We start from the raw sequence: 141,133 nt of genomic DNA on the forward strand, positions 1-141,133 counted from the left end.
AAAGTTAGTGTCTAATTAAAAGATCAACAACAAACTTTCATTATACAAACCCATTTAGGGCACAACTTTTAGCGGCTAGAGTTACTTCGATAGGCAGCATTCATTCTTAATTATTAACAGGAAAAAACTATAGGATTAAGGGAAAGGTTATTTGACCACGACAAGATAATATTAAACATCAATATTTTTATATATTATTGAAAATGACCGGCCTCAAAGTTGGAGGCTTGTAATTCTAGTAGTTGATAACATTTAAAAAAAAAACAACTCCAAAGTTTTTATTGATGCAATTAAATATAAATAACAAGTTCCGCGGAAATTGATATTAGTCTTGCGTGACAATATTTCTTTGTTTATGAAACGTTCTTTTATCCATTTCTTCTTTGTTTTTTTCTCATATTTTTTTGCCAAACCCCGTTTGAGTGGGATTCGGACCAGAAAATTAGGTTTAATTGATAAGTCAGTTTGGCCTAATTAGCTCAAAACATTTCAATAGGTTGTATCGAATACATTTAATAATTTTTTTAGAGGAAATTACAAATTTAGTTCAGTTATTTTATATCTAGTTCAATTTTGGTTCATAATCTTTTTTAAGTTCTGTTTTGGTCCACTAATTTTTATATTTGTTCAATAAAGGTCAAGATTTGTTTTCTCAAATTTGGCCTGCCTTTTACCCTATCAAATCTCACCTAAATTTAACAAATATATACTTGTTTTAAAGTTATGCATTTCTTCTTTACAACCATATAAAGATTATTCAAATTGGAGTTCTAAAACTCAAGATAATTGACCCCAAAGTAGGGTACTCAAAACTGTCAATTTTTAAAACTTTACCCAATCTCAATTTTTTTAGATTTTAATACTCTAAATTTGTTTTTATGATTAAGAAATGATGAAATATAACTTATATTTCAATTATAATTGAAGAAAACACAACTCAAAGGATTTAAAGTCACATATCTGGACCTTTATTGAACAAATGAAATAATTAGTGGAATAAAATAAAAGTTAAAATAATTATTGACTAAAATTGAACTAGATATAAAATAAGTGAATCAAATCTATAATTTTTTATTTTTTTTATGCGTGCGGGTGCCTGTGTTAGTGCATGGAAATTTCGACGAAGTTTCCAAGCGCGCTCTCCAATGGTACAGGATCCTCCTCCTATATTTATCCTCGTGATCTCGTCGGACGATCAGCAATGTAGCTGTGTAAAAGCCGTTTGAGTCGTTTGACAGTTACTCTCTCTCTCAGTCTCTCTCACTCCTTAAATAGGTTCTGTAATTTGCATAGCTCGCTGGCTGTTTGTTTTTTTTCCCAACAGCCCATTTTTGTTGCTTCGATCCATTTTCCCGGGACATTAATCCTAAAACAAGCAAAACTAATCCCAAAACAAAAAAAATGAAAAAAAAATACCCCATTAATTTGTATTGTAGGTGTTGCTTGCTTTGCTGCTCTGTGTCTGTTTGATTGGGAGCTGGTGGGCCCCCACGACGTCGTTTTAAGGGAAGAGGTAGAGGAAGAGAGCGAGCGAGAGAGAGAGAGCCATGGACTACTCCCGTGGGTCCGCCTCTTCGACCAATGGGTTGTTGCAGAGGTCGTCGTCTGGGCGCCAATTAAACGACGATATGGAGGCTGGCGCTGCCAAGGTCACCCTCACTACCGAGTTCGACGATGCCCGGGCAGGATCAGACGACATGCCGTCCAGTACTACCGATGATCCATTTGACGTTACCCACACCAAGAATGCCTCCTTTGAGACGCTCAAAAGATGGAGGGTACGCCAATCCATTAATGCCCCATTTCGTTTCTTTTTATTTATTTATTTGTTTTTGCTAAGAATTCAATCACAGTCTTGCAATGCCGTACAATTAATGCATGTGGTTGCTAGCTAGCATTGTATTTCTGGTGCTTGGTGCAACTTGGTAGTACTGCTTTGAGGATTGGATTCGATGTGGGTTGATTGATTTCAACAGAAAATGAATCGGCATTGTTATGTTCCTATTGGAATTTGAAAGGAAATCAAATCAAGTTTTGCAATCTAACATCAATGTCAAATTCTATGGATGTAATATTGTAATCACACACTGACACATCCATATAAAAGGTATAGAAATGGGATAATTTTTTGCGAATGGATCCGCATTGTCGCTCTAGTATTGTTTTTGGGGTTCGGGTTGTTAAGGAAGAGCGCATGTTCATGAATTGTTGATGCAAATGGAGATCAACCACTCACTATGTTATGATAATGTGAATTTGGATTAATTACAAAATACATATGAAATGCACTTTTTCACATTCTTCCAGGAGAGATCATTTAAGTGGGTTCATCTTGATACAATTCAAGTGAATTAGATTAAAAGTTTATGTCCTTTAAGATTTTCATTAGCTTATAAAGAGTATAGAATGATATGTATGCTGTAACTTCCTCAATGCACAAAGTTTTCGTTCCGCTGTGACGCCGTGTTAATATGTCACTTCTAAAATGTTAATCTAGGATGGGCAATGCAGGGAGGGAGGATTGAGTGCGGCTTAATATATGAGTCCTACAGGCTGGGTTTACCTTCATTTAGTATCTTCATAATTTATTTTCAGTTATATTTCCTTACCAATTTTTTTTTATTAGCTGGTGCGTCTAACTCTAGTTTTTAGGTTGAAAAATAAAATTGTATATTTCTGTTTGGAGTTTGTATTAAAAGAGGTTTGGTTCTTTGCAGCAAGCAGCACTAGTTTTAAATGCTTCCCGCCGATTTCGGTACACTCTGGACTTAAAAAAGGAAGAAGATAAAGACCATAGAAAGAGGATGATTAGATCCCATGCACAAGTCATAAGAGTAATGTTTTCAACAATAACAAACTTTTCATTTTGGTGATCATTGGTACTGTTTTTGTCAGTTCTAATCGATGATAACTTGTAATATTAGGCAGCATTGCTTTTCAGATTGGCAGGAGAACAGAAAATCGGTATGTTACTCTTTGGAATCTCTTGAGAGTCTCCACAATTGGTTCTTATATGATTTATTCTTTCTTGTTTTTGAAAGTGTTTTTGAGCTAAACTTTATTATAGAAAAAGGGAATACCAAAGAAATATTTTGATGAGATATATGGGATGGAATTTAAAAGTACTTGTAACTAATTCCTAAAAAGATATACAACAGTAGAACAAGTTTTTTTGTTTTTTGTTTAATAATTTTATTCTTTATTTTTAATTTTAAAGAAGAAACATACACAATTTTATTAATTCATGATATACTCTCCCCCTTACCCCCAACATCAAGATGAATTAAACTATAGGGAATATTATTTCTCTTCATCCAAATAGTCCAAAGAACCGCCATATTGAACTTCACCATGGAGTAATGATCTTCTTACTACCTCCAAGGCTCTAACTCCTAAATAATACTTGACCAACAAACACTGGAAATTCTTTAAACATATCTCTACGCATATTTTTTCCACTCTGATGTCAGATGCCATTCCAGTTTATTATTTGCATGATTTACTTATTTCCAAATGATGTAGGGTTAGACACAACGGTAACAACCCCAAATCCAGATGGTGATTTTGGAATTGGACTAGAACAACTTCTTTCATTGACCAGGGATCATAATATGTCTGCTCTACAGCAATATGGAGGGGTAAGTCCATTACAAATGTATTTCTCCGTGTTTTCGCAATTTTATGTGTGCTTTGCTTACTTAATGTAGTTGTCACTTCATCAGGTTAAAGGCCTATCATCTTTGCTAAAAACAAATGCGGAGAAGGGAATTGACGGGGATGAGATGGACTTAGATAAACGAAAGAATACGTATGGATCAAATACATATCCTCGGAAAAAAGGGCGGAGTTTCCTGGTATAATATCTTATTATAAGGTGTTACTTTTTTTATTAGTTACTATTTGCATATAGGAAGAAGTTGCTATAACTACTATTCATTCCTGTGTTTTGGCCTGCAGAGGTTCATTTGGGAAGCTTGGCAAGATTTAACTCTTATAATCTTGATCATAGCTGCGGTGGTGTCATTGGGACTTGGAATAAAAACAGAGGTGTGCTTGGCCTGCATATTAAGTTATTAACCCATCATTTTTGTCCCATCGGTTGATTAAGCATTGTTAATAGATGGCTTTGTGAGAAATTAGGTTTTGGGATAACATGATTTTAAGCTTATTTCATGCAAGGAAAAACCGTTGGATCCTCCTCCATTCATCACTTTTTTATATTATCACTTATTCTTTGGAATACTTGAAATCTACTAATTTTTCCCTCCTTTATTCTCTCCGTTAATCTATAACTAAATGATGCTTGTTGGTCTAATTATCTTGATGATTTGTATTTCCATTTTTTCTTTTTTCTTAAATTTTCATTAACTAGTGCTTTCTAACTTTTTTCTTTTGATATTCCCCACAGGGTCTGGAAGAAGGATGGTATGATGGAGGAAGCATTTTCTTTGCCGTTTTTCTTGTTATAATTGTTACAGGTACTGGGATTGATTTTGTAATTGTTATATATATATAAATGTGTCACATGGTTTCCATGTTGATACTTGATAGTAAAGATGTAAACAGATTTGATACTAATGTATGTGGGTTTTGGAATAATTCATACAGATTCCAAATTTATTTTCTTCCTAACTCTTGTCATCCAATAGAGTAATGGTGATGTTTTGTCCTTGTGGAAATGTAGTATATGCAATATTTTCTATAGAAGGAATAGACTGTCTTGGTCTGCTATGTGTGACGGCTAGAGCAGGGACTTTTGTACTAGAATTACAAGCATGAATGTACCTGTCTAGGTAGTCAGTTTGGAGGGATCCCATTTTGAAAAATGGAACAAATTATCATTCTTGATTTTAATTTAATTAGAAATCATCTTAGAAGCAAGAGACTGACTGTCTCCTTTTCTTTAACATGTTTTGTTGTTTTTTTTTTCCCAGCTGTTAGTGATTATCGACAATCTCTTCAGTTTCAAAATCTAAATGCGGAAAAGCAAAATATACAATTGGAGGTGTGTACTCTAACATTGTTGGAATATTAACATTCAATTTATTTTTTATGCTAAATTAACTATATATTTGAAAATTTCTGCAGGTCATGAGGGGTGGTAGAACCGTAAAGATTTCAATCTTTGATATTGTGGTTGGCGATGTTGTACCTCTTAGAATAGGTGATCAGGTGAGTGTGCTTAATGATTTAGTTTGTCCTGCTGGGATTTATATTATTATATTGTTATGTAATCAAATTATTTTTTCGTACTTAGGTCCCTGCTGATGGAGTCTTAATCTCCAGTCATTCTCTGGCCATTGATGAATCTAGCATGACTGGTGAAAGCAAGATTGTAAGTGGTTATACATACCTTGTAGTAATTTAATTATCTGATTGTTAATTCTTATAACTATTAAGCACCATCTCTTTCAGGTTCAAAAGAATCAGAAAGCACCATTCTTAATGTCTGGTTGCAAAGTTGCTGATGGAGTGGGTACTATGCTGGTAAGATCTCAGTTGTTTTTTATGTGTTGCATTTCTCAGAATTTGATAATCTTTGATATTATACCGAAAGAATCATGCTTTTTGTTTTTATCGTTTAACTTTTTTATTTTGGATGGTGATCATATCATTGGATGGTGATCATATCATTGGATTGTTCTGAGTACTGGTTCTTAATTAAGATAAATGTGTTTTATATGGCATTGTTTAATTCATCATCTAATTCATTTATTTCCTTATATTTTTGGTGAACATCAGTTTCTTCTGGGGATCTTAGAAAAATTAAGAATACTGACTTTTGATTTGAGACAATATTTACACTGTTTGATCATAATATCATATATGTTTCCATCCAACAATAAAAAAAATATTGTTGCACGAATCTACCCATAGAATAAAACTTAAATAGACACAGAATTCTGCTTGCTGCATGACCCTTCATGTATGATCTAAAACATCTTTAGTTTTTATGTTAAACATCCTCCTTACCTGTTAAGTAAGGATGCTAGATATTCTATTGACTTGGTTACAAGGGGGTCTTGATGTCCTTACATTATATATTGTTAGAGCCTTAGAGGTTGGCCGAAGGGAATAGGTTTATTTTTAGAGTGTCAATTTTAAAAATCCGTCTTTTTCTTCTTTGCTTCTGCCCATTAAAATATTCAGTTTGGTTTGATACTTAAAATACTTTATATATTAGTATAGAGGGAGCTTAGAATTTAAAAGTCAAAATATTTCTATACAGAGTACTTTTTATTGATTACATCCAAGACTTTGGATATTAACAAGTAGGATGTTGATGTATAGTTGCAGCTATACTCCATTATCACAGAATCTGTCCCTTTGCTTGCTACAATTATCAAACTTTTGGATTGTGTGTGCGCGCATGCGTGCAAACACAACAATCGACTAACTTTTGAATTTTATTTTGATTTATACTGATGCTGAAGAGCCATGTTTCTGGAATTTGTCCTTCAATGCTATAGTTGGTACAAGCATGCATCAAATTTCTTTTAAACTAACTATACAACCAAGTTGCTCAACCTTTTTGGCTATCTGTAGGTAACTGGTGTTGGAATCAATACTGAATGGGGATTGTTAATGGCAAGTATCTCAGAAGATACCGGTGAAGAAACTCCTTTACAGGTTTTTACTTTTTTCCTCAAATATTGTTGCCTTAACTATAGCAAATTCATTAGTTACAGCTTAAGGTTATCTTTTGGTGATCTGTGTCTGTGATAGGTGCGCTTGAATGGAGTTGCGACTTTTATAGGCATAGTTGGGCTTTCAGTAGCTCTTTTGGTGCTTGCTGTCCTTTGGATCAGGTAATACTGTCATCATTGAATAATTTATATCCTATTGCATGAATTTTTTATCCTCTTATCAGCTACACTCTTATTTGAATTTTAGATACTTTACTGGAAATTCAAGAAATCCGGATGGAACTGTCCAATTTATAGCTGGCCAGACTAGCGCTAGTGATGCTTTTGATGGAGCCGTCAAAATTTTCACCATTGCCGTAAGTGAAGTTTCTGAATGCTTGTTAGGTTTAATGTTACACGTTGGTCTTTGTTTGAAAATTTTTAGAACCTTTCAGGTCACCATTGTGGTTGTTGCAGTGCCTGAAGGGTTACCTTTGGCCGTTACCTTGACGTAAGTAGCAGCCACCACATTTGCTTCAGGTTGCAATAATGATGGGGCTAAGTCTAATATACCAATATTGTTCTCATTTATCTTATCAATTTTGCATCTGTACTTCAATTCTATGACAGGCTAGCATACTCGATGAAGAAAATGATGGCAGATAAAGCATTGGCAAGTATCTTTGTGTTTCTTTTTTCTGTTTTTGGCTAGTTTACCATCATTATGTTTAAAATTTTCTATAATTTTTTGTTCTACAATTAATTGAATTAAGAAAAATTCTGGTAAACCAATTTTGTTTGTCAATTCTTGTAAAACCAGTTTCTTACAGCAGCATATGTGTAGGTGCGTAGGCTGTCAGCCTGTGAAACTATGGGCTCAGCAACAACAATTTGCAGTGATAAAACAGGAACATTGACTTTGAATCAGGTGGGCTCTATACTCAAAACTGAATTTTTTTCCTTCAAATTTTAAATACAGGTTCTTGGACAGTATGCAAAACATGAAGGTCATTTAGTGGTAACAATATGAAAAATTTCTTCGTACAAAGAGTTAATGGAAAATATATTATATATCAGATGACTGTGGTTGAGGCATATGTTGGGAGAAAGAAGATAAATCCACCAGATGATTCCTCACAGTTGCATCCAGTGGTTTGCACTCTGCTAAGTGAGGGCATTGCACAGAATACCACTGGCAATGTATTTGTGCCAGAGGTAATACTTTTTCTTTTGGGTTTTCACAGAATCACAATATCATCATCATCAAGACATTGTTTTCCTCAGCTGCTGAACTATGGTGGCTATTTTTAATTTAATATATTGATTTTTGAACAAAAATTCATTTTATTTAGCAGGGTGGTGAAGTAGAGGTTACTGGATCTCCCACAGAAAAGGCTATACTTTCATGGGCAGTCAAGGTTCTATTTTAATGTGTTTTAGAGTCTACTTTGGTATTTTTTTTTCTCCATATCTGAAATTTTTCTTAGTTATCAAAATCTGTATCGCAGTTGGGGATGAAGTTTGATGTTATCAGGTCAGAGTCTACAGTTCTTCACGTTTTTCCTTTCAACTCAGAGAAAAAGCGAGGTGGTGTAGCTCTAAAACGGGTAATTTATTTATTTAAGGTTTAAAGTCTGAATTTTGCAATCACAAGCTTGAGACTTAGTGGGAGTTGCATAACTAGAAATTTTTTAAACCAACTACGTCTCACGTGGTGCATCAAGTTACAGATAAGCTTCAAGCAAACCTACTATGCCATGTTTTGTAACATAATTGATACGAATAAAATTCACTATAATGGCTTTCTTAAGCCAAACTGGTCGGCCAACCCATGTCTACATGCCCTTTAGCTGGGTTTGGCATCAACCTCTTTATGACATGGTAATTGTTGGGTGGTATTTGGATTCACCTATGATAACCATTGCTTCATTGGACTTCTAAATTGGTGTGTATGAAATACATATATTATGGTCACACACACACACGCACACTCAAAACTAAAAAATAAATAAAAACTCACACATGCGGGCACGTGTACATGCATGATACTTGCATAAGTACACACACAGAGACATGTAGATGCATATATGAAGTAGATAGGATTGAGATGCGAGTTATTAGTTAACCTTGCCACCTCAATCTCCATTTTCCCCTACCTTTCAGTGTACCATAATTCCAGCTGCATGCTACTTTCATAATAGTGCCATGTCTTATCTTTTCTTCCTCCTTACTGGTATATCATCCTGTTGAATATATGCTCTATTGTCCTTCTCTTTGAAGTTAATTTATCCTATTGATTGTGGCCATAAAAAATCCTGTCAATTATAGTGCATTGTGGATATCTTGCACCACCTTTCATTCTGCATTTGTCATCCGGAAAATATCACTATATGCATGTTTTGCATGTACATTTCGACATGCTTATATCAAATGATACATACATAATCTGTAGATACTCATGAACAAAGGAGGCAATAAACTACTTTTACCTTTTATGTGCTTCTCTCTTGTTTGCTTGATTAAGCGTATGCTAATGAGTTTCTTTACTTTCTTTTTCATGGCAGACTGACTCTAAAGTTCATATACATTGGAAGGGAGCTGCGGAGATAGTTTTATCCGCATGTACAAAGTATCTTGACTCAAATGGTTGCTCACAGAACATTAATGAAGACAAGGTTTGGAACATAAGCCATAACAACATATTCAGAAATATCTCTGAGAAAATAAAAATGTAGTGAACAAGTGGCATTTATCATAGACATTAAAGTGAAACATAATTCAATAAGTTATGGATGGAGAGTCCATTAAAATATGTTATGTATATGAACAAGGGCTATAGGTAGCAATTTTAGTCATGGTATTGATGAGCCTCTAAAACTGCTACACACTTAGTTTTGGTAGGTATTCCATAGTTTACAAAATTCTGAGATAATCCTTTAAAAGGAAGTTTGGTTTGTGGACTGACTTCGATGTAAAATTTATCAGAGATATATGGTTTAAAGTTGATGCATGTTCTGAGTATCATGAAAGGATTGAATAATTAATATAGCCTAAATGTGTGAAAGGCTGATAGTGTGGGTGTGTGCAAGCATAAACTCTTTTAATATTTAAGATATAAAATGACCCAGAAAGAGATAAATAAAAATTCTCATCAAGAACCTCATATCTTGTTGGTTATATGGGAATTGATATGCACAAAACCCTTAGTATCAGTAGATACAGTAAATGTAAATTGGATAATAAATTTCTCTTAGAAAGTTGAGAAAAATATTTTGTAGTCCTCTTCAAATTTGTCACTGAAATTTTGGGTATGATTTCTTTTTACACTCTTGTGCAGGAACTTTTCAAGGCAGCTATTAATGACATGGCAGCAAGCAGTTTGCGATGTGTTGCCATTGCATACAGATCATATGAATTGGACAAAGTTCCTGCTGGGGAAGACCAATTAAGTCAATGGGCTTTACCTGATGATGACCTTGTTTTGCTTGCTATCGTTGGTATAAAGGTAAACATCCAAGAAGAAGTTTCTCATGAAACTGAATTACGTTTCCTGCCTTTTCATTTTTAATGAGAATGGATCGCGCACACACACAAATAATTATATAAATGCTCCACTGTTTCAGAACTTACTTTAGTGTGAGCTTTGCATATTCTTTCTGACTGCCTTTGGAATAGAATAGTACTGTTTTCTTGGACTTTGCTTGCAATATAAAGTATTAATATGTGGCCTTGTATTATCTTTCTTCACTTTAAGCTAATATGTATCTCCATGATTAGGATCCTTGTCGCCCTGGTGTCAAAGATGCTGTGAAATTATGCACAGAAGCTGGTGTTAAGGTAATCTTAAACATTTTCTAAACAATAGCTTCATATTTTATTATATTTGTATAGCCATAACTTCTTATTTATGTTACACTTAAGAAGGAATATGGTTCATACATCAGTCTGCGAGTTATAATAATTTGAGGTAGGTTTTATTATCTATGAAGTACCTATTAGCCAAGCACTTGCAAATGTATGCTAAAGGGATGAATTTTGGTGGAAGGATGACTAACTGAAATGCTTAAAGAATGCATTGACAGCCCTTTAATATGGTCCTCATGGTAGACGGGGAGGATTCCAAGGATTTTGTTTTATGATTATGATATTCATATTGGGAGGTTCACTTGAAACCATTTAAAAAACTCTTGTTTAGTGTCATGAAGTGTAAGTGTAACAGTAATGGGAGATATATACAAGCTCTACTTATTTACGCTATACAATATCTTATACGATGCATCTGAAAAATGACTGAATCACATGTTTTTGAACCTATAGGTACGCATGGTCACTGGAGACAATCTTCAAACAGCAAAAGCAATCGCATTAGAATGTGGAATACTACTTTCATTTGAAGATGCTATTGAGCCTAATATCATTGAAGGAAGAACATTCCGTGAATTATCTGAAAAAGAAAGGGAACAAATTGCCAAGAAAATAACGGTATGGTTCCAACTTTGTGGAAATTCTGACAATATGTATTAGCTTTAGATCTTCAGTCTGTTCCCTTAATAATTCAATCATCTCCTGGAAATGTGAGTCGCATGTTTCTGGATGCACCTAAAGCCAATGAACATTTGATCTATGAATGGTGTGGTGTTGTGTAGGTAATGGGGAGATCTTCCCCTAATGACAAGTTATTGCTTGTGCAAGCATTACGTAAGGGCGGAGATGTTGTTGCAGTAACAGGAGATGGCACTAATGATGCTCCCGCACTTCATGAGGTTTGTCATCTTTGTAGACTTAATAATTTCATGTGCTGGCACTTTCATGGTTTTGAATTTTAAAAGTGATCTCAAGATGGATGTGCTAAAATTCTCCTATGACGAACCATCACACACATACACACACAAGCTATTGAGAATATTATTCAAGGTTTTGATTATGGGTTTAATGCTCTAAACCATCATGTGCTCACCTTCCACTATTGTAATTTCCTGGTTATAGTTGATCAGATCTTTACCATTTTGTATTTTAGGCAGATATTGGTCTTTCTATGGGTATTCAAGGAACTGAAGTTGCAAAAGAAAGCTCAGATATCGTTATCTTGGATGATAATTTTGCTTCTGTTGTAAAGGTAAGTATACTTCACATTCACAAGAACTTGTAGTGAAATCTTATGTTACTTTCTTTTCTTTTCTTCCCTGTGGGGGGAACCATCATTAGAATGAAAGTATCACCTTCTCTCACTTTAGCAGTAGCTTACTGAATCACTTGTGTGTTTAAACTTTAAAGTAATTTTGTTGCTTCTTTTGCATTTAGTTTCTTTTTTTTTTTTTATGTCTCGGGCATCCGGATCTTTGACCCGACTAATCCCGAGAGTACGTGTAGACCCACCAATCAGGACGGCCAGGACAAATCCCCAACTCCATCGATAGTCGATAGTGGAATTGGGTGGTGGTTGCCCCAACAGGAGTGTATGCACCCAGTGGGGATCGAACTGAGGACCTTGCAAACTAGGCAGACTTTCCCAACTCGTCCTTTTGCATTTAGTTTCTTTAAGATAAAATGGATGTAAATTCTCAAAGTTTGTAAACCTCAGTCCTTAGATTTAGCTTCTAGATGGATCTCAATCAAAAGGTCTATGGAAAGGCATGGTCTTGAATCTTGATAGGTCTTGCTCAAGGTTTGAGGCGTGTCATCACTCCTGCAGCCTGCCTTTTATTTGAATATGCATATTATGCACTTATTGCTTCTGTTTTTTTTCCCCACATGCCTCTTTATTTGTAATTGTTATAACATATTTAGACTTGTGTAGAGCTATTTATAAGATGGAACACAATATCTGTATGTTTCCATATTCAATATCACTACTTTGTAGATACTATGATAGGGCCTCTAACCATTAACCTTCTCTTTCGGTTTTCAGAACATTGGTAAAAATATTGATATAGTTTTATGGTTAAATAGGTTTTCAACTTTCAGTGCATATAACTTTGTTTTACTCTTCTAATTATTGGATCAGAATGGTGATGTTATTTGTTATGAATGATTTTCTCTTTCAACTTTATGTAGGTTGTTCGTTGGGGACGGTCTGTCTATGCAAATATTCAGAAATTTATTCAATTCCAGCTTACTGTTAATGTTGCAGCTCTTGTAATTAATGTTGTGGCAGCAATATCTGCTGGTCATGTTCCTTTAAATGCAGTACAGGTTAATCTCTCTTCTCTCTCTCTCTCTCTCTCTCTCTCTCTATATATATATATATATATGATTATTCTCTAGGGTGCTATGTGCAGTGTGGATAACCATGCTGGTCAATCCGCAAGCCAGCATTTGCACTGCCTTTTCACATGCTTCGATGGGCGACTTTCTTCCCACTTTTTTATTCCATTCCCGATATGGTTACATACTTTAGGGTATAGAATTGTCTTTAGAGCATAGATTTTAGGTTTTAACTATTGGGTTTTTGGTTCAGTCCTGAGTTCAAGATAACGCTGCATGTTTTCTTTATTAGCTTCTTTACAATGTGGCTCTAAATAGGAATGGACCCATGGGCCCAGACAGTTAAGGGTCCTCCTTAATTGTAAGTTTTTATATGAGATCCTTTTGGCACACCATGGATTTAACTTTTGTGGCATGTCAAAGATGTATAAAATGATGTTATCTTTTACTTTGATGGTGCAATTTGCTATATGAAAATTTTCACTTAATAATTTTTTTTTTGTTTTAATTTATTCCATGTTCTTTATACAGCTTCTGTGGGTTAACTTGATCATGGATACTCTAGGAGCACTTGCATTGGCTACTGAACCACCTACAGAAGACCTTATGCATAGAATTCCAGTTGGCCGAAGGTATGAGATAGTCTGATTAACAATGCAGAGGCATACAAATTGCATACCTCTGAATTTAATACTATAAGTTCAATTTGGCTCTAAGCTGTTATAAATATGGTGGCTGTCCATTTGCCTAATGTTGGTCAATCTTATAGTCATTTCTCATACATTATTGTTCCATACTGTCACCTTGTGTAGATTGTTGTTCCATTGTGACTTATATCCCCATTTATTCCTAAACTGATGGCTCTTACCACACTGTTGGTGATTGTGATTTCTTTTCTGATGTGCCTTAATCAGTTTTTGTTTTTTTTTTTCTTTTTTCATTGAGAACTGTGGCAGGTTCTCAAAAATTTTCAATAATTAAGATATTTTTTATTATTTGACATCTGAAAATGTATATGCATCTGGATTCTGGGCATATCAGCAGAAAATAATTTGATTTTATTTGCCTTGCCATTTTCATTATTGTCAGGTCTATTAAAGGCCCATTGAGTCTATAGGAACTCTAAGAGATGGCCCTCTCTCGTCCCTTAAACCTTGACTGCCCTCTCAATATTCTTAGGAGCAGGAACCTCAGATGCAATGAAAGTCCGCTGTTTCTATTCTGTTTTTCTTGGATCCATTTCGAGTCCTTCTGATTGTTTTTCAGTTGATTCAATCACTTATGATGCTCTATAATTTTTTTTCCCACTCTTATTCAACTTTGTACGATTGTTTGATTCTGTAAACCTAACATTTAAGACTTCATTAACCTGGGTGATTTTTCTTTAATGAGAGAAGAAAAGGGGAAGAGGGATAGAGTCACAACCTATCACCTATTTAGACTTCTTTATATTTAACTGGCATATATTTTGGCCATTTGATGTTCTCTCATACGTTGCTCTCCTCTTAAAATTGGTAGATTTGGTTGTGAAATAAGATTGGAGAGATTTGAAATCGTTGTGGGTGCATTTGCAAGGCCAGATATTCTTGTATATCAAATTGTCTTAGTGAACCACCTGTATATTTAGATATGTGACGTAATGGTCGCATATTTGTTTTCTTAGGGAATCTCTTATAACAAACATCATGTGGAGGAACATACTCGTTCAGGTACTTACTCTATTACGAGATTACTGTTGTTGAAATTACTAAGATCACAATAGAACAAGGGTAAATTAATCATCTGTGTGATTCTGTTGTCTAATTATCTTTTACTTGTCACAGGCTGTGTATCAAATTGGTGTCCTCCTTTTCCTCAACTTTCTGGGCAATAGCATTCTTTCTCTGGATAAGGATGACCCTAAGACCGCCGTTCTTGTGAAGAATACCGTCATATTCAATGCTTTTGTCTTCTGCCAAGTAAGTATAGGACTTGAAGATAAGTATGTGAAATAGGAATGAAGTTTTAATTGTTTAGTTAATATGGTTTGTTCCATTCTGCTTCTTAGTTATCTTCATTCATTGTATCCGAAGATATTGAAGTTGAACAAATGCCGTTGACATGCCTTATTCTGCAATTAATCTAGCATCTTATTAGTATTTGTTCTAATATCTTTCTTGACTTTTTTTACAGATTTTCAATGAGTTCAATGCCCGAAAGCCTGAGGAAATGAATGTCTTCCGTGGAATGACAAAGAACTACCTCTTCATGGCAATAATAGGAACGACATTTGCACTTCAGGTGAGAGGCCACTACATTTTTATTTAGGGCTCTTTCTAGCTCCGATTCATACAATTACTCAGTACATATAAATGGGTTTGCAGATACTCATCATTATGTTTCTTGGGAAGTTTACAAAAACGGTGAGACTTGATTGGCACCAATGGCTTATATGCTTTGCTATTGCCATCATCAGGTAGGTGGTTAACTCGATGGTATATTGCTTATGGTATTTTTGCTAAGGTTGTTGATAGTTAATGCAGGTCGAGGTTCATATACAAAAGTTACTTATGAACACAACCATGCATCCATCTTTACGTGCTACTTAACTGCCTTTATTTTTTCTGACAGCTGGCCTCTTGCTGTTATTGGAAAATTTATTCCAGTCCCCAAGACTCCATTCAGCAATTACTTCAGTCGGGCAATTGCGCGATGCAGAACCGGTCGTAATACCAATGCCTAATGAGTTAGTATTAGAAAAGGTAAAGAGTTCGACCCCTCAAACCTTTTTAGATGCTGGACTTGAAGATAGGATTTGCGATTACATGGGATTTAAAAATCTCCTATTGATAATTACTTTGTTTGGCAACTTAAAGTTCCAAGGGATTTTAAAACACAACTTTGAGTAGCCAAAGTTCCTCATCAAAGTTATTCCTAAAGAGGCGTTTCTTTCTTCTCCGAAATCCAGTGAAAGAGGCTTTCATTCAACAAAATTAAGGCTTTGGTATAATGACAGATTTGAGGTTTTGTTTTTTAGCTTTTATTGTTCTTTGGATATGTGTTTAATAATGGCAAATTTAGATTCTATATATTTTGGAATTATGGCATTTAATCTTATCAGTTCAAACAATACATGTTCGAAGGCAAAGGTACAATTTCTCAAACTAAAAACGACGAGTCACCAAAATTGTTCGCCAAACGATGCCACATAAGATATAATTGCATTTTAATTAAATGAGAGTTATAGTGGGATCAAATTTGAGAAGCAAATTTGGCACAAATAACAGTAGTCAAATATAATAGTTGATGCTATGAGAGGGCAGAGTACATTCACATCCCTCGCCTAATGACAGTTACCAAAGTTGAACAAGTGCAAGAACACTGTAAGGAGAATTCTCTCATGTATGGAAGTAGCCTGTAGACATGGCATGGACGTTCATTCAACGCGGGAAAAAGCCCTCCCATCATTTGTCAGCAGGTCTGTGACTCAGCCCTGGTTACCACTTACCAACTTACCATCATAGAGTTGAAGAAATCTGTTGTAGTTCAATCAACATAAGGAGATTTTTATTTTTTTATAAAGAATTCTAATGTCAAAAAACAATCTTGCCTTTTGATCAATTATAATCTAAATTTATCCCTGGAAAATGCAAAGTGTATTGATTTACCAAGAAATGAATTCCGTGAACCAAACGGGCGAGCAGAGATCCAAGACCTTTATAACCACTTATGCGAAACTATAATTTTTCAATTCTCACATAATCAACATACAAGCTCTCATTTGAGTAAAAGAGTTTAGAAAAATATTGAGATCATGGATTTTCCTAAACAATATTATATGAAGATAAAAATAGGAGGCTTAGTATGAAAACTAGGGGTGGGCATATTAGCCGCGGACCGCCAAAATCGGCCGAACCGCACCGCAAAAAACCGAGTTGACCAAAAAAAGTCAACACCGCCAAAAAAACCGAACCGCACCGCTTCTCTCCGGTTTCGGTTTCGGTTCTACACCTTATTTAACCGCACCGAACCGCACCGCATACTTGCAAAAAATATATTTTTAAATATTTTTATACACATATTGTCATATACACCATTTTATTTTATTTTTTTTATATATATTTATACCATTTTTATATACTTTTTATACACTTTTTGTACACATTTTTATACACTTTAGACCCTAAACCTTAAACCCTAATAAAATATTAAAATTAATATTAACCTAGCTATATTTTAGGGTTTAAACCCTAAAATATATTTTATATAACCCTATGACCTATTTTATAAATATATAATATAATAATAAATTAATAATGTTTTAGTATATAATTTTAGTTATACCCATTACCCTATATAATAAAATTAGTATATTCTTTATATTCTATATAAAAAAAATTAGTATATTATTTATAGTTTATACTCTATATACTAAAATTTTTAATTGTTTATAGTTCTAGGGTATAATATATAGTTATATACTATATAAGTGTATATAGGGTATATGCCATATAAGGTAATAAGGTATAGGATTTAAAATTTATGGTATAAGGTTTAGGATATTAGGGTTTATAGTATAAGGATTTAAAACTTATGGTATAGGATTTGGTTGCAACTCATCTCTCATTCTCTAAACCCTAAACCATAAAGTTTAAAATTTTATATATTCTATATACTCTATATAGTCTAGTTACATAAACTAGTTTGCCCAACCAAACCCCAAAGTCCCAAAACTTGTTAATTAGGATGGGTTTGCATCATTAAATAATTGGGCTTAGGCTTAAAAAAACAAGTGTGAGGCCTCATTAGGCCCAGAACCGTGGTGAGAACCGCACCGCACCGCACCGCATTCAAGATGGTTTGGTTTGGTTCGGTTTTTTTTTTTTTTTTCACGATTTTAAGCACCGAACCGCACCATCTATTCATGTCTGGCGCGATTCACGGTTCCGAGGGAAAAGTGAGTCGAACCGCACCGCGCCCACCCCTAATGAAAACCAAATGTAAAACTTCTAAAACAATAAGGAATCTCTTTCTTTTCTCTTTTTTTTTTGGCCATGAGGTATCTCTTTCTTTAACTTACCACAAACAATTTTATCGATCAGGTTTATTTTAAAGAATAATGTTTGCCAAGGATGACAATCAAATTAAATAAACCAGTCAAATTACATATGAGAGAGAAAGATATATAGAGAGAGGGAGTGAGTACATGTCACCCATGTATCAAGATGGAAATGGACTTAATTACCAAAATTAGCTCATATCTTATGGATGAAATTCAGTGTTATTTGTTAAATTTTGCACATCCAAGCAGTAAAAGGGATTATCATTAAGCCATGAAGGCTGAGTACTGTGCAGGTCTTGTTGGTAATTAACACCATATTGAGTCATTTGCTGCTGCTGCTGATGCACTTGTTGTTGTTGTTGTGCATTGTAGAATGCTATGTCACCTTTTGTCTTGTCCAACTCACATTGGGCCTGCAATATATCGTGTTGCAGTTGAGAAATTATTTTCACACATCCGTAAGTTGGATCTTCAACACGTAACGATGCTTCATAAAACATGCAGTCTGCTGCTGCTTCTCGTAAATGGACTGGCAGTTGCTGCATATTTACATCAAAACCATTATATATATATATATATATATATATATATATATACCATGTTAATTAACTTTTGATTAAGATTAACAGATTAATTCAGCCATATACATTGTTGCTTATCATCAATGAATTCTTTCAAACTTTTTTCTCAAGATTTTCAGAAAATAAATAAATAAATGGGTTGATGAAGTAGTAAAGAAAAACATAGAACAAAAAATATTTACTTTGTTAGGCGGTTCTTCTACTCTAATTAGTTGAACCATTTACATTATTAGTACCCAACTATTATATAGAAATGCAAATAGAAAACAGAAAACTTTTTAGAAGCTAAGCAACAAATTAATGGACTTTCAGACATGTATCTGCCAAACGAAATAAACATGAATTAAACTTGTGCTCCCCCCAAAAATAATATTAAATACTAGCTCTATAAACACATAGATATGTGTGATTAAGTATTAATAAAGAAAAGCATTGATGAGCAAGATCATACATATTAAATTCTTACCTGTAGCATTTTGGTAATGTTGCTGGCACCAAAGATCTTATGAACACAAGCAAATCTCTCTGGATTGCTTGGGGGAAAGTAGGGTGCCAAAACACAATCTTGAGGGCATCTTCTTCTCAAAAATCTACAAGCTGCACATCTTGTTGGATTGGACATTCTTAATTACCAGATTCTTTAGAATCTATGCAAAGATTGTTAATTTCTCAAAACTTTCAAGGGAAAATCAAATCAAATTTTTCTGTGAATGATTTTGTAATGTCAGAGATTTTGTTTCCAATATATATTAGGTGATGATAGATCCGTTTGATTTTGAATACAAATAATGCTTATTAGGGTGGTAATCAAATCAGTCTGATATTGGAAAGAACATAACGGCTCCTTTTATTATTTTTTCTTCAAAGTTTCATAAATTTAAGGAAAGTTTGGAGGCAATGGAAGCATGAATACATTAATTTGAAGATTTTCCATTTGAGTAGTTTTGAGAGGAGCAATTTATGGAGAAGACTAAAAAATACTAGCAGCTAAAAATTAAAAGCGCCGTCTGTGGGAATCGAACCCACGACCACGTGGTTAAAAGCCACGCGCTCTACCAGCTGAGCTAAGACGGCTACATGTTTGTAGTCTTCTTCAATTTTTATATATTGTAAGTCTCATTGCCACATGTTCTGCTTATTTTTGTTCTGTCTAGCCGCCCCTCCACTCTCAACATCTGATTCCTATCTTGGTGAGTTTTATAAACTCTGGCCAATCTCAACCATTGGATCTGTACCTAACTACCAAGTCAATACCATTGGATATACATCATTAGGAGGCAGAGAAACACCATATATTAATGGTTCATAACCATAAACTAACATTGTTGATTGCCCTGCGGTCATTGATATCACATTTATAAGGTTTACAATAACAGCTAGAGACAGACAAGTTTCTGAAAGCAGCTCGTGGGAGTAGGGTACATTATTTTATCGAAGAAGACAAAACCAACAAGAAAAAAACGTGACCAAGATTAGATCCAAATATTCATTTGGACATCTATGTTTTTATAAAGGACCTGTAATTATATATTACTTGTGTCAGTGTCAGTATTACTATGAAAAACCTTGGATCTTGGCCCAACTCTTTTGTCTTATTTCTTTTGGTTCTGTAATAAACTCATTAACCACCCTAATAAGTCCACATTGCATGTTGGGATTTATTTTATCTGTGTGTGTGTGTGTGAGAGAGAGAGAGAGAGAGAGAGAGAGAGAGAGAGAGAGAGAGAGAGAGAGAGAGGTGTAGCACCATATCCTCAAAAGGAATGGCATATCCAATAATCATTCAATTCAACCAAATCTCAACAATATTACAAAGAATATAGGAAAAGTGTTTGGGAATATATCAAACAACATATGAACCACTACTATAGGTTCAAAACTTCCTGCTCTATCATAGAGTGTCTTAAAAGATCACCTTAATTAACAGAGAAATTTCTCTTTAGGGTTTCTTGTAACACAGATCAAGTATACATTCATTATACAAACTAGCCTGTCCATCTGCTTAACCGTAATGCTTGATTAAGGTAAATAGGAAAGCTAACACCCTCTTTGAAGGCTTCAACACATCTGCCATGCCTTTTCTTTTCCGGGTTTCTTCTCACGGGCACTAGCAAAAGCATGAATAAGCCAAATGGTTCTTCGTCGAGACATAATGTGTGATGAAATTGGACGCAGATGCAGAGGAACTACGAATGTCGGCTGGGACAAGTATTTGAGTTTTACTGGAAGCGATTCTTTTACCGGCTACATTTGCATAGAACAGGCCAGAGATGGCTGGCACAAATACATCACTTTGAGAACATACGTAGAAATCAATAATCTTCTCCAATTCAGAACCCTCTGAATCCAGGAACTTGGACTTCTTGTCTGCAGGAATAATTCCATCCTGCAATAGATTCCAGAGGCATTAAGTACACAAGTCTACAACTTATGTCTGAAATAGCCAGCAAGTACACCAAGGCTTTTAAAGAGATTAAAGTGAAAAAATGGCCAAGCATAAATAGAAGGATTAATAAATAAATAAATAAAGTAAAAACTCAAGGCACTACAGAAGAAGAGCCTGTACCTTAATATAAGTTTTTGGGAAGATATCTTTCAGAGCATCAAGGCTGCTTTCCCATTTTGATTCAGTCAAATAGATTGTGGTATCCTTGCTAAACCCAATTTTCCTCAGAAATAAAGCAACCTCTTGTGCATTGTAACAACTTTTTGTTCCACCTTCATCTCCTCCTAGGCAACTGTTCTGCTCCAATAATTCAACCCTCAAGTCCACTGCTATAAATTGGCCATCGGACTTGCGACTCAAAGTTCTCAGCCGCTCGACCATTGAGTCGACCACTTCATTAATCTCCGGTTGCAACTCTAAAGTTCCAAACATTGCTAAGCAGGCAACGGATGAATCGCTAGAACTCTTACTTTCTGTCTTTTTCATGTTCACTGAAGGAAAGTAAGTTGCCAACTTTATGTTGCCCTTCTTTTTATAAATTGGTTCCACATGTTCCACAATGTAATCTTCTGCAACCCGATTGGGGACCTTCACAGCAGCAATATTCCTTGATGATAATTTAGCAGGTCGTTCTTTTGCTACTCTGACCACACCATCCAGGCTGCTTATAAACTTCTCGACATCATAAATCTCTTCGAAATTCCTGAAATTTCAGTTAAATTAGTTGCCTGCCAAAACCTTTATGTAGATCCAACCAAGAGAAGGTCATCAGTCTACCTTTTTTCACAAGAAATTAGTCTACCTTCATTGATCCACCACATTTCCCTTCCCCACCCACCCAAAATAAGCAAAATAAACATAATTTTACCCCAGAAAAAAAAAAAAAAAGACCCGAAGATGAAAATTCTTTTCCATGGATCAAAAGAATAATAAAAAAGTTCACCATATTGTTCATTCAAGCAGTTTGCATATACCAGTACATTTTTTATTGTGACGAACGGGCAACAACTAACACAAGCACAATGACAACAGAAACACTGGAAAGAGTATTACTAGTTCCGAAACTAGAAGTAATGATGGGAAAGCATGTTTTCAGTAGACCATTAGCTGACTAACCTCTCATCCCCTGGTTTGCTCCCTCTAATGTCAGGAAGTACAAGAGTTGCTCCTAGATACCTTGCCACTACAACTGCATCAGCAATCTACAGAATACCAAGGAATGGATTACTGAGAGGATAAGGAATTGGTTTACAATATCAGTGGCTAATTGAAAAAAGTACAACAGAAAATCTTTATGAAAATATAAACAAGATATGCAACATCCATAGAGTAGCACTACACATTTCCTATCATATTTAACAACCATTTGATCCACCAATGGACAAAAGGATGAAATGACTGAATTTGTTGCAATTTAGGGAAAAAAAAAATTAGACTATATTCAGAAGATTAAGTTCCAGTTTAGAGGACCCAGAAAAATAAAAGCCAAATAACTCCATCAACTAAATGGACTTTTAATTTAAATACCTGTGAAACATGGTATTCAGGGCCATTTGTTAATGAGAAAAGGACAAACCCCTCCGTCTGGTCAACATCATCTGCCAACCAGGTAACATGTAAGAATTTACAGAAAGGAATTAGGCAACACAGGACTGTGATAAACAATACATGAAACTATCAGTCACTTCAAAATGTAAAGCAATCTTACCCAAAGCTGGCTTAGACCAACATGGTTTTAACTCTTCGCCACCATTTTCCCAAGGCCCACCATTCTTCTTAGCAGAGGTAACAAGGCCCTCCTTTGAAATCTTGGCATTTTCTAAGGTATCTCTTCCTCCCCCTCCTGGAAATTTCTCCTACATAAAGCAAAAGAGAAGGAAGCCCTGTAAATAAATGCTCAAATTTATTCATTGTAAATAAACAATGTCAACTTCATCTAAATTTATACATGATCTAAATTTATTTAAATTTATACATGAGCTCCACTAGAACTCTATACAACTCTTTTAGAGTGATGACTGATGAATACCCCTAAAGAGAAATTATAACTATTGAATTCAAGAGGGAAAGGATAACAAAAGAGTCTTGAATTCAATAATTAACTCAACATAGAGTTCATCATAACTATATGACTTAGTTGACCAGAAATCTTTCTTCAACTCTTGGAGAACTAAAATTCTGAATTCATTTTGCCTCTCTAATTCCGACAAGCAAAGGATGGGGAATGACACAGTTAAACATTTCAGAAAGTGGCTAAATCTATAGTAACCCGGAAAGATGGGTATTGCTATGATTCAACTTCAATTACAACAAATCAATCAAAACCCACAAGGAATACAAATCAAATGAAACAGAGACCGAGACAGAGAGATCGATATTACACATATTACACAATGACATTTATGTTGTTATTCTACAAAATGACAGAGAAAAATCATACAAAAATAGTAAAGCAGATCAGATAAAGTGATGAGCCAAGCATTGTGAAGAGTGTGATGCTGTGCTGTGGACTTACTTCAACAGAATCAAAATGGTCTCTTTTGATCATGTTCCCAAGCATCACAAACATAGCCAGTGTCAGTATACCTGCCACTACCTGCCTCAAATCCACACCCATCTCTCTCTTTTTTCAGAACTCTCTTCCCCCACTCACAGATCCCACTACACAAACCACACTCTCTCACTCTGATGCGAGCAAGAGAGAGAATCAGGAGAGTGGGAGATCAAGAATGAAACCTTGTGGCTAGTGTTGCTGGAGCATTAAGCAAATCAAGCAAATGGGTGATGATAAATAGTGGGGAATGAGAGAGAGAGAGAGTGAGTGTATTTTGGAAGCAAAAATGGAAAAGGTTTAAACTTTAAAATCGGACAACAGAGATTTGGCCACACAGAGATACAACGCCAGCATACATGTTACTCAAAAATGCATTATGCTGCTTTGTAACTTCTTGAGTTTTCCTTCTTACATCACCGACACTTTGCCTTTGGGAATTGGGATTATGACGCATTGCCTATATCTTATTACAACTCTCCTTTTCTTTCTTTCTTTTTCTTTTTTCTTTTCTCTTTTTCTTTTGTTTTTTTATTTTTTATTTTTAATTTCTCTGTTTTGAATGGTTGGAAAAATAATTTTTTTGTAAAGGAATTGGAAAAATAATTGAAAAATGTGAAATACTAAGATTTAGTTGTGAGCAAAACATTTTTTCCGATCAGTGGGAGGTAGATTGGAATTTGAAATCTCTCTAATATAATTAAAAAATAATGACGATATTAAATTAATAGTTAGCTGGTGTATCATACAATACTGTTAATTAATGTTTTTTTTTTTCACTATTGAATCCTACATTCAAATAAAATACTTATAATGGATGTTGTGTCATGTGTGCAACTATAATATACCAAATTGCAAACTTGTAATCCTACTTTCATATTCTTTAATCTTTTATTGACTATAATACAATAATATTCTTTCATATTTTTTATAAGTCTATAATACATTCAAGTAATACGCCAAATTGCAAATTTGTAATCCTACTTTCATATTCTTTAATCTTTTATTGACTATAAGTCTATAAGTCTAAAAGACATTCATTATATCAGGTGTTTAAAGAAAAAAATTAGGGTGACGATGGTAGGTGGGTGGAGTGGCATTATCAGTGCCAGCCCTCAGAAAAAAATTAGGGTGACGATGGTAGGCGGGTGGAGTGGCATTATTAGTGCCGGCACTGAAGGGGGGCACCGAGTGCGACCGTCTAGGGCTCACAAATTTTTATATTATGTATATATTAATATATATATATATATTAAAAAAAATAGTTGTTGGGTTTATTTATAATGTCTTCGCTGCAAATGTCTTCGCTGCAATTAGGCTTTTTTACTTATTGTGTTAAAGCTATAGTTATCTAGTTTCTTTCTTTGGGCTTAGGCCTCCTCTTGTACCAAAAAAAAAAACTAGGCCCTTCTAAGATATAAAGTTTGGGTTCTGCAACCTATTTTTCCTTGATTATTAGTTGAAAGTCATATTTTTATTTTTTTTTATTTCCTTAATTTGTGTTTGGCCAACTTGCTTCATTTTTTCTTTGGCTTCTCACGTGAATCACAAGAGAAGCAAGCCAACATCCTCATCTGCATGACAGTGTGTCCTTTTAGCCCTTGGGTTTACACCTCTTTTTTTTTTAATTAAAAGTACATGCCTTCTTTTTGAAAAGTTGGATTTAGAGAGCATGTTTGCTTTGAATTGGCAAATGCGGATCTTTGCTCTCCATATAGTCTTGTGGAAAACTGGTTTTTTTTTTTTTTTTGTTCTTCACAGGCTCTTTCAATCTGAAAGAAATTACATAGGTCTCATTAGGCAAAAAGGTAATTAATGTTTGAGTGTGTGTTTTTCCATTTTAATTTTTCTCTTTTATTCCTATAAATTATTATTTTTTCAATTATTTTCTTGACGTTCAACCAAAAATTTTCTAATTGATTTTTTGATGTGATCGAAAATTTCATAATTGATTTCTTGTCAATTGTGAATTCTTTTGCAAAAAATTTTATTAGGGGCCCAATTTAGATTTCGTCCCTACGCCTTCCAAAAGTGGGCATTATCAATATACTTTTGAAAGATGGCTACCTCAGGAAAAAGTATGAAAAATCATACCTTTTTATTGAATAATAAATATGACCAACAAGGCAACAAACGTTTTTCTCGACCAACAAGTTTTGCTTCTAAAAAATTTCTTATCCAATTAGTTAAACCACCCTGTAATTAAGAGAATGTTTACCCTTCTTCCATTTTTTTATAGAAGCTTTGTTTTATGATTTGTTATTTATTATGATCAAATTACATTTTTTCATTCTTGGCCAAAAAAAAAAAATTACATTTTTTCATAACGATTTGATGTTTACATTTTGTGAAGTGAAGTTTTGGGTTCGGTACACCATACTTAGTAGAATAAATTTTAAATATAATTTTTTTAAATAAATTGTCAATTATTATTTTAAAAATTGTACCTTGTGATCATATCATTTATAAGAGAATAATAACAAAAAATAAAATATTTTCCACTATTATAAAGTAAGATTTTTCTACTCTCTTAATAATATTATTAAGAAATGTATAAGTGACCTTATAGAAAAAACGAAAACACAAATGACAAAATCTGATAAAGACACATGCCGATGATCCGCCTCAGACAGCGGATTGTGAGTCAAGGGTAACAGGCAGAACTTTTAAGTCTTTGTTGGGCAGATATATATAAATAATTAAGAGGAAAATAAGTAGTTAAATAGTTAATTGTGGATGGTTAACATTTCTTTTTTTTGGTTTGGACTTTGGACTGACCGTTAACATTTCAATTTCAATTATTATTATTATTATTATTGTTATTATCAACAATTATTTTTTATGAGATTTGACCTTAAGACTTTCTCACAAAAGAGAAATTTAATACCACTATTAAATTAAATGGTCATTTACAAAAAATTTTAATAACCGAGACTCTTAAAATAAATAAATTAATCTAGTTAAAGTCTATATACATAGATGTTAATATGTTATGCCATTTACCCATTAATTGGTATTCAAATTAAGCACTCACTCGCTCATTTCTGTACAATTAATCAAACGATTAAGGTGGTAGGACATGTATGATTTTAGCAAGCAATTTTGCTTTAAATTATAAATTAATATGATTGTAACTTATAACGTTTAATGAAAATAAAATTTATTCCATTTGTTTAATTTGTTGGGTAATTGTTTTCAATTTTTAATTAATAAAAGCTTGGTTTGAATGAACATCATAAATTTGAATAGCAAGATTGCTCAACTAATCTTTATGTTAAGTCAATGTTCTAACATTTTGACAATATATATATGCAACATTGTATATTATTAATCACATGATGAGATTCATAAATTGTATATAAATGTTTTGAAGAATTATTAAACGGATGTATAATATATACAACATCGTTTTTACAATAATTGGCCATGACCAACATTTGAGGTGGTTGTGGAGAGAAATTTTATATACACTCATTGTGACTTAGCTCAGTTCCACATTACATATATGACTTAGCTCAAATGGCATAATCATAGCCCCTAAACCAAAAGTCCCACAAGCTCAAACAATTTAATTTGCCACTCCCATAGAAATCTACCCAAACAATCACAGAGAGACAGAGAGACAAAAAGAGAGAGAGAGAGAGAGAGAGCTAGAAGTGTAGCAAACAAACAGATAGCAGATCGATGTGCCAAAATCATTCCATTTACAATAACTTGACTAAGAGAAGAAAAATTATTGGTTAACCAATATATCGCCATGTGATGTAACTAATTAATCAAACGTGTAAGAGTATTGTTGGACAACATGTTGATATTTGTAAGATATACTATTAATAATGTCTATTCATATTATAATATATAGGGTGGTTATACTACATGACAATCTGTCATAAGTTGAGGACACCCCCCTAAATTTCAAAAAAAAAAAAAAACAAAAAACAAAATATTGGATGCATTTTACATGTATGCACTGAAATAATTCTTTGTCTTGGAAGATTGTCCATTTCTAAATTTGAACTTGGAAGTCAGATCTTGGAAGATTGGACAATGTCGTATTGTCGTATAACGCACCGTCGTTCACTTGTTTGGACTTTTTTGGGGAAAAATTATTGGGTGTATCTGATAGACCGTCACGTGGTGTAACCAATTTAATATGTAAGAGTATTATTAGACGATATATTTATATTAGTAAGGTATAGTATTAATAACATCCACCCATATTATGATACATTAAGTTGATTACACCACGTGGTAGTATATCGGATAAACAGAATAATTTATCCTTTTTGTGACCTCTTTTTACCATCAACAAAACGCCCCGTTTCATCAGCCCAAACACACAGTGCCAATTGCCAATTGCCAATTGCCAAACACTCACTCTCTTGCACTATAAGAAATATGAGCAAAACACACCCCTCATTGGTGGCACAAAGGTCCCATTTGAGATTGCGGTGGAGGACCCAAAAGCTGCTGTGGATGACAATTCTCAATCATCTACAGCAGTTTTGGTGTTTGGTAAAAAAATAAAAAAACTGCATTTCCCCACAATTCTCAACTTCCTATAACAAAAATAGAAAGCAGGTTTCTAGGTGCTTTTGAAAGCTGCAGTGACTCACAACAACAATGAATATTTTATTTTACTCATAATACCCTCATTGATTTCTATAATTTTTATTTGTTTATTTTAAATTAAAAAATATGTCTATTGTTAATTATATTTTATATTGTGATAATTAATTATGATATTTTATTTATACGATTAAAATTATAATATACTTAAAAAAATAATATGCAGACTTATTTAATAATGTTGTTCTTAGAAAAATTAATGCTAATAAAAATTTGTAGTTAAAAATTTCAAAAATAAGTAAAAAAAACATTTTATTTTTACCAAACAAATAAGTGAAATGCACTTTTAGCATTATGTTCATTTTAGTAATTATACATAGTCACAACATTTTTATATTAACATTTACCAAATACTTTGATACTATTTTTTGCACTCACAGCACTTTTGAAAACATAGTTTACCAAATACTCAACTGCTTTACTTCACAGCTGTTTTTTCTCACAGCAATACGCCCAAAATGTGGTGACAATTTGGAAACTTTAGTCCCCATTACTTAATTGTCATCAATTTTTATTAAAATCGAGGCACTTCAATTTTTATTGTCCAATTGTCACTATATTCTATGCGACCAACGAGAGTGAGTTTTGCTCACATTTCTTTTATTGTTGGATCGACGAATCGGTAATTCTTCTCACATTTTCTTTGTTATTTGATTGTTGAATCTTAATTTCTCATGTGCTTTTCTTTCACACTGTTGTGTGCATCACAGTCACAATGGCTGTAGAACTCATGAACGAGATCGTCGTTTTTGAGGGAGACTATGAGCATGCGGTGAAGTTCTATGTGAAAGCGTTTGGGGCTGAAATCAGTGCGTCCACCAGGATGCATGGCCTCAGCTTGGCAACTCACTGATCCAAATCCGGGAGACCCGACACAGGTATGGTGATGGTGATGAGGTATTGTATTTTAATTTATTGTTATTATCATTATCACGTTCCTCAATTTTTGTATACCACTGTTTGGCCTAATCGGTTGCTTATAGGCATATAAGGCTTGTATCTCTGTGACCAGCTTGTATTCATTCATTAAAAACAATAATACAAATCATACATTCTCTCTCTCTCTCTCTAACTTTCTTTCCTTCTTTACATTTTCTTTGTGATTTTCTTAGATACCAAACATGGTATCAGAGCCTGCAAAATGATCTTGCAGAGAGGAAACATAGGCATATAGTAGAGACCGCAATTACATTACTTACAGAAGCTGGTCTAGCTACAAAATATTGGTTCCATGCTTTTTCTACTTGAGTGTATCTCATCAATAGAATGCCTACCATCCTTTTGTCTCATAAATCACCATATGAAGTCTTATTTGGTCATATCCCTTCTGTTCATCAATTAAAAGTGTTTGGTTGTGCATGCTTTCCCCTTCTCAGACCATATAACTCTCATAAATTGCAACCTAAGACTGCACAGTGTGTGTTTTTAGGTTATGCTACTAATTACAAAGGCTTTGTATGTTTTCATCCTACTTTGAACAAGTTTTATGTTTCAAGACATGTTCTATTTGATGAGTCTATTTTTCCTTTTAAACAAGGCATGTCACAACCTGCTCCCACTACACCTTCTGCATCACCAATTGTTATTTCTTTACCTATTCCTTCACCTTCTGCTACACTTTCACAATCCTTTTCCCATACCACTATAACACCTAATTCACAACCTACACTGTTTGGCTTAACTCTATGGTGTTTGTTTTGCAGGGAGCAACTGGCCAAACCTACCACCCTTTTCCTCTCAACAAACGACCCCCACAACTCATATATTCAAGCAGTTCAACATGGCTGCATGCCTGTGGTGATGGTTGGGGTGGCCTCATTCGAGGTCAAGGACTTATATGGAATGGAATTTTACTGCCTCAGGTTGTGCTATCTTCTTCTTTTTCCTTTTAATTTGGTTATTAGTTTTTGTTTCCTTCATTTATTGTCTTCTTTGTTTGTTTTTTTTCATAGATGAAGCTTTCGAAGGGAATGAGAGCTTCCATGTATCTCTGGTGGACAGTCCCAATGAAGATCTTATGGAGGCAGCTGACTGCTTTAACGGACACCACAGCTTCCCAATAATATCACGACCGGATAGACATAAAATTCTTGGCCATAGAAATGCTCCTTCCTAAACACTATCTTTGTCAATGGAAATGTCAATCTCTATATGGTTGTTTAAAGATAACAACATGGTCAATTCAGGTTCCATGATAAGGCTTTTCAAAGCAGTTCCATAAAATGAAAAAACAAGCAGAAGATCTTTTGGACCTGCCGGGTCAAATCCACTCTTCTTCCAATTGTGCCTCTCTTTATCTTCCAGGATATATGCTGTCATCATGATGTCCTCCACGTCCTCTAGAGTGAGAGGTTTCGGTTTGATGATATCTCCTCCCAAGGAGTAAAAGTGCTCTCTTATGGCAGGGATCTCCTGATCACTCATGCCCACAATTAGACCTCGAAAGTCTATGCCACGGAGGAAACTGAGCAAATTTTTCCATTCAAAAAAATAGCATTAAACAATAAAAAGAAATTAAAGGAAACTTCAATTTTATCAGTTTTAAGTTACTAAATTTACATGGCTGTACGAAAATGTCCTCAGAGAGACGACTGGATAGACATGATAATTTACACACTGCAATAAACCTCTTTGCAAATGGGCAGAAGACATGTCTATCCAGTCGTCTCTCTGAGGACACTTTCGTACAGCCATATAAATTTAGTAACTTAAAACCGATAAAATTGAAGCTTCCTTTAATTTTTTTTTGTTGTTTAATGCTATTTTTTTGAATGGTAGAATTTGCTCAGTTTCCTCTGTGGCATGGACTTTCGAGGTCTAATTGTGGGCATGAGTGATGAGGAGATCCCTGCCATAAGAGAGCACTTTTACTCCTTGGGAGGAGATATCATCAAACTGAAACCTCTCACTCTAGAGGACGTGGAGGACATCATGATGAAGAGTGGACTGACTTGGCAGGTCCAAAAGATCTTCTCTTGTTTATTCATTTTATGGAACTGCTTTGAAAAAGCCTTTATCATGGAATCTGAATTGACCATGTGATCTTTAAACAACCATATAGAGATTGAAATTTCCACTGATAAAGATAGTGTTTAGGAAGGAGCGTTTCTATGGCCAAGAATTTTGGTTATGCTTTGCTTTCTTGCTTAGTATGAGGTGCTTTTGAATAAGGAGAATGTGTATCTCCTTATATCAGTTTTGTAGGTCCACAGATTGATGAAGAAAGGGTATGCATAGGTGTACTGTCTTCAATTTTTAGAACACAAGTTGCTTCATTTTTCCATCTTGGTATGTGTTTCTTGTGACTTTTTTATGTTGTTGTTCCTATTATGCTGGTCAAATATGTCCTTTTCATTGACTTATAAATAGGTACTGGAAGAACCTATGTTGGGCATCCATTTCATAGTCAAGTCATCAGCATTAGCATCTCTCTTTCATGTGAAAGAATGCACACAGTGGCATCATGGACTTGCCATTTGGTCATATATCTTATACTAACTTGAGAGGGACTTCCCTATCCCGTTATTGGGGATGTGGCATCACCTCTCTCTCTCTCTCTGATGCCACAAAAAGGTGGGATTATGAAGGGCCATTCAAACCTTGCATTTGATGAATCCTACAAGACTCGCTTTCATTCGCTCCACGCTTTGTCGACATTTCAGGTAAATTTACTTTCTTTTTTCGGGTATAGGTATGTGCTCAGTAATATCAGTAATTTGTAGCTGCCAAGTAATTAAGAAAGTAGGTTGCTTTACTTAACGAGATTGCTCATTGAAAATTGAAATGAAATGCTTAAAAAATGGTAGCAGATTTCAAACTTGGAAATACCTCCCATGACCTAAAACGACAATATTTTTAGACTTTCTTGTAAATAAGTTGTGGATTCGGGTTTTCAGGAGGGATCCGTTTGCTGCGAGACCCTTCGAAGGGCTCAAGTTTGTTGATGTTGGCTGTGGTGGTGGGATTCTTTCTGAGGTATGCTATCTTTTTCCGCACTCCTCTAGAACGCTGCTCTAATTTCGAATTAGTTCATTAGGCGATTTGGAAACTGGGTTCAAATTTAATCCAACAAATACCTACTACTTGGTGCTGGTTTGGTTGAACTTCATCTTACACTTGGTCTGTAGTAGACTGTGTTCTCCATCAAATCATACACTGTCATGTCTTTCCTGACCGCTCACGTTGGCATTTCAGCCTTTAGCTCAAATGGGAGCCACTGTAACTGGAGTAGATTCTGTTGAGAAAAATATCAAAATAGCACGCCTTCATGCTGTATGGCCATTCTCTTGAACCAACTAACTGTAAATATTATTTGTATAAGCATTTGTACATGTGCTTGTATTTTGTTTTCTTAAACTGTGTTAATATGTTCCGATGAATTATTTTTGCTGTCTGCTTGCATTTCCAGTTTTTGTCTTTGGAGCTATGCTACCAATGTCATTAAGCTGACTTGTTTTGAGTACATTTCTGTTGTTCAAGTGATTTTTTGTATACATTTGGATATTTCTAAACATTAATCATTCACACAGGATTTTGATCCAGTGACCTTGGAAATTGAATATCATTGCACAACAGCTGGTACATGCTAAACTTGTTCATTTTCTGTGTAGTCAATTTCTGGTTATCTCTGTTCTATTATGCATTCAATTGGTATTTAATCTCTTGCATTTTTTTTGAAATGCATGGCTATCCTCCCCTTAATGAGCACATTGAGTGCCTCACCTTATGATTGCTGTCATTTAGGAAGTGCTCTTATTTCTTTCTTGAAATCTTTTCTATTGTTTTAAGGTCAACTACTTGTTCTTTTCTTACCTTGAGGCTTTGTTGTTTTTAATTATGTGCAGAAAAACTAGTTGAGGAACAGAGGAATTTTGATGCTGTGCTTGCTTTAGAGGTATGCCCCCCCCCCCCCTTCAGTCTCTCTCTCTCTCTCTCTCTCTCTCTCTCTCTCTCTATATATATATATATATATATAAATATTACTTTTCCCTGTGGGGTTTTTAGTACATTCAAGCTGTCTTAGATTTATATCCAATTTGTTTGTAAATATTTTCTTGTGGAACAATTGGTTTGTAAATTGATGATTTTACTTTCGGTAATTGAGCACGTAGCAGAACCTGCAAATCTCTGGCAGCCTTAACTGTTCCTGATGGAGCTACCGTGATTTCAACTATTAACTATTCTCTGAGAGCATATGATACTGCCATCATTGCAGCAGAATATCTCCTCCACTGGGAATTATTCATTTACACCTGCTGCAATTGATTTTCTGCTCTTGATTTGCCATGCAGCATCCATTGATTTGCTTTAAATATTTTCTTACATGATGAACTTTGTCATCTTTCATGGCGTTCTTGTCTTAAATTGTAGGCCTCCATTAGCTCTAATTGATTATCCGTGTGTTGTCAAAGTTGTTGCTATCATAAACACTCACCCAAGACACTTATGTTATGTTATCTCGAGACTGCCCATAAACTAATTAAGATTTTGTTCTAGTTGTTGGTGATCTTCATTTCTAGCCTATATATATATATATATATATACATATATATATATATGTTAACTCAATCGATATAATTGGCCCAACCTTGAGATTTATGGTATGGTATGTGAAAACTGATCAAAATGGGCTCCTTTTTTACATATCCATAGAAAGAAACATCAAAAACAAATTTTAGAACGTGATAATTTTAACATCGAATAAGATTATTAAAAAGTTATTAAGACTATCAAAAAAGGATAAACAAGTGTCTATGAAGATCTGACCTTCTGGTTAATTAGCTCAACTACAATTTACTTTAATTACATACAATTAAGTTCTTTAGAAAATCAAGAACAAAATACAGCTTTTTGAAGAACAATTAAATTCTATTCAGATAGATTTTTCACCTGTCGATTACATTTGAACATCATATGAATTAATTATTTTACAACTTCCTAAAGTTACACATCAATGGTCCAGTTTTCTTACCCCTGAAGAACTAGTCCTGATCCTGGAACGTGCTTCTATTTCAGTACGTAAGCCAAATACATTTTATTGCTTTACTCATTTCTGCTACATGCATGACTATTATTGCCTCTCTACTTGTTGGTAATGCTTGTTTACGGTTTTGTTGGTTTTGGCCGGGTCTCTATCTGATGATGTTGGTGTAAATTTTGTCACTTATGGTACCAAAACAAAACAGCCAATTTGTAAAGAGAATCAAAGTGTGTCCATATTCTCCCTTTTGCTAAATGAAAATTTTTCTTTCAGTAATTTATTGCTCAGCCTTTTTTTTATCTTCATTAATTTCTACTTCTAAATTGATCTGCCTTAACCTAATAAGAAACAAAATTACCTTAGGCCCCCTTGTACGTTGATGCTAATTATACTTTCAAAAAGTTGATCCACCATGCATAATAAAACATTTATCCAAATTATTATAATGTTCCCTGCCTCTAGCACCTAGCAAAAAAAGATCACTAGATAAGGGATTTGGAGATTTTGAGAGTTAATCTATATGCATACACTATTATCCTACTGTTTCAAAAGAAGGAAAAAACAAAACAAATCCTACCAAATGGTTTGATAACCACTTTTGAAAATTGTGTGATTCAGTCCAATTAATATGTTTTCTTTTGGCTCATGCATCCCATGGAGATTGGAGAGCATGAGCTGGTTGTTATGTTTCCATGTTTTTGTTTTCATAATTCTAGGAGAAGATTATAACCATAGTAGCTAGTTTCTGATGCTTTAAATTAGTGTAATTCTCACAGGGTTTTCTAGCTCATAAGAGTGCAGTGATCCCATTTCCTGATTTTCAGCATCATCTTGGAATTCTGAATACAATCCAGAAATTCTGGTTGCTTATGGAGGCTCTCATTTTCTATTTATTTATTTATTTATTTTATTTTTGGACTCATAGAGTTAGGCTCTTATCACCATGACACACCAAACTGCCAGAGGAAGCACCTGAACAGCAACACATAAATTGTTTGCATACAGATGTGTATGCTAGAGAATGAGAGAGAAAAGGGTCACAAAGAATCAACAAGAAGCCCCCCAACTAATTACAGTTCTAACCAGAAAAGTTTGAACATCTAAAATGCTAGTTGATGATTGTCCGCTGCATAAATAATTCATAATAAACATACATACACAAACTAGCTGCATGCTATCTAACTAGGCAATACTCCTGTCAACAGGTTATCATTCAAAATCAATTCCTCCAATTGACTACAATTTACAATGGATGAAGGAATCATTCCTGATAACTGATTAATGATTATCATGAGATGTACAAGCGCACTCAGATTACCAACATCTCCAGGGATGGAGCCATTCAAACAGTTATTTTTGAGATATATATATATAACCCTCCCGGCTCGCAACGAGAGGGCTCTTTATTTGCTGGCAATGCCTGCAGTTCGCCTTTAGTTAGGAGTAGAAGTAGAGGGCACCCTTTGCCCCACACTTCAGAAAAAGTAAAAAAGTATGGATTAAGTAAGAAAAAGTACACAAGGAGTGAGAAAGAAAAACTTGGTTACGGGTACTGAAGGTTAGGCCGACTACTTACTTTTAGTATAGCTACACCTAAAAAAGTTTATTCCTACCCGAAGGTTCTTTCCCTTTCTGTCAATGTTGCCAATTCTAATAATGCACCCTCGCGCATACAAGTGCCCAACTACCTTCTTCCTCCGACTTCAAGTGGGGAATTGTAAACAAGGATTCAGGTATCTCACCTTACATAAAATTATCATTCAAGCTTAAGCACTGTAAATTTGGTAAGTTGTGCAAGTTAACAGGAAACTTTCCAGTAAAAATGGCCAACTCTACAGGAATTTTGCCAGAAAAAATGTTGGGATATAAATCAAGAGTAGTGTGCAAATTGCTCAAGCTGTCAATTTCAGGCTCTAATCGAACAGAAATTCCAGAACCAGAGAGGTTCAAGGAAACAACATTGTGGGTATTGTCACATTCTATCCCTACCCAAGTTTTGCTTATTGAGGTTCAAGTGGCATCTGGAGACATCGCCCAATAAGAAATTCTTGCTAACTATGGAGTTTTGATGGAGCAATTATATGAAATCCTTGATCCTTTGTATTCTAAGGAGGCAAGATTTATGCAGAAATATCTATTTTATCTAGATAACGGCACATGCACACTTTGAAATCATTCAGACGAATTGATGGACCAGCAACCATCAAATATAAACCCACCTGGCACCTCTTTAAGGTCAAGCTTTCAAGGAACAAACAAACAGAGAGCAGATGTGTCAAAACAGTTCCATCTACACTAACTTCACATAGACAAAGAGTTCTTAGCAAATTGAATCTGTCAAAATCAGGTGGAGGACTTAGAACACATCTCCGCAGTGACAAATGCTTTAGAGTTGACGTGTTCAAATCTGAAAGTAGCCAATGAGGAAAAACATAAACATTGTCTGTTTCTGGGATGCAGCAAAATAAATGAAGATCAAGCACTTGAGCTTCTTTTGTAATTGCAAAATGAATCCATTCATCAAGGATGGCAGTAGATTCTCCATCAAAAAAGAATTCCAGTTTGAAAGAGTCTACCTTCTCATTGCGGTAGAGCTGCAAAAATTTATTCACACGACTTATGAAGTCTCGTCTTTTAAATCGAAAAAATAACCGTAAATTACGGTTCTTTGGACTATCACATTCATCTTCATCTTTGAGACCGATATATCTGCTACCAAAAATGTTTGGAATGTCAAATTCAAGATTGCGCCTCCACCGACAGGATGTCAATATGTCATGCCAAAGGGTTGATAACCAACTTTTGAAAATTATGTGATTTAGTCCAATTGATATGTTTTCTTTTGGCTCATGCATCCCATAGAGATTGGAGAGCATGAGGCAGTTGTTATGTTTCCATGTTTTTGTTTTCACAATTCAAGGAGAAGATTATAAGTGAGTAATTTATGTAGGCTAATTGCAATTACTTGGCCAATGTGACTGCACAGATTTTCTCTTTTCTTCAGAATTCAGATTTTGAAAATATAAATGAGTAATTTATGTAGGCTAATTGAATACTAGTCAATTTCTACTTACAGTGGCTTATTAGATATTAAGTGAAGTTGCTGACATTGGTCCCCAAAACAGTGATAGATGCAAGGGTGCAAGAATTGATAGGTGTTCAGAATCCCAGAGTCATTCTACAATTGAGGGTTCAAAAAGATGGCTGAAATGCTAAATCATGATCCAACTCAAGTTTTGCAACCCATTTCATTAGGCCCAAATGTTAAAAGACCCAACCCAACCCAACCCAACCAGCAACGCATTTCAATTAGGCCCAACTGTTTCTTTCACTCCCTTCCTCAACTCTCACTCACTATTCAGTAGTCATTTCCAATCCAACACACACCAACACCAACACCACCCAACCCAGATCTCCTTCTTCTTCTTCTTCTTCTTCGCTCATTCAGATCCGAATCACAGAATCCCCAAATTCACCGAGATCCGATGATGGAGAAGTCCTGCACGCTCCTGGTCCACTTCGACAAGGGCACGCCCGCCCTGGCCAACGAGATCAAAGAAGCCCTTGAAGGAAACGACGTCGAATCGAAGATCGAAGCCATGAAGAAGGCGATCATGCTCCTCCTCAACGGTGACACCATCCCGCACCTCTTCATCACCATCATCCGCTACGTCCTCCCCTCGGAGGATCACACCGTTCAGAAGCTCCTCCTCCTCTACCTCGAGATCATTGAGAAGACCGATTCCAAAGGCAAGGTCCTCCCGGAGATGATCCTCATCTGCCAGAACCTTCGCAACAACCTCCAGAGCCCCAACGAGTACATCCGCGGCGTCACGCTGCGATTCCTCTGCCGCTTGAACGAGTCCGAGATCGTCGAGCCCTTGATCCCTTCGATTCTCGCCAATTTGGAGCACCGACACCCCTTCGTCCGCCGCAACGCCGTGCTCTCCGTCATGTTCGTCTACAGGCTCCCCCAGGGCGAGCAATTGCTCGTCGACGCGCCCGAGATCATCGAGAAGTTCTTGACATCCGAGCAGGACGCCGCCAGTAAGCGAAACGCGTTTCTTATGCTGTTTAATTGTGCTCAGGATAGAGCTGTTAGCTATTTGTTTACTCATATCGATAGGATTATTGATTGGAGCGAGCAGCTCCAAATGGTTGTGTTGGAATTGATTAAGAAGGTTTGTAGAGTCAATAAGGGTGAGAAAGGGAAGTACATTAAGGTTATTATAGCGTTGCTCAGTGCACCCTCCAGCGCGGTTGTGTATGAGTGTGCTGGGACGCTTGTGTCATTGTCGTCTGCCCCGACTGCGATACGGGCTGCTGCCAATACGTATTGTCAGTTGTTATTGTCACAGAGCGATAATAATGTGAAGTTGATTGTGCTCGATAGGATTAGTGAGATTAAGGCTTCACATAGGGAGATTATGGTTGAGTTGGTTATGGATGTGCTCAGGGCGCTATCGAGTCCAAATCTTGATATTAGGAGGAAGACTCTTGATATCGTGCTTGATTTGATTACGCTAGGGAATGTTGATGAGGTTGTGATGATGTTGAAGAAAGAGGTAGTGAAGACTCAGAGTGGGGAGCTTGAGAAGAATGGGGAATACAGGCAGATGTTGGTGCAGGCGATATATTCGTGTGCAGTTAAGTTTCCTGAGGTGGCGAGTACGGTGGTGCATCCTTTGATGGATTTCTTGGGGGATACCAATGTGGCTTCAGCCATGGATGTGGCTGTTTTTGTGCGTGAGATTATTGAAACCAACCCCAAGTTGCGTGTTTCCATTATAACAAGGCTGTTGGATACTTTCTACCAGATTCGGACTTCAAGGGTGTGCACTCATGCTCTTTGGATTATTGGTGAGTATTGTCTCTCTCTTTCTGAGGTTGAGAGTGGGATTGAAACCATTAAGCAGTGTCTTGGGGAGCTCCCATTTTATACAGCTTCTGAGGAAAAGGAGGCGCAAGATAATTCGAAGAATACTCAGGTGGTAAGCTCGACCACTGCATCTTCTAGGAGGCCTGTGATCCTTGCAGATGGGACCTATGCCACCCAGTCTGCTGCACTGGAAACTGCTATGTCTGCACCTGTCCTTGTTCAAGGATCGTTGTCTTCTGTAGGGAACTTGAGATCATTGATTCTCTCGGGTGATTTTTTCCTTGAGGCTGTTGTGGCTTGCACGTTAACGAAGCTTGTTTTGAGATTGGAAGAGATTCAGCCTTCAAAAGTTGAAGTGAACAAGGCAACTACACAGGCATTGTTGATCATGGTATCTATGCTGCAACTGGGTCAATCCTCAGTCCTTCCACATCCGATTGATAATGATTCTCATGATAGAATTGTTCTTTGCATCCGGTTACTATGCAATCCAGGCAAAGAAGTAAGGAAGATATGGCTAGAGACTTGTAGACAGAGCTTTGTGAGAATGCTTGAGGATAAGCAGCTCCGGGAAACAGAGGAAACTAAAGCTAAGGCCCAGATATTGAATGCACAACCAGATGACCTTATTGATTTCTACCATCTTAAGAGCAGAAAGGTAAGGCAGCATTGCTTCTCTTGTGTCTTGCGTGTAGTTAAATCTCACAGTCTAACAATTGTTTGATATTGTTTCTTTATGTTCATGTTTTTAATGAGAAACACAGATTTTATTCTTGTCTGCATGATCCTGATTTACTTTTGCTACATACTTTTACCAATACTGATATGGTATAGAGATTAGTTTAGGTTCTCCTGGAACTGATTTCTTATCTATTCACCTGCTATATTATCAAACTTTTCTCTTGTAGAAAAATGGGTTACTTTTAGACCCTCTTTAGTTTCAGTTTGTTATGATGGATCTTTGTTCATGTCCTGAGTTGCTTTAAATATTGAGGCAGAATATGTTTCTTAATATTTTGTAAATTAACAGTTTATATAATTGTATATTTGTGGGGCAAACAACCTAGTCCATTACAGTATATAATTTTGAATTGAGCAGATAGACCTTTGGCAGAAAAATGTCAGATAGACCGCTAAAATCAGTGTTTGCATCACATAGTTTTGTATGCTTTTCTTATATGCATATATGTTTTTTAGGGTATGAGCCAGCTTGAGTTGGAAGATGAGGTCCAAGATGATCTCAAACGTGCTACTGGAGAGTTCACAAAGGATAGAGATGATGCAAATAAACTCAACCGCATTCTTCAGCTCACAGGATTCAGTGATCCTGTTTATGCTGAAGCCTATGTAACAGTCAATCATTATGACATTGTTCTTGATGTTACCGTCATCAATCGAACAAAGGAAACCCTTCAGAATTTGTGCTTGGAGTTGGCCACAATGGGTGATCTCAAACTTGTTGAGCGTCCGCAAAACTATACGCTAGCTCCGGAATCAAGCAAACAGATAAAGGCAAACATTAAAGTCTCTTCAACTGAAACAGGAGTTATATTTGGCAATATTGTATACGAGACTTCTTCAAATGTGCATGAGAGAACGGTTATTGTCCTCAATGACATCCATATTGATATAATGGATTACATCTCTCCTGCATCATGTGCTGATGTGTCATTTAGGACAATGTGGGCTGAGTTTGAGTGGGAGAATAAGGTACATCAATTTTATGTCTTTGTATTATTTATTTTTGCCCTTTATTAATATAATCATAAGTGCTCCTTCAAAACAAAAAGGTATATCACCATGACCCAAAAGGATACGATGTCTTTTGAACCCGATTACAGTCATCAATTAATCATGCAGCATGTGTTATCACCATGACCCAAAAGGATATGATTTTGAGTGGGATATGGTATTATCACCTGTAGGTTGTCACTGATGATGATTAGTGTAACATGTGCTAGCACTGTAGCTCTCCTTGTTTTGAAATGGTAGTAGGATTCTCTAAGCCACATAGATATGATGCATTATGGTTCACTTTCCTTTGCTAAGTTGCTTGCATTTGTCTGAATACAAGGTTCAGCCTCAGAAATCACTTTCCTTGTTCTAATGTATACATATTCGTTTGTGTTGTGTTGTTGCCACATACATGATGCAAATTGAGTAATTTCTTCCATGTTATATTATTACTTCTATATATCAAATTTGGCTTCTGTTTTTCTATCTCATAAATGAGGCTCATCTAGATGGTGCTGTTTCTGAATCATTTTTCCATCAATATATCTCATTTTATGAATGCCTAGTTATTGTGGACTTTTGTTTTCCTTCTCACATCAAATAGCAATGTGTGCCTTTTATGTTCTTAATTAAATTTCTTTGCCACCCTGATTTTGATGTCCTTCCCGTGGACTTGTGTTTGGACTTTCACATCCAAGAGCAATGTGTATCTTATATGTCGTTTTACACCTTCTTTCTTGCCACCCTTATTGTAATTCTGCTTTATTCTGCTTTTCCTTGGTAGATGCATTTGGATTCTACTATGCATTAACACTCTTTTTCCCCCAGGTTGCTGTAAATACTGTTATTGGAGATGAGAAGGAATTTTTGAACCATGTTGTTAAAGCTACTAACATGAAGTGCCTGACTCCACCGTAAGTTTTAGGACTCTCTTAACCATTTTATCATTTACTCTGTTACATGCTGGAGAAAGAAAATTATTCCATACCTTCATGCCCAAGATCATACATACGTACATACAAGCATACATTAGTTATACATATACATACATATATTTATAGGAAACAATAAACATATTAAATAAAATTGGGAAGTACAATGAAAGCGGTCCAACATTTCACAAGAATGATCAGACCCAAAAAAAAAAAAAAGTTCACAAAAATGATGGAAGTGGGGTAGTGTAGTTCATTATATGATGTAAAAACTTAGCTACCATGTCCTTTTGTTAATAAAATACAGTTCATTATTGTTTCAGGACAATTTCCATAGGTACATGCATAAATGTAACATGCTTCCAAGACTGAATATTTTCTTTTTAATTTCCTATGCACCCTGTTGTATTTTCCTTGGGGGTTTCTTGGTGGATGATTAACGTTCACTAATTCCTGCTCATCCCTTGCTAATTGTGCATCAGATCGGCACTGGAAGGAGAGTGTGGAGTCCTTGCCGCTAATCTGTATGCAAAGAGTGTTTTTGGGGAGGATGCTTTGGTGAATTTGAGTGTTGAGAAACAAGCAGATGGTAAGCTAGGTGGATACATCAGAATTAGAAGTAAGACTCAAGGTATTGCCCTTAGTCTTGGGGACAAGATCACCTTGAAACAGAAGGGCGCCCCTTGATTCGACCTTATGCCTAATTTTGCAGCTTCTATTCCTGCTTCAACCTTGTTAGTACTAGTCTGCTGGAAGCACGAGGCTTATCCCTATTCATCACTTGTTATTACTTTCATATTTTTCCCGAGGATTGAGTTTGTTCTAGATTCTTTTTCTTTTCTTTACCTTGGATGTTATGTTTAGCTCTGTTCTTTGGCTTTTTGCTTATTAAGTGGATAGATAGGACACATTGCTATCCACCATATATTCAAAGTAATTTTGTAGTACTGTTCTTCGTTACCCTACATTTCTATGGTCAATTTGTAATGTTTCATTTTCTTTGTATTGACTTTGTATTATCAGCTGTTTCTATGAATCCAAATTATTACATGTTGTACTTTCAAATTTATTGACTCATTTTTTTTTATTCTTAAACTTTGTGTTAGTCCATTGATATTTTTTCGTACTGGCAGTAGTAATATTGCCTAAGCCTTCATCCCTCTCATCAGCTAAGAAGGAGAAGCATCAAGGAAATGGGTTCATTCGGGCTCAAATGCTGAACATAATTACGTCTAAATTTAAAATAAATAAAAAACCTTTTGGGAACAAAAATCATGGCATGTAGGGATTTTATTTTCTTGGTGCATTGTGATATGATCAATCTTTAACTTTTTTCCCACCCACCATCTGAGCTAATCTTAGCTAGTACCAAGGGATGTACCGTTAGGGGTTGCCATCACTTTTTCTTGGCTTGTTTTGCTATAACTTTTTTTATATAAAAAGAAAAGAGATTTTAAGGGATGATCATAGAGATTAAATAAAGTAACAAAAATGGTTGTTTTCCCTACTCTCTAGGGAAGTTAGTTTCATGGCAGATCTCCTTGCTATACCGAGTAGATTGGAGACCTTTGGCCATACCTTGGATCATTCATTTCCTTCAACTATGATCCATCTTTGTCGTAGAGATGTTATGAGAATTGGTTGTGTTAGCACTTGTCGTTGTAAGTTTTCCTTTCGTCAAACAAACAACAAACTGAAGGCTGATCTCTAATATTGAGTTTGTAGTATCTTCCAGAAATATAAATTTTTTTTGAGTTTTCACCATCCTAATGATTATAATTAATGATGATCTGAGAAAATTAGAAGGACGTATTTATATATGTACATATGTATGATCAAATTAATTTCCATAACCCATTGCTTGGTGGTTGGGGTCCCCAAGGTGTTATGTTTGTTTGTTTGTAAGTAAGTATCAGGAATCAAGGAAATTCATTGCTTGGTAGTTGAAGGACCTTGTGGTGTTTGCTTTGCAAGTGAGAGTTGGTTTGAATATGGTGTTATTTTTATTTGATTTGGTAAGTTTGGTGGAAAGTAAATGAGTAGTGTAGAAGAAACCCTGAGAGAGTTTTTTACTGCACTCTTCTAAAATCTTAGTGTACTATAAAAGTTCACAAGTTAGTCAATTGTTGGGGATTCTGAGATAACAGTACTTCTTTTGGCAATGGCTGATGTTGAAAGCCTTGACAATCTCAAAGCTGCCCAACAATTCTTGAAGGCTAGCCTAGAGAAATCAACAGCTATTTCTTTAAAGCTAGATGAAATTGGGCCAAGGTTGGAAGACATGAAGCAGAGATTGCCATCTTTGGAAGATGCAATTAAACCCATCCCCATGCAGAAATGTGGATATTTTGCAATCAGGGACCAAATCAATGGTGCCATTGGCCCTGCTGCTGCTGTTCTGAAAGTCTATGATGTTGTTTGTGAGCTTGAGAAGTCACTCTCTCTTGAACTATGTTCTGATCTTCCTGCTTATCTTGCAGCCACGAAACAGCTTGAAGAAGCATTGAGATTTCTTGCTGACAATTGTGGGCTGGCCATTCAGTGGCTGGAGGACATTGTTGAGATTTTGGAAGGCACTGCTTTTTCCAATGATCAAAGACTCTTGAATGTGAAGAAATCTCTGAGAATTCTTCAGGAGTTGCATGCAATCGAGGGGTGTGCTCGTCTTGATGGAGGGCTTCTCAATGCTGCGTTCAACAAGCTTGAAACTGAATTCAGAAGTCTATTGATGAAGAACAGTGGTAGGATGATTATGTCATCCTCATCAGTCACACAGACAGTTCCTGTAAGTCAAAAGCTTCAAGCCATAGTTGAGAGACTGAACGCTGCTGATCGGCTTGAAAAGTGCATATTGTTGTATGTTGAAGTTCGGGGTTTGAATGCTAGAAGAAGCTTGCAGGCTCTTGATCTGGATTACCTTGAGGTACAGATCTCAGAATTTGATGATATGCAAAGCATTGACTCTTACATTGGTCAATGGGGCAAGCATTTGGAGTTGGTTGTGAAGCATCTACTTGAGCTTGAGTACAAACTCTGCAACAGTGTCTTTGAGAAGATAGGCTCAGATGCTTGGAAGCGCTGCTTTGCAAGAATTTCTCAAGAGTTCAGACTTATTTCTTTCCTTCAATTTGGAAAGAATGTCACCAAGATGAAGAATGACCCCATCAAGCTCTTGAAGCTATTAGATATATTTTTAGTTTTGGAAAATCTAAGAATGAATTTCAACCGGCTCTTCGGTGGGGAGGCCTGCACTGAAATTCAGACCCTGACTAGAGATCTAATCAAGGGAGTAGTCAATGGTGCTTGCGAGATTTTCTGGGAACTTCCTAGCCAAGTGGAGTTGCAAAAGCGATTTTCACCTCCTTCAGATGGTGGTATTCCTCAGCTAGTAAGCTTTATAACTAATTACTGTAATCAAATTTTAGGGGATTACTATAGGCCAAGCTTGACCCAAGTCTTGCAGATCCATCAAAGTTGGAAACCAGATAAGTATGATGATAATCTTCTTTCCAACCAGATTTATACTATAATGAAGGAAATTGGGCTAAATTTGGATGCATGGTCCAAGGCCTATGAAGACATCTCACTGTCTTATCTTTTCATGATGAACAATCACTGCCATTTCTGCCAATTGAAAGGCACAAAGCTTGGGGACATAATGGGAGATTCTTGGGTAGGAGCTCATGAGCAATACAAGGATTACTATGCAGCTCTCTACTTGAGAGAGAGCTGGGGAAAGCTTCTGCCTCTACTAACCCAAAATGGTTTAAATAGTTCACTTCCTGTTGGGAGATCAGCAACTGATCATCATCAGGAGTCTGAAAAGAAGAGGCTCAAGGCATTCACTGAGGGCTTTGATGAAAGGTACAAGAAGCACTCCAACTGGGTCATATCAGATGAAAGCTTGAGACACAAGGTATGTCAGATTTTGGTGCAGGCAGTTGTACCTGTTTACAGGAGCTACATGCAGAAGTATGGGGTTTTGGTTGAACAAAATGCAAGTGGTAGTAAGCATGCGAAGCACACCCCACAAAGCTTGGAGAATATGCTCAGCTCTCTGTTTCAGCCCCACAAGCTTAGGAAGCATTGCAGCACCAAAGATATGCACTTTATTGGTAAACTGAAAAATGTTGTGACCAATCAGTTTCGTGTAACTCTTACAGCAATGTGACTAATATTGTATGCTAGTTTTTTGGTGGAGGGCAAAAGCTAGTTAGTTAGCCCTGTGATCATATTGTATTTAATCTATGTGCCTGATCAAAATGAAAGGCACTGTATTTATTCAAAATTTAAATGTAGGGAAGATACTCCACTAAGAACTTAATCATTTGCTTACCAAAAAAATGAGAGCACTTGATCATTTGCTGCCCTTCTGTGGGGTACAAGCATATATATGCATGTTCATCAGCTTCTGCAGAGTGCCACTTGGCTCATCAATTGAGTGCACTTGATTTCATCTTCTATTTTTGTCCCTCCCTTTTTTCCCCAAGATGGTATGGTGGCAGGTCCGTTATTTTTCTTTAATTTTGAAAAGGACTCTTGCTTTTATTTTAAGTTAATATGACTTTTTTGAGGGAATAAGTTAATATGACTTTGAAGCTTCAGCAATATTCTAACTACAGATTTAGAATGTTATGAGGTTTCTTGACAAGGACATTCTCCCATCTAGGTCAAGAATGAAGAATGGGGTTCGAATGGGTCTAATTATTTTTGTACGTAATGTCAATGAGAAGTACAAAAGGTCCTAATCAATACATGACATCCTCATCTGAAAATCTGAAATTATCTGCAAAGCAATTGCTGAACAATGTAAACAGTCAAATCATTTTTACAAACCAACACAGTAATCTTTCATGTTGTGCGGCTGTGCTGCTGTGCAACTCTACATATGCCAAAGGAGCAAATATGATATATCCTCAAGAGTCAAGAGGAAGTAGATCACAGATGCCGCATGTGAATGAAAAGGCATGCCGACATTTCCAAGTTGATCCGACCCAAAAATAATAAAAATAGAAAACAGCTTTCAAATGTTTAGAAGTAGTAGATTTTCTAGATCAAGCTAATCTCCTCCTAACTTCCATATATCTAGCACAGTATAGTTAATATCTACTTTTCAGACCAAATGAAAGCAAAAGAGTAAAGAACTACTTTAATCAGCTGTATGCTATCCCAATGATGATATTCCGAAAACTAAGTGCTTGCAGTTGCAGGGGGCTCTATTGATGAAGTATTCCCTTCTGCGTGTGAGCTAGAAGGATGTTGTTCGTGGGCAGAAGAGGAAACTCCTTCAACACTAGCTGGGGCTGATGGTTCTGATGGATCCGTGTCGTGCCCTCTCTGCCATTTTAGATTAGAGCTCAAATGGTGTGGCTTGTTGGGGATAGCGTTTCTGTTTCCATGTGGTACACATGCGTGGAAAGCCTTTCTGGCAAGCTGGGTTGGTGCTGCTGATGCCACGCGAGCTACTTCTGCTTTCCTTAGCACCTATACAAAAAGAAAACAAGTGGAAAGAAAAAGAAAATATCAATATTAAGATCCTAGCCTATAGAATATTGTTGTCAGTTATCCAAAGGTGAATCTCAAACTTAAAAACTAAGATCCTCGTGACTAAAAGGATCTGCAACCATCTTGTGCCCCTTGATTGGAAAATTTAATAAAAGAATGGGTGAATTGGTAGAGAATAAAAAGGGATAGAATGTGAAACATGAGGGATGCACATGGGTAAAAAGAGCTTGTCAAAGAAAAGAGGAATTTCATCTATTCCATCCTCTAAAAATAAGAATAAAAATCTTCTTGACGGTTGACTATCTGGTTTACTACTCTCAACCAAATCAATCTTCATAAGACCACCCTTAGTCAATTTCTTTCCTTCTTTCTTTCAATATTTTATTTTCATTTTTTATTTTTGGTTTCCCAATTTTTTATCTTTAGTACCACATCAATAACCTAATTGATCCTTTGAGATAAGGAATTGCTCACCTTTACAGTCCTTGAATAAAATGTTGTCCCACTCAATGCCACTGCTTTGTCAACAGATTCCTTGCTAGCAAAAGTAACATAAGCAGACCTACAAATATAACTGTGATGAACTCCCAGACCCAATATAAAACATACAAACGGAATAGTACTAGTCAGTAACCATAAAGAATATATGACTAAGTGAATGTTACCCTTTTGGCTTAGCAGTTACTATGTCTGTCAGAATCACCACATTGACAACCACTCCACACTTGGCAAAGTGCAATGACAAAGCTTCTCTAGTTGCTGAAAAATGTACCTGTTTTATTTTTTTAAACAGTATATGGTAAGCTTATGAGATGCTTAGAACAAAAAATGCAGAATTTAAAAAAGTCAAATAAAGTAGAAGGAATTATAGAAATCTTCATGGAATTTAATCATGAACACTTTACACTTATTAAAACAGATGTGTTCAACAGTTCCCCTGCTTTCTGGTTAGATTACCTAGTGAACAGATAACTAGCTTAACAGGCAAGAATTTTCTAGATGGGAAAGAAGAAAATTGAAAGTAAAACTGCCTCCAAACAGCCATTTAAGTTATAATTTATGATAAGCAAACACCCACGTCAGTTAAAAGACAGAATTTACGATACAAAGTCTGCATAGCATTGCTCATGTAACAATGCTTTAAATATGCATACTTTCCAAGATGACTTTATGGTATTCAAAATCAAAGTTTTCATTGAGCTTACATTTGTCACTAATACAGTTCTTGACTCAAAGGTTTCCTTTAATACACCTGAAAATGCACAAGGGCGTTAGAAGTTAGAACTTAGATTCCTGCAACAAGTCAAGCTTGGCATAATAATGATTGCCAGTCACTAAAGGTAGATTAATCAAATGAGTATTGATCAAGAGAGGAAAAATATGCATTTTGAATGAGGAAGAATAGAAGAAATAATAGAGACGTGATTATAGGTTCTGACTGATTTAAACATAAAATAAATGCTTACATATTCATAACATTTTCGTGTTTCTAAGAAAGTTTTAATTTCTTTAAAGATTTTGAAAAATCCCCAACAATGCACACAATCAGATTAGGACTCTATTGTGTATAATCCTCTTCTCGTAGTTTTGTGCTTTCATCCTCTGCAAAGGTAATTGAAGAAGTTCCATGCACACACACTATTAAACTATCATGCAAACACCATCAGTATAGTTTCATTCTCTCACGACACATCCACCCAACACCAACTGCCCGCCTACGTTTTCTTTCTGAAACACACATCAGTTTCTAGTTCTGGACAAAATTGAAAGCATTTATAAGTAGAAGCAAATTTCATACTTTAGCAAATTGGTCCAAGTTATAGAGAGGCTTTACCAGAATTCAACAAATTATTTCCATCTTTTTTTTCTATTTCCACCTGCTTTGACTGAAGCTTTGACATTTCCATTTCAATTTGATGCAATCTTTGTTTCACATCAAGCACTTCCTGTGGTAAAAAATTCAAAACTTCAACATTGTTACCAACCCAGTCAAGGAGACAAAAAAGAAGTTGATTCTTAAACTCAATTCTATCGCATAATTCAATCCTCATAGCTAGGACAGAGGTTAGTAGTAACCTTTCCTTTTCTTTCTAATAAACCATTATCTAGCAGGAAGAGGACATACCGACACCAGTTTTTGAGTATTCTTCAAACCATTTGTGGTCAAGTTTGATTTCTTGGAATCCTGTGAGATATCCTTGCATTGAGGATCCATGTTCCCCTCATCCACCAAAGAAACTGAATCAGTACTAGGGCCTGTACTGATTTCACCAAAGAGCCTCTTCCGTCCAATATTATTTGCAATAAGAGGTTCACTCGCTGCACCACCAACATGCTCCAATTTCTCCGCCTCAACAGGGTAACTGTAAAACCTATTCTTACCAAGAGCAGGAACTTCAGAATTCCTCTTTGGAACTGTTAATGCAAGCCGGTTTTGGACTTTGTCTTCTTGCTTCTTATGGCCAACACCATAAAAGTCAACACTCTTTTGCCTTACAGATATGTCCTCACATGGCTTGCCCAGTCTATCCCAAACACTACCCCGAGATTTTTCACTATATAGGGATCCTATACGTACAAATCTTGGTGACAGACTACTTCCTAAACTGTTACTGGCACAAATCTGTTTAGAAGAAGGCCCTGCATGAGGAAACCATGAAAGAGTTCAACATGATTGGCTCATAAGCAAAGGAAAGTTACAAAGCATTTATAAACAGGCAATTATACATACATATGCACATATTTACATATACATAATTTTCTAAGCACGTATTTAGGTAATCTGGCATGGTACCTAATATGGAGAATTGTGTATTCTTAGACACAGCCTCTCTTTTTGGTAAATGTAAAAGCTCTTTAGGCATCCCACAGCATTTGCGATTGACAATCTGCTCTACAATAAGAAAATTCTGAACTTACAAAGGGAAATTTTGTTTAAAATCACTGAGAGCATTAAACAGTTTAATCAGCCAACCTGGTTAATTTTACTTTTAGACTGAGTGCTTTGATCTCCCTCGCCATTGATATTTTCAGTTGCAATAACTCTTCTCGAAATTTCATTTCTGGATGTCTGTGACAATACTGTCTTTCTATTCACCTCACTCAAAGGGGTAGAAAAAGAGGCACAGTGTTGAGAGCCTTTAGCACATTTCATAGCATTAGAAGAAACAGGATCACAGGCAGGAGTTGGAACGTGGTAGATCTTATCATCTTTCATCTGCCAAGGGCAACTATATTAAAGAAACCTCCTAAAACTTTATCATGCATAAAGAAATAAACTCGGATAACTGATAGTACCAACAGTTCAGCAAGGCCAGTAGAATGACTCTGGGGATTAATGTCAGGAACTTCACTTATATATAATAAGCCACTGTCAGTAGAAGAGTGACCAGCATATTCCAAGAGAAGACTCCATAACCTACATTGAAGGGATTATCATATGTTTTCAAAATTGAGTTAGCATGATAAAGAAGATAGTTACAACTAGTCAAGAGAGTTTAAAAATCAGGGTACCAGGATACAAATTCTACACTCCTCTTGCCAAGAAATGCCTCTAAATCATCTCTTGCCTGATATTGATGCTTTCCATTACAAACCAGCACTGTAATATACTCCTAAAATAATAAACTCATCACTCTTAGTGAAAGTCATCAAGAAGCAATTTGACCATACCACAAAAAAATTTTGTTACCTAGAAGAGAATGAATAATCATGCACATGCATTTAAACATGAAATTTCAAATCAAGTTTAACAACATGAAGAAATAGATAAAATACATTGGATACACTCAGAAATTGACTAGTATTCAATGTTGGAGTACCAATTCCAAATTCCTTTTCTACTCCTTGTAACTCTGTTAAAATTAGCCTACATAAATTATTCACTTACATTGTCAAAATCTGATTGCAATTGTTTGAACTCTTAACACTCCTACACTATCAGAGGACATGATTTCTTCTTGTACACTCAACTTCTTTCAATTACAGGAGAAGCTATGGAAGCTCTTGCTCTCTCTACGATATATACACAATGCACGTAACTCTGAGACTAATAACTTCAATTCAAATACCTAATGTTAATTAGTCAGCATTCGATTCTCATAGCAACATAGCGCAAAATGCTAATTTCTTTGTCTACATTTTCTCAGCAACCAAACGAAGAGTTATCAAAGTGAATCACTCACACATTTTCCCGAAGCATCAATTATCTTTCTTTAATTAGACTCAGAAAATGGAAATAAACATTGAAAAGGATGAGAAAATTACAGCGAGGACGTCGTCTCTGTAATCGGAGAGAAATTCAAGAAGCTTTCGAGAAATGGAGGATTTGAGCTTCGTAGCCAAACGTGATTTCGCGTGGATCTTGAAGGACTTAGGGTTCTCGGAGAAAATATCCATGGCGAAATGTCGTATTGTCGTTTCGTTTGCTCTCTCTCTCCTCTCAGCTCTGTCACTCACTCGCAATTCTTTTCGCAACCCATGAGTGACTGAAGGAGCCAGTGATGCTTATGAGAATGCTGGTCGCGTTGTTTTGTACCATTTTGACCATAAATTTTTAATGATAAAATAATAAATAATTTATTCTCAAAAAAATTTAATAATAATAAATAATTCTACTGACTACTGCGTCCTCTCTTTTTTGAAGGGACTTTTTTGTTGGTCGAATCATTTTTTTAGGGACTTAAGAATAGGTACATAACAATTAACAAGTGGCCCAAAAAACAAAAGAATAGGTACATAACACATATTCTTAATTTCTTCATTAAAAAAACAAGCATGTACCAAAAAAACTCAACTATAACCCTTTTTATATCATATTTATATCTTTAGGTATTTTGATTATTTTGCACATTAAGCATTAGCATTCATACTTTATTGCACCAACAATTGTATCAATTTGAAGTAGAATTATAATAATGTGTAAAAGTTATAAACACTAGTATCAACCTTGTACCATTGTATCATATTTATATCTTTAGGCATCTCATTTTGTACTTTGAAATATTATCGTTTAAACCTTGTTACACTTTAATTATACTCTTCAAACTAAAGTGTAGTAATGTGTGAAAGTTTCAACAATGATACTCTTTTTGTATCATATATATTTGTACCTTTATATATATATATATTTTTTTTTATGCATTACCTTTCGTATATTGTTAACAATCTTGTCATTAAAACTAAAATTGTAGTAATGTGTACAAGTTTTAGAGTTAATTGAAGAAATTGAAACACCAATACGTACCCTTATTCTTATATATATTTGTTCCTTTAGAAATACACCAACAATTATATTCTTCAAAATAAAGTTGCAGTAAAGTGTAAAAGTCTTATAATCATTTGGAGAAGTTAAAATACCAGTACTCGATTTTCTTGTATCATATTTATATCTTTAGACGTTATATTTTATATTTGGATGCATTACCCTTCATATCTTGTTACACAAATAATTGTACATTTTAATGTCTAAAAGTTTTATAGTTAAGAAGAAACTAAAGCATAAGAACTCATCTTTTATATATCATGAAGGTTCAAATTAAAATGGCTAAAGGTATAAATATTTAAGGAAATGGCCGGATTACATTTGCAAAAACCAAAAAAAAAAAAAAAAAATCTATTTACTCAGCAAAATAGGCAAATTAAGTGCATAGAATTGAAGGAGCAGGTAGGATATATTTGCATGTACTTTGAAGTTTGAAATTAATTAAAAGGTGGCTGACAAAATCTGCATATTTATGAAAGGCTGAAAGCTATTAAATTAACTGGATTTCTATCATAAATGTCTAGGCCACTTTCTTTCATACATACAAGATTGTATAGCAAAGTACAATTAAAAAGAAATCTGAATATAGAACTAGAAGACATGCATGCATAGTTTAAAAAATAATTTAGTCAACTCTATAAATATAACCCAACTTTTGCAGTTCAATTTTCACACAAAGAAGACATAGTTTTAGTCATGGCAGCTCCACCACCTCAAGTAGTAATTTTCCCATTCAGGGCTCAAGGCCACACTATCCCATTACTAGACATATCCAAGGCATTGTCAAAGCGTGGCCTCAAAGTGACCATCATCACCACCCCATCAAACGCACCGTTCATTCACTCCAAAGTTTCCACCCACTCATCATCGATCATCGTTTCAGTCATACCATTCCCAAACGACGTCGCTCAGCTTCCTCCAGGCTGTGAAAACACCGCCGACCTTCGATGGATTACGTGCCTGCCTTCGTTTCCGCCACCAAGAAAATGAAACGACCGTTCGAAGCTCTTCTCAAAGAGATGGTTCAGCATTCCTCGCGTTGGGTTTCACGGAACGGGTGTGTTTCCCGTGCTCGTTCAGTCGTTCTTAAAGCTGTTCTCTCATGCACGTCCCTCGCGGAACGACGTCGGATGCGAACTCTGTTATAGAGTTACCGAATTTAACACTTCCATTCGGGTTGAATATACCCGACTTAGTCGGCTTATACTCGGATCCGGGTGACCCGGTATCACAGACCATATTAGAGGGTGACGAAGCGGATAAGCAGAGCTGGGGCTTTATTGTGAATAGCTTTCAGGAGCTTGAAGATGAGTACGTGGCTGCATTTGAAGCTTTGCACAAACAGCCCAAAGCATGGCGTGTGGGGCCAACTCTGCTCTATGATTATGTTCGAAAAGAAGGAAGTAGTGGGTCCCATGAGAAGAATCAATCCTGTCCGTACATCAAGTGGCTGGATGAGCAAGATGGATCCGGTGCGGTGATCTACGTGGCATTCGGTACGCAATCACGATTGTCGGAAGAACAGATGGACGAGATCGCTTATGGGCTGGAGATGGCAGGGCATCCGCACATTTGGACCGTTCAATCCGGGAAGTGGGCTCCAGCCGTAGGATGGGAGAGGAAGCTGGAACTGAGGAGAGGGTTGGTCGTACGCGATTGGGTGGACCAGCGGAGGATCCTAGCACACCCAAAGGTGGTGGGTTTTTGAGCCACTGTGGGAGGAACTCGGTGTTGGAGAGCTTGTCAATAGGGGTCCCACTATTGGCTTGGCCAATGGGAGCAGAGCAACCGCTGAATGCAAAGTTTGTTGCAATGGGACTGAATGCAGGGTTCATGGTTCCAGAAGAGAAGATCACGACCGTCGATCGCCTTGTGATTTGTGACCGAGTGAAGGAGTTGATGGGAGGTCAGAAAGGGAGGAGGGCTAGGGAGCGGGCACGGGAATTGGGAACCATGGCAAGGCATGCCGTGGCGAAAGGTGGATCGTCCGATAAGAACTTGGATGAATTGATCGAATGCCTCATTGCCAACCGAAGGGATTAATATCCGAGGTCTTTTCTAACGATTTATATGAATAAAAAATTAAAATTAAATATCAAATGCCAATAATTTTTAGCAAAACAGTAAAACATTAAATCTTTTTTAGTTTAAGTGCTAATTTAGAGTAAGACATTTTGAATTATACAACAAATTTGTACGAAACATACAACTTTTGTTGTCGAGCGTTCGGTGTGTTTGATATGTAGTTGTGACTATCATGCAGTCATGATTGTAATTACATGAATTAAGTTCATAAAATTCAGAGTTTATAGTTGTTTAAGGCTTTTGATTTAGGTTTAGGGACTAGATAAAGTCCTACAATCTATAGACTAAATATTAAAGTTTATACCTTAAACCATAATACAAGCACTAAAGAAAAAAAAAAACAAAAAAATGTACTAAGCTGTGACTATGTTATAGTAAAATAGTTGTTATAGTTGTACAGTCACAGTTGAATAATATTGTCAGAGTATTTAGTAAATAGTTTCAAACGCTTGGTAAAATCATATTTTTAAAAGTGGTACTAAAACTTAAATTTGGTATCTAAAGCAAAATAACATAACATTTTGATAGTTAAAATAAAAGATCATTGAAATTTGGTACTTATAGTCAACATGGACGAAAGTTGGCCTTAGTGATCCGACGGTGCCAAGTGGAAGGGCCGTCGCTCAACGGATAAAAGTTACTTTCGGGATAACAGGCTGATCTTCCCCCAAGAGCTCACAAGGGTGATCTTTTTGTCGACGGATGCTCCTATTACACTTGTCCTCTGTAAAGGATGATCGAGAACCAACTATGTGGCATCTACATCGAAAATTCAAGTATTGTATACGTCATTAGTCTGATCCTTTGTAGGAATTACCCGTAATAACGAACTTGCAAAATGAATCTCGTATAAATTAGAGTTTTACTTTTATTAATCATTCACCTGTGTGTGTGTGTGAACAATTTTAAACATAAAAATTTATGACTGACAATGGTATTCATAGGCGTGAAAAACTGATGTTAGCATTTATGGACCTAGAGGGGTTGACATTGGCTGTAGCCCACCCCATTTTAGACAAGCGAGTCCTGATGTTTGAAGACTCAAGCATTCCTCTTTCTTTATTATGTCTACCTTCTGCTTCTTCAATGTTTCATAAAATGGCGCGCTTCCATAATTATAACCTAAAGTCATTACATATCGAACCTTCTCATCTTCTTTAATGTCCCATTATTGGTAATTGGCTCCCACTATCTACATTTAATTAAGTTATGTAACCTGAGGATTAATTAATTGGTAAATGTCTCAATATGTAACCCGGCCATGTACAACAAAATCTTGATCGATATTATGTTATAGTTTTTTCAACGCGTAATCTCAATTCATAAGCGCAAACGCAAATATTTGGATAACTGAACTAGTCACAATTAGAGGCTTATTATAGTTTGTTCTTATTTATTTTGTTTATTAAATGTATGTTCATGTTGTGTGTATATTTTCTGTCTGCTTATTAAAAGATATTCTACAACCTGACAAAATAGGACGAACTCTAATAAAAATAATTTATAGGATCCATTTGTTTTTTTATGATCACAACTATATAATTTTTCAATTAAAGCCCCACACAGTGCATCTGGCTTAGCAAAAATATTGCTCCTAAAGCCAAATGCAGAGAATTGAATTGAAGGCTCGGTAATTAAATTAGTCAATATAGTCAAATTTGCAAAGAAAATCCATTTACTCAGCAAATTAAATGGGGCAAAGTACTTTGAATAATCACTAAATTTTTTCTTTTATGAAAAATAATTAGTAGATTCAAAGCATAAATATCTGTATTTTGATTCAGATCACTAATCTAACTCTATAAATAAAACCCAAGTTGAAATTTCCCCACTCGTACCAAGTCGAAGCAATTCAATTCAATTTTTACATAAACAAGACATAGTTTTAGTCATGGCAGTTCCTACTTCACCACCACCCCATGTAGTAATCTTCCCATTCATGGCTCAAGGTCACACCATCCCATTGCTAGACATATCCAAAACATTGTCAAGGCGTGGCCTCAAAGTCACCATCATCACCACCCCATTAAACGCACCGTTTGTTCACTCCAAAGTTTCCACCCACTCCTCAATCTCCATCTCAGTCATACCATTCCCAAACGACGTCGCAGAGCTTCCTCCAGGATGTGAAAACACTGCCGACCTTCCTTCAATGGCTTTATTCGCTCCCTTCATTTCAGCCACCAAACAAATGAAACGACCGTTCGAAACTCTTCTTAGAGAAATGGTCGACAGTGGGTGGGGCCCAGTTTGCGTGATATCCGACTTCTTCCTCGGTTGGACGCTGGACACGTGTCGCTCGTTCGGCATTCCTCGTGTTGTGTCTCATGGAATGGGTGTGTTGCCCATGCTCATTCTCAAAACCGCTTCTTTGCATGTCGCATGCACAACGACGTCGTACCCGGACTCTATAGTACAGTTACCAAATTTGAGACTTCCATTCACGTTGAATATATCCGACTTATCGGGCCGACACCCGGATCCGGATGACCCGCTATCACGTATCATATCAGAGTCCGAGGAAGCGGATAAGAACAGCTGGGGGGTCATTGTGAATAGCTTTCAAGAGCTTGAAGATGATGAGTACGTGACTGCATTTGAAGCCTTGCACAATAAAGCCAAAGCATGGTGTGTGGGGCCAGTTCTACTCTATGATTATATTCAAGAAGAAGGAAGTGGTGGGTCCCATGAGAAGAATCAATCCTGTCCGTACATCAAGTGGCTGGATGAGCAAGATGGATCCGGTGCGGTGATCTATGTGGCGTTTGGTACACAAGCACGATTGTCGGAGAATCAGATGGATGAGATCGCTTATGGGCTGGAGATGGCAGGGCATCGGTTCATTTGGGCCGTTGGATCGAGGAAGTGGGCTCCAGCTGAAGGATGGGAGAGAAGGGTAGAAGGGAGAGGGTTGGTTGAACGCAATTGGGTAGACCAACGGAGTATACTAGCACACCCAATGGTGGGAGGGTTTTTGAGTCACTGTGGGTGGAACTCGGTGTTAGAGAGCTTGTCAATGGGGGTCCCACTATTGGCTTGGCCAATGGGAGCAGAGCAACCACTGAATGCCAAGTTTGTTGCAATGGGATTGAAAGCAGGGTTGATGGTCTCACAAGAGAAGATCACAACCGTTGACCGTCACGTGATTTGTGATGGGGTGAAGGAGTTGATGGGAGGTGAGGAAGGGAGGAGGGCTCGGGAGAGGGCACGAGAATTAGGTACCATGGCAAGGCATGCAGTGGCAAAAGGTGGATCGTCGGACAAGAACTTTGATAAATTGATCAAATGCCTCATTAACAACAGAAGAGAACAAAATCCCAAGGTCTCTTTGACTGTTGATATGTATGATTAGAGTTTTACTTGCATCAATCGTTCACGCGCGTGTAGACAATTTTCACCCATTGATTGCCATGAGCCTATGAGATTAAAATAGGAGACTCATCAATGACCGACTAATAATCTTAAAACACATGTGAAAGATTGATGCTAGCATTTCAATATTCTCTCAAATAATCGTCAATTATATAAAGTAGATGTGAAAGTACTTTGCTTCTCTATTCCATCACAAATGTGCTTCATAGTCAGTCCTACTCTTTCATTCTTATCAAGTTCATAATTTAGTCTAACATATAGACAACGTTACCATGATTCATTGTTTTCACTCCTCACAAGTCATAATACCTACATCAGGAGCTGCATGCAACCATGAAAAGAACAAGAATTCAAAAATAGAATGCGCTCAGTCATCATCTTCTGGATCAAAATCCTTAATCTTCACATCAGCATCTTCTCCGAACTGAATGGAGGTATCAATTTGAGCCAATATATATCGTATGCTGCCAAAAGAGATAATACGAAAATAAAAAAACTGTTATCCTCTGATCAGATAAGATAACAATAAAAAATGAAACGAAGCAATAAAAATCATATTTGCTTTTTAATAGAAGAGTCGATATAAAGAGAATGAGGAAAAGAAAAAAAAAAATAGTGCAAACTTTAAGAATTAATAACCAAGGACAAATGCCAAATGAATTGAGAAAAAATGCAGAAATGTCAAGTCCAATGAATCTGTCTAGCACACATACGAGGTTTTATCATATGAATGAGGACAATAAAGGTTTTATCAAATGAAGCACAAAGCATGCTCTAAGCTTCATCCAATGATATGAACCATGTAAACAGGTTTGGTACTGTCACCACTTCCCCCCACCCTCCAAACACCCAAATAAGGAAGAAAGAAACCTATTATCCTGAGCATATGAGGATTGAGAACTGTTATGCATAATATCTCATCCAAGGACTTCCTACACCAAAAACTTTCAAAGTAAAAAATCCTTGAATAAAATTGATGATTCATAGAACCATCACATACTTGAGCCTTGATCGAGCAGATTATAAACCAACAAATTATTTAGTTCAAACTATAAATACACTTCCATGAAGTACAAGCATATACTAAACTAGTTTCTATGAACCCCTGCTCAATTATAAATTAATGAAAGCGTATTCCAAAGGAGCCATCATGCTCAATGCCAAACACCCGTTCAAGCTCATTTGGAAATATACTTAAGAGGTATTGAAAGACGAATAGTGCATCAGATCATATTGCAAAGGATACTGTTGGGTTCTTATTGGACTACTTCCCAATTTTCTAATACTTTGACATGTTAGAAATTTCTTGACCTAAGGATTTAGTTAATAAATTGTCTATCAGTCCAAAAAAAAAAAAAAAAATTAAGAAAAAAAAAAGAGTAGTTTTTCTGCAAATTAACCATTTGGGAAAAAAAAAAAAAAAAAACCCCTTCTTTTGGGCATTTATTTTGGTAACATAGGTGATAAACTCATACATTGTCATACTTCTACTTGGATTTTGGAACATGAAAAGGAAATCATAATGGCACTTAAACTAATCTAATATTCAAAAATATCTTGGATTAGAATGGTGATCACAAGATAAGACTACACAGACATATATGAAAATTTGAAAAGACACAAAGACAAACATGTAGCGATAGAGAGAGAGAGAGAGAGAGAGAGAGAGAGAGAGAGTACCTGCTCTCCTTCCTCAGGTCAAGTGGCAAAAAACTCACCATGTTGTAATCATCAACCTGACAAACCAAATATAATAAGATAGTTACTATTTATTCAGTAATGCACTCATTGTGGGTTAAAGGCCAGAAAGGTCATGAGTGATTTGTTTCTCAGAAGAAAAGAAATCCATGCTAGAAGACACGGTAGAATCCTTAACTCTACATAGTTTCGATTTTCTCAGGCTCACGTACAATCTAGATAACCTGTAGCCTAAGTTTTATGAAGATATATATGGCTTTCCCTTTGAGGGGATAATTGATACAGATAACACGACCAAGAGAGCAAATCAAACCATACAAAATAACCATAAAGGAAAATCTCATTAGGAAGGAAGAATGCTTTGTGGAACAGCTACTCAAATTCAGAAACTGAATTAAATACTACTCAAATAATAAAGATACTTTCAAGCAATAAAGGGTACACCAGTTTGAATAGCCATAGGGAGATGATGAGAATAAAAAATCTCCTTAAAATTTTCATGTTCTTCTTTTGTCATGATCAAATCAAAAGAAATTGATGGTAGGCTGATATAGATATCGGACAATGGAATGTGTGACCAAAATCTTGACAAGTTATTTCCTGTAGAACTAATCTCGAAGATCAGAAAAAGTACTTTCTGGGATTTTGAGTAGTTTATCACTCACCAGTTCAATCAAAGCTTTATTTAGCTTTGCAAACTTAGGAGCCATGCGTTGATTCAACTCTGACAACAAAACTTGAGGCTCCGGAGTCAAAAAACTGAAAACAGCAGAGATACAAAAACACATTGAACAATTAAAATAAGCTAAACAGAACAGTACAGATGCAAGTTAGCAATAGTAGTAGAGGATAGAGTGCCCACTCTTCAATATCTTTTTTCTTCGCCACAAGGTCCATTTTGGAGAGGATATTAACATGAGGTAATTCAAGTTGAATCATTGCAGAAAGAGATGCCATGCACCCGCTAATAAACTTGGTCACATCTGTCATGAACTGTTACAACAGAAAATTGTATATAAAAAAAAGGAATAACCAGTAATGCCAAGGCTGGGACAGAAAAGATTACAAAGTAGAACTAGGAAACTTATACATACCTGTGAATCAAGCAAGTAGACAGCACAGACATTGAAATTATTACGCTTCAAATGCTCCACAAAGTTCTTAAGCACAGGCACATGTGAAAAAAGTTCTATCTGGCCTATAACAAAAATGGAAATATGAAATCATTATGTATCACACAATTTCCTTTAGAAACACACACACACACACACACAGAAGTAGAAGCCTTGGAATAATTATACTTTGCGCACATCATAAAATGGTAGTTAGTAGAAGAAATCAAAATGTGTAGACTAGTATGGATACCTGGGCAGTCAAAAACTAAGTAGTCATCATCCAAGTAATTTTCCAATTCCTCTGTGAGCCACTCATCCAGATTATCTTCAAGATGTCTAGAAATCAAGATTAAGGCCATTCACCTTTTTCTTTTTATCAAAATTTAAAATTGACAATCATCACTCATAAAAATAAAAAACTAAGAACAGCAACGGAATAAGGATACTCCATGCAGTACATAAGTCCCCCATTGGGACCCAATCCAAGTTCCTCCATAACATCTTCCAAGGAAATAAGCTCCCTAATATCTGCAAGAGTGAAAAGAAAGAAGAGAAGCTAAAATGCAGGGAATGGAACTAAACAAGCGAGCAAATAAACGAATTGACTGTTTACCCATGGCCACAGGGTAGTCAAAATTTTCTGCAGCAGGATCTAAGTTAACAATATGCATAGTACGCCCAATACTCTCACAGTGTTTGTACAAATTGGAGCAATAAGTCGACTGGTTCCAAGAAACAAGTAAACTCATCAAAACTAGAATTGGGTACATAATGAAATCAGAAAAATATTAACCATATCGATTACCCTTTATGCATGTATATATATGTATGTGTGTGATACTATGCCCAACATTCACACAGTGTTTGTACAAATTGGAGCAATAAGTAGACTGGTGCCAAGAAACAAATAAACTCATCCAAACTAATCATGGGTGCATAATAAATTAAAATAAAACATTAATCATAGTGCTTACCCTTTTGATTATGATGCATGTATGTATATGTTTGTGTGTGGTATAGTAAGGTTGGGTAGTGAAATTACCTTGCCACTGCCTGCAGGGCCAATAACTAGCTGTGCGTAACCCATTTTTGGCTATATGGGTTTTGCTTGGTAGGCTGCGAATTCAGAGAAAGAGGTGGAGAAAGTTGAAGACTGGGAAAGATGAAGAGATTCCAACTGCGATATAAGCACTGCACCAAACGCCAATTGCGAACAACCAGTGGAGGCTATTAGAGAATCCCATATAGTATAACCACCTATTTAAATACAACACAATAATTGTTAGATAAAGGGTTGTGATTAAGTAAATACGAACCTACTGAAAACCCAGAAATAGCTTAACCTGCTTCACTGATATAAAAGGGTCTAGGGTTTTGACCTTTTATGGGGAGATGGAAACTGAAAAGAGAGTTCTTTCTTTTGTTTCGTTATTCTTTTTCTTTTATCTTTTTGCCGCGGTTATTTTATAAGAGACCAGTTTCATTGAAAAAAAAAAATAGAAAAGAAAAGAATGATGATGATCCACGTGTCATCATGCTGATATCATGATTGATTATCTTGATAAAAAAAAAAAAATTTTGGGCCAATTCTTGATAAAAATGTTTAGGATGAAAAAAGTTACATTCAAATTCAACATGTTTTCTTTTATTTTTTTCTTTTTGGGTTCATACTTCATACCTTCAAGTTTCAACGTGTTTGAATGATTTTTTTGTTGTTGTTAATGATCATATGCTGTGTCTTCACCATCTTCTTGGGATAGCTCTAAAACATCACTGATGGAAGAAATGGTTTCATTCTAAAACCCATCAGCACTTGATACTTTAATTACACTTGGAAATTTTTTTGCAGTAATTCCCAAAGGGAAACATCCCTGAGAAAACTTGATAAACTTGCGGACATTTACATTCAATTTCAAGACATCATAGCATAATGGGATCATCGTTGCGATGAAGGGATAAAGATAAATGTCGAATTATACATAACTCGAATTCAATCTCAAAATTTTGACGTCTCTGAACGCTAGTATATAAGTTCTTATTAAAGCCTTGTACATAATTAACAAGCTCAACTTGGATGGCCATCATAACCTTGGACGATAACAAGCTCAATCAAGCTTGCATCTTTTGCAACTAAAGAAAGAAAAACAGTTGTATATGAATACAATCAAACATTGTGTGCTATCGGCTTAACTTGTTTCACCTTCTCAAAATCTGGGGGATGGAAATTCTTTTCCACCTCCCAAGCTAATTGAGACATACAATTAAACATTGACTTTGCACCCTTCTCATCCGTTACTTCCCTGGGAAAGGGAATGCGAACCTCAAATGTGCCGTTCAGAGGAGACCAAAGACGCATGTCGAAACCAAGCCGATCAACCCAAACCAACTTTGCTTCAGAAACCTTCAAAACAAAACAGCGTAACATGACCACTTTGCAAGAGAGAAACACAATATAACATGGGTTCACAAATTTAAGTGGTCTATAAACCAGTCCTCAACAAATGTTGATGATGAAGGCTTTAGCATTATGTGGTCTAGGGTAAAATGTCTTCAAGCTTCTCACAGAAAAAAAGAATATTTGGTTTATAGAAACTATGTAAATAGAAATGAAATATGGGTTTTTTTTGCTGACAGCTCAATATTGAGCATGCAATCATACAAGTTATGGTGCGTGCACATGATTGAAAAATGACACTTGGCAGTTAAGTTGGGAATGTCACTTAGTCCATCTTTTAGGCCTTACACATTTGAAATGTTTTTCACTCAGATCTGCTAGGATGATTTATTTAATCAAATTGCATGAACCCCTGAAAGCTCACTCATTGATTGCTTTTTTCTTTCTTTTTTGAAACACATTGATTGCTCAACCATAGATTTCCCTTGCAACTATGCTTGGCACACTCTTTTGTCTAGTTTAAGTTACAATTTTTGTATGTAATTGAGTGTTTCTGGTATGAGGAGTCAATATGAAACTGAAGACAAAACTAAAAATCACAAACAGTGGTTCAGCACAAACCTGGAAGTCCAAATCAGCATAAATGTTGCAAAAACGGTTAATATCTTCAATGTTATTAGTGTTTATCTCATTCACTAGATTTTCTGCAAAGTCTCGAAGAGGATCAGGTTGTGCTTTTTTATAATCTGGAGATGTGACCCATGTACCACCCTGTGAAAGTAACAGAAAAATTATCAAACAGATATGCTTTTGTATACTCCTCCATCTCAAATATGTACCAATTAAGAAATACAAACAAAACTTGGTAGGACTACAGCATACCAGAATAGAAAATAATAATGACTGCTAGTCCAGCATAGGAACAAATAAAACACTATAATACCTCTTTAAAGTCCTCCATCTGAAGTACCCGTTCCACAGAAACAACATATATAAGATCTTCATCAACCTCTTCTCCAAACCTCTTCGTCCATACTGAATGAAGGTACTGAAGAAGAAATGGCGTTAAATATCCAAATGAAAAGGCTGAGTAAAATGATATAACACAGGCAAATACAAACTTGCACATATGAAAATAGATCATCCACTAATGCTTTTTATGAGCTTTAAATGGATTAATAGCAATAAATAGATCACCCACTAATGCTTTTTATGAGCTGTAAATGGATTAATAGCAATCGAAAAGCTACTACACATACATAAATGAGCCTGTCTATGCTTCGGTTGGAGAACCGACTCCATAAAACAAATCCAACCACATCATGCCGGAGTTGATGTCTGTGAAAAAACTGGACAACCAACTAAGTCTTAACTGTAAGGAAGGCTCTTGCCAAGCCAATACTTTAAAGTGGTACAGACACAGGTCACACAGCCGGGTCTGAAAATCCAGACCAAGACTACTTAAACAAACTGCCTCACATTGCAGCCATCCTGGGTATCTGGAAAATGATTTCCTATTTAGATTTGCTTGTTTGGGTTTAACTTATGTTGCTTTAATATTCGGAAATCCATATCCTTTTCATATTAGAAATCTAGATTGCCTCTCTATAAACAAGGCTTTGTAAGAGATACAAAACAATTAGGCAAGCTCACTTTCTTTTAATGGCGAGGCTTCATTAAACTTCTTCTAGGTGAGATTCCTAGGAACCATTATAAGGTTAAAATATTTTTTTGATTATCTGCCCTTATAGTCAGTTTCCAGTCGCACCCATACATAATCCAAATTCCAACCCAATCCTAATGTCAAAACTGCATATCACACCCAAAACAATAAATTGCACCCCAAAACCATGATATGATACATATTAGTCAATCATCAATCAAACTGCTTAAAGGTTATGCAAGCCAGAAATAGGAGAGATAGATCTAATATGTACTTGAAAAAAGCAATGCAGTCAGCAATAACCATCCTAATATTCTATTCTAATGCAAACAATGCAATCATAACTTGAAATGGATTATTTATAGTTAGTTGAAGACTATGGTAGTTCAACAAAAAACCAAGCATCTTAAATATATTACTTTCTACTTCTGCATCCTTCATAGTGATTCGAATTCCATCTTTAGTCCCCAAAAATCAGCAACAACAATTATGCTTTCAAGATGCTCTCTTTAAACAATTTAAGTATAACAATAACATCTAGCAAATTACATTGTAACATACATGATAAATTGATAAGTAACAAAGAAATTTCAAATAATCCGCTGGGACTTGAGCAAATATAGTTTACCTTCAAAACCATCCTGTCTTCTGGTTTGTCAACGCTACCTAATATCGTGCATTGAGGCGTCCGCAGCCCACACTGCTCTAACTGTGTACAAAAGAAAACAACAATCACAGCTTATTAACCTCAAAACTCAAATGAAATTTTATAATCAACACCATCCAGCATAGAAAAGTCGAGCCCTTTAGGCCTCTAAACAAATGCGCCCGCACACACACACCGAGTACAATGAGACAAGCACCTGGACATGGAAGCTAGACCTCCTGTCAATAGAGAACTGCCTATTAGAGGAATTCAAGTACAACACTGGAGTCCCTTCCTGATCAACCGCAAAGCGAACGCCAATTCCCAAAGGCCAACCCTCTTGGGTCATAGTAGAAAGCGTGCCCACAGAGACCAACTCCATGATAGTCCTTGAAACCTCAGCCGGAAACGGCTTATGGCTCCTTTTTTCCAAGTGGGTCAGCTCTGAAACCGTCGAAAGGGAGCATCTTAGAGTTCTAAACTGAGTTCTGCGAAATGGGTTCGGTTTTAGAGGAGTGAAAAATTGGGTTTTGGGAATGCATTTCGAGGGAGTGAGTGGAAGAGCCAAATAGGTTGTGAGAGATTGAGTTTGGAGAAGCATTTGATGGAAAGCTACAGTAAGATTGCTAATTCAATTGGGTTTGATTCAGCGGTTTTGAGACAAATATGTCTTGGTGGTCAATTAGAGAGAGATGGGGGAACACTTAAAATAGTGACAGTTTATACAAGCAGTTGAGATTGGAAGAGGTGATGTCTGATGATGATGATGATGATAAATTGGAAAATGGAGAGCAGTAATCTGGTATTCCCGGTTGTAGGATACACCAAAGCCGAGTGCCAGGTGTTCAAGTTTGGTTTGACTTGAAAAGAAAGTGGCATTCTTCTTAAGGTTCATTCCAAAGAGTACCCTTTGAAACCCAAAACCTCTTTCTCCATTAATAAGAAGCAAATGAAGGCAGAGGCGGCAACAACAACCTTCAACCATCCCATTCGTCTCTTCTCCTCCAACCCATCACTCATTTCCCGCCAAATCAAATTCCAGTACCAGAGGTGTCTGCGTCTACGACATAACTCTGTCAAAGGTGAGCTTATCTTATCACTCCTATTTAAACTCCACAGCTCAATTATACCAAAATAAGTGAAAGAGGAATGCTAGCTTATCTTTTGCTCCTGATTGGTTGTGGAGATAAGGAAGCACAATAGATGAATACCCCATAATTTCATTGAAATGTTAGGTAGTGAACGAGCTGATTATTTGGTTTTGCTAAAGTTTAGTTCTTTATCTTCGGTGTGTCCGAAGTCACTGGATAAATGAAGCTCAAATTTTTAATCTTTTTGTTTTCTCGCATTTTATTTGCAACCAAACGGCCATATTTTGTTGTGTTCATTTGTCTAAGGATGTGAAACTGTACTCTACAGAGTTATGGTTTTCTGTTATATTATGTTTTTTTTTTTCCTCACAGTTTCTCTGTAACCAAATGTAGGCATTCACTTTAGTTAAAAGCCCTTTTTATTGGGTATAATTACGTACATAAATATATTTTTATATACATGTATACATATATGTACGTACGTGTGTGTTATGTTCTGGTAGTTTTGCCTTGTAGGTCTCCAATTGTATGAAATGGTCTTTATTTGGGCGTGCAGGTTTGCAGTTGTACAGAAATGGGTCTCTACACTATACTTCTGGTGTAAGTTGTGCTGTCAATGGAGGTGACAGAGCATATGTATCTTCGTGGGATGAGAAACCATATGAATTTCTTCCGAGTGGGAAAAAAGCTTACTTGGATGAGCAAGATGTTGTCACATTTCTTGATCCTCCTAGGGAGTTGATTCCTCTGGACTCAGCTTCTTATAATCCCGCCACATATCTTTGGTTAGTTTTCAATCGTTATCATATTTTTAAATTTTAATTCTTTTAAAGTTATTCTGTCAATCACTTGGAAGATTTTAGTATTTTTAATTTTCATACGTAGTGTTTCAATGCTAATTTTGGTTGTGAAAATGCTGAGAAAAAGAACAAATGATGTGCCTATAAGACCAAATAAGACTATTATTAAGTAACTGGTGGAGTGGTTGGTGAAACATTATTTGTCCTTGATTCTGATTGATATTTAGTAGATATGATTTTCAATTGAACATGAAATGCAAGGAAGATTGTCATATTTTATGGATTTTTTTTTTCTTTTTTTCTGATGTGCATAAGAAAAATTTCTTAGCAACAATAGTTTTGTTTGATAAATATTAATTCTTAATCTGCTACCATTTTTGAAATGCATGCTTGTGTTTTTCAGGAAAAAAATTGATGATATTCCCCAGGAAAGGCGTCATCGACTGCTGCACTTGCTAGAACCCAGGTAACCTGTTTATGTTATACTATAAAATCCATTGGATCTCCATTACTGTCTTACTATAATAGGCATACTAAGGCATGAATGAATAAGGCACTTAATGTACGTATCTTTAATTTATAAGGCATTTTTCTTTATGAAATTATTAGGTTGAATAGTCATTGATGTTTGGACAATTGTTATGTAGGCTCATATCAAGAGCTTGGGAGATAGGTGGCACGCGATATGAGGATCCCAAGTTAGCCAAGAGAAGTGCATCTAAATTGTTGTCTAATGAAGATGGTGTGATGTCTCTTGAATATTATAATTGCCGAGCAAATGGAGGTAACTCACATAAATCTGCATTTCATACTGGAAATTGGAATGTCCCCATTAGTTCTTTTTATAAATGAATGTAATCTGTTTGGAAGTGGTTTATTGGTTTAGTGTTTATTAAATTAACGAAACAATAAATTCTTTCTCTAATAGGACCAATGCCAATTTCCTGGATAAATTCTTTCAAGAAGGTAAATTCTGTTCTCCTATTGATTTTTCCCTTTTTTCCTCTCTTCGTAAATATTTGTATTGTAGACTTTGTAATTGGATGTTCTGTAAATCTCAGGCAATATTTTCTTGCAAGGATGGGAATATTTACGGAAGATTTATTGGTAATTTATTTTACCCTTATTGATCTTTTCTTATTTAGTTTGCTTTATTTATTATACATCTAATGAAACTTAAAATTTAATTGAAGTTTATGTCGAATGCAGCATATTTCGTCTCTTCTAAATTGTCATGGGGGTTGGCTTGAGTTCTAGTAATATTTATTTTCCCATTTACATCTATCCTAATGATTTCTAAAATGAGGAAGTAGGTCTAAGTATTGGTGCTATTATTAAGGCTGAAGAGAGTTTCATGAATGAAAGTATGTAGTTCAATTGAGTCGACCTCAAACAACATGTTGTTATATGTGTAAATTAGGAGTTTCAGTTGCTGAACTTATTACGTCATACTTATGAAGTTAGGATAAATTAAAATTTCTTTTGTTAAATGTCTAACCCTCACATACATTATTTAAGACAAGTTATGAAAGACATACCTTAAGATAAAGAAGCTTCATTGATTACTAAGTGAGATTTTTCTCGGTCCATGATATAGAATATATAGTTCCTCTTCAGCATTATGAGCATAACTTAGAGCTACTGGTATGGGTTTCTTAGCACATGAACTATGCATATTAACAGGCATGTCCTTGTTACTGAATATCTTTCTAAATGTGATACAATGGTATATCTATTGATGGTGAGTCATCATGTGTTTCATCAGTACCTTATATGGTTTGCAATAAGTTTATTTGTATCTTGGGGAGGAACACAGACTTTTGAAATTACTGAAATTTAACATGTTCCTTGGGGTTTCTTATAGTAACCCATAGTTTTATATTTTAGTAGAAAATTTTAACAGTTTTTTGTTATGTATGGTTTCAATCTACTATTTCATTGCATGGTTTGCAATTCCAAGGCAAAAGGTTAATTTGCTTACAACTTATCAAGTTTATTGATATGACTCTGAACAATTAACTTACAGAATCAGGTGGGTCATTTCTTACTGGACTAGCAAATTCCTTTAGTCCATTGTACTTTGTAGTGAGACAGCTTAAGGAAGTAATGCCAACCGAACAACCTTGTGATCTAGCATATGAATTTGGGGATGGGCTGTTTGATCTCGATGAATATCCACAGGGCTTTCCAAGACCAGGTATGTGTTTTCCATATGTCCAATGGAATGTCCTCATATTAGTATTGTCCATTCTTTGCTAGAATTTCTTTTGGTTTTAACTTGTTTTAAGGAAATTACTCCCAACTTTCTCATGGAAAAGCTAAGAAATACCAGGAAAAATATTGAGAAGAGATGTTTTGATCTAATAAATTAGGCATGGTAGATCATCTTAACTACATCTCTAAAGATAAGTGGAGTAATTGAAGCACTTGGTGCAGGCATCCAGGAACTATGATCTCCAGGTTAAGTCTATCCTGAAGAGAGTTTTGTTTTAACCACTGAAGATAGAGGATCCCTATATATACATATTTCTGTGTGCACACACATATAGTATATTCCTAACCATTCTTACCTATCTGTTGTATATGTTAAAAGTATTCTGAACACGCTGGTCCTAGGTTCCCAATTTTTCCAAAACCAAATTTATGATATTGCCACTTCCTTTAGCTATATGATTGAAACTGCCAATCAGTTAGTGTTTTCCATTAAGGGATTAGTTGGGGACGTTGTGGTACTGGCTGTTTGCCAATAAATTGTCTGTTTACTCAAATGTTAGCTTCTGCAAGGGCCATTAATAACCCTTAGAGCTTACTAAAACCTCTAGTATATATGTCAAGTAATCTGCACCTTTTTTTCATTTTGTTTTGCAGTCAAACATCCATATCCTTTCAACGATCAGGTTGTTGTATATGTTCGTCATCTAGGACCAGGAGTGTTGGTAGGGCAAGCATGGCAAGAAGGAAAAGCATTACAACAGGTGCCCCAAAAGTTTTGCAGTGATATTTTAATGGTGAAAGATTATTCTGCTCCTAGAGAAAATCAGTGATAGTTCACATGACAATATTTTAGAGAAAGGTGAAAGATTATGCTGTAATCAATTGTAGCTTGGGAGCTCATGTTGTAAAGGTGTTGCAAAAACAACTGCAGAAAGGGCAGCGGGTAGGGATCAGCAGAAGAATCAATCCCTGGTAAACTGAGCCAGCAGAAAGTGATTCAAATTAATTTGAAATATACCAAGTGCAGTTTCTTATTGAAGCCTATAATTTCATGTGTTACAAGAGTCATTTTCAATGAATTTTGCATTATAAATGTTCAACTGGGAAGTGGGTTCTCATGCAGTGCAGGAGGTGAAAGTGGGGAAATGAAAGTATAGGAGGTGACACGCATACAGGTATACAAATTATTCAATTATTTAAAGGTAAATGCTATTTTCAAAGTCAAAATTGTTATTGCTTTAGTTAAAAATGCTGGATATAAAAGCTAAAAAGTGTAGAAAGAATAAAATGGAAACATTCTGCATATTCCAGACCTGTCTAATCGGTGGTTTCTTACCATCTGTTTTTTTGGTCCTCACTTGCACAACAAACATCGTAATCCAGAAAATCCGACATATTTCCTTCTTGTTTTCTCACTTGCACTTTTACAGGGGAGAGCTGGTTTATAATTTTTTTCTTATTAAAATTGTAGCATATATCTAACAAAGAGGTTCAATACCAAGTGCCTCATACTGTGCACCCAAGTGGTGCCCAACAACCAATGGCCCTCTGGCCTAATGACACTTCTTTATTCTCATAAATGAGGTTGGAGGATTGAAACATGGAGTTTAGGGGTTCAATCCCACAGCTGCTCAGTCAGTTATTAACTTAGGGGTGGGCAGGAGGACATAGAGGCATGCAGTCTATGCAGCACATAAAAGACTTTACACTAAGTTGATTAATACAACACCAACTTAGAGCTAGCTATGATCTATTGCAAAGAAGGTTTTAAAGGGCATAAAGCTAGGCAGGCAGCCTAGCTACAAAAGGGTACTGTCATTAAAACGAACCAACATAACATTAATATTCTTACCAACTAACATATATAATTGATGCCTTGATGATGTCTGTCTTATATTTTGGCCTAAATTCTTGGTGGCAAGTAGCATGTGATTATGTTGATCATCAATAACCAATATTGTATTGATTTTCATGATGATCATGGTATGGCTGCACATAGAGGGATTGAGTGTGTAAAGGTGTACCATAAAATTGGTGCACCAACAAAGAACACACCAATTGAAAAGTAGCTCTCGTTGTTTTGGTAGCATGGAAAGTAACTCTTGACAAAGAGACATTTGATGAAAGGGGGTGGCACACTGACTGGAAAGAGCTTGGCAAAGAGACTTGATAGTGAAAGGGTATGACAGTACGTTAAAAGAAATTGCATCTGTTGGGCAAAGTTTACATCTATTGAGTATTTATAAATACATATAAGTCAAACAAAAAGAATCAATCTTTTTTTACATATCAAACAACAGGAGCGCTCTAAAATTAACTGACTAGTAAATTAATATAAAGCTAACCACCTTTTTAGATTCATCATATGATTAATCTCATAATTTAAACTGTCTATTTTTTAGGCTCCATTTCAAAGACATCATTGCAAAAAATCAACAAAATCATAAATCATTTAGTCATCTAAATGTAATCAAATAAGTAGACGAACATTGTTTTCGATAAAAGCATGTTATTATAATAAAATGACTTATGATTTTAGAGTTTTTTTTACAAAGATGATATTTGAAGTGTGGCCTAAAAAATGAACCCTTCAAATTATGAGATTAAATCGTGTGATGGGTCCAAAAAAGTGGTTAGCTTCGTATTAACTTATTAATTAGTTAGTTTTAAAATTTTTTTTGTCTAAACAGTGATAAACAGTCTAACAACACCATCGCACCATAAGACATTAGTTTATGATAATGAGGGAGATGTTAGGTACTTAGGCCCTTGCCTAGCAAGCAAGAAACTATCAACTAATGACGCACATAAGCCTTATCTGAAGTGACATGGATGAATGAGATGAAGGGTAGGTTCTGATTCCATTCATCTGCTAAACAGACCAAAAAAATAATTTTAAAAAAACTATGCATGATTTACAATCATACGTTGATGATATAGGTAATGACGTGTACATATCTGATGTATACATGCAAATAGGTCAAATGGGTTGTCAACTTCTCTCCACATGGAGGAAACCACCCAAAAACATGGACCATGCTAGTAGGCCATAAACCTCCAAGCTTGTAGGGCTCACGCAATTTGCTCCTTAACCGATACATGCATGCTAGAGGACACCATCTTTAATGAGTGCATGCATGCATGTGATCACTAAAAGATCATAGTAGATCTATATTCATTGATTAGAATGCGATTAGTGTCTAATGAAGGCTGTTAAGTTGATCCATTTGTGTAAAAGAACAGAAGTGTCATGTAGTACTGAATCTGAACTCTCAATCTAGTTGTAGCTTTTCCGATGTGCAAAATGAGAAAACTTAAACGGAATGTGCATATATGCTCACGCTTTAAACATATAAAATGTATACGCAATAATTGTTGCAGAGCGAATCTGACCACAGCTTTTTTTAAAAAAAAAATTGCTAGCTTTTGATCCCAAATTACACTCAACAAAGCAAAAGGCAAAAGGATGTGCTGGTGCCTGGTGGTGCTAGCTAGCTCATTTATGAATGTTATCAGGACAATGAAAGGTACGTATGAAGTAGTTATTTAGTCTTATCAAGTGATCAAAAGGGTGCATTTGCTTCCCATGAGAGATATAGTAAAGTCTATAGTTGCAAACATTGTGAGGATGAAGGAAAAAGTAGATTCGCAGCTAACAAAAAAGACTTTTTCTTTATATGACACATAAAACTTGGGCAGATGTAATCATTTTTTAGGGGAGAAAGAAAAAAGGAAAACCCATAATTCATTTATGAGAGTGGTAGTTTTAGCAAAGCAACATTAATCATACTTGCAAAAGAGTAAGGCAAAACAACTGGAAAGCTGTTTATCAAAAAAAAAAAAAGAACAAGTGGAAGGCTGGCTTCAAACTGTTCAAAAGTATAAAAAGCAATGCTTTGGAAGGAGTTGATTAGGTCCACATGACTTGCATGAGCTAGGTAGGGGTTCATTGATGGATCCCTTTATTGGAATAACTATGGCATACACCCAAAAACCATTAGTTGTGAAACGATTAATATAGGAATGTGGGGTCCAATGTGGGACATGTCTTAGGGCACCAGTATCCAAGCTTAATTAGCAAATCCAGGGTCAGCAATATGCTTTGAGTGCAATGGATCACATGTATGAGCAACAGGATCTTCACTGCCTGCCGACACTAATTTTTGCTATTTGTTATTCCAAAGAGACAGAAAAAAAAAAAAAAAAAAAATGAGTCTTGGTATTAAATGAACTGATGCAATATACAGAGAGTTTTACATGTGTAAAATTTGAAGACTCAAACAAACACCTGCCTTCCTGGCAAAAAAAAAAAAAAAAAAACCAAACACCTGCCTACAGAACTCAACCTAGCTGGTATTGGAGTACAGCGTGGCTCATGTAAGAACACCAAACACACAGAATCAGCAATACAAAGACAAATAACAACCATCAATAATTTAGAACCAAAGAAGAAAACAAGAAGATGGTGTGAGAGGATATGACGTTGAAGACTTGGCTATGTCACAGATAAACCAAAAAGTTGGTTTCAGCAATACAAGGACAAAGAGGCTAGGAAAAAAAATCGATATGGGTAATTCTAATGAGAGGAAGCTATTTGCATCTACCTGTGTGCCAATTTTGGGCACCAAGCTGAAAACCAAATTGGTTGTCATCTTTTATTCACCCTTTATTTTTATCTTCACCATAATTTTTTTGTGCCCCAAATCTCTAGCTCATCTGCTCACCAATTAGATCAAGACCCACCAATAGAAATGATACACCTTGAAATAGTAGGAAGTAAAAGTGTACCCCTTGGGCTGATAGAAGGCTCCTAACTGCAGCAGTCAGCAGTAAGAAAGCCAAAGCTAGCTCTTTCTTATAGATCTTGTTCAATTTCTTTACAGGAGGTTTTGGAGCTGCTTCTTGATGCTCTTTTAGTTTGTTAAGCTCAGAGAGACCACTATCAGAAGTTCCTCTGTAAAGTTGTGGGTGATTCATGGCCTTTGATTCCCTCTCCTCTGCAGCTAACAGGTCCGGCTCTGATGATCTACCTGCCTTCTTGGTGACCACCCATTCATATGAGCTCCCCAACTGGAACAACCCGGATACCATAGCATTGAATTTGGTCACAGACATTGTGTTTTCAAACAGAAGGTAAGGGACAATGAAGGGGAAAGATCTAGGGGAAGGAAGAATGTTCAGGAATGACATAAATACAGGCACATAGCAAATGACCCACATGGATAGCTCAGCTTCAGGGACAAACATGGTCAAAGGAAGTATTATGCAAAACAATGTGAAAGAATAAAATGGGAGAATTAACTTCCTAAGAAGAAAGAATAGAAGTATCAAGTTTGCCTTCTTCCAGAACATAAGCTGCAATATGGCATTTAGTACACTATCAGAACAAGACTATTCAGAAAAATACATTGATCAAAGAGAAGAATCAAATTAAGAGTACCTTTGAACTAATAATAGCTGGAAGGCACAAACGGAAGAGATGCATTGGACCAGAATGCCAACGGTGTTGCTGTTTTCTGTAAGCTTCATAAGACTCAGGAAGTTCACAAAGGGCCTGAAAATCAGTTTTAAAATTTGAGGCATCATTTAAGAATCTTTAGACTGCTCAGAAAAATACCACACAAGTGAAAAATGAAAATTGCACATAATTCCTGATTAGATACAAAATCATTTCCAAAGATTTATCAACTTATGACCCAAAACCAAATAGTCACTTCTATTGCAGGAACTAAACAGAGAATCAAGAGAGGTTGGCTTGGATTCAGAAACTATATTAATTAAAATTACCTTGACATCATTGAGGAATATGAATTTCCAACCATTAAGATGGGCACGAACTGCTATATCCATGTCTTCAACTGTTGTACGCTCAAGCCAGCCTCCGGATTCTTCAAGTGCTTTGATTCTCCAAACTCCAGCAGTACCATTGAAACCGAAGAAATTAAGGAAAACCCCATTAACCTGCTGTTCCACCTCGAAGTGGAAGCACAAATTGATGTTTTGGAGGCGCGTCAACAAGTTCTCATCCTTGTTAACAAAAGCCCACCTTGCCTGAACCAACCCCAGCTCAGGATTGCCCTACCACACAAGTTAAAATGGAAATTCAAAATTAGTCACCTAAAGCAAATAATGGCTAGAAACTACAAAGAAAGAGCTAGAAGAGATCTAGCCACCTTAAAATGGGGAACTGTCAGCTTGAGGAAGTCAGGGTTTGGTTGGAAATCAGCATCAAAGATTGCAACAAATTCATAGTCCTTCACATAATCACAGTTCATTGCAGACTTGAGATTCCCAGCTTTATAACCAGTTCTAACCAAACGATGACGGTAGATGATATTGACACCCTTTTGGCTCCACTTGGCTACCTCTCCCTTAATTAACCACTGTATGTTCTCATCATTGGAGTCATCCAGAACTTGAATCAACATGCGTTCTTTGGGCCAATGAAGTTGGCATGCTGCTGAAATAGATTGTTCATATACCTAAATACAGTTTATGATAAAGTCATTGTCACCAATATAATGAATAATCTATTGAAACTAGTAAGACAGTGCCTAAAGCATCATTTGTACTGTTATATTTAGGTAGTTACTTTTTTCCATTCATAAGGCTACTAATAAAGATCTATTAAAATTTAGTAATTCTCACAGTAGTTTCACCTGTAAAATATGAATCAGAGAAAAAGCATTGAGATGGTTACCTCTCTCTCATTACACATGGGAATTTGAACAAGGACCTTTGGATAATTACATCCTGAACCTTCCAAATCATCTGACTTAAATGGATCTCCTTCAATCCTTGGCTTAATCTTCTTGTACTTGATCCAGAAGCAACCTAAACAAAGCAGCATGCGGTCTGCGGACTGGATTAAGAAGAGAGTAACACAGAAATTAGACAAAGCTTGAATTGTAGGTGCAATGTAGTCGGCCCGGAACTCCAACCATGCAACATAAACTGAGTGAAGCCACCCTTTAATCTCCAAAGTCTGGGGGATATGCAAGCTATTGCTCTCGAAATAATGCCAACCTTTCAAGTGTGCAACCACTTCAAAAGCCAGAAAAGCCAAAGCCATCACTAGGAATGCCATAATGACCCAATACAACAACCTTCCTTTGCCAGATTTCTCGTTCTCCATAGTAACTCCTTGCCCATATATCAACCTCTTTTTAATGGCACCAAGCAATGCCCAAAGAACATTTCCAAGCCAAGCAACACAGCCAACAGCTCGATGGGCCTTTAGAAGCAAAACCCATGTAAATTGCTTAGCATTCTTGCTTCTGTCCTTATCAACTGGCTTAAATACTTCATCAGGACCATTTATCTCCAGTACAGAGTAATTGGGGTTCTCCATGGTCACCACCACTGGATTACCCTTACTTGTATTATCCTTTGACCACCACCTAGAAAAATCTATGCTTGGAGCCATTTTTTCTTCTTCAACCTCTCAACTGAACTGCTATGAAGAAGTACACAAATAAATTACCAAGTCCACTAACAGAAACTTGAAACCTCAATATGACCAAGAAATCTACAAAAACTAAACCACAGCATTGAAATCCTCAAAAACCCATTTCAGGTAAGCACATAAAAGCAGAGTCAAGACTAAAATCTAAAAAGAAGCAGCAGGAAACCTTCAAACCCAGAAACCAAAAAAGAGAAAATCCACAAACCCATTTGAGGCCCGGTCAACAAGAACCAGATCCAGCACTTCAGCAACTTGACTAAACCAGTTCAAGCCTCAGCATTTCAAACCAAATGCAGCAAAGTAGAAAGGCAGAGAGAGAGAGGGCGCAAAACTCTGTGGGTTTTTCTCTTTGTCAATTGTCACTACCAAAAAGCTCCACAAGCTACCCAACTTGGAAATGACCATTATGGGGAAATGTTTTCAGCATTTATTGAATGTTTAATCTATGTGGGGTATTACTTCTAGTAGTAATCTGATTAGTCCACCAGAGAAACAAACAAACACCAACCCCATATCACCTTTCCACATATTACCATTAGGTAGGCTGGAGTAAGTTTCTAAAATCAGACAAATCATTACACAAAAATTATATAGGTAAGAATGTAAGATAAATCGCATATTACTAAGGAAAGTGAAGATAGAGCTTATAATGAGACATTAACTAAAGCCCTCACTAACATGAAGCAGCAGACCATGTGGGAATGGAAGAGAATACTGAATACTCCAATCTTCTTAAAGAAAGAGATCACTTCGGTATTGGGTTTTGGAATTTGTATTAAGCTGCAGAAATTGAGGACCTGTGCCTATGATTAGAATAATAATATATGATCAGAATAGTAAGTATATAATAAAAAAGACAATGAAATGGATGGAGAGGAATGGCCACAGACAATGCAGATCCCAAGTCTTATCTGCCCTCTTTCTTTGTCTTAAATCTAAGCTAAATTTGTTGCCAAACCTCTCTCTTTACTCTCTCTCACGCACGCACATTATGTCGGTGGTCTTAAAAAACAAGAAAGTGCTACTAGCCTATTCTACAAGACTACAAAGTCTACAATATCCTTTTCATATAAAGCAACAAAAAAGAAAAGAAAAATAAATCCTTTTCATGGCTGCTAGTGTATAATATTTAATAATCAACTATATGGTATGCAAAATTCATAATTACGTACCTGCAACTAAAGTATATTATTATGTTTAATAAATGGAGAATCTGCTTAGCAAAAAAAGTTAAATTGGAGAATCTGGGTATCCTCCTCACTAATAAAGGAATTATTATCTTCTTCTTTGACCTTCCATAACATGGCATTGAAAACATTTATATTTAATGGGGTTGTTATGGTGTCCCCAACACCAAATAAGATGTTTTAATTTTTATTTTTTATTTTTTAATTTGTTATGGGCCTATGGCATTGAAAGCATTGAATATCTCGGATTATGTTTTGAAATCAAGAATAAAGACAATGCAAACTCTTGCAGATGCATATTTATATGTGGGCAAATTTGTAATTGGCACTAGAGCCATCATTCCTTTGAGTCGGTGCATTGCTGTTGGGGTTGTTTTTTTGCTTTTGTTGGTCGAGGGGTTGTTCTTTTGCTAGTAAAGACTAAAGTTGAAAGATGTTTGACGTCTAATTTTACTGGGATGGTCAAAGTTTAGTCAACACGACCAGCCGCCTAGCTATTGAGTTGGGCCGGTAGAGTTCAATAGGCTCAATAGTGGGTTGAATTGTGTACGACTCTATAATAAGAAAAAGGGGCTATACATAAACTATCAAAGGGATCATCCTAGTTCTAAACATATTCTAATTCTAACCATTTCAACATCTTTTTTTCTTTTATCTTTAACATTGTAAAGAGAAATACTATTAAATTACTAGTTCTATTAAGCTAGTTGATTTGTCTCCATTTTTTTTTTTCACCACTTGTACTAATCTCAAAAACTTTTCCGATTATAGGTAAACTTAGGGGTGGGCACGGTGTGGTTCGGCTCACTTCACCCCGAAAACCATGCACCGCGCCATAAATGTTTTCTCGGTGTGGTTCGGTGTTGTAAACCGAATAAATTAGAGAAAAACCAAACCAAACCAAACCATTGTAAAAACGGTTTGGTTCGGTGCATGCACGGTTTTAAAATAAATATAACCTGCTTATTTTGTTGGTTGGGTAGTAGGGGTTTCATTTGGAGTTTTGGCAAATTGGGGTTATAACTTATAAGTTATATCTAATATAAGATTATAATCTGTAACTATATATATTATATAATCTATTTGTTGGTCTATTTGTTTGGTTTTTTTAATTTATTTTATTTGGGGCTTCGTTTGAGGTTTGGGGAGATTGAGATTTCGTTTGGGGGTTGGGCAAATTTGGGTTATAAGTTATAACTATATATAAGATTATATATAAGTATATAACTACTATAGAGTAATGAGTATAGTATATATATAATTATATACTACTATAGTATATACTAGTATACTACTATAATTATATATTACTTATATAGTTATATATAATTATTGTAGTATATATACAACTATATACTAAGTTACTAACTATATAGTTATATATAACTAACTATACTAAGTTACTAACTATATAGTTATATACTAAGTTTATATATAACTCTATATGCATAAAACATTATTATATAGACTATAGACTATAGAGTATATAGAAATAGAATACACTAATTTTATTATATAAGATATAACTAACATTATATACTAAAACATTATTATATATATAATATTAAACTCATAGGGTTATATAAAATATATTTTAGGGTTTAAAATAAAAATGTATAAAATGTGAACAAAAATGTATAAAATGTGCATAAAAATATATAATTATATTTTTAAAAAATTACTCGGTTTGGTTCGGGTTAAATGAGCATAAAACCGAAACCGGAACCGTCCATATACAGTTTGGTTCGGTTTTCTCTTACGGTGTTGACTTTTCGGTCAATTCGGTTTTTTTTCGATTTTTTTACGGTGGGTTTGGTTCGGTTTTTCGGTGCGTCGGTTATTATGCCCACCCCTAGGTAAACTTCTTTCCCTAATTGCAAAAGAGGAAAGAGGATTGCAAAAATTTTCTTGATTTGGTAAACTGATTTTCACAATTTGAAAATTCGAAAAAAATTGGTTTGATTTTGGTAAAAATTGAAAAAAGTTTGTAAACCAACCAATTATCAAAAGAAATCGAATCGATTATTATCTAAAAAATTGAAATATATACTTAAAAAACAAAACAATTATCGAAATTTAGTTATATATATATGTTTGTATAATACGATTATGTAAATAACCTAAATACTAATATTATAAATTAACTATAAGAAAATATAAATATATAATGTTATAAAAAAATGTGGGTTAAGATATAGAGTCATTTTCTAATAAAGTAAAGGTTATCATTTTTAGAAAAATAAGAACCTCATTGATAGGTAAGTAATGCATATATATATATATTATACATAGTATTCATATTTATCGGTATATATACATACTAAATAAATATGATAGATACTAATATATATATTAGAGATAATTATGTTTGTGTATTTTAGAAAAACAGTTTTTAGATAGAGACCGGAGGTGTTTTAAAATTTATAAGAAAATAATTTTAATTCATAATAAAATCCTCCCCCGATTTGAAGTGTATTTCCCCTTCTAGAGTGTAGAGTGGACTTTGTAAAGGCTGCATGTTAGATTGCACCGGTCAAAGAAGAAAAATAAAATGACTTGATTAAAAACCCTAAATCACTACCGGTGTTAATCTAAAAAAGACTCATAAAATAAATTGCACTCTAAACAAAATCGAATCAAAAATCGAAATTTACCAAAAATTACCAAAACAAAAAATTAAATATCGAAATTTTTTGTTTTGGTAAGCCCCATTACCGAATCAAACCAGCCCATGGACATCCCTAGATTAAACAGGTTTAAGGGGCTTGATGGTTTGACCTTAGCTTGGGCCCAAGCCCAAGTCTTACTTTCGTCTTTAACTGGATTAAATCAAGGCCTCTGCCCATGCTGGCAGATATGTTGTAATAATCACTTGGACTAAATATGTAAGTTCAAAATTTTTCTCTCATAAGAGTGAAATTATTTAAGTCCACAATAAGAAATTTTTTTATTAATTTTAGGGGTGAAATTAAGAATTAAACTTGGGTGCATAGTGAATAATTCTACAATCACTCGAACTGAACTACCCAACAATTGCAATATTTAAGAATATTATTTAAGATTTAAAGCTTTAGCATTAACTCTTAAATGAAGTATGTCTGATGAGGACATCCTCTCACAATGATATAATTCTCATATGTCGTGGGATGTACCTAATTGTAGACCGAAGAGGATGCCCTATAAAAGAATATCTCAATTTTTAAAAATTGACATGTTATAATTTGCCTAGATTAATAACACCATTGCAATTAATAGACCCAGACACTGTTACGCATAAGATACTCATATCCCCAATTGGTTTATAAATCACTCCATAATACTCGATCGGTGAAAGTTTGATATTAATAACAACATGAGATCATCGTCGTTTATATAATTGATTCTCAATGTAAAAATAGGAATTATGAACGCAGGCCATACAAGAGAAGAAACAACAATTAGCGAGAAAACCAGAAAAAAAAAAAAAAAAAAAAAAAAAAGACATCCGTAGCTAGCTAGCTGGCTAGTTTGAATGATGATGCTCACTTCCAGTTGTTGGCGACAATGTGAGCCAAATCTACGACCCTCTGCGAGTAGCCCCACTCGTTGTCGTACCAAGCAATGACCTTCACCATGTCGTCTCCCATCACCATCGTCAACGACGAGTCGACTGTGGACGACACGTCGGTGCACCTAAAATCGACCGAAACAAGGGGTTCGTCACAAACAGAGAGAATACCCGCCAGCTCCTTGTTGGCACTGTCTCTGAAGGCAGCATTCACTTCTTCTGCGAAGGTCTTTTTGGTAACTTGGACCACAAGGTCCACCACGGACACATTGGGAGTGGGCACACGGAGAGCTATGCCGTTTAGCTTGCCTTTGAGGCTCGGGAGGACGAGGGCCACCGCCTTTGCTGCCCCGGTTGAGGTGGGGACAATGTTGAGGGCAGCGGCACGTGCACGCCTTAGGTCGCGGTGGCTGGCGTCCAGGAGCCTTTGGTCCCCGGTGTAGGAGTGTGTGGTGGTCATTGTGCCCTTGATGATGCCTACGGTCAAAGGACTAGAATCAAAATTCAATTTGACACCCGAGTTTGATGAAAATTAGATTTTAGTATTGCGTACCAAATTTTTGGTCGAGGACCTTGACGAATGGGGCAAGGCAGTTGGTGGTGCAAGATGCATTGCTAATGATAGGTTCCGCTGGGTCATAGGCGTCGGCATTCACCCCGACCACATAGGTCGGGATGTCGCCTTTCCCAGGGGCGGTGATAAGCACCTTCTTTGCCCCTGCCTCTATGTGCTTCCCGGCACCCTCCCTATCAACAAACACACCGGTCCCTTCTATCACCAAGTCAATTCCCAAGTCCCTGTAATAACGTATAAGTGAGTTTCACCTCTATAAGATATATAATATCAATATGATATAAAAAAGGTAGGATATCCAACATTACTCTTAACAAAATAAAGTGGCGAACGAACTTACTTCCAAGGCAAGTTAAGAGGATTGCGGCTGGACACAACCTTGATGACCTTGCCGTCAACGGAGATGCCTTCATCTCCTGCGGGCTTGACATCAGCCTCGAAGATACCGAGGGTGGAGTCGTACTTGAGGAGGTGGGAGGCTTGCTTGATGCCACCGGTGTCGTTGATGACGACAACATCAAGAGGGGAGTCCTTGCGTCCATGCCAGCACCTCAAGAAGTTCCTTCCAATTCTTCCAAACCCATTAATAGCTACCTTAAGCTTTGCCTCCGTTACTCCTCTTTTGTATCCTCCACTACTTCCCACCTTCACAATTACAAGTTAACAATCACGTACATTTACAAATACAAACACATCCCAAAACCCAAATAACAACAATTCAATTTGTTTTTCTATTATTTTAGCTAGTTGTACATTTTTATGTGACCTTTACTTTATATAAAGGTGGGACCCACCAATACAAGCCGTTTGTACTAAGAGCGATAACAATATAATATTAGAAAGTGATACTAATGTGAAATTGAAAATATGATACAAATTAATAAAGAACGGTGGTACATAAATCATGTTTATAAACCACTATATACTAACAAAGGTGAAACTCAATTAAAAGTGTTGTCATCTTCGAGAATTTGTGAAAAAAATGTGGTTTGGATCCTTCACAAACGTAGTCAAGTAGTTTTATTGCATATAGGACTCATGTTGATGCAAAAGCTCTGCTTTAAGTTACCCAAAATGAAAAAGACATTAATAAGAGAAAAGCAGAAGTACTACCGCTACTACTACTACTACTACTCACAGCTGAGGTCTGGAGGGCAATGACTGAAGAAAAATCGTCTGAGGTCTTCCTTCCAAAAGCAAAGGAAGCTGATGATGATGAGTTGCGGAGACCAGAGAACTCTGCAAACCCCATCATTCCATTTGCCTGCAAATTCATTAAAACATAACATTTGAATATCTATCTCATTTAGTTTGAGCACATCACCCAATAGAAATGTGACACACATATATATATGACTGAATTAAGATCATGAGAATTAAGCTAGCTAGCTGCAATGCATGAATTAATGGAACCTGAGGAGATGGTTTGGCCACAGAAAGAATAGCAGCCGATGAAGCCATGCTTGGAGCTAGCAAGGCTTGCTTGCGCTCAGGATATTAATTTTAATGAACAGCAGATCCAGAGATCAGCAAGTGTGTGATGGGAGTGAGTGAAATAAAACCAAGACAGGATGAGATTATGGATAGCCTATCGTACTCAACCAATGGCTGAGGTTTTTTTTCTTTTTTTGTTTTTAAAAATTTGCACCATATATAATTACACGTGTGTATACACCCCGACGTTAACATAGAAATGGTGGAGGATGCCAATGGCCTATTTCACACCATACGACTTTGGCATATCCTTTTGTTCATCCTCCCAGCCAAGTTATCCAATTGTGTGTTTTTCTTTTTCTTTTTTCTTTTGTATACTTTCTCGCTACTAATTTTTTCTATTTAAACTTTTTTGAATGACACAGTACTACAAGTTTATAATTGTTAAAGGTATCAGTAAATTACATATTTAGTCCTTATGTTTTGAACTAAAATCACATTAATAATCGTACATATATTATAATTTAAGTGAATTCGTAATATTATATCAATATGTCACATGACATTACTGCGACATAAAAATGCAACTAATTTGAAGTTTTTTTTTTTTTTTTTTTTCTGAAAAGAAGAGATCGAATTTGAGTGTAAAAGAATAATTATACGATCCTTCAAATTAGACTATCCCATATAATAATTGGAAGATGATACAAAAAAAAATGCAATTCTTAGCATAAAAGAAAAACGGTTGCTAGTTAGTCTTTTTACTTTTTTAATTTTTTTTATGCTAAGAATTCTAATTTCTTTTTACTGTTTACTGTTTTGTAATAAAGTACACACTCTTACTTAACAATTAGAATAATGCTAGGGTTGACCCCAAGTTTATGTCCAATATTGATCACAAATGATGTGGTAGCTAGTACTGTATGGGTAAGTATTTTCTTTATTAAAAATAAATGAGTCTTACCGTGGACCCAAATATGAATCTATCAAATACTATCACAAAATTATTTAAAACACAAATGAGAAATCTCTCTAACACGTACTAATCTAACTATTATGGATGAGATGCAAAAAAATTGCCACAAATTATTAGCACAAAGATATTAGGTATATGTGCATGTTATATTTGTTTATTTTCTTTTCAATATTATCAGTAAATATATTTATTTTGATAGAGATTGAGCTTATTCTTCATCTTAATAATATTCCTTCCTTCCAAAAATTTAAAAACCATACATAATCATACGATTCATACTAAATGGATTGAAATTGCAGCAATAACCATTTCAAAATTTGTAACAACTAATTTGACCACGATCAAATTTGATATAGAAACGTTTATTCAAAGATGATCTAAAATTGTGAAAATACAATTAGGGTCGTCCCAACTCTAGCCATGTATGTCATGCACTTTCATGAAACGTACTTCACAGTGACAAAGGGTTGTCTTTCGCATTTAAGCATAAATTTGGGAGCCCAACATATATGACCAGAAGTCTCGCACGTGACACGCCCACATTTAACGTCTAACATAATAGTCATACATACAACAGTGCCAAATTGTATCGAAATTAAAACCTTGGGTACTATATTGAAAAAATTGAAAGAATGAAGTGCAAGTTAATTGTAAATCAACACAAGCTTCACGGGTGTAAGTTGTAATTTTCTCTAAATAAAAAAACTTATTTTGATATATTAGACGGTCAATTAACTTATTTTTATTTTTTATCAAGCACTCAATTAACATTCTTGGACAAGATAAAAGAAGATTTCCACAAAATATACGTAAATATGATTGCACTAATGAATTGTTGATGTATTTGCTAACTATATAACATCAGTCAATATATTCAATCACGTACTTTACTATATTTAACTTATTCTTCATCATCTTCCTTCCTCACCACAATCTTTAACATAATATTGTTGAATGCACGGAAATGTAGCAATACACATTCCATAGTTGTAACAAATAGAAAGCTAAATATTCGACCATAATTAATTGATTGATCTGCAAATTTTTATTTAAACATGATATGGGTACAAATCAATTAACTAAAACTTTTAAATAAATTTGTGTTGTCCCAGCTCTAGCCATGTATGGTATGCACTCTCATCAAACTCTACAATAACAACGGTTTTCTTTGGATGGAGGCTTCACTTGACAAGATCCACCGAACTCATGGCTATAATTTTTGAGGCAATACTGGTTACAGTCTGGATACTTTGAGCATGGCCCCTCATCAACTAAAGTATCCCCCGGAGCGATTTATGCAGCTGTTTTGCCTGACAAATTCAATACAAAATGAATAAATCTTCATCCCCTTCTTTTCATCAATAAATTAAACTATTTTTTATCGTATTTACTGACCATATTTCAAACCATATGTACAAGCATGTTTAGAAAAATTATTCAATACAACTTTATATGTCATATGATTTTTAGTTTTAACGTTTGTGTGTGACAAATCACTTTTTCCTTTTGATGTGGTTGTAAAAGATACAAGGTCGTATTAATTGCAACACTCTAATCTTTGATAAAAATGCGACTCATTTTATGGATAAGTTTCATCTCTGTTATACATGGAGACGTGGGATCAGTAAATATAATATAAATAACATTAGTGCATTGCTAGTATGTTTTTCGACATAGCAAGTATTTATTTGGAAAGGACCGGAATTTCACCTGAACTAAGAATAAGTAAAGCAATGCATAAGATCCCCAAGAAAAAGCACCTCGTTAGAGAAGCAAAGTTGGTGGAAGCCGTAATGCCTAGGTTTGTTGGTTACTGTTCTTCCCTTTTGCTATAATTTGTGATATGAATGGTTGAGTCGTATGGTTGTAGAGAATGTTTATTTATATTATACATTGCATTTATGTCTTGCAAAATGAAGATCTATTTTTGAGTTATAAATGGAAACAAAAATCTTAATTTTTGATTTGTTGCCAAATGCCAATAAAAAATTAAAAGAAAAGATCTAGAAATTAAGAAGGATTGTGTGAGAGTAATTGGAAATTATAAATTAAAATATATTGTGTATAACCAAGGTATTAAATTTTGAAATTTTCGGCGAAATTTAGTCAAAAATTTCATTTTTTTAGGGTTCCGAAATCAAAACACATGTTAAATAATTTTTTGGGAAGATTTCGTTGAAATTTTCAAAATTTCGGCGAAATTTACCGAAGTTTATCGAAATTTTTATATATTTTTTTCTCCAACTTCAGAAATTCACCAAAAATAGCTCGAGACTTCAAATAATTCACCGAAAAATTCTACGGACTCGTATTGATGAGTACTAATTTCCTATAACCTGAAAATAGTCAAATTGCTTTCAAAGATATTATGAAAAATCCTACTCTTATAATTTAATTTTGAAAAAAAAATAATAATCTCCAAAGTTTTGAATTTTCATTTTTTAAAATTCATTTCCACACAACTAAGCTCTAGAACCACAACCAAAGGTCGAAGTTAGTTAAAATAAATTTAAAAAAATTTCTAATTCGTTTAAACAAACCTTAAAACAAATTTGAAAAATTAAAGTGCCAAAATTACCATAAGCCAAAATTTGGGTTGTTACACTTAGTGAATACAAAACTTGGCTAAGTGAGAGGCACGAGAAAAAAGGAAGCAAAGATTTAAAAAAAAAAAAAGACTGAAGAGAGAGGAACGAGGAAAAAAAAAAAGGAAAAAAAAAAAGAGAAAAAAGGAGGGGGGGTTTGGGCAATTGGAAAGAAAAAAAAATGTTTGAAATTTCGTTTAGTTATTTTAAACCTTAAATTTTAATATATTTTTATATAAAAAAATAATTAAAAGTATCCTAAAGGGCCTAAAACCTAATATCCTAAAGAATATAGAGCAAATAAGGTTTAATGTATAGATTATAGAGTATTAAGGTATATAGAATATATAGAGTATTAAAGTTTAGATTTTAGTGTATAATTAAATTATACAGTATAAAGAATATACCAATTTTGTTAATTTATTATACTAATTTTATTTAACAGTATGTGTTCCAGCGCGCATTATATTCACCTTATATCACATAAAACCTATTATATAATTTGATTTCTTCAATGTTTTTTTATCATATTTTAATGGTAAAATTTTATTAAAAAGTTTCATATTTTGATAGCAATTTCTATCGTTTCCGTCTAATTTTTGTCGAAATTTAAAAATCTTTGAAATTTCCATCGAAATTTCTTTAAAATCTGAAATTTAATTCCTTGCGTATAACAGCGACTAAAACATTGATTCTCAGTACGTTGGACAAATATTACCAACTGGAAAAAAAGCTTGGACAAATATTTTAATTGTGGATTTGGGTTGTCGTATAAATGTGGATCTTCCTCCCTTTGTTCTAGGCCCGGAAATCTTGCATCCATCCTCATATAAAAGGTGAGCCACACATAAAGGGGAAGATCCAAATTTATATGACCCAAGTCCACAATTGAAATATTTGTCCAACTGAGAATCCATGTTTTAGTTGTTGTTATACTCAATATATTTTAAGAATAATATAACCAGTCTATATGTTATAATATACTGAGTCTATATGTCTATATGTTATAATATAAGTGGATGTTATTAATACTATACCCTACTATTATAAACACATCGTCCAATAATATCCTTACACGTTGGATAGTTATACCACGTAACAGTATATCAATTATACCCAATAATTTTTCCAAAAAATGATTGACAAAAAACAAGAAAAAACATCTAATATTAATTTTTTTAATGTTATGATTGGAAATTAATTAATAGAATATCTTGTTTATTTCTATTTATTACTCAAATATGGATTTTAATACAATCTTACTTTAATTATATGATTTGGTAGCCAACTAAACAGATCTGCATGATCGAGCATATATAGCTACCATTTATTCTTGAGAATATAGGATTTTCCATTTCTATAAACAGCCTTTCAAATTCGCAATATATGTAAGCACAATTTAATATAAATAGGCCTTCTCTGTCCATATGGTTCAATCATTCATCAAATATAACAAAAGCTAAAGGGAAGAACAATAACCAATAACGTTGGCACTATGGTTTCCACCAACATTGCTCGGTGTTGTTTTGTGGGGCTTTTTTGCATTGCTTTACTTATTATGAGCTCAGGTGCTGAAATCCTTCTTGAATACTTGCAATGTTGTGTGTATTAAGGCTAATCATGTTTGTGTCTCACATGTTGTATACAACAAGAGATATATAAGTTTTTTTTTTTATATTAATTCTACGATTTGTGCATGAAAACGTAAAAATAATTATGTTGCATGTATAATATTTATTAATTATATTTTTGCCCAAATTTATAATGGTGAGAGAGTTAAGGGTGCGCAGACCAAGAAATTTTTATAAAGGGACTAAAAATCCAAATGTACGTCTTAACTGGAGGACTATTATACAAATGTTTTTCCAAAATTTTCAAAAATACTGCAAATGTAGATTTGGGGGTTAGGGGGACCTTAGACCCACATGTAACTCTGCCTCTAGTGAGACTAACATATACAAATGGATTTCAATTCTTGTGAAGATGCAGCCTATACAATGTTGTGATCAAAAAATTTTATTTAAATAGTTTTATCAGAACTCAGTAGACATTATTATAAGTAGGGAAGTAAGATTTATTATTATTATTATTATTTTGTTTTTTACATTGAATTTGCAGGCCATGCAGCTGCAGAGGGAACAATTAAGGATGTTGGGCCATGCTCAACCTCATCTGAGTGCAACAATAATTGCAAAGCAACTGAGAGCCCTGCATATGGTGGATTTTGTGACGTGATCCCTCCATCTACAGAATGCAGATGTTACTGTAGACTTTCATGATTGTGCATGTCATATATGGCTAGATCGATCACATCGAGTTGGAACAACCCCGCCAATTTCATCTTCACTTTTTTAAATTTTATAAAGTGATCGAGTTGTACCCAAATGTTTAAATAAAAATGTGCACAACGAATGTGGCTGAATTAGCTTTCTTTTGTTACAATTTTGAATTTCTGAAATGGGTTTGTGATGAAGAAGAAGAAGATAAATCTATATATATATATATATATAAAAGATATTCACTAACACTATTATTGAAAAAACAATCATATATATATTAATAAATTATCAGGCATCAAAGATATTACCTACATTTTGTTGTGTCCTCAATTGTTAATCACCTTCGGTGATCGAATGGGACTGCCTAAGTTTATTAAACACAATGGCACATATAATTTTTTGATTCAATAATTGTATATGCACACAAAGGATTGAATAAAATCAAAGGTTAAAAATTAAATCGAGTAATTGAAGAAGGGCCATCTTTATTGGTTTTTCTTTTTGGTGTTTATTAAAAAAAAAAGAAAAAGAAACTATTTCAACTTGTTATAAACGTTGTTTGGACTTGGTCAGTAGTTGACCAAGTCTTTCTCAACAACTTGGTACTGGCTCCACGTTTTCAGCCCTTTACTGGTTTTAAATGATGATAAATAGCAGGAGCAGTAGCTTGAATAAATGAGAGGATAATACAGAGTCTTTGAGTGGTTTTCCTTTTCAACCTCTCTCAAATTTTTTCTGAACATAACAAGTATTCCAAGCAACAATATCAGAAGGGTGTTTGTATTCGGGTCTTTCTTTGTGCACGGAAGAATCTAGACAGAGGAGATTCTGGGGCTGTTTTATCCTGGAGGCGTCGTAGGCATCATTGAACTGCTTGCACATCTTGGGCAGAGCCGCGAAACGTCTTAAAGAGAGCGACCTTGTACGCGACTCATCCCAAGAATCATCTACATTTACTGAGGTTATCGGGTAACATTGTTCTTTCATTATTTGGTTCAACAATTTTAAGACGTTTCTTCTACCATGGCTGCTGAAAACAACTCTCACACTCCTGATCTTAACAAACCTTCAAAATTTGAGGGTCTTCACTTTAAACGGTGGAGGCAGAAGATGTTGTTTTTTCTCACCACAAAAAAATTAGCTTCTAACTGCACTATAGATAAACCTCTTATCCCTAATGTACCTACTGAAGAAGAAACCAAGATCTTTGAGACTTGGACAGAAAATGATTTTCTCTGTAAGAATTATATTCTAAATGGCTTGTGTGATGATCTCTATGACTATTATTCTGCTTATGACACTGCTAAAGAGCTATGGGATGCACTTCAGAAAAAATATGACACTGAAGAGGCTGGTGCTAAGAAATTTGCTGTAAGCCGTTATTTGAAATTTCAAATGGTAGATGATAAATCGGTAGAAGCACAGTCACATGAATTACAAAAAATTGCACATGACGTTATTACTGAAGGTATGAGTTTAGATGAACAGTTTCAGGTTGCAGTCATCATTGACAAGCTGCCCCCAAGCTGGAAAGATTTCAAGAATGTTCTTCGTCACAAAACAAAGGAATTCTCCTTGGAAAGTCTGATCACTCGTCTTCGCATTGAGGAGGAAGCCAGAAAACAAGATATGAAGGATGAAGTTCTGGTTGTGTCTAACAACAAGAACACCCATATTTTCAACAAGAATCAAACCCCTGCTGTTCTGAAACCAAATGGAAGGAATATGAAAAATCAGAACAGGAACCGCAACAACAACAACAACAAAAATCAGAATCGAAATCCTCAACAGAATCAGAATAGATATCAACCCCCCTCACGTGATGATGATTCGGGACAATTTATATGTTATAATTGTCACAAGCCGGGGCATCTTGCCCGAAATTGTCGGAATAAGCGTCGTCCTGCTCCTCAGGCCAACCTTACCGAAGAGCAACTAGTTGCTATGATTTCTGAAGTCAACATTGTTGGCGGATCCGAGGGGTGGTGGGTAGACACTGGTGCTTCTCGCCATGTCTGCTATGATCGTGTTCTTTTCAAGTCCTATTCTATGGCTGAGGACAAGAAAGTGTTGTTGGGTGATTCTCATTCAACCAATGTTGCTGGTACAGGGGAAGTGGAATTGAAATTTACCTCTGGAAAGACTGTCATCCTTAAGGATGTCTTGCATACTCCAGAAATAAGAAAAAATCTAGTTTCTGGCTACCTTCTCAACAAGGCTGGGTTCATTCAAATGATTGGAGCAGACATGTATACTCTTACTAAAAATGGTGTCTTTGTAGGTAAGGGTTATGCTACTGATGGAATGTTTAAATTGAATGTTGATGCTAATAAAAATTCTTCTTCTGCTTATATGCTTTGTTCTTTTAATACTTGGCATGCTAGACTTTGTCATGTTAACAAACGACTAGTCAAAAATATGAGTAGTTTAGAATTTATTCCAGATTTGTCTTTGAATGATTTTGAGAAGTGTGAATATTGTAGTCAAGCTAAAATCACCAAAACTCCACATAAATCTGTCTTTAGAGAATCTGAACCACTTGATCTTATTCATTATGATATTTGCGAATTTGATGGAGTGACAACTAGAAATGGGAAACGGTACTTTATCACTTTTATTGATGATTGTTCGAATTATTGTTTTGTCTATCTTATGAGAAATAAAAGTGAAGCAATTGATATGTTCAAATTATTCTTGAATGAAATTGAGAATCAATTTAATCGAAAAGTTAAAAGATTTCGTAGTGACAGAGGTCAAGAATATTTGTCTAGTGATTTTATTGTTTTATATAATTCACTTGGAATTATTCATGAGACAACAGCCCCTTACTCTCCTGAAATGAATGGTAAAGCTGAAAGAAAAAATAGAACTTTGGCTGAATTAACTGTTGCTATCTTACTTAGTTCAGGAGCTGCATCTTTTTGGTGGGGAGAAATATTATTGACTGTATCTTATGTGCTGAATAGAGTTCCCAACTCTAAAACAAAAATTTCTCCTTATGAAATTTGGAAAAATAAGAAACCTAATGTTTTGTATTTTAGAACATGGGGGTGCTTAGCTTATGTACGTATTCCTGACCCAAAAAGATCAAAATTGGCGAGTAGAGCTTATGAATGTGTTTTTATTGGTTATGCAACTAATAGCAAGGCATATAGATTTTATGATTTAAAGAATCATGTTGTGATTGATTCTATTGATGCCGATTTCTTTGAAAATAAATTTCCTTTTAAATTGAGAAATAGTGGGGGTTCAACTTCTTACAGTTTGCCTTCAACTAGAATTAATGAATCTTGTCTAGAACTAAGGAAGAGTAAGAGAGCTCGTATTGCCAAAGTTTATGGACCTGACTTTCATGTTTATAACTTAGAACAGGATCCTAGTACACTCAAAGAAGCTCTGTCTTCTTTAGATGCTGACTTTTGGCAAGAAGCTATAAACGATGAGATGGACTCCTTAGAGTCTAATAGAACTTGGCACTTGACAGACCTTCCACCTGGTTGCAAAACCATTGGTTGTAAATGGATTCTAAAAAGGAAATTAAAACCTGATGATTCAATTGATAAATTTAAGGCCCGACTTGTGGCCAAAGGCTATAAGCAAAGAGAAAATGTGGATTTCTTTGACACCTTTTCACCTGTCTCTAGAATAACTTCTATTCGTGTTTTGTTTGCCTTAGCTGCCATTCATGATCTTGTTGTGCATCAAATGGATGTTAAAACTGCTTTTTTAAATGGTGAGTTAGAAGAAGAAATTTATATGGATCAACCTGAGGGTTTTGTCTTACCTGGACAAGAAAATAAGGTATGTAAACTAGATAAATCTCTTTATGGGTTGAAACAGGCACCTAAACAATGGCATGAAAAATTTGATTGTTTAGTCACTTCAAATAGGTTTAAGCTCAACGAAAGTGACAAATGTATTTATTTTAAGTATGAAAATAACATTTGCATTATCATATGTCTCTATGTGGATGACCTGCTTATTTTTTGCTCTAATATTCATGCTGTGAATAATGTCAAATCTCTATTATGTGCCAATTTTGAAATGAAAGATTTGGGTGAAGCTAGTGTAATTCTTGGAATTAAAGTAACAAGGTCAGAAAATGGATTTTCTTTGGTTCAATCTCACTATATTGAGAAAATTCTAAAGAAATATGATTACATTGACTGTAAACCAGCATGTACTCCATATGATTCTAGTGTAAAGTTGTTCAAGAACACCGGTGACAGTGTTAGACAAACTGAGTATGCGAGCATCATTGGTAGCCTTCGTTATGCTACTGATTGCACTAGGCATGACATAGCTTATACTGTGGGAGTACTTTGCAGATTTACTAGTAGACCTAGTAAAGAGCATTGGAAAGCTATTGAGAGGGTCATGCGTTACCTTAAAAAAACGATGAACCTCGGATTACATTATCAGAAGTTTCACGCTGTCCTAGAAGGATATAGTGATGCAGATTGGAATACTCTATCTGATGATTCCAAGGCCACAAGTGGATATATATTTAATATAGCTGGTGATACAGTTTCATGGAAGTCTAAGAAACAGACTATATTAGCTCAATCCACAATGGAGTCAGAGATGATAGCACTAGCTATGGCTAGTGAAGAGGCAGGATGGTTGAGGAACCTGCTATCAGATACCCCTTTATGGGAGAAACCAATACCAGCTGTTCTTATCCATTGCGATAGTACCGCGGCTATTGCAAAGGTTCAAAATCGTTATTATAATGGTAAGAAGCGACAAATACGTCGCAAGCATAGCACCGTTAGAGCGTTTCTTGATACTGGGGCTATAAGAGTGGATCATGTACGCTCCAATGAGAATTTGGCTGATCCTTTGACGAAAGGATTAGCACGAGAAAAGGTTTGGAAAACCTCAAAAGGGATGGGACTAAAGCCCTTAGATAATTAAGTCACTTGTGATGGCAACCCGACCTATAGACTGGAGATCCCAAGAAATAGGTTCAATGGGTAATAACAAGTCACAAAGTGATATGAGTAAAGTCATGCTAGTAATGTCATATGGAGTTAATACTCCAAGTCCATCCCTAAGAAGCATGACATCCTGAAGCAAATAATTAAGGTTGAATTATAATTTTAATGAAGTCTATATTCTATGTTGAGTGGGATATCTAGCTGCAGGAGTATCCTTGATAGAGTCACCTATGTGAATGTGGAAGTGAGGCCGCTTCCTATGAAATTATGGGCAAATTTCTAGAGCGTTCACTACACCAGGATAAAAGCACAAGGCCGTAATGTGCTGGCTTTTTGAACTTCACCTCAGTAAGGTTATGTGTGTGATGCTGTCAGAGGTAGAGTTCAAAACTATATGTTACTCTTGTTTGTTCTGAAGCATCTTCACTATGTAAAGGTTCAAGTTGAATAAACACCTTTATTTATGCATAGCTTTATGGTATGTTGCTTGATGAATTTATTATTTTTAAATAAACAAGTGGGGGATTATTGGTTTTTCTTTTTGGTGTTTATTAAAAAAAAAAAAAGAGAAACTATTTCAACTTGTTATAAACGTTGTTTGGACTTGGTCAGTAGTTGACCAAGTCTTTCTCAACAACTTGGTACTGGCTCCACGTTTTCAGCCCTTTACTGGTTTTAAATGATGATAAATAGCAGGAGCAGTAGCTTGAATAAATGAGAGGATAATACAGAGTCTTTGAGTGGTTTTCCTTTTCAACCTCTCTCAAATTTTTTTTGAACATAACAAGTATTCCAAGCAACAATATCAGAAGGGTGTTTGTATTCGGGTCTTTCTTTGTGCACGGAAGAATCTAGACAGAGGAGATTCTGGGGCTGTTTTATCCTGGAGGCGTCGTAGGCATCATTGAACTGCTTGCACATCTTGGACAGAGCCGCGAAACGTCTTAAAGAGAGCGACCTTGTACGCGACTCATCCCAAGAATCATCTACATTTACTGAGGTTATCGGGTAACATTGTTCTTTCATTATTTGGTTCAACAATCTTGGCTTCTTCTTTTTCTTCAGGCAGATGTGGACGTTTTCTTCAGGCAGATGTGGACGTTTTCTTGAAGAGTGAGAATAGTAAAAGGCCTTTTTTAATTCTTACAAAAAGGAAAAAAGAAGTAAGTTCTTGGCAAATCTGAAAACTGGCCACAAGCCCACTTTTTTAGTTTTCCACAAGCCCACTTTTTTCAAAAAAAGTGGGCTTGTGGCATTTTATTACCCGAGAGTTAGCCTTTATTACCATTGGTTTATTTTTTTTTTTCTACATAATATATTGAATTTATTTAAAAAGAAAAAAAAGGTAATACATGTAACTGCCCAATTAGTGGATTATTCGGATAAAATAAATAAGTAATTAATAAAAGCTTAGTGCGTAATTTTTTAAATGTTGTAAGAGTTTGTTGAAGATGCTCTATTTTTTTTTTTGGGAACATGTTCTTCTTTTATGATTTACTTTTTTAATTTTTTAATTCAATTATTTGTAGTTTACTATTTATCTCTCATGGGCTTCTTTTGAGATTTTGGTAAATACATGTTTTTAAGGTATTTATAGAAGATATATAGATAAAGGATATATTCATACAAATATATTTGATAAAGAGAAAATTAGAGGAAAATGACTCCAACATATGTGTCGGAGTCAGATCAGGACTCCTGCTTCAAAAGTGTGCATCCATCGAGACTACTATTTCACTTAAGCATTAAATAAGGCTAATCTGTCATATCCGTTACACTTTCCGTAAAAAAATATTAAAATATTGTTTTCACTATTAAAATATTTATAAAAAAAACACTAAATGAATAAAGAATAAAAAAACTAAAAAACTAAAAGAAGAAAAAAAATTAAAAACAAACTAAAAGAAGCAAAAAAAAAAAATAAATACAAACTAAAAATGAAAGAAATTAAAAACAAACTAATGGAAGAAAAAAATTAACTAAAAGAAAAAAAAAAAAAAAAGGGAGGAGCATACGGGGCTTGGGGGGAGGTGGGTGCAACTGCGTTGGGGGGAGGGGTTGCGACAGGGCTGAGGAGGAAGCAGGGTGCAATAGGACTAGTGGGGGAAGGGAGGTACGACGAGGCTGGTTGGGGGAGGGGGTGCAATGGGGATGGGGGACCGGGGGGAGGTGGGTGCGACTGGGCTAGGGGCAATGGGTGCGACGGGGCTGAGGGGGGAGGGGATGTGACAAGGTTGGGGAGGGTGGGGGGGGGGCGACGAAGCTGGGTGGGGAGGGACCTCCTTTTTTTTTTTTCAATTCTTTTTTCAATTTTGTTTTTAATATTTTTCTTCTTTTTGTGTCATTTTATTTTATTTTATTAATTTTCTTCTTTTAATTTTATTTTTATACATATTTTAATAGTGAAAAATGTCAATTCCGTCAATTAGGTCAATTCCGTCAATTTTGACGAAATAGCCACATTTAACGCTTAAGTAAAGTAGTAGTCTTAACAGATGCACTTTTAAAGCGGAAGTCCTGAGCTGGCTTCAACACATAAGTTGGAGTCAATTTTCTCTAATATTTTCCCTTTAATAAAATCTTTTAAAGACTTAATGACTTATGTTCAAGTGGTATGGATGAATTAAGGTGAGAATAGATATCTTAGGTTAAAATATGCATGTAATAAAAAATTATTAAAACATATATACAATAAAATATTAGAGATGTATCATATTAGATGTCAATGGCCCTATCCAAAAATATACATGGTCCCATTTTTATATGTAACTCAATACAACAAAACAACAAATTAAACTGAGGTTGAAAAAATTAAATTAAGGACCTTGCAAGGAAATCATAGATCGAGAAAGTTAAAGCGACTAATTGATGAGACTAATTTTGGTGTTCTTATTTTTCAAATTAAGAACAAAAACGTTAATGGGAGCTATTTGAATGAGCATCAAAGAAAGGTCCATGAAACCAAGACAGTAGTACTGCCGCAATCACAACAATGATAACAACAAAAATTATGGTTCTTTGGATTTGGGAAGGCACAAATGGAAAACCAAAGGCCGGACCTATACCCACCATTATGTATATAATGGCTTCCATTAGCTAAAATTTTTATTCATACTTCAGTTGTAGCTGGAAACAATTTCCTAGTGATTAGGAAGATCGATGAAGACCAACCACCACCTGCAATAAACATGAAATTAATCAATAATATTTAATGGAGCCACCTGAATCGTAGTGACTTGTTGCACGATTATAGCTTCATATTGTCATTATTAATTCTTATAAAAAAAAAAATATACCAACATATATATACATTTAGGATATGCACACGATGAATGATGTTTCTGTTTATGCTTTAAGCCTTAATAAACACTTGTACAGAGCAGAATATATATGCATACACACAGACATAAATATCTACGTATGTATATATGAGTCTCCTCTCCATGTCAAACGAAAAAAAATGTTATGTATATGTGATGGCTAATAGGCCACATGTAATTCATGTCATGCTCTAATTGGCCTTTCTTCTATTAATAGTTGAATTTTCATCTTATAAGAGTGTAGAACATATATAATATGTGGCTTAATTAGCAGAAAAATTACACAATATATATTATGAATCTTTGAACATTTATAATATAGAGACGATGATCTAAATGAAGATTCCCATAATAATGTATAATAACTAATAAGAAAAGCTAGCTAGTTAGCCAACTAACCTGAACACCTGTTGCTGCAATTAGTTTTCCAGCAATAACGCCCCCAAAAATATGGTTTTCCCAATTCGCTAACATAATTCTCAAGTCTGTCCTGTTGCAAATTTTACTACATTCATTATCGATCGGTGTGGTTATATGGTGTGCAGAGAGTCTTACGATGTCGAATCGTCCCTGCAAATATAGCAGAACACTCAAATTAATTTAATTACTTGAGAAAAGTGGATTGTCGATATTTTTCAACCAAGAAAAGTGAATACTTTATTAGTTATAGCTAACGTGGCTTATAAATTGTAAATTTTAGAGGGGGTATTGTTATCAGCACAAGTTTGCAAAAATCAAATTCAGTAATGGGAGAGTGGGAGACTGAAATAGTACCCTTCTAATTAAAGTTTTCGTGTGATCGAGACCTATACATGCTAACAAAAAAACCCCTCCAAAATTTGCCATTTATTTGCTACGTCAATGTATATGGGAGACAAAAAGATTAACTGCACTTACCAATTGGGAGTAAAGTGACACCCCAAATTAAAGTTTGGGGAGAGGGAGGACAAAGTAATACAAATGAAGTTGTGGGAGTAAAGTGAGATATAGCAGTAGTCAAGAAGGCACTTCTATAAATAGCCTAAAAATTAAAGAGGTAATGAAGATATATATAAAGATATAAAGGGTAGATATGATTATATGATGATTAATTTACACAAGCTTAATGAATAGTTGATGCAAACTTAAATATTTTTGAGATAATATTCATCGCAATGCAAACCTCATAAGTGACGACCTTATCATCATTTTGGGGACGAATTACTGCTTGAGAAACTATGCCAACTGCAGACATAATAGAGCATTCATTATGCTCTAAGAGAGACATCAGTCTTTCAGCAAGATCCTGCAAAATTTTCAAAAGAAAATATATATAATGATTAGGAAACAATATATATACATATATAAGATAATAGCATAACCTCTCTAAGTAGAAGACTTTTGATATAAATCTTTGGTTCCCTATAATTTTTCCAAAGTTAAATGCATAGAAAATAAGATATTGATCGACATTAAGTGTTAGATGCATACAGCACTAAGTCTCCCATATATGAAAGTAGGTCCTGAGTTCGGAACTCATAGGAGCAATATTCTACAAATAAAATCATTTTTGGTGCAAAATTAATATCAAACAAGATGCTATATATATATATATATATATGTGCGTGTGTGTACGCATTGAATTTACAAATTAATTAGTTGGTACTTTTGAATTTTGGGTTCTATTGGGGTGAAACAAATTGCATGGAGAGATAGTACAATATATACCATCATCCAAGGCTGGAACTAGAAATTGTTAAAGGCCGGGGAGGCTTAGGTAATATTAATTTAAAATCTAATGACTTTTTTTTTTTTTGGGTAAGAGAGTTAGTAAGTGTTATACTAAGAGAGTGTTTTATTAATTGTGTGTAATAAATAATGTGAGGATGGTTAGTGAGCTATAGGGGTAGGCGTTGGTCGGTAACCGACCTAACAGTTCGATTTCCCTACCAAACTAACATCGTCGGTATGCCAAAAGTTGAAACCGTCGCCAACAACTTGAAGGCTATACCAAACTTGTTGGTATCAGTTCCATTTTAATTAGTTCGTTTCGATGAGAACTTCACCATGATGTGACGTGACAGAGGTGAGAAGGAGATGCGATCAAGGCAAGGGCATAAGCAACGAGGACCTGTGTTAGAGTTGTGTGACTCGACCAGCCAAGGGTGTAGATGCCGTTAATCTCACATCTGATATATAAGTAACTTCACAATCAAACACTCTATAAGTTGGTGATCCACTTCTAATAGCATTGAAGCCTTTTAAAATAAAACCTCACACCCTAAAGAGATTTACTGGACCTCACCCTTCTCGGAAGAGGCTGACCTAGGTGGTTAAGTTAGAGATAATATGTATTAGAGCTATATTAGTAGTGGGTCACACTGGTCCGTATAGCTTGGATCTCGCCAAGCCATGAGTGTGGATAGAGTTAATTCCACATCGGAAAAGTAACTCATCAACAATCAACAAAATTTAAGTTAGGAATCCACTACTAACAGCACTAAGATCATTTGATCGATATAAAACCTCATAACAAAAAAATCCATTGGGCCGACATTATCGGTGTTGTAGCTATATTAGTACTGGGTCATGTTAGTTAATTTGTTGCATGCAATAACTTGGAGACAAATGTGACGGAAAGAGAGAGTATGTGTAATAGTATTCAAAAGTGGCCTTGCCCTAGTTGTCAAGACCTCCTACAAATGCAACGGAGAGAGAGAGAGAGAGAGAGAGAGAGAGAGAGAGAGAGAGAGAGAGAGAGAGAGTACGTATATGTGATAGTATTTCAAAAGAGTACGTATAGGGTTGAGTTTGAGCCAAGCAAATTAATGTAGCAAGTTAACAAACATATATATATGATAGTTGAGGCTTTTCTTTCTAAGTTGTGAATAGATCTTCCCTCGTCGCGAAGATGATCCAGAAGCATTGATGCCTTTTGAAATAAAACTTCACACTAGCTTGATGGCTTGCCCTTATCATGTTGGACATGAGATTGCCGACCAGATTAGTAGTAAGCGAACACCAAATAACCCCATATGTTTTCACTTTGGTCCAAGTCGGGGAAGGAGGAAGCCATAACGTGCACTTGAGGAACTAGAGGATCTTCTAGGGCATGGAGCTAGAGAAGCTAAAGGGATCTTAGCAATATTTGAAACCCAATATTTTTAAATTTTTCTTGTAAGATGCTTGACAAAACACCTCAAAGAGGCATTCCTAAAAGAAGGAGAAGCACGCCTACCTTGATCAAATTCATAAGCCTCTTTATCATACCTCCGTACGTAGTGACAAATTCTTAGCTCCGCACATACCACAACTTATGAAAATTTCTTTGAGATTGGCATGTACGTACATATATACTGAAAATGATTTGATGTTTCTTGGCAAAATCTCTAAATTTATACAAAGGGATCTTAATTTGTTTCTATACCTATCACCTAGCTAGAAATTAAGCATAGTTATATTACTTCATATTTTTTTTCGAACAAATATTTTCCTCTTACATTGGACATATATATGTTACTATAATTCTTGAGTTTCTTCATTATTCGTTGTTCGTCTGACTTGTAGTACATGGAATTTGAGAAATATATCCATTTTGAAGGAGGTTGTGGAGACTTTTGAAGAAATTTTCAACTTTTTGCTCCCTAAAAGTAGGTTGAAAGTTGAGATATAAGTCCTATCCTATGGAAGTAAATACTAAAAAAGGCGCTACTTCCAAAAGGGAGGCTTCATATTTATCAAATAAACTTAGGGTAGGGGATCCCCTACCCTTGTCATTTCTAGAAAATGGTTTTAATCATCTCACTTCAAGAATTTTATGTCTTTCATGACAATATATAAAATATTGAATTTCTCTGTTTATTGTTAATTAATTTTAGGTTGATTCTAACCTAAGCTTTATCAACATGGTACTGCACAAGTTAGAGTCTCATACTTATATTTTATGTAATGCTATTGTATATATTGTTTAAAACTACATCCTTTGAGGCCTATATTTAATTTTTATTCTTTCTATTTTATATATAACTAATCTTCGAATCTTTAAATCTTAATTCTAAACTCTATCAGAGGTCTCTTCTCTGTTATTTGTAGGATTTTGCTTTATTGTGGTAGTGGTTTAATGTAAGCATTAGGAACTTAGGACCTATATTGTTCTATGATCCTATCATATTAATTGTTATGTATGCATACCAATAATGAATTCTAATGAAATCTAGACTGTTGGAGTTGTATGCCGCACTAGAAAGAAATGAAGTACTTAATCATTTACAATGATCAATAAGAAATTAATGTATAATTTTAGAGATGAATAATAATTAAATGCTAAAAAGAAATAGTAAGGAACCTCTCCAGCATTGATCCTGATGACGAATGGTTGTAAGAAGGGTCTTGGCAAATACTCTGCAAAAAATTTGAATGTCTTAACCATCAGAACTTTGGAGTGTATTAAAACAGAGACACTGAACAATGAACATAAAAAGAAAAAATGAAAGAAAAATTGATGTGGACTAACTAAAAAAAATTAAGGATAAAATTATCACTATTAGAAAAATGGGCTATAGGAGCTTTTGAGTAGGGGAGAAATAGGGGAAGCGCCTCTAATTTTTTAAAAGTACTAGAGGCGTAAATTTAAGAACTCCTTTATGTGTTTATAAAAAAAAATTTGCGACCGAAAGAAAGCGCCCCTATCTATATTAGGGATAGAATAGAAGTGCCCCTAACATTTTAGCAAAAGGCGCGAAAGTTTTGGCGCCTAAATTTTGTACAATTAAAAATAACGACACAAAATTATGCCTCTATGTTAACAAAAAAAACATAGATCACTTGAATAATTAAATTTGGGATACAAATAGAACCACCTCATCGTTAACGATAAAGTAGATTTATTTATGTAACAAATACTGTTGAAAACACATCAATAATTGTTAGGAACTCAACATGACTAAATCTTGTCAATGATTTACCATCTAGCAGCCTAAAAAAAAATAGTATGCAAATTCTAGAACGATTGAAACACAATAAAATCAAAATTTTTCGTACATCAATTCAAATCTTTAGACTCAAATTCTTTCAAAATAATGTAACAAAAAAAAATTATACCATTATGATGCATAACAAGAAATTCACAAAAAATATATCATGAAAAGAAAGTACCCCCTGGTAAAGAAGTTTTTGGTGGCTTCCTTGAGCATCGAGTTTTTGTTTTCTTTTCTTTGCCTTTGCCTACATCCTCTTTTGAAGAGGAGGCATTGTGCTGGCTAAAGTTGACAGTGGGTGTTTCTTCATAAAGAACCAATTGCATGTTCTCTGCCATAGCTCAAATTCCTAGAGAGAGAGAGAGAGAGAGAGAGAGAGAGAGAGAGAGAGAGAGAGAGAGAGAGAGAGAGAGAGAGAATCTGAGAATGATAGAGAGTGAGAGAGAGCGTGAGTGAGCGAGAGAAGAGATCGAGGGAATAAGGCTGGCTGGTATTCGCATGAATAATACTTGGCAAAGAAAATGAGAAAAAAACGAACACATGTCAAATTGTAATTTGATACATGTCAAATACAGGTAAGGAGCCCACATAGTTTCTTGTGCATTGTATCTGGTGTTAATTTCATAATTCATAAATAAATTTTGGATATAGACTATCCGGTGAAACTGCCTAAGTTGGATTACTTCCCAATTTTGAAAATAGTAATTCAGGCAACCTATCGTCTAGCATTTACACAATACATGACTGAAATTCTAAACACACATATTTAGTCAAACATGATTTACCAATAACCTGTATTTTGCAAACTATGGTAAGATCCAACTTTTCTCTTTTTCTTAAATTTCATTCTCATTTGTATCCTCTTACAATTTACATAATGATAGGTTTTAAGTTTTGTCTTTGAAATGATGAATATTGTTGATCATCTTAGAAAATTTATGGATTTGGCACGTGGCTCTTCAAAATGAGTGAATTGACTGTTTATGGATTTTTTGTATAGTGGGTTCATTTTTTTTTTTTTTGTTACAAGGGAAGGTCAAATGTGGAGGGGGATTCTAATTCTTGCCTTGGGTGTAGGGGTAATGCTCTCAACCCGAACTCGTCCAAATCCAACTAGGTGTTTGAACCCGTGTGGAAGGATTTGTAAAAGTCAAAACTCACCCGAACTCGACTTCAACCCGAATTTTTTTGGGTTGGGCCTAGGTAGAGGTCGTGCTCGCCCAAGCCCGAACCCAAACCTGAACCCGAACTCGAGCCCGAGCCCGAGCCCGAGCCCGATTCCGAATTCGAACTCGATTTATATTATTATTATACTATAATCTATATATTAGTTTGCATGTTAGTTTAAATTAGCAAGACAATATTTATTTATATATATTGTTATTGAAAAGAAACTAGAGATTCTAAACGACATCGAAATATCTATTCTATCTTATATATTTGGGCTAATTACAAAGTACCCCTCCCAATTTTTCCTTCAATTTCAATTCCCCCCATAAGGTTTTAATTTTTTTAATATACTATATGTAGTTTTCATTTTAAGTGAATGTGCCAATGCAACCATTTCGTTAAGTTTGACCAATTGGTCAACCATTAATAGGTGTAACTCTTTGTGAGCCCGCCTCTTAGCTAATGTAGACTCAACACAAGGGATTAAATCTCTCTCCTCCCCCTCTTCTTCTGCATATCCACCCCCGATCAAACCCTTCTTCTTCTTTTTACTCTCTCTCTATTCTCCCATTCTTCTACAAATTCACCCTCGCTCAAACCGTCCTTCTATTTATATTTCTAGATTATTATATTTGTTATTGTCCACATAGTGCCAACTGAGTTTCCATATAAGAAAAAAAGGACCCATGCATTTCGTGTCACCGCTTAATAATTGACCAAATTGTCAACCTAAAGGAAGTTTGGTAATGGGTGACATTGACTTAATTGAAAACTATATGTACTACATTGAAAAAATTAAAACCCTATAGGGGAATTAAAAATGGCAGCAAACCTGAGAGGGATACTTTGTAATTAGCTCTAAATATATTTTATATATTTTTGTGTGGAATAAAACCTAAACTGTGGCGTTTGATAACAACATGATTATTTTCTTTTCATGTTGAAGCTATGAAGGTATTGCTTTGTTTTATTTGAACTTGGTTGATATTTGAAGTTTAGAACTATAGTGCTTGATTAATTGAGATAATTGTGTTGTACTTTTATCAAGATTATTATTTTTTTTTTTTTCACAGGTTGAGCCCAACTTGTTTATTCATTTTACGAGTTGAGCCTAACCTAAAAAAGTTAGGCAACTCGAACCCAACCCAAGCCCAACCCAAGTTGAGGTTGGAATGTTGGATTGTATTGGGTTCATTTATTTGCAACTCGGGTAAATCTGAACCCGAAAATAGAGCATGAGTTGAGCTTGGCCGGATTGACCTTTCAACCCGCCCGAGTTACACCTCTAAAATAAACTAATTAATTATCGTGTGTGATGTGTGTATGAAGAAAATAAGTATAAGTACGAGATAATTTCTTTTGTCCTTCATGTACAAAGTACATGTTCATTTTGTCCCCCAATTTAGGGGAAGTTGTTAATTTATACTTGATTGAAAAAATTTCAAAGTAAAATGATACAATTGGAAACATTTTTTGGTCTAACAATTGAAAACATTGAAACTACATAAACTACAATGAAAAATAGTCCAAATTATAAGAACCAAAAGAGTGAGGCTATGCAGACCACTCTTAAGTGCTGAGTTGACCACCCTAACATATTTTTTCCAACTTTTTTTCTATTTTACCCTTTATTGCAAAAACATGATAAAATCACCCAGATCCATTCGGTGGTCATCTACCGAAACATCCACCAATGTTCAACAGATAAGTGTCGAATAAATATAAATATTTCGACAGATAACTATCGAATGCCTTTTTCATTTCCATTCGGTAGTTATCCACTGAATAATCCACCAATGTTCAGCAGATAACTGTCGAATAACCATAAATATTTCGGTAGATAACTGTCAAATGACCCGACGAACAAAATTAAAATTTTTTGTTTTAAGGGTAAAGTTGGAATTTTGAAATAGGGTGATCAACTCAGCAATTTAGAGTGGTCGGAATAGCACTGGCCGAACCAAAATTGTAAATCCGCCATAATTTCATAATGCATTACAGGCCTTTATGGTTTCACCTCATTTGGGCCTTGGATGGGCCGTTGTGGACCTTCAAGGCTTCAACATGTAAAAGCTCAAACCACTCAAGCCGGCCCATTTAGCAGCCCATGTAGACTACCACTGCGGTTAAATTGTGGTGGTCTAGGTCACACTGACACAGAGAGATCGAAAAGCAGAGAAATGGCGTCGAACGCAGTGGTACCGTTTTGGCGTGCGGCCGGTATGACCTACATCTCCTACTCGAACATCTGCGCAAATCTGGTACGGAATTGCCTGAAAGAGCCTTACAAGACCGGAGCAATATCCCGCGAGAAGGTCCACTTCGCCGTCTCCAAGTGGGCCGAGGGCAGGCCCGAGAAGCCCAGTAAGTTCATTCCTCATTTTCTTTCAGATCTACGGTTTTCATTTCATTAGCTACTGTTTGTTTGATCATTGAAAACTCATCTCTTTGGTCGTTCTTAGTCTATGATTTTGATCCGTGTGTAGAATTTTGGGATTTTTCGGATAAAGGGCAATTTTTGGAAAATAACGATTTTGTGAAATGGTGCTTAATTAAGTGATGGGCAGTATGCGGTGTAATTAGAGCTGAGAAATTTTGGGTTTAAAGTTATTGGCTTTGGTTTGAAGCATGAGTGGCTCACGTGATGGATTTTTTTGAAAAATAAAGCATTGAAATTTCTCTTTTTGTATAACAAATAAGGGTGCAAATGCATTTGATTAAACTTAGCCCATTGGATTCAGGGTTTTCTTCCTACTTAAGATTTATGTGAAATTATTCAGGGCTGTTGACTCTTAGATTAATTTGGGTTATTATGTATTGATGATCATTTCATGTGTATGATGAGGATATTTAGTAGAGCACTTGTTGACCCTTTTGGTTTAAGAGTAAATAAAAGTAAAATGAATCGCAATCCTTCTGAATATGTTAGCTTCACTGTGTTGGCTTAAGTTAAATGTACTTCATGAACTCCTCTTTGGGTCCAGCTGCCCACAGATAAGGAGTTGGACCCAGGACAACTCCCTAAGAAGAGAGAAGGAGGTAGGATAGGAAGGTCGGGCTACAGCATGTGATTTGCAGGAACTCTGTGGCAGCATATTGTTTCTTAATTAGCATGCATATGTAATTTCTTTTATAACCTGTAATGATGCAAGGACAAGTGAGAAATTTTAATACACTTCTTTTGTACTGTCTGCCTTGTCATAGTAAAGCTGGGGATTTTTATTTAAGTTTCAGGGCAATTGCTTGAAAGAAGACTTTCTAGGAGAATTCTTTTTTGTGTTTTTAGGAGGGGATTGTAGCAATCATAGCTTCTTGAACTGACTGAATTATTGATATTAGTGTTGGAAGAAGATAACATGTTAACTACTGTTAGAAACATTCAGGCTTATATAAACTTATAAGAATCTACCAAGTAATTTTGTATATGCATGACATTATATGCATCACTGACTCTGACATGTATGCTCTCCCATTAAAGTTGCCACAAAGAGCCCCACAAGGCCCAAGCCTTATCCCATGTATTGTCGGACTGGTTGTTCATTACCTGTCTATATTGCTTTGTCTTGGGCGCTCTAATTTCCTTGTGTTCTAGGATTTCTACTTGGAGATTCTGTACGTAGTATGTTGTAAGGTGGTGTGTTGATTATGATTAGGTTGTAATCAAAATTGAGATTAAAAATATATATTTTTTTGACTTTGAGGTTGAAATAAGGAATTGTAATTTCTACGTAATTTGTTGGGTTGTGTGTTCTCTAGAATGTCTTTTGTGAACTGTTGTTTTAATTCATGAGAATTGTTTTTGTTTGGATCTGCTAACTAAAATCTGTCAAACAATGCACTTGAAGGATGGCTGTGGATTCTTAAGTATTAATATTTTAAATTTCTTTTATTTCTGATGGGGTCGCATCTTAAGTATGTGATTGTAATCTTTCATGTCTTCCCTTTACAAAAATTTATGCATTCGCATAGTATTTTTTTTTTTTTTTTGAACTCTGTAAATAATGAATTTATATTCCGCTGGAACAGTTTTCTTATGGGTTTTATTTTTTCCCAACAGCTATCCGTTCGGATTCACCTGAATGAGCTGAGAAGTGTTGGGTTGCTCATGCCATAGAGTTGCGCATATGCTTTCTTCCTTTTCTTGTCAATTTGACAGATGTGATTATATTGGGGTTTTATGCCCAAAACTTTCAGATGTGGACTCTGTTTCTGCATGATATTTCTCTTATAATAATGTAATTGACACAAATTAAGTGCCTGATTATTTAGTAGTGTAGTCTCACCCTGCAACTACTCCTTCACAATTTTAGAAGAATGTTCCTCCACCAGCATTTTCAGGTAGAGAATATCCATTTACTTGTCCTATGAAGGTTATGTGAATTTGCATAGCAGACGTGTCCCAGGGTTTTTGGCTTTTCACAGTGAAATACTGAAATGCTTGCTAGGCACATAGTAGTTTCTTATCATTGTAGAAGAGATAATTGAATCTTGTGTTCGGCAGGGTTTCATAGAATCGGAGAGAATATCTTCCAGTGTAGAATTGAAATGCAAGACAAATTGAAAGGTAGGCAAGTATGTGCTTCTGTGAAATCAAATAAAAAAGATGGTTTAACCAGAATCAGACGATTAAATAATGGGCCTAAGCAACCATCCCCTTTGACAACCCCCAGCGAAGTTGGTTACCCGGGGGTATTCTGACCCCGTTGTTGTTGGATTCATGGTTACTTATTGGTGTAGTGCTTTTTGTGCCATCCCCACGTCTTGGTACTTTATAACACCATAACAAATGTCCATTGGTCTTTTGTGGCCTGGTAATGGATGACTTTCATCACTGCAGCCCTCAAAGCTCTCAAATGTCCCCTGCATTTTTTGTGCAGAATCCTCCTTGATATTTTCGTGGGTTGAAAATAAAGATTAATTCTTCAAATTTGGTTACTATTTCTGACATGATCCTCCTTGCTCAAGCCAAATTAAAAGATGTACAATACAAGCCTACAATTTGAGACAAGAAAAGTGGTAGGTGTTGGGTTCAAATCAAAAAGGGTTTAAAAATAAGGAAATTAAAGGAAACAATATAATAAAACTTCTTTTATCTCCACAGAAGTTATAAATTAAAGAAAACTAAAGGAAACTGAATATAATCAAAAGGGTATGAGATAGCTTTGCAAAATTTAATTTTGAAAACTTTATGCCAAGCACCAAGATCATGTGCTACAAGTCTTACCGGCTTGGAGTAGATGCGCCAAGTCCAGCATCCAGAAGTGTGATAACAGTAGATAGTTCTTTATATAATTGAACCATTTGTCTAGCTATACATATTTGAGTGGGGATGTTAGGGGGGGAATTTTTTATTTTATTATACAATTCAAAACAGAGTAGAAATGTACTGCTCATAATGTGCTTGTCCTTGATTGACAGAACAATGAAAGCTGTACATATTATAATTAACTATTAGTTTGATCAAAACGAAAATGAGATGAGAGCTGTCTTAGGTTGGCAGCTTTGTTGGTTTCATTGCCCTTTTCAAGTTCACGGGGTGAACAAGGTTGAACCAATAACTTGTTCTGATCAAAGAAACGAGGAACATGTACAATTCATGCGTACGAAGTGCACAACGTTCTTCAATGGTGATGTATTAATTACAATCTACTTCAATGTTAGGGGGGAGTTTAATTAGAAGCAAGTTAAGTAACACTAACATAATCACAATATTAAATCATACTAGGTACTTTTTATTGAGGGAGGAGTTGCTATATATATGTCAACCTAAAATCAAATAACTATGTATTTTTTTTGTTTGGGATACAGACTATAAAGTGTAACTGTATTCTTGTTGTAATGGAAAATGGAACTATGCAAAGTATAACTACATGAGGGAAAAGCTTTTAATTTCTAGCCACTTTGAACTGATTTAAGACAGACATCTATAAATACATCAATGGAGAAATGATGGACCAACTGCATCCAAAAGAAACCGATCTGCTACAATTCCAAACTTAACCAAAACCAAAACCACAACAAAACAAGCAGGACCCGAGTTGCTTCAAATTTCTGGAAAAATAATGGTCCAGTTGCATTCTTAAGCCAAAAAACCAATCTGCTACAACTTGAAAATTAGGAAAAACCAGAATAAAACAACTAGTCCCTCAGTTGGTAATGTAAACAAAGTACTACAGTCTTAAAATAATTTCATAAACTTGAAATGATTAAGGGTGTGTTTGGTAATACTGTGAAAATAATTAGCTGTGAATTAAAGCTGCTGTGAGGTATAACTAACTGTGAAACAAAGTAGTTTAGTGTTTGGTAAATTGTGTTTTCAAAAGTGCTGTGAAGTAAAAGTAGCTGTGAAGCAAAGCAATACTGTTTGGTAAATTTTCATGTAAAAGTGCTTTGGATGTTTATAATGACTAAAATTGACATGTTATAGTTGAAAATATTTTTTACTCATTTGTTTGGCAAAAAAAGAGTGTTTTTTGCTTGTTTTTCAATTTTTTTTTTACAAATTAATAGTTTTTCATTTTACATGTTAATATGTATGAGGTCTAAACTGACACATGTCTCTCATTTGTTTGATATTTGAAACAAGTTTCAAACAACATAATATAAATAAGTTTCATAATAGACATGCAACTAGTTAGCATATTTTTTCATCATATAATTAAGCCACTGAAGCTTGATGTCTGGATCTTCAATAGTAGTGAACATCTCTCTCCTCTCTTGACTCATAAATAACTCAGTCGCATAGAGCCACAAACTGCTCCCGGCCTCTGCCCCAGGTAAAGATGAGACTACCTTCATCACTTCAGGAATACTACTAGCTTGTGAGGTTGCATGCATTACTGAAGTAGCAGTACTCCTAGTTTCAATTGCATCAACCATTCGATCAATTTGTTGCGACAATTTCGCAGCACCTCCTACTTTTCCCCTTCTTGTAAAAGTTCCTTTGCCTTTCTTCTCTTCAGTTGCTTTTCTTTTTCCCTTCCTTTTCAAAGTGAGTAGTAGGACGGCGTCCTGCCTCAACCTCCTTGATACAAAGGTCACAAAATATAGGTATATTATGCTCATTCCATACAGCCTTAACTCCTGAGTCATTCTTCTTTCCCATCTGTATATAAGTACTTGGTTCCATAACCAAAAGATAGCCAAAAGATAGCCAAAAGATAGCCAAAAATAAACCAAACTGATCATGGAAGTGACTCAAGCATTAAAGTGATTAGTCATAAAAACATAATGAGCTGTCTCATTATGGAAGTCTCTATCATGGAAAGCAATTAAGTGTGTTAACTGTTAAGTCTGTGTTTATGGTTCAGATTCAGGTGAGGAACACTAACTAAATTTATAGCCTTGGCCATTAGAGTAATGGTTCCTGGATGTACCAAGCTTGTGTCTTAACTAGTCAGACACCCACTTGACTACTTGAGCACCAATCTTTAAATGTTCAGAGAACCAAAAAGGGATTGCAATCCAAAAATGGACAATAATCAATAATCAATAATCAATAATCGATCAATAATCAATGCCTCCTAGGGATTGCAATCAAATGGACATAAATTTGTATTGATTTTTGTTCGTGCTTCAGTTTCTCTTCTTCTACGGCTTAGATAATAAGTTAAGATCAATGCCTCCTAGGTCATCACTTTACCACCCAAGTCAAAAATCCACTCAAGCCATTTCTTCTTCAGGCACTAACAAAAGCAGCCATAACCATTTCATCTTCAAGAAAACCCCAAGTAGGTAATTTATAGTAGATGTTAAAAAATAAAAGTGCACTTGAATACACACAGTAACAAAGCAAAAATAAAAACTTGATGATCAATTCAACAAACTTAAATGCTCAGATCATTGTGACAGTGGAACTTATCCAAGCCCTACAGAGGCAATAACCAACACAAACAAACAATTCAGACATTGGCAGACACTCGATATTAGACAAACAACAAGAGTTACCAGAAAAGAAAAGGATGGAGTTCAAGAAATTACTAATTGCTCCTGTAAAATTTTTCTCTCTTGAATGCTTGAACTCCTCTCCTCTGTTAGCTTTAAAATAGTAACTTCAGCCTGGAAAAAATTAGAAAAAAACAAAAAACAAAAGGAGCTGGGTTAATATTATATTTTGAAAACTAATCAAGTAGAGACTGGATTCCAGCAGCATGCCTGTACATTGTATGAAGAGTTTGATTATTGATTATTGATTACTTGCAAACCTCAACCAAATCACTTGCTAGAAGAAGTAATATCCTTGCCCATATAACAGGGGTGATTGGTTTCTATTTCAGAAGACAGCTCAAAGGGTCAAGAAACATTTATTGTAGAAGCTCAACTGTGCTGAAGTCATTGATAAGAGATGTGTAGAAAGTGAAAGCAATTAGGATTCTAGGTGATTGAGTAAAAATAAATTACTCATAAAAGATTTTCTGGTCATTGTTTGAATCCACAGGAGTTACTACCATTAGACTAATCAGAAACTCAACACTCTGTATGTACTAAACAAGAATCCTAAAGAAACCAATCCATTATACAAGCAAGAGATGAGAGAGTGGGTGATATAAATAAATAAACCTCAAAATCTCAAACAAGTGATCGAGGCAGTAAAACCTTTCTACATCTCAAACTAAACCCCATAAATCATCAATTCGCACAAAACCCATATGCACCAGAAAGATTCTTAATCATCCAATGCAACAGCAGCTGCTTATTAACACAAACACACTGCACTCACTATTGTAATGCAAGCACTAATTCAAAAAAACAAGATATGGGGTTTTTTTTTTTGGGAGGATTGATTGAATTTGTACCTGACTTTCAGCAAGCACTAATTAACTAAGATGAAATTCCCAAACAGAAATCAAAATTCAAACAACAAGCCTGGCCTCACTCAATGAACCCTAAATCAAAAATTTAGGAAATTTTGACAGAGAGAGAGAAACATAGAGCACTAACCTATGGAGACGACGACAACAGACGATGGAGACGACGACAACAGATGATGGAGACGACGACAACAGACGATGGAGACGACGAGAAGAAAATGGCGATTGAAGGCTTTCAAGTTGCAGAGACTGTGAGAGAGAACGGCGGAGAAGACAACATCGTGAAAATGTGAGGTATAACATGTAATTTTTCTAACATGATCGAGGGTATAATAGGAAATGTAAATATTTCATTAAATGACCGGTTTTTTGTAACTCACAGCTGCTTTTAAAAGCAGGGGAGGACCTGCTTTGCATAGTTACTTTCACTCACCTCCAACTTTCATACAAAGCAACTTAATTAATATTTACCAAACACCAATTAGCTGCTTTAATTGTGTGTCACCTCACAATTGTAATAAAAAGCTGCTTTTCCATGTTTACCAAACGCACTCTAATTTTGTACAATTCTGTGATTATAAACTTGAATAATTGATCAATTGCAAGTTATGTACTTTACAAGTTAAAACAATAAAAGAGTAAACAAAAACAGTCGCTTTCTATAGTCTATAGTCCAGCAGGCAGAAGGCAGAGGTTGAATTCTGGGAACAATGACATTTGGTTTGCAGTAGCACATCAAAATGCATGTCACTTCTCTTGTCCAACTTATACAACAAAACCAGCAGGGGAAGGCTGAATTCTGGGAACAATGACATTTGGTTTGCAGCAGGAGCAGCCATCTGCATAGCCCAAAGATGAGCTAACCACCTGCCTGTGATCTGCTTCGAATGGTTGTGGCTGCACTACAAATGGATGATTCAAGAGCTCTGCAGCAGTTGATCTTTCCCGGGACCTTACGGCCATGCAACTCTTGAGAAAATCCCTCCCCGCATTTGATATTTCATAAGGAATGTTGTTAGTGAAATGTTCATCACCAATCATGTCCAGGAAATCTTCCATATCCGAACAAAGCTTCAAATCCCAAAGGCACTTTCCAGTTAGCATCTCAAGCACAACACAACCAACAGACCAAATGTCAGATGACTCATCCTGAACATTATCAATCAAAGCTTCTGGGGACAAATAAATAGGGGTGCCTCTCCATCGTTCCACATGTTCTTTGGTTCTCTTTGCCAATCCCAAATCTGCAATCTTGGCCACAAAACCACTAGGACTAGTACTAGGCACAAGCAGGATGTTATCTGGCTTCAAATCACAGTGAATATAACCACAATTATGAATATGATTAATTCCTTCAAGAATTGTCTTTGTAAGCTGCCTAACATGGTATTCAGGCAAACCATGATCGCCAGATTTCTTGATGAGATCATGAAGGGTTCCACCAGAGGCATACTCCAGCAACAAGTTATAAACCATACCATTCTTATTGGTTGTGAATTCTTCACCAAAGCGCTCAATGACAAAAGGGGAACCCCTAATATAGAAGAGAACATCTGCCTCATGCTGAATGGATGTTGAAGCAGAGACCTCGGCCGACTTCACCGCCATGACTGCAGGCATACTACGACTAAACTGAGTTCTGGGTTTCTTGGGAGTAGCAAGAAAGACGGAGCCAAAGCTTCCTTTGCCCAATAAATCCCCTCTCAACCACTTCTCTCCGTGACTCCACATAAGCATCTCTCCTTCTACTTCTTGTTCTTCAGCCTTTCTTTTCATGATTGATTTCCTCACCAAAAAAAGCTAGGTAATAATGATTCTGTATTGGGTTTGTAAGTGTTTCTTAGAATGAGGGTGAGAATGCAAGTGAGTGTTGGTTAGGGTTGAGATAGTATTAGTCGGTGGTATTGTAATGTATTATTAGTTTCAGTAGGAATGTGGATACTAATATAAGCTTCATTTTGATATATGTGACTTGCATATTAAGCTAGCCACTAATAGTAACAACCGGGAACCAAGGATTTATTTTTACAAACACAATAATTTATTTTGTCCTCGAGTAGCCTGATTAGGGTGGCAACAAGGACTGGGATGCAAGTCAGCATGTACGTACGTACGTGCGTCAAATAAATAATATAATTAATACTGTTCTACTGCAATTATATTGTTCGACTGCTCTAGCCTCTAGTTAATTTCATGCACATATATATGGACTAAAGTGAGAAATAGGGACTAAATTGTTTTGATTTTAATAAAAATAAGTGATAATTGGATAATAGAGACTAAAGTTTCTTATTGCCACTCCTTTTCTGTGTAACTAAATGATAGTGAATTTTGTTCACATTTTTTATAATGTACATTCCATAACGTCTATGGCTTACATCGATCTGATGTATACAATAAGCATATGTAAATTTTTCTCTTTACATACGAAAGGCGCCAAGTACGTATACTTTTCTTTCAATAAAGAACATATTTCCCTAATGTATGAACTTAAAAGGAGAACATTCTATACTATAATTAAGTTATAAACCAAAACTTTGATTTTCTGACATGTTTTAATTATCTAGCTAAAATGTGTATATGTTATTAGTTAGTTAATTTTCTTTAGTATCACATTCTTTTAATGGTTGCGAAAAAGACATTCTTTTATTTAAATTGATCAAACTCAAAATTAATCCCTAAAATCTTCACATGGTGCTTGGTTTAGATGATGGATTGGTGAGTAAAAATGACAATAAGACAAAGGAAGGTCAAAGTTGTTATTACCATCCTCGTAAAAAATTATTAAGTATAACAGATATATTGGCACGTGGTATAATTAATTTAACATATAAGATTATTATTAGACGTCATATTTATATTTATAGAATATAATATTAATAATATCTACTCATATTATAATATATAGATTGATTATACCACGTGACAACTTATACATAATACTTTCCCGTCAAGTAGGCCTAGGCCCATACCATTTAAAAAAAATATATAAACATAGCTATAAATACATAAATTGTATAAATTTTTCGGTCATTAATTATTAACAACAAAATCATTGTTTATATTGGGTTTATCTTTCTTATTTTTCTGTTGAACCAATTTAGATCAACCAATGGCAAGTTATTTCAATCACATTACATCAAATAAATTTTTCGTTATATATGCATGAGTTTATAACACAAATTGATACTCAATACTAGGTGGGCACGGTCCGGTTCAGCCTGGTTCACCCCTGAAACCGTGATCCGCGCCGGAAGTGTAATCCCGACTTTTCCAATTCCGACGGTTCGATTCAGTTGTCCAATTCGATTTTGGAGCAAGAGAAAGAGAAAGGGAGCGTCTGCGGCTTTGGAGCTTCGATCCATCGTCTATGGTGGTCGAATGGATGATCAGTGTCCAGCATCGAGTCCAGCTCGACAAGAGGAAGAGGTTGGTGGTGAAGAGCGGCTGCGACGATGCCGGAATAGTAATGTCACCGCTGGAGATGACGATCGGATTTCAGCTGGTTATCGGGTTTCTATAATCTCTAATTACACACGCATAGCAAATGGGGACAAAGCCCATTACAAATGCAAGGCCCAGAAGCGGGTCAAACCACTAGTCCGTGTCACACTTCTCTATTGTTTAAAAACATATATGTACTATTGGCCAAAAAAAAAAAAACATATATGTACTCATGAAACTTTATCACAGACAATATATGTCACAATCCTCTAGTCATTGTCCTGTTAAGATGGTGTAAATAATTTATTTCATTCAAACTAATTTTATTCACATGGTCTACAATCACAAATACTATGCAATCCAAATATCTGATATCTCTCTCATACATAACATTGTTTCATATGACTGAGTAGTATAAACTATTGTTTCTTGCATTTGTTGTAGCAAGTTTCTACGTTGCTTTCCTCACCTGCATCTGCAACATTGAGAGGAAACATGAGAAGCAAATTAATATTACCTTTTTGCTTAGTACAATATATGTTATAAAAGAAAAATTATTTCTACCTAATGATCGACAAGGGATGATTGAAGCCTATGCTCAACTTAGAGGTGTGTTTAAATTGAGAGATATAAAATGTTACTATACTACTTTTCTTATAATTTCATAAAATGGGAAAGTTTCATTAATTCATGATCACTTGAAAAGACATATATGTGGATCGTTTTTCCCCCTTTTTTCTAACCAATATGGATGCTTGTTAAAGAAAATATTAAAAAGAAAAAACTATGGGTCTTACTAAGCTAGGCGCATTACTTTGTGCATTTTAATAGAGATATTCTTTCATGCGACATGTTTTACGAGACATTTTTTCACAATAAGCTAGGTAAGACCCTATAACACATGATACTCACCTCATTATAAAAGAATGTCGTAGTAAAAATTATAAATCGCCTTAAATGATATGAATTTTGATATGGCATATTTGCTTTGTACACCTCATTATATATTTACTTTTACCCGCAAAACCTCTTCTCCGGCCATTTTCAATCAATTTCTTTCTCCCAAATTAGGGTGAATTGATATACAATTAATCTAAGAACTATAAGCCCCAATACAAAACTAGATGATGATAAGAAAATAAAAAACAAAAACTCATGATCTTCATACATACCTGGAGGTAAAACATTGTTGGTGGTGGAGCTTGAGCAACCAAGAATACAGTGGAAGTCGTCCAGATCATCTTGGTGAAGATGACGACCAGGGAGGACAGCGCACTTGAGCAAGCAATGCTCCATACATGTTTCTTTATAGAGTTCATATTCATTATTATCAGAGACAAGATTGGGTTTGGCAGCATGACAATAACTCTTAAGGCATACGCGAAAGCAACCCAATTTTAGATGCAACCAAAAAAATCCACCATCCATACCCAAATAATTAGGCCGACCAGAATTAGCCAATTCATCATCATCATCATCAGCCTGTATTAATGCAACATGTGAAACCTTAATTAACATGATCACCACAATTATCATCATAAGAATATTTCTTTTCATAGCCCCGGCTCCTAGCTCTTGAATTTTTCTTGATTAACTATCTAAAAGTACGTAATACACATTAAACCGGGCCACATGTACAACTATAAGTACTTATTTTCTTAAGTAGTTAATTAATTAATATATAGATTGTTAATTAATTAATTCAGTATGAAAGTGATGTACTAAACGATATGATATTATAATCCAAATGATTTCTTATGTAAACGAAAAGGTGGTAGCTAGAAATTATATCGAATGTTACATATTAATTTGCTTATGCGCGCATGTATATGCATATGGCTTTCATGTATATATCTTGACTACGCTTACAGAATTTTGACAAAAACAAGTACTATAATATTTGGTTATAGTGACAACAAGGACAGGGATGCATGCATATATATGTCATCTGCATATATGTGCGTTAATTAAAGGAAAGCATTTTATAATATGCAAATTCTTGGTTTTCTGAAATGCTTTGAATATCTAAAATGTAAGTCCTTAGCTAGCTAGCTAATTATTATTGTTTCCTTTAGAATGACGACATTCTCTTATTTAAATAATAGAAACTCAAAAGCCCTAAAACTTACGTGTTAAATATCTCACATCGCCATGATACAGTTGGTTAGTACAATGTTTATGCCTTGGGCGTACAATCCTTCTCTTATAAGCCAGTTTTAAGGGTGAGTTAGGTGTATGAGGCTTTGACATGGTATCAGAACACATGGTATATATGTATCTTTCAGCATTTTGGACCACCAACTGGTGGTACTTGTTTGGTTGGGTTATGCTGTCATGTTGCAGTTGTTTAGCCTGGCGTTGAGAGGAGGTGTTAAATATCCCACATGGCTGGCCAAGATTTGGTTTGTATAATGTATAAGCCTTGGGCAATCCTCCCCTTTACAAGCCGGTTTTAATTAAGCGTGAGTTAGGGCACCCATGGGGCTTTGACACTTCGTATATTTAACTTTTCTACATTTAAATATATCTTTATCCAATCCTATGTACATATTATTTTACTTCTTTCAAAAATTTCCTCCAACTTCATTTTATTAGTATCAGTAGTTTAGTACTACGTACTAGTGCTTGGTTTCCTAGCATAGAATGGCTGGGGGTAGAAATGACAACGAGACGAATCAAGTTCGGGTGTGTCATTACTATCCCCGTCAAGTGACGTAGCCCTCACATATTTTTTTTTAATATAGACATTGTTATAAATACATAAATGCACATTTAGTTGTATAAATTAACTTTTCAGTCATGAATTGGGAGCATCAAAATTACTGTTTTTATTGGGTTTATCTTTCTTGTTATTCTGTCTAGTGAAACAATTTATAATGGCCGGCAAGGTACGTACTTTAATTCACATTACAGAATTAGTAATACACATATTTTTGTTATGTATGAGTTTATAACACAAATTGATACTTGATAGATTCAACACCTCACTTTCTATTATCTCGATCTTAAAAACTTTCTAACATTTATTCTTTACACATGCATATATGGCATGTGATCACATAAAGCTAGGGGGCAAAACCCATTACAAAACACAAGGCACCAGGCCGAAGAATGGAACCCAAACAAACAATTAAGCTTGTCAACGGCGAAATGACCAAAGTAATCCAACCACTTTTCCATGCATATAACTGAGGAAATCAAAACTAAGATTTCTTCTTGCAATTGTCGTAGCAAGTTTCCATATTGCTTTCCATTCCTGCATTAATTGACAATAAACAAAAGCAGCTTAATTATAGGGAAAATAATAATAGTAATAATAATCACCCTTGAAAGAAAAATAAGAAATAAAGGTTAATATACATGCAAGAATTGAAGAATAATAAACACTTCTCCCAAAAGATCATACGAGAGAATGTTTTACTTCATGTTTCAATAACTATATGTGATAGGTTGAATTCTACGTCGATAATATATTGGGAAAACCTAGGATACTTGAATAAGGTCTAAAAATTCACATGTCAGCTTCAACTACGTACTAATCTTAGAAGATGTCTTAATTAGTTCATTACACTACTTAATATAGTAAATTAGCTAAGAAAAAGAATCTAAAGCGCATGTGCTATATTTATGTTTAAGTATGTGTGGACTGTTCGTGAAGAGAGAGAGAGAGAGGTGCAAATGTAGCATATATATATACAGGCAGGGGCGAATCCAGGATTTCTAAGTAGACTGGGCTAAACTTAGCTTAACAAATATTTTTGTCATAAAATAAAAGTTACACATAATTAGGGGGGACGTAATGAGCCTTACCCATCAAAATGCATATCTAAACATAAAAAACTACACAAAAAAGATAGCATAACAACAATTAATTAAACATGCAATGCAAATATTATATAAAGACTATCTAAGTTGGGCCCTACATTTCTTCACCAAGTAAAAATATCAATTATCGAACTATTAAAAAATTCTCGTTCAATATGGATGATCATATAATTAGCAAGAAACTTATCTTCTATCTTGTTTTGAAGTCGATTTTTAATAAACTTCATAGATGAAAATGCTCGTTCTGTCGTTGATATAGAAACATGAAGATTCAACGCGAGACAAATCAATCTAATAATCAAGTGGTAGTCAATCTAATAATCAAGTGGTAGTCTTTTGCCAACCATGTTTCCACTATAATTGACATAATGTAGCAATGGAATCAAATATTTTGAATTTTTCTATTTTGACCCTTTTGCTTTTTGGGGATTGGGGGAATTGGGAAGGGAGAAGGAAACAAATTTTTTATAAAACTTTATTAATTCTTTGTTTAATGTTCAGCAGAAAAAAAAAAAAAAAAATTTATTTTTTGGTTAATCTTTCCACATCCCGCGTGACTACAGGTCTACAAGACTAATGATGGTTAATGCACAACAAACATTAAAAAATAGGTATCTGGACTTTTTTTTTTTGTCTGAAAATAGGTACTAGGCTTAAAAAAAAAAAAATCACCTGGGCTGCAGCCCAGGCAGCCCATAACGTAGATTCGCCCATGTATACAGGGCCCTTCTAATAAGGGATCCCTCATTTAGTGTTAAATGAGGGATCACTCTGTGTGGCCCACATGAGTCGTTTTGTGTTAATCCGAACCGTCCATTTTTTACATCTCTATTGATAGATCATCCCTGCAAAAAATCAGTCAAATCGGAAATCGTTTACCTGTTCGTTTAAGCGGTCAAAGTTTAAAACAAATGAACGAACAACAAATTCCTCTATAAACACCTAAACTTTGACCGCTTAATCGAACGGGTAAACGATTTCCGATTTGGCTGATTTTTTGCAGGGATGATCTATCAATTGAGATATAAAAAATGAACAGTTCAGATTAACACAAAACGACTTGTGTGGGCCCCATAAGGTGATCCCTCATTTAACACTAAATGAGGGATCCCTTATTGGAAGGGCCCTCTATATATATATACCTGCAGGAATAAAGTTTTTGGTTGTGGAGACTGCAGTACAACCAAAAATACATGAGTAAAGGTTGAGATTGATAGGATGGTACGAGCAATATTGCAAGCAAAACAACATGCATCTTTGGTAATAGTTGGAGAAATAATATTTATCATTATTAGGTGTGCCAACACCACAAAGAAGAATGCATTTTCCATAGCATTTTGGACGTATAGGCAACCAAACACTTCCACCTCTATCAACCAAAGGACCAGACAAGAAGCCACGCGAATTAGAATATTGTACCAATGCCACAACTTGTGAAAGCATAATATTATTGATTAGCATCATAACTATAACCACAATTAGCTGTTGGTGTGAGTCAACACGTGTGATTATTGTGTAATTATTAGAATTAATTAGGTGATTTATTAATTCCTGTATTTTAGTTATAGGCCCATGTATATAAACCACTTTTAGTGGTCTTATTCAATTAATCAGAAAATATATTGAAACCCTAAACCTAAACCTTCTCTGTACATGGTATCAGAGCATGGTTCTCTATCCTACTGTTTGTAGATTGTTCGTGAGTAATTTGGTTAACAATTTTCCATAAAATTGTTGGGTGTTCCACTGCACCTTAATCTCGGGCATCACCATCTACAAGCTTGAGGTAGACCTTCTATCATCTGCTGAACCTCCCCAGTCTGCATCAGAAAAACCTTCAACATTTACATGACCATGATTAGCAAACAACAATCCTTTACCAGGTGCAGATTTTAGATACTGTAAAATTCGCTCCACAGCATCCATATGAGGTTTGCACGGGGCATGCATAAACTGGCTTACTACACTAACCGCATAAGCAATGTCAGGTCTAGTGTGAGACAAATATATCAATCTTCCAACAAGTCTCTGATATCGCCCCTTATCTGCAGGCAAAGCCCCCAAACACTCAAAAAGTCTATGATTTTGCTCCATAGGAGTGACAGCTGGCTTACACCCAAGCATACCAGTTTCAGACAACAAGTCTAAAACATATTTCCTTTGAGATAGGAATATGCCATGTTTAGACCGAGCAACTTCTATCCCAAGAAAGAACTTCAAGTCCCCCAGCTGTTTCATTTCAAACTCTTGAGACAAGTACCTCTGCAAATTAGAGATTTCCTCATAATCATCTCCAGTCAGAACCATATCATCAACGTAAATAATAAGAGCAGTAATCTTCTTCCCCCTTTTCTTTAGGAACAAAGTATGATCAAAATTACTCTGCCGATAACCATAGTTCTTCATCGCACGGGTGAATCTCCCAAACCAGGCTCTCGGAGATTGTTTAAGACCATATAAAGACTTTTTCAGTCTACACACCAATCTTGTATTATCAAACTCTGGTATACCTGGAGGAGGATCCATGTATACTTCTTCAGTCAAATCACCATGGAGAAAAGCATTCTTTACATCAAACTGAAGAAGTGGCCAATCTTTGTTAGCAGCCAAAGACAACAGAACCCGTACTGTGTTTAACTTGGCCACTGGAGCAAACGTCTCCAAGTAGTCTATGCCATAGGACTGTGTATACCCCTTCGCTACCAACCTTGCCTTATACCTTTCAACTGATCAATCAGCTTTGTGTTTGACTGCAAACACTCATCTGCATCCAACTGTCTTCTTCCCCTTAGGTAGAGAAACCAACTCCCAGGTTGAATTCTTCTGTAATGCCGCCATTTCTTCAGCCATAGCTTTGGTCCATCTAGAATCTGCAAGAGCATCCTGCAATCTACTAGGAATAGAAACAGAAGATAATTGCAGAACATACGATTCATATGACTTTGACAGCCTAACAGATGACACATGATTATTAATTGAGTACCTAACTTTGGCATTTGGATCTGGCTCATATTTAGCTGGTGGTTGTCCTCGGTTAGACCGAGGAGGGAGTGTAAATTTAGAAGCATTAGAAACAAGATCTGAACCAGAATGTGAATCAAGAGTATTGTTTGTTACCTCAATGGATGAAGAAGATTGATTCAATGGAGTAGGAGAGATGGCGGTACTATCATGGAGTGGTGACTCCTCAGGCTCAGAATTTGTAGGTTCTTGTCCTACCATATCCTCAGTATCATCTTCAGTAATTTCTGCATCCTCAGTATCATCCGCAGTAATTTCCGCATTCTCAGTATCATCCTCAGACACTAGGTGATCAGCAGTCTGTTCTGACTCTTCCTCACTACTACTCCCATAACCAAACTTATCAAAAAACAACACATCATCTCGATTCTGCACTTCACTAGAAACCTCCCCCTGAAGGGTAGAATCCAGTGGACGTGGAGAATAAAAAGGTTGATGTTCATGAAAAGTGACATCCATAGAGACATAGAAGCGCTGAGTAGAGGGATGATAGCACCGATACCCCTTCTGGGATGGACCATAACCAACAAATACACACTCCAAGGCCCGAGATGCGAGCTTAGATCGCTGATGAGAATGTAAATGGACAAAAGCAACACACCCAAAAACCCTGGGTTCCAAATGAAGGATACCTGGTAAAGAGACAAAATCCGAGAGAACATCCAACGGTCGCCGAAAGTCAAGAACACTAGACGGGGTCCGATTAATCAGATAGACAGCCGAACTCAAAGCATCACCCCAGAGTAAAGATGGCACGTGACCACCCAGAAGAAGGGACCGAGTGACTTCCAATAAATGCCGATTTTTGCGTTCAGCAACCCCATTCTGTTGTGGAGAATGAGCACAAGAAGTCTGATGAAGAATCCCCGTAGAAGCAAAATACTGAGTCAACTCAGTATTAACGAACTCACCGCCATTATCAGAACGCAAAACTTTAATAGGACAGGCAAACTGGGTGAGAACCATTTTATGGAAAAGGCGAAAAACAGCACACACATCACTTTTATGTTTCAGAAGATAAACCCAAGTCATTCGAGTACAATCATCAATAAAAGTCACAAACCATTTCATTCCTTTATGTGTACCACATGGGGCAGGACCCCAAACATCCGAGTGTACCAAAGCAAAAGGAACATCTATACGTTTATCACAAGAAGGAAACACGGAACGATGGCTTTTGGCCAACACACAAACTTCACAATTAAAATCGGAAATGTTTAAACCAAGAAATAACGAGGGAAATAAACGTCTAAGATAACTAAGGGAAGGATGACCAAGTCGGCGATGCCACAACCAGATCTTCTTCTTATTTTCTGAGGAACCATCACGAACTAAACGCACAATGCCACTACTGTCTGAAGCGGAAACCCCACTATCCAGATAGTACAAACCACCACTCTTTCTACCACTGCCAATCTTCTCCTTGGTATGAATGTCCTGGAAAACACAATGAGTAGGAAAGAATGTGGCCACACAATTATGAGTTTTGGTTAGTTGACTAACAGAAATAAAATTACAATTTAGGGAAGGAACAAACAGCACATTATGCAAAGATAAAACAGAGGAGAAGGAGACCGTGCCGCCCCCTAGAACAGGAGATGACACACCATTAGCATTAACAATAACTGGTTTTGGACAGACAGATGAAAAATGACTAAAAACATAACGATCAGAAGTCATATGATCCGTAGCACCTGTATCAATTATCCATGCACCATTACTAGTACAAGCAGAAGTACTCAAAACAGAGTTAGAGATACCTGACTTGGCAACAAAGCTGGAGGAACTAACAGAGTTCACCCTGGAGCTTGAGTTATCAACCTTCGGATTGGAAGAAGAAGATTTTGGGGAGGTTCAGCAGATGATAGAAGGTCTATCTCAGGCTATTTTACCTTTGTAGGAGGAAATTTGGTGACTTGGAGAAGTAAGAAGCAATCAGTTGTATCTAGGTCGAGTGCAGAGGCTGAATACAGAGGTATGGCACTTGGAGTAGTCGAACTTTTGTGGTTGAGACATTTATTGACTGATTTAGGATGTCCACCTACCAAACCTATGGACTTGTTTTGTGATAACAAATCTGCTATTGATATAGCACATAATCCTGTTCAGCATGATAGAACAAAACACATTGAGATTGATCGACACTTCATCAAAGAGAAACTTGAAGCGAAGATTATTAACTTTTCATTTGTGAAGTCCGAAGATCAGCTTGCAGATGTGTTGACCAAGGCTGTGGCAAATCGGGTGTTTTTGGACTCACTAGACAAGTTGGGCATGTGCGATAAATATGCACGTACCAGCTTGAGGGGGAGTGTTGGTGTGAGTCAACACGTGTGATTATTGTGTAATTATTAGAATTAATTAGGTGATTTATTAATTCCTGTATTTTAGTTATAGGCCCATGTATATAAACCACTTTTAGTGGTCTTATTCAATTAATCAGAAAATATATTGAAACCCTAAACCTAAACCTTCTCTGTACATTAGCACCCTCACCATAATTAACTTAATTTCTCAAATTTCCATATTTTAGCTATCCTAATATCCTCTTGTTCTTTTTTTTTATTATTGAAAGTAATTATTATGAAAACCCATAATTTATATACAACGTACTCCTAAGTTCAATTTGAATTTAGTATGGAGATTATTTCAGCATGACAATTGCTTTGAACAATATTGTATTCCGAATGTGATTTATAATGTAACGAAAAGGTGATATCAATAAATAATAAATAAAAGAAAAGATTCATGTATCTTGACTGCAGTTGTAGTAGTTTTGACGAAAACAAGTCTAAGATTGGGTTGCAATTTTTAATTTCAGTAGTTGGTGATGGCAATGATGTGACTTAATTTCAAGTTTTTCAACAATGAATTATTGAGATTTAGACAAAATAAAAACAAAAAGAATCATTGAGATCGATGGTAAGATGGTAATGGGTCGGCCTAATATGTCTAAAATGGACAAGGCCGGGCTCCATTCTTTATACAATCGGGCCCATATCTAACACGTACGCCTAAAACATCATATCTTGTTGGCATGCAATATGATGTGAGAGATATTCATCATATATGATATATTGATATACATTATATATAGCTCAAATGCTCAATCGTTCGAATATATTACATTTCATCATGTTTTGCCTGAAGTAAACTTCTTGCTGATGGCTTATGATGCTTTAGCTTCTCTTTGCCGCTCCATGAGCTCCTCTTAGTTTTGCCCCTATTCGCTTTTGCTCATGTTTTTTGTTGTTTTGACGTATTTTTAATTTTTTCAAGTTTTAGTTGTGGTTTTGTGTGATAAATTTGTTTTTTGTTTTTAAAAATGATGTGGCTTTGAAGGCACTATATTGTGTCTTCGTGAAGCTTTTCCGATGGTTAAGCCCTTGAGATTTGATTGCTTTCAATGTAATTGTTAAAACAAAAAAAAAAAAACCCTCCCTTAATTGCTTAACATGCAACTAGCTAACACTATTTGTGGATTAAGCATAACAATTAACATCATAATTATCACCGCAATTAGTACCCTCATCATTTGTGAATTTGTTGTTTTTCACTATTAGAGAAGGATTGTCACCAGCCTTGCTGCCCAAGGCATTAGGCTCACGCTAGGGTTTTAGTTTCTTTAGGACTTGTATTATCTTTCCTTGTACTCCAAGGATTTTTTTCCTTGTGCTGAGCATATATGTATTTGTATAAATACCCTAACTTAGAATGAATAAAGTCAAGTAATTATTCCATAATTCTACATGGTATAAGAGGTTCTCACGAACTAGTGGGTCACCATATGAAAGTAGTTATTTTTACAAACCCAAAATTTATAAGATGCCATTTTGTATGATAATTGCTTTAATAAGCAATATTATATTTAAAAACGATTTCTTATGTAACCAAAAGGGTGAGAGTAGCTGGGGGGTCGTTGTTAATAGACTGTGGATTTTATCATTGATGGTTGGGTCCAGGTTGTGGTTGATTTTTCTTTCTATACACAAAAACAGGCCGGACGGGTCACTATATAGCAACTATTTTTTTTTTTTCAAATAAAAATAACAAGAAAGAATCATGCATCTTCACTATATTTTTACTAATTTTGACAAAATAAACCAGTTTAATATGGAGTTGGTAAAAATATTGTGACATTTAACAATGACAATTTTGATTAGTTGATTTTGTATTTTCATTTAAGTTACTTTTAACGGTTTATGATTTAATTTTAACAAAAATTGGACCTATATAAGCCTAATTAATTAATTACGATGAGTTTATTTAATTAATCTAAGGGACAATTTTGCAAGCATTATTATCTCGCAAACTCGAGCCCCGTTTGATATTCTTTTTGAAAAGAGTTTTTGAGTAGCATACCAAACTCACCCTACATTAATTATCTCTGCTTCTCTAGCTACTGGAATCATTACTTAATTTGAAAGAGCTATATATATATATATATATATATATATGTGATGATGCATTGTAGACACCCTAACATACCCATATCTACTTTCCACCAAAAACAAAAAGAAGGAAAACAAGAAGAAAGCATTGCATGTGAAATCTGTGATTGAAGCTTTGGAGGCATTATATATATCGTGTCTCCTTGAAGCTCTCTATATCTATGATTGAATTTATGGAAAATGTACTATATCACTTCACAAACAACGTTTGCAATCCTTTATCTTTGAAGAAGATAATTACTTCCCGATTAATGCAAATTAACATGATTATAGATTGTGATCACACAAAACTGAGTACAAACTAATTAGGCAAGACATTTTTCATCCCTGTAATTTGTCCCAATTTGTACTTTCATTTCTATACTTATCTTTTGTCTGTTTCATACTTATAGTTTATTTTTGTTTTCAGTTTTGGTCGAAAACATTAAGTATTAAACATTGTCTATTCTTTTTAGCACGTGGCCCTCAAGTGTGAGGGCACTTAAGTTATTTTAGATTCTCATAATTAGTTTAGGTAAGTTATATATATATATATATAATGGTTGAAATGACAGTAATTAATACCCTCACATCAAATTAATGCTCACATGGAAAAAAAAAAATTAGATAAAATTGAGTCCATTTAACGTGACTATAGTTGTAAACATAAGTAAACAACAGATTATGAAATTGACAACAAAAAATTACAAGGATAAAAGTGCAAATGAGGGCAAACAATGAGGATGAAAGTGTTTTTTTTTTTTTTTATATATATTTCTTCCTTGTAATAGCAAGTTTGTACATTGCTTCCCTCACCATCATTGTATCGCAAAAATGATATTTATACATAAGAATTCTTTAATAAGGATATCCTATTTTCTTCATCTTAATTTAGAAAAGTAATTAAGGACTCTATTATGCCTTAATACTTGTATATACATAATCAGCCCTTTTCTAGAGAGGACATTCACAAATTTCAAAATTTGTGAATGTGGACATAGCGACAACATGATGCTGACACAAAAATTCAAATATATAAACTGACTATAGCACATCTCGATACTTTGAATTTCGTGTCGATACCATATCAGCGCCATGTCAACGCTTTGTCCACATCCACACATTTTGAAATTTGCGGATGCCCTCTTTGGATAAAATCCCTATACATAATATATATATATATATATATAGTATCTCTCTCCGGCCTAAAATCCAAAATTACATGCATCTCCCAAAATTTCATCAAGGAAAAAACAGTTCTAGTCATTTTAATTAAGGAATGTAACTGCACTTGACCAAGCAGTTGTGCATACAATCTTGATCATTGAAATAATTTATAATGTTGCTTTTGAGCTCCTTACATTCCCTTCGAATGCATCTGCCTAAGCATCTTCTTGATCTAACATGCAACCAAATAAATTTGTCTGCCTCATCCAAATTAGGACTAGAGAAGGTTGATAAAATATTAATAATGGAACTATGGTCGTCATCTCCTATCAAAACTACTTGTGAATTACGCAGCTTAACAATTAACATCATAATTATCACCATAATTAGTACCTTTATCAAATTTATTTGGTCTCTAATTCCCATATTATCATAAATATATATATATAGCTCTCCTCTCCTCTTGGTGTTTTTTTTTTTTGTTTTCTCACTATGTGAATGTAATTATTTATACAAACCCATAATTTATAAGATACAATTCAGTATGATAATTGCTTTAATAAGCAATATTCAGAGAATAAAAAACGATTGCTTATATATGTGACCGAAACAGTAGTGCTAGATATACCACATTTTTATACCATAATTTTATACCACCTTATGTGGCAACTTACATGGCATTCATACATTGGATACTAAAAAAAAAAAAAAAAAAAAAACCCAAAAAGAAAAAGAAAAACTTTGTCCAATAAAGTAATGACACGTGAGATGGTATAAGAATGTGGTATAAGAAATGTGGTAAGAATAGCATTATTCTGACCGAAAGGTTAATAAGAATAGCTGGAGTAGTTATAAATAGATTATCTTTTTGGTTTCTATGGCTGTTGGTTGTAAATGAGGTCAGGGAGCTAGGCAGCTTATTATAAACAACTAATTTTAAAAATTAATAAAAAAAATATTCATGCATCTTTTTTCTTTTCTTTTTTTCTTTGTTAATTTGAAGATTCATGCATCTTGATTATATTTTTGTGAGTTTTGACAACAAAAAAACAAGTAGCTTTCAATAGTAGGTTGCAATCTTAGTATTTTAAGAAATTTTTTTCCTAATCCAAGTATTTTGAGTAGTTGGTAAGCAAATATGTGACTTTTGACAAAGATAACTTCAGTAGTTCATTTTTTAATTGTTATTTCACTAACTAATTATAACAATTATTGATAAAAAAAAACTAATTATAATGATTTATGATTTAACTTTAACAAAAAATTGGCCGGACCTAAATGCAATTATGACGAGTGTATTTTATTTAAGATTCATATTCTCCATTTATTTTTACTTAACTTTTAATTTTAACAGTATATTATAAATTTAAAAATATATAAAAAAAATAATAATAATAGATTCGTATGATCATATGGAAAGTACATTATCTCTGCCTCTACAGCGCAACTTTCCTACTATGAAAGATTGTAGAGCAAAATCCATATGGCTCTCTCCAACCACCCTTTGTGATGATGCATAGTAGATAACCCTAACATACCTATCTACTTCCTCTTTTTTTGTTTTTTTTTTGGGTTGAGTGGGGCCTTCAGCCCCAAAACATACCAGATATACTTTCCACCAAACACAAAAACAAAGAAAACAAGAATGACAAGCATTGCATGTGGAATCGAAGCATGCACAGCCTGTAAAAGACGTACAGGTTATCACCAGCAGCATAATTGTTTCCTTTATTTTATATTGGGTTAGCACCACTTATAGTTGGATTAATTATTATTTGCAATTCCAAACAGACACGAGCATATATATATGCATTTGTATATTGTTGGCAGTTGAGCTATAGCTAGCTAGCTAGCTAGCTCTTCTCAAATCGAATGATGAAATGGGTATTATGTCCAATCATAAGATGCAGATCGATTATAAAAGTGCTCCTGCTGCTACATGTTTTATTCAATTCCATAATTCTTCATTTTTTTTCATTTGCAATGGACTCATGTTGGCGCAAATAATTAGTTCAACTCTTCTTTGCTACATATGTACATGGAATTGACCTCTATAATTTAATATCAAGTAACTTTGTGTAGGAGAAATTCTCATCTCTTGTTAATTCTACAATGTAGTTTTATAATTGAAAATCGTTAAGTTATTTAATTATTATTATAAATAAGTAATTTTTGTGATATAAATGTTTACTATTTATTTATTTGATAACAGTTATATTTTTTAAAATTTTTTTATTTAATAAATATTTGTAGAGACAATCTTTAATAAATCACTTAAAAAATGAAAATTTCCGATCATAAAACTGCAATACAAAATAAACAAAATAAAAGAGGATGCAAAAAGAAGAAAACTAGCATTTATATAGTATATATACAATTTTACATGAGTGTAAATATATTGACACCAATTAATAGTGAGAAATGTTCAAATGTCATGCATTTATAAGGAATATTTACATGACACATGTCCTTATTAGATCAGCAGCGTGCCCATGTCCAAAAACTCGAGTACACGAGCAAATCTATGCAAAAATATAAATACGGCACAAAATTAGGAGCCGTAATGCGAAGACGGTAAAATAACGACTGTGAAATTGGAGTAAATTACAGTCAAACCAAACCGTCCTCCGTCCGAAAAAAAAAAAATTCAGTAAACGGAGTCGTGTTGGCTCTCTAGCTGGTCATCACCAACACGCTTCCTTCTTCATCTTCTCTTCCTTCTCTCTCTCTGTCTCTCCTTGCTTAGCTCAGAAGCTCAACTTCCATGGCCTAATTGCCGTTGCTCGGCCACAGAGAACCAGAAAACAATTCGATTTTCCATTTTTGCCCTCCTCGGATCCATTGCGTTTTGTTTGTCGATTGTCTGACCTGCTTGGGAGCCCTAATTTTGGAGCTGGTGGTTGGTTCACTTGAGCTGACTGATCTGATCTGTTAGGCAATAATAATGGCTTCGGCGAAGACGGCTCGGTCGAGAGGCACGCCGGTCAAGGAGAACGGCGCCAAGCTCGAGGAAGGCCTCAATGTCTTCAAGTCTGATAAGTTCGATTCCCAAAACTACGTTCAGTCACGATGCTCCCTCAACGAGAAGGTCGCTTTTTCTTATTGCATATATGTATACACTTATTCTGTTTCGTAGCTGAGAATGTATGGGAAAATGAAATAAGGGATTTTTAAAATGTTTGAATTATGGATGGTATACTTTGTTTAGTTTTGGTATTTACTTTCTCTTATTAATTTCTAGATATGCTGTGTACTTTGTTTCAAAGTTAAATATATATTGCGACTTTGCTTGCAGGAAATAAGGCAATTATGCTCATATCTTTTGGATTTGAAGAGATCTTCTGCCGAGGAAATGCGTAGAAGTGTCTATGCTAATTATAAGGCATTCATACGGTGAGTTTTGATTAAATGGTTAGTTTTAAGCTGATAATTATAATATCGTTCATATGCAATTTCATACATTTATGTTCTGAGGTGCTTCACAATAACAAAAACACTGTCTTTGCTTATTGATTTTCTGTATTCATGATTGGGTATTTGGGTGGCTTAGCCTGGCTCATTTGACTCACCTGAGATTCGGATAGTGAGTATGCAAAAATTTTCACCAGTTCCATCTCTGGTTTAAAGTAAAAAACCCTTCTTTTGTTCTTATTAAATCATGTTTCACATGATATAGGATGTCATCATTACATGGATGTTTAAAGTTTTCTCCTGTTAGTAGTTTGGATTTCGCTGCTTTCTTTATGTCATAATTTTCCGGCTTACTAGAGTTTTACGTTTAGCGTGTTCAGCGTTCATAACTTGTTAAAGTTGAGATCCAAAATTTTATCTGTACTTTGTGCAAGACATAGTAGTTATCTTTTGTTCTTTAAGTAAGAGTTAAAACATTTTCTGTTTCCATACCTTTATTTTTCTTCGAGTTGCTTTAGATTCTATGATTGATGGAAGTTAGTACCCAAGGTCATATACTGCCAATGTGGGTCACAGTGATTGTATATCTCTTAAACCTCACATTTTTTTTTGTTAGAAATTTCCATTCATGTTTACCCGTTGGCATATTTAACTATGTTGGGGTATCTTTGATCTATTTAGATAAAATTGAATGTCATCTGCAACTTTGAAGGTTAAGCTAGTTCATTCTTCAGATATGGAGCCATTTATTTTGATACCCATTTTTCGTTGAGTGTAATGTGGATTTATGTAAACTGTATTTCTTACTCACAGCACGTCAAAAGAGATATCTGATTTGGAGGGGGAGCTTTCCTCTATCAGAAACCTGCTATCTACTCAAGCTGCTCTAATTCATAGTTTAGCGGAGGGAGTAAACATTGATTCTGTATCAAAATCTGTTACCGAAGGTTCTACTGCAAATGGTTCATTAATTTCAGAAGATAAAGAACCTTCGGACCTGGAGAAATGGTTAGTAGAATTTCCTGATCTCTTGGATGTTTTGTTAGCTGAGAGGAGAGTAGATGAAGCTTTAGCTGCCCTGGATGAAGGTGAACGTGTGGCTTCTGAAGCAAAACAACTGAAGATGTTGGATCCAGCTTTACTCATGTCTCTGCAGAGTTCTATTATTGAACGCAGGCAAAAGTTGGCTGATCAGCTCGCTGAGGCTGCTTGTCAACCTTCTACTCGTGGTGGTGAACTTCGTGCATCTATATCGGCACTTAAAAAGCTTGGGGATGGCCCTCGTGCACACAGTTTACTACTCAATGCACATTTTCAAAGATATCAGTATAATATGCAAAGCCTTCGTCCATCAAGCACCTCATATGGAGGAGCATATACTGCTGCACTCTCACAGATGGTATTCTCTGCTATTGCTCAAGCTGCCAGTGATTCCTTGGCTATATTTGGTAAGGAACCAGATTATACTTCTGAGCTTGTGGTGTGGGCAATAAAGCAAACTGAGTCTTTTGCTGTTCTCATTAAAAGACATGCATTAGCTTCATCAGCAGCTGCTGGAGGTTTAAGAGCTGCTGCTGAGTGTGTTCAAATAGCGTTAGGTCATTGTTCCTTGTTGGAAGGTCGTGGCTTGGCACTTTGTCCTGTGCTTTTGAAACTCTTTAGGCCTAGTGTTGAACAAGCACTAGATGCTAATTTAAAACGAATTGAAGAAAGCACTGCTGCCCTAGCTGCTGCTGATGACTGGGTACTTACATACGCTCCAACAACTACACGTCAATCTGGCAGGCCTTCAAGTACATCCCTTGGTAGTACAACAGGATTCCAACATAAACTTACAAGCAGTGCCCATCGGTTCAATTTGATGGTCCAGGTAAACAATTTTTGTCTGAAAATAAAACTCAGTGGGTTGTTAATATGCGTTATTTGATTCCTCGTTTCATTTTTACTTCATAATTTACCTGCTCTTGCAGGATTTCTTTGAGGATGTTGGACCATTGCTAAGTATGCAGTTGGGAGGTCAAACGTTGGAAGGTTTATTCCAAGTATTCAACTCATATGTAAACATGCTGATAAAAGCATTACCGGGTTCAATGGACGAAGAAGCAAACTTTGAAGGTTCTGGGAATAAAATTGTTCGCATGGCTGAGAATGAAGCCCAACAGATTGCGTTGCTGGCAAATGCATCATTATTAGCAGATGAACTACTTCCACGTGCAGCCATGAAGCTGTCTCCACTGAATCAGGCTGCATACAAGGATGATCATCGCAGAAGATCAGATAGGCAAAACCGCCATCCTGAACAAAGAGAATGGAAGAGGCGGCTTGTCAGCTCGGTTGATAGGTTAAAAGATAATTTTTGTCGTCAGCATGCTCTAGATCTGATTTTTACAGAGGATGGTGATAGCCATCTTACTGCTGATATGTACATAAACATGGATGGGAACGTGGATGAGGTTGAGTGGTGTCCCTCCTTGATATTCCAGGTATTCTGAATAATGATTTTGATTTCTGTCTGAACCTTTTTCTTTTGGGCCCATCATGTTATTGATAGTCAGTGTTACTCAGTTGAAAATAATGCTCTGCTAGTCTGCTTTGGATATTTCATATCATCCGTTAGGGGAAGATACATTGACCTCCCTCTATGGTTAATAAATTTATGAGGACCTCCCTGTATGTTGTGTTAAATAGTGTCTTTATAGCTCAGACCATTAACAATAGAAACAATTGCACGTGTGGGTCACATGAGGATTACGTCTCTGTGTTAGAAATTGTCACCTAACTGATAGGGGGCATATGATTTCCCTTCATAGTAAGGACATTTGAATTGACACAACGTTTGGGGGTGGGGGGGGGGGGGGGGGGGGATGGAGGAATACGATGTTTCCCTTTATATATATATATATATATAGATGTATATTCAACTTATGCATGCTGCGTCTAATCTGATTTTTTTTCTTTTCTACTTTGTGCATGGTTTTCTTCTTGAATTTTCCTAAGCCCAAAGTTTCTTTTGTTATTTTGTCCCAATTCAGGAACTGTTTGTAAAACTAAACAGGATGGCCAGTATAGCAGCGGATATGTTTGTAGGCAGGGAAAGATTTGCTACATTGCTATTAATGAGACTGACAGAAACTGTCATCTTGTGGCTTTCGGAAGATCAAAGCTTTTGGGATGATATTGAGGATGGGCCAAGGCCTTTAGGTCCTCTGGGCTTACAACAGGTAAGTAATTTCTGGTCAAGCATTGCTCTGTATCTGTTGCATTGTCAGTTTCCACTTTTTATCATTGTGAATCCAGTATGACAACTAAACCTTACATGTACGCATTAAGAAGCACATAGACATTTTCATATGAAGAGTTCATTCCTATTTTAGCAACGTGACAAGGAAGAATGGAAGTAAATGAGAGGAAATAATGCAGATTACAGGAAATGATAAATAGTAATGAGTATTTATACTCAATGATAAATAATAGATGTCTTCTCTCATCTTAATTTTGAAGAGTTGCCACATTGAACATCTGATGCTCCCATCCATGTTAACTTATTATGTTCTTATATTTACTTTTATCTTTGTGCAGTTCTATCTAGATATGAAGTTCGTCATATGCTTTGCTTCACAAGGTCGTTACCTATCTCGAAATTTGAATCGAGGTATCAATGAGATCATATCAAAAGCCATGACAGCATTTTCTACAACTGGAATGGATCCCTATAGGTATGCTACTTTTTTAAGGTTACTTATAATATCATCACCAATACATACATGTACACAAGTAAACATAAATGCACATATATTAATGCATAAATACACATGTATAGTAATTTGTAACTACAACTTATTGTAGTTTCCTATCCATAAAATTTGCCATCTTGTAGCATATGCAAGCACAAATTATGTTGGAAAAATGACCTTGACTCAAAAACGGGAGCTAAAACATAAATATCTTTGTTGATCAAGTACATCAGTTGTTACTCAAAAATGGCAAGAGCCTTAGCATACTCGCTGTATACATTTACAAGTGTAGTAATTCCATAAACTCTGAGGATCTGCCTCTACTACCTATTCTCATTAGCTCCATACATCCCAGATAACACCCATTGCAGATCATCCTCCATTGATCGAAACAAGCAAGAAACTAAATACTTTCTATCCTAAAAACCACCTCCAGTAACACCCTAGCCAGAAGCACCCCTTGCCCAACTTTTCTTAGTCAAAATAACTCCCCTTCCACGAACCCCTCACTACCTCTTTACCTACACACTCTAATTTGGTCTCCTGCAGAACAACCACATCCACCTACCACTTACTCAAAGCCACCTTCAACCCAGGATCAATTCAAATTTGATCAGGTTGGTATTTTCTCCACCCAGGATCAACCTACACTCACTCTAACTGTATCTCTCTTTAACTTGTCCATAGAGGCTCAAAATTTGGGTTGGGTTTAGGTTGAGCCTGTCCAAGTTGCACCCCTATGCAGAGCTCAAGAAGGATATATACCATGACCTGTATCCAACTTTCTGAAGCAGAGGACCTGAGATCTTTTCTTTTGCTTTACCTCTTCTCCTATACACAGAACAGACCAGCCTAGCTAGTACTTCTGTTTTCAGCACCACAAACCTAGTGTAACCATACTATAGCTTTTTCACGGTTGGTTTGCTTTATACTGAGTTCTAATTTTGGTGTCAGTGAGCTCCCGGAAGATGACTGGTTCAATGACATCTGTCATGAAGCAATTGAAAGATTGAGTGGAAGACCAAAACCCATGAATGGGGATCGGGATCGGGATCTTAACAGCCCAACTGCCTCTGTTTCAGCACAATCAATTTCATCTGTTAGATCTCATGGGAGTTCCTGAGGCACAGCCAGTTTCATCTTTTGTAAATCAGATAGAAAACACAATCCATCATGGAATTTATTCTTGTATTCATAGTTAGTTTCTTCGTCCAATATAATTTTTCTTTACCTTTTTCTAGTTCCTGTCTTTCCATTTCTCATTGTTCATTTTATTTTCTAGTATAAGGCCCTACATTTTAGTAGGATGATATTTGCAGTCATAAGGCTAGGAATTCTTTTTGGATGATTGAGTTTGTAAAGTTGTTGATTGCATTGTTTGATCCTGAATACAAGTTTGTATAATTCTTTCTTTGGCTAGTGTGGATGGAGTCGATTGATGTTAATCATTAAATGTGAATTCATATGAAAATGTTTTGTTGGGGACCAATTCTATGATTCTTCAATGAATTGGCTTGTAGTACCAATTGCATTGATTTTCTTTGGCCTGTTGAAGGCTCATCTGACCTATGGTCATTTTTAGGTCATCTTTTAGATCCTAAAAAGAGTAGAGAAATAAAGATGCTAGCCCCACTGGTGAGGGAGGGTAGGTCGAGATTCGATCTCTTGTAATGTAACAAAGAAAAAGCTAATAATAATGCAATATTTCTTCTAGTAATTGTTGTAACATATATTCTTCCACTGATTGAGAGCACTAGAGTGAAATTGAGTCGATGTCAAATACATCTTTTTTATTTGGTACAGATGAAAACTTACATTAGAATGCATATATCCCTGAGCCCCTAGATCTCAAATTTCTTCCCCTCGTTCCTTTTTATTATCACTTGGAATGACATCTTAGGAGGCATTTGTATAAGCAATCTTCGTACTGCTCAAAAGTTTTGGCATTCCAACATCTAGAAGCCCAATACCCGTAGCATATTAAGTTTACACGTGCCCAGCGAACTTTAGGCAAGCGAGCGAAAGCAGAGGCGGAATATGCATTTTCTCGATGTGGGATACTCAAAGACGACGCCAGATTATCATTATTGACTTCCCCCATAACTTGCAAAAAATTAATGAACAAATTCATCATCACATGTACAACTATCCTCATAACTTTTCTATCCATCTCCAATACTCTTTGTTTTTCTTACATGCATATATGGATCGATGTATATGTTAGCTCTTAAAGGACTTCTATTTTTCTTATATTCATGACTCTTGGCTTGTTTTTGAGTCTATTAATTCACAATTAAGCACATTCTATTACAATTATATATACTTCACTGATGGGTAACTATGTTGCTTAACGGTCCTTGAATTAATGTAAGAGCCATTATTTCTACGTCACAGTTTTCATTATTATACATAAAAAGCACCTTTTCATGGTGCTTGGCTAGCCAATACCCAACTCTATTTTTTGGTTCTCGTCTAGGTGAAGGAAGTATGACTGCTTTACCAATAGTTGAGACCCAATCGGGAGATGTTTCGGCTTATATTCCTACTAATGTAATTTCCATTACAAACCCAATTGGGGAGCATTCTGAAATCACCCATATAATTCGTAGGAGTAAATTGTAATTGCGCCAATACACGCCAAGTTCAGACAAGGGAATGCTTTCCCCAACCATCCAAGAGTCATAGTCTTTTGCCATAACGTCTCAAAATAAGGAAATGTCGTCGGTTTACGTATTTTGTTTTTGCATTGTTTATGTAATTAGTGAAGTTCATGTTGTATTGCATTTGTATGCAGATGGCTGTAGTTAAAATAGGGGCTGCGGGTGTTTTCTGATATTCTGGTAATGATGGAATTTAGAGTGTCAAAATTTGTAATATTCATTTGAAGCATGTAACGAAAGAAAAAGTCAGCATTAATTAATTTGAAGCATTTGACGTGGATTGAAACTAAAATCGACCCACGATCATGACGTCGAATGTTGAAAGAGGGAGAGATATGACCGAATCATTGGCTTTGGTTTGCAACTACTTGCAAAAACTTAGGGGCTGTTTGGTAGCGTTTTACAACGGTACCAACTAAAAAAAACCAACCATCCTCCCTATATACTTCTATCAATACCTCCTTAATTATAATTGTTTGTTATTTGGAATTAAGTTGATGAATTAGGAATTAATTCATGATTTATATAAGGTCTACTTAAATGAATATCGCAAAATTTAGCTATTTTTTATTTTGACCAAAGAAGTACTATTAGTTATTGGTCTAGTGATATTTATTTCTACAATAGGCATTCCAATTAAGTTTGAATCCCCTACTCAAAAAAAAAAAAAAAAAAAAAAAGAGAAGAGAAATTTGACCAAAAAAGTTATGTGATGGACTGAGACTTCTTTAACTAATTAAAGAAATTTAAACTCTACTTATACATAAATGTTCACCTAAAGAATTTAATTTAAGAAACAAGTAAGAATAATACATTACATTCTTGGGGGTGTTGCTAAGCCTTGTTCTGTTGAATCTGCTGAATTGATGGAGGCTCTGGCAATTAAGGAGGGACTTCTTTGTGCCAAGAATTGTGGTTCTGCCGAGTTGCTGGTGGAATCTGACTCTAAATATGTCATTATGGCTTTGACTCACTCTACTCTACCTATTTCTTGGCATATTGCTCCTGTGGTTCATGACATTAAACTGTTGCAGCAAAGTTTTATTTCTGTTAGATGGTCATGGATCTCTAGAAAAGCCAATCTGGCTGCTCATGAGTTAGCTCAAAGGGGAATGTGTCATGAGGACTGGGTTTCTAACCCCCCATTTTCCCTGCTTGGTGTGCTATTAGCAGATGGACTACCATTGGATTAGTTTCTGTATATGTTTTTCTGCATTATGTTGCTCTGTTTTATTATTTTGGTGCTGTTTGTTTTAGTTTGGTACTTTATGTGTATTTGGTTTTGATTTTCTGCCTTTGTGGCTTCTTAATGGAATGGTTTCCAATTGGTCAAAAAAAAAAAATAATAATAATACATTACAAACGGTAAAAAATTACAATTGTCAAACTGTAACTTAAAACGAACATAAGCTGGAACTGGAAGATGGTAAACAACCCAACTACCACTAGGTGATAAAATCGAGAGGAGAAATATTTATCATGAACCAAGGGAATTGGAGCATTAAACATAAAGTAAATTGGTAATAAGAGTAGAGGTCTAAAATCTATATAAACCTATCTACCGTCTGTTATAATTTTTCAATGTGAGATCGACAACACATTCCAAAATTCTCACAATCATCATGTGGATTTAATATCGAAATTAGAGGGAGAGATAAGGTCGATCACTGGCTTTGGCTTGCACCACCCCAACATATGAATTAATTATAAGCAGATTTATTCAAAAAATTAATGCAACAGGAACAAGCGCAATATATATGCTGAACATGATTACACAAAGCTAGCTTGCTATATATTCTGCTATACAAACTGATCATATATATAATTGCCATATATATATATAATCTGAAAAAGTTTACTAGGTACATATATATAAATGCATTTGTCTTTTCTAATTTAGACCGATGAAAGCTCATCATCCGATACCTGTTTTTTGTTACATTGAAAGCTAGAAATTGTGTTACACTTAAGAAATAGAAAGACGCATGCAGTAGCAGTAGGACACAAGCTAGTTAGAGACGACAAAAGTGCATGGCGTTGCGTAAGCAGGTTTCGTGATCTCCAATTTGTAGGAAACAAACTCTTGCCCATTCTTGGAAGCATTTCCAGTTGATACGAAACCCAAATCGTTTATTATCATGATCATGCTCTGTTGCACCATGTAATAATTGGGACCAAAAGGAAGACAAGTTCAACAAATGTGCATCTTCATGAGTACTTGGAGTACTGAAAGACCTGGGAGATCGAGATGAAAGCAGGATCATTAATATCAATGGCTTCCACCACAGTAATTACTTGCAAAAACTTAATTAACAAAGTCACCACCACGATCACAACCATCCTCATAATTACTCTAATATTTTACATGTTTTTGTTATTTGAAAAGTTGAATCAGAATTCACGATGATTTATAAGGTCGACTAAACCCCCCTAATTTCAATTCATTGCCTCAGATAGTTTAATGTCTAAATTAACATACTAATCATTTTATTAATATTGTATCACCGCATAATTACGGTGACTTTTATTTTTTGTTAATTAATTCATATATGGCTCTTGGCCGGCTCAGCTAGCTTTTCAGTTTTCTGATCAAGGCCATATCTCCATTTTTGTATTATATTATATACCGCGAGTTAGACGCAGTCACAAGTCTTGGTGGTCAGGAATAGCACCATTCTTAACAAATAAACATAAAAAAATAAAAAAATAAAAAAAATTGCAATTCCTTACCAGATTGATTATAATCAGT

At 35.4% G+C, this 141,133-nt stretch overlaps 17 protein-coding genes, 1 non-coding gene and 2 pseudogenes across 22 annotated transcripts; 10 read left to right on the forward strand and 10 right to left on the reverse strand.

Moving 5' to 3' along the window:
- Window positions 1-1,202: 1,202 nt before the first annotated feature.
- ACA9 (autoinhibited Ca(2+)-ATPase 9) lies at window positions 1,203-15,898 on the forward strand. Of its 2 annotated transcripts, XM_086240609.1 has the most exons (34): window positions 1,203-1,778; window positions 2,718-2,834; window positions 2,925-2,964; window positions 3,523-3,638; window positions 3,723-3,854; window positions 3,958-4,047; window positions 4,409-4,478; window positions 4,935-5,005; window positions 5,089-5,172; window positions 5,258-5,335; window positions 5,416-5,487; window positions 6,547-6,630; window positions 6,727-6,809; window positions 6,895-7,003; window positions 7,082-7,137; window positions 7,257-7,299; window positions 7,471-7,554; window positions 7,704-7,841; window positions 7,982-8,044; window positions 8,135-8,233; window positions 9,191-9,301; window positions 9,964-10,131; window positions 10,404-10,463; window positions 10,944-11,108; window positions 11,273-11,389; window positions 11,644-11,742; window positions 12,681-12,818; window positions 13,362-13,462; window positions 14,494-14,539; window positions 14,654-14,788; window positions 15,003-15,110; window positions 15,194-15,285; window positions 15,441-15,571; window positions 15,686-15,898. In XM_086240609.1, the coding sequence occupies exons 1-33, from the start codon at window positions 1,548-1,550 to the stop codon at window positions 15,550-15,552; spliced, it is 3,312 nt and encodes a 1,103-aa protein (XP_086096735.1). In that variant the 5' UTR covers window positions 1,203-1,547; the 3' UTR covers window positions 15,553-15,571; window positions 15,686-15,898. The 2 variants fall into 2 exon arrangements, with proteins under 2 accessions (XP_086096735.1, XP_086096733.1); XM_086240607.1 differs by having other exon boundaries at window positions 15,441-15,898.
- Window positions 15,899-19,453: 3,555 nt separating this feature from the next.
- Window positions 19,454-19,526, reverse strand: TRNAK-UUU (transfer RNA lysine (anticodon UUU)). Its single transcript has one exon. It is a non-coding gene; the product is annotated as a tRNA-Lys (tRNA).
- A 665-nt stretch (window positions 19,527-20,191) lies between these two features.
- MSR1 (O-fucosyltransferase family protein) lies at window positions 20,192-23,879 on the reverse strand. The gene is made up of 6 exons (XM_086240155.1): window positions 23,414-23,879; window positions 22,607-22,754; window positions 22,426-22,496; window positions 22,015-22,100; window positions 21,019-21,601; window positions 20,192-20,838 (listed from the first exon to the last, which is right to left on the reverse strand). Exons 1-6 carry the CDS (start codon window positions 23,513-23,515, stop codon window positions 20,560-20,562), a joined length of 1,269 nt encoding a protein of 422 aa, XP_086096281.1. The 5' UTR covers window positions 23,516-23,879; the 3' UTR covers window positions 20,192-20,559.
- Window positions 23,880-28,850: 4,971 nt separating this feature from the next.
- On the forward strand, window positions 28,851-30,258 carry LOC147287702 (uncharacterized). Its single transcript, XM_086238993.1, has 3 exons — window positions 28,851-28,956; window positions 29,782-29,940; window positions 30,037-30,258. Exons 1-3 carry the CDS (start codon window positions 28,906-28,908, stop codon window positions 30,139-30,141), a joined length of 315 nt encoding a protein of 104 aa, XP_086095119.1. The 5' UTR covers window positions 28,851-28,905; the 3' UTR covers window positions 30,142-30,258.
- Window positions 30,259-31,541: 1,283 nt separating this feature from the next.
- LOC147287703 (ubiquinone biosynthesis O-methyltransferase, mitochondrial-like) lies at window positions 31,542-35,362 on the forward strand (annotated as a pseudogene).
- An 816-nt stretch (window positions 35,363-36,178) lies between these two features.
- Window positions 36,179-36,934, reverse strand: LOC147287704 (uncharacterized). The gene has a single exon (XM_086240943.1). It carries the CDS (start codon window positions 36,932-36,934, stop codon window positions 36,179-36,181), a length of 756 nt encoding a protein of 251 aa, XP_086097069.1.
- A 503-nt stretch (window positions 36,935-37,437) lies between these two features.
- LOC147287705 (coatomer subunit beta-1-like) lies at window positions 37,438-42,662 on the forward strand. Its single transcript, XM_086240492.1, has 4 exons — window positions 37,438-39,595; window positions 40,135-40,647; window positions 41,500-41,585; window positions 42,086-42,662. Exons 1-4 carry the CDS (start codon window positions 37,544-37,546, stop codon window positions 42,288-42,290), a joined length of 2,856 nt encoding a protein of 951 aa, XP_086096618.1. The 5' UTR covers window positions 37,438-37,543; the 3' UTR covers window positions 42,291-42,662.
- A 1,096-nt stretch (window positions 42,663-43,758) lies between these two features.
- On the forward strand, window positions 43,759-45,875 carry EXO70G2 (exocyst subunit exo70 family protein G2). The gene has a single exon (XM_086242153.1). It carries the CDS (start codon window positions 43,765-43,767, stop codon window positions 45,772-45,774), a length of 2,010 nt encoding a protein of 669 aa, XP_086098279.1. The 5' UTR covers window positions 43,759-43,764; the 3' UTR covers window positions 45,775-45,875.
- Window positions 45,876-46,366: 491 nt separating this feature from the next.
- On the reverse strand, window positions 46,367-51,590 carry LOC147287707 (RNA binding (RRM/RBD/RNP motifs) family protein). The gene is made up of 11 exons (XM_086241618.1): window positions 51,375-51,590; window positions 50,622-50,722; window positions 50,406-50,526; window positions 50,083-50,325; window positions 49,903-49,996; window positions 49,234-49,748; window positions 48,943-49,054; window positions 48,314-48,360; window positions 47,774-47,880; window positions 47,583-47,670; window positions 46,367-47,087 (listed from the first exon to the last, which is right to left on the reverse strand). Exons 1-11 carry the CDS (start codon window positions 51,504-51,506, stop codon window positions 46,794-46,796), a joined length of 1,854 nt encoding a protein of 617 aa, XP_086097744.1. The 5' UTR covers window positions 51,507-51,590; the 3' UTR covers window positions 46,367-46,793.
- A 1,477-nt stretch (window positions 51,591-53,067) lies between these two features.
- Window positions 53,068-54,414, forward strand: LOC147287708 (UDP-glycosyltransferase 90A1-like; annotated as a pseudogene).
- A 1,933-nt stretch (window positions 54,415-56,347) lies between these two features.
- LOC147287709 (UDP-glycosyltransferase 90A1-like) lies at window positions 56,348-57,857 on the forward strand. Its single transcript, XM_086240041.1, has one exon. It carries the CDS (start codon window positions 56,348-56,350, stop codon window positions 57,806-57,808), a length of 1,461 nt encoding a protein of 486 aa, XP_086096167.1. The 3' UTR covers window positions 57,809-57,857.
- A 135-nt stretch (window positions 57,858-57,992) lies between these two features.
- Window positions 57,993-62,092, reverse strand: LOC147287710 (P-loop containing nucleoside triphosphate hydrolases superfamily protein). Of its 3 annotated transcripts, none has more exons than XM_086240043.1 (10): window positions 62,021-62,092; window positions 61,684-61,898; window positions 61,255-61,363; window positions 61,088-61,169; window positions 60,892-60,977; window positions 60,621-60,724; window positions 60,389-60,519; window positions 60,192-60,285; window positions 59,509-59,564; window positions 57,993-58,292 (listed from the first exon to the last, which is right to left on the reverse strand). In XM_086240043.1, the coding sequence occupies exons 2-10, from the start codon at window positions 61,726-61,728 to the stop codon at window positions 58,196-58,198; spliced, it is 804 nt and encodes a 267-aa protein (XP_086096169.1). In that variant the 5' UTR covers window positions 61,729-61,898; window positions 62,021-62,092; the 3' UTR covers window positions 57,993-58,195. The 3 variants fall into 3 exon arrangements, with proteins under 3 accessions (XP_086096169.1, XP_086096168.1, XP_086096170.1); XM_086240042.1 differs by having other exon boundaries at window positions 61,985-62,071; XM_086240044.1 differs by having other exon boundaries at window positions 61,684-61,832; window positions 61,958-62,065.
- Window positions 62,093-62,564: 472 nt separating this feature from the next.
- Window positions 62,565-66,074, reverse strand: PGR7 (proton gradient regulation 7). The gene is made up of 5 exons (XM_086241412.1): window positions 65,563-66,074; window positions 65,328-65,408; window positions 63,980-64,084; window positions 63,658-63,807; window positions 62,565-63,042 (listed from the first exon to the last, which is right to left on the reverse strand). Exons 1-5 carry the CDS (start codon window positions 65,944-65,946, stop codon window positions 62,806-62,808), a joined length of 957 nt encoding a protein of 318 aa, XP_086097538.1. The 5' UTR covers window positions 65,947-66,074; the 3' UTR covers window positions 62,565-62,805.
- A 175-nt stretch (window positions 66,075-66,249) lies between these two features.
- On the forward strand, window positions 66,250-70,624 carry LOC147287712 (WD repeat protein). Of its 2 annotated transcripts, XR_015121926.1 has the most exons (9): window positions 66,250-66,427; window positions 66,993-67,221; window positions 67,640-67,702; window positions 67,884-68,020; window positions 68,165-68,202; window positions 68,298-68,343; window positions 69,263-69,433; window positions 70,105-70,422; window positions 70,574-70,624. XR_015121926.1 is itself a non-coding variant. In XM_086241853.1 (8 exons), exons 1-8 carry the CDS (start codon window positions 66,295-66,297, stop codon window positions 70,278-70,280), a joined length of 993 nt encoding a protein of 330 aa, XP_086097979.1. In that variant the 5' UTR covers window positions 66,250-66,294; the 3' UTR covers window positions 70,281-70,515. The 2 variants fall into 2 exon arrangements, 1 of the variants encoding a protein (XP_086097979.1); XM_086241853.1 differs by lacking the exon at window positions 70,574-70,624 and having other exon boundaries at window positions 70,105-70,515.
- A 3,023-nt stretch (window positions 70,625-73,647) lies between these two features.
- On the reverse strand, window positions 73,648-77,466 carry LOC147287713 (putative xyloglucan glycosyltransferase 5). Its single transcript, XM_086239991.1, has 5 exons — window positions 76,151-77,466; window positions 75,624-75,932; window positions 75,238-75,528; window positions 74,891-75,004; window positions 73,648-74,805 (listed from the first exon to the last, which is right to left on the reverse strand). The coding sequence occupies exons 1-5, from the start codon at window positions 76,874-76,876 to the stop codon at window positions 74,158-74,160; spliced, it is 2,088 nt and encodes a 695-aa protein (XP_086096117.1). The 5' UTR covers window positions 76,877-77,466; the 3' UTR covers window positions 73,648-74,157.
- A 3,960-nt stretch (window positions 77,467-81,426) lies between these two features.
- Window positions 81,427-83,797, reverse strand: LOC147287714 (glyceraldehyde-3-phosphate dehydrogenase A, chloroplastic). Its single transcript, XM_086239266.1, has 5 exons — window positions 83,637-83,797; window positions 83,362-83,487; window positions 82,564-82,868; window positions 82,203-82,447; window positions 81,427-82,126 (listed from the first exon to the last, which is right to left on the reverse strand). The coding sequence occupies exons 1-5, from the start codon at window positions 83,682-83,684 to the stop codon at window positions 81,624-81,626; spliced, it is 1,227 nt and encodes a 408-aa protein (XP_086095392.1). The 5' UTR covers window positions 83,685-83,797; the 3' UTR covers window positions 81,427-81,623.
- A 22,233-nt stretch (window positions 83,798-106,030) lies between these two features.
- Window positions 106,031-108,234, forward strand: LOC147287715 (ATP synthase epsilon chain). Its single transcript, XM_086241785.1, has 2 exons — window positions 106,031-106,246; window positions 107,940-108,234. The coding sequence occupies exons 1-2, from the start codon at window positions 106,063-106,065 to the stop codon at window positions 107,963-107,965; spliced, it is 210 nt and encodes a 69-aa protein (XP_086097911.1). The 5' UTR covers window positions 106,031-106,062; the 3' UTR covers window positions 107,966-108,234.
- A 5,223-nt stretch (window positions 108,235-113,457) lies between these two features.
- Window positions 113,458-114,471, reverse strand: LOC147287716 (mitogen-activated protein kinase kinase kinase 20-like). Its single transcript, XM_086240945.1, has one exon. It carries the CDS (start codon window positions 114,466-114,468, stop codon window positions 113,458-113,460), a length of 1,011 nt encoding a protein of 336 aa, XP_086097071.1. The 5' UTR covers window positions 114,469-114,471.
- A 7,263-nt stretch (window positions 114,472-121,734) lies between these two features.
- LOC147287717 (uncharacterized) lies at window positions 121,735-123,948 on the reverse strand. The gene is made up of 2 exons (XM_086240946.1): window positions 122,945-123,948; window positions 121,735-122,119 (listed from the first exon to the last, which is right to left on the reverse strand). Exons 1-2 carry the CDS (start codon window positions 123,946-123,948, stop codon window positions 121,735-121,737), a joined length of 1,389 nt encoding a protein of 462 aa, XP_086097072.1.
- A 7,262-nt stretch (window positions 123,949-131,210) lies between these two features.
- LOC147287718 (exocyst complex component EXO84B-like) lies at window positions 131,211-137,135 on the forward strand. Its single transcript, XM_086242071.1, has 7 exons — window positions 131,211-131,667; window positions 131,875-131,972; window positions 132,804-133,860; window positions 133,961-134,473; window positions 135,023-135,211; window positions 135,570-135,706; window positions 136,679-137,135. The coding sequence occupies exons 1-7, from the start codon at window positions 131,524-131,526 to the stop codon at window positions 136,845-136,847; spliced, it is 2,307 nt and encodes a 768-aa protein (XP_086098197.1). The 5' UTR covers window positions 131,211-131,523; the 3' UTR covers window positions 136,848-137,135.
- The last annotated feature ends 3,998 nt before the right edge of the window (window positions 137,136-141,133 follow it).

This window comes from Dryas octopetala, chromosome 4 (genome assembly GCF_963921425.1).
Source record: "Dryas octopetala chromosome 4, drDryOcto1.1, whole genome shotgun sequence".
Taxonomy (NCBI): Eukaryota; Viridiplantae; Streptophyta; class Magnoliopsida; order Rosales; family Rosaceae; genus Dryas; species Dryas octopetala.

Coding starts and splice junctions, on each gene's coding strand:
- ACA9 (XM_086240607.1), top strand. CDS start 1,548: ATGGACTACTCCCGTGGGTCCGCCTCTTCGACCAATGGGTTGTTGCAG. Junction 3,639..3,722: donor CTCTACAGCAATATGGAGGG/GTAAGTCCATTA, acceptor TCACTTCATCAG/GTTAAAGGCCTATCATCTTT. Junction 11,390..11,643: donor ATGCTCCCGCACTTCATGAG/GTTTGTCATCTT, acceptor TTTGTATTTTAG/GCAGATATTGGTCTTTCTAT.
- MSR1 (XM_086240155.1), bottom strand. CDS start 23,515: ATGGGTGTGGATTTGAGGCAGGTAGTGGCAGGTATACTGACACTGGCT. Junction 22,497..22,606: donor TTGGTCTAAGCCAGCTTTGG/GTAAGATTGCTT, acceptor CCTGGTTGGCAG/ATGATGTTGACCAGACGGAG. Junction 20,839..21,018: donor TCCCAAAAACTTATATTAAG/GTACAGGCTCTT, acceptor AATCTATTGCAG/GATGGAATTATTCCTGCAGA.
- LOC147287702 (XM_086238993.1), top strand. CDS start 28,906: ATGGCCTCAGCTTGGCAACTCACTGATCCAAATCCGGGAGACCCGACA. Junction 28,957..29,781: donor ATCCGGGAGACCCGACACAG/GTATGGTGATGG, acceptor TTTGTTTTGCAG/GGAGCAACTGGCCAAACCTA. Junction 29,941..30,036: donor ATGGAATTTTACTGCCTCAG/GTTGTGCTATCT, acceptor TCATAGATGAAG/CTTTCGAAGGGAATGAGAGC.
- LOC147287704 (XM_086240943.1), bottom strand. CDS start 36,934: ATGCTCTCCAATCTCTATGGGATGCATGAGCCAAAAGAAAACATATCA.
- LOC147287705 (XM_086240492.1), top strand. CDS start 37,544: ATGATGGAGAAGTCCTGCACGCTCCTGGTCCACTTCGACAAGGGCACG. Junction 39,596..40,134: donor ACCATCTTAAGAGCAGAAAG/GTAAGGCAGCAT, acceptor TATGTTTTTTAG/GGTATGAGCCAGCTTGAGTT. Junction 40,648..41,499: donor AGTTTGAGTGGGAGAATAAG/GTACATCAATTT, acceptor TTTTTCCCCCAG/GTTGCTGTAAATACTGTTAT.
- EXO70G2 (XM_086242153.1), top strand. CDS start 43,765: ATGGCTGATGTTGAAAGCCTTGACAATCTCAAAGCTGCCCAACAATTC.
- LOC147287707 (XM_086241618.1), bottom strand. CDS start 51,506: ATGGATATTTTCTCCGAGAACCCTAAGTCCTTCAAGATCCACGCGAAA. Junction 50,723..51,374: donor ACAGAGACGACGTCCTCGCT/GTAATTTTCTCA, acceptor TTATTATTTTAG/GAGTATATTACAGTGCTGGT. Junction 50,326..50,405: donor CTGGCCTTGCTGAACTGTTG/GTACTATCAGTT, acceptor TGCCCTTGGCAG/ATGAAAGATGATAAGATCTA.
- LOC147287709 (XM_086240041.1), top strand. CDS start 56,348: ATGGCAGTTCCTACTTCACCACCACCCCATGTAGTAATCTTCCCATTC.
- LOC147287710 (XM_086240043.1), bottom strand. CDS start 61,728: ATGGGTTACGCACAGCTAGTTATTGGCCCTGCAGGCAGTGGCAAG. Junction 61,170..61,254: donor TGACTACCCTGTGGCCATGG/GTAAACAGTCAA, acceptor TCACTCTTGCAG/ATATTAGGGAGCTTATTTCC. Junction 60,725..60,891: donor CTTAGTTTTTGACTGCCCAG/GTATCCATACTA, acceptor TTTTTGTTATAG/GCCAGATAGAACTTTTTTCA.
- PGR7 (XM_086241412.1), bottom strand. CDS start 65,946: ATGCTTCTCCAAACTCAATCTCTCACAACCTATTTGGCTCTTCCACTC. Junction 65,409..65,562: donor GGTCTAGCTTCCATGTCCAG/GTGCTTGTCTCA, acceptor TTTTGTACACAG/TTAGAGCAGTGTGGGCTGCG. Junction 63,043..63,657: donor ATGCTGATTTGGACTTCCAG/GTTTGTGCTGAA, acceptor TTTGTTTTGAAG/GTTTCTGAAGCAAAGTTGGT.
- LOC147287712 (XM_086241853.1), top strand. CDS start 66,295: ATGAAGGCAGAGGCGGCAACAACAACCTTCAACCATCCCATTCGTCTC. Junction 68,021..68,164: donor TAATTGCCGAGCAAATGGAG/GTAACTCACATA, acceptor TTTCTCTAATAG/GACCAATGCCAATTTCCTGG. Junction 68,203..68,297: donor GGATAAATTCTTTCAAGAAG/GTAAATTCTGTT, acceptor TGTAAATCTCAG/GCAATATTTTCTTGCAAGGA.
- LOC147287713 (XM_086239991.1), bottom strand. CDS start 76,876: ATGGCTCCAAGCATAGATTTTTCTAGGTGGTGGTCAAAGGATAATACA. Junction 75,933..76,150: donor CCATGTGTAATGAGAGAGAG/GTAACCATCTCA, acceptor AACTGTATTTAG/GTATATGAACAATCTATTTC. Junction 75,005..75,237: donor TATTCCTCAATGATGTCAAG/GTAATTTTAATT, acceptor ACTGATTTTCAG/GCCCTTTGTGAACTTCCTGA.
- LOC147287714 (XM_086239266.1), bottom strand. CDS start 83,684: ATGGCTTCATCGGCTGCTATTCTTTCTGTGGCCAAACCATCTCCTCAG. Junction 83,488..83,636: donor TGGCCAAACCATCTCCTCAG/GTTCCATTAATT, acceptor ATGAATTTGCAG/GCAAATGGAATGATGGGGTT. Junction 82,127..82,202: donor GGTCCTCGACCAAAAATTTG/GTACGCAATACT, acceptor CTTTGACCGTAG/GCATCATCAAGGGCACAATG.
- LOC147287715 (XM_086241785.1), top strand. CDS start 106,063: ATGGCGTCGAACGCAGTGGTACCGTTTTGGCGTGCGGCCGGTATGACC. Junction 106,247..107,939: donor GGGCAGGCCCGAGAAGCCCA/GTAAGTTCATTC, acceptor TTTTCCCAACAG/CTATCCGTTCGGATTCACCT.
- LOC147287716 (XM_086240945.1), bottom strand. CDS start 114,468: ATGAAAAGAAAGGCTGAAGAACAAGAAGTAGAAGGAGAGATGCTTATG.
- LOC147287717 (XM_086240946.1), bottom strand. CDS start 123,948: ATGGTTCTCACCCAGTTTGCCTGTCCTATTAAAGTTTTGCGTTCTGAT. Junction 122,120..122,944: donor GATCCAAATGCCAAAGTTAG/GTACTCAATTAA, acceptor CCTATCTCAAAG/GAAATATGTTTTAGACTTGT.
- LOC147287718 (XM_086242071.1), top strand. CDS start 131,524: ATGGCTTCGGCGAAGACGGCTCGGTCGAGAGGCACGCCGGTCAAGGAG. Junction 131,668..131,874: donor GATGCTCCCTCAACGAGAAG/GTCGCTTTTTCT, acceptor CTTTGCTTGCAG/GAAATAAGGCAATTATGCTC. Junction 133,861..133,960: donor GGTTCAATTTGATGGTCCAG/GTAAACAATTTT, acceptor CTGCTCTTGCAG/GATTTCTTTGAGGATGTTGG.